General features: G+C 41.3%; 1 protein-coding gene and 2 long non-coding RNA genes across 9 annotated transcripts; 1 reads left to right on the forward strand and 2 right to left on the reverse strand.

Annotated features, from left to right (window-relative positions):
• Nucleotides 1–5,883: 5,883 nt before the first annotated feature.
• On the reverse strand, nucleotides 5,884–98,607 carry SYT14 (synaptotagmin 14; the record flags this gene model as incomplete). 7 transcript variants are annotated; one of them, XM_081000515.1, is made up of 10 exons in its annotated part: nucleotides 5,884–16,897; nucleotides 21,221–21,410; nucleotides 32,172–32,621; nucleotides 34,642–34,907; nucleotides 70,206–70,424; nucleotides 71,589–72,417; nucleotides 73,708–73,872; nucleotides 81,036–81,118; nucleotides 93,029–93,076; nucleotides 98,277–98,539. In XM_081000515.1, 6 exons carry the CDS (start codon nucleotides 72,271–72,273, stop codon nucleotides 16,584–16,586), a joined length of 2,124 nt encoding a protein of 707 aa, XP_080856641.1. In that variant the 3' UTR covers nucleotides 5,884–16,583. The 7 variants fall into 7 exon arrangements, 6 of the variants coding, with proteins under 6 accessions (XP_080856641.1, XP_080856645.1, XP_080856642.1 ...); XM_081000519.1 differs by lacking the exon at nucleotides 71,589–72,417 and adding an exon at nucleotides 18,075–18,131 and having other exon boundaries at nucleotides 98,277–98,515; XM_081000516.1 differs by lacking the exons at nucleotides 71,589–72,417; nucleotides 81,036–81,118 and adding an exon at nucleotides 18,075–18,131 and having other exon boundaries at nucleotides 98,277–98,607.
• LOC308474412 lies at nucleotides 41,530–43,702 on the reverse strand. Its single transcript, XR_013984708.1, has 2 exons — nucleotides 43,039–43,702; nucleotides 41,530–42,602 (listed from the first exon to the last, which is right to left on the reverse strand). It is a non-coding gene; the product is annotated as an uncharacterized lncRNA (long non-coding RNA).
• A 200-nt stretch (nucleotides 98,608–98,807) lies between the features above and the next one.
• LOC308474389 lies at nucleotides 98,808–116,081 on the forward strand. Its single transcript, XR_013984677.1, has 3 exons — nucleotides 98,808–98,945; nucleotides 104,771–104,907; nucleotides 115,409–116,081. It is a non-coding gene; the product is annotated as an uncharacterized lncRNA (long non-coding RNA).
• Nucleotides 116,082–118,235: the final 2,154 nt, after the last annotated feature.

The following is a 118,235-nucleotide window of genomic DNA, read 5'->3' on the forward strand; positions in this document are numbered from 1 at the left end:
AATAAGCGTGGTTTTTTATCTTTTTAATGTTTTAATTGTTTTAACTAAAAATCTTAACAATGCTTAATAAGCTCCCCCCTACTTTATGGGGTGTGATGTATTCATTACACCCCATAAACTGATTTTAATGACAAATTTTATTTTCAAAAATCCACTATTTCACATTTGACCTTTTTTGAAACTCTTGTGTACTATCTAGACCTGGCGACTTCTTAATTTTTAAAATAATTTTTGCAACTTTCAATTGGCTTAAGACTTCCTGCACTTTTCGAGAAAAAGATACGCAGCAAAAGGGGAATTAAGATTTTTCTTGCAACAATCGTGTTTCATAACTTGGAACAGTGGGAGTAATATAACACCACTTGAACAAAGCTGAATAGCCAACTTAAAACTGATTGCAGTGTGGCTGTTAGATACCAAAGTATATCACACACTACTTCCAAGATTTTCAATACCTGGAAACCTGCACATTTCTGAGTAACAACTGGTTCACAGCAACATATAATGAGAATACTGCATCTGCAGTGCAACTGCCAAGCTGATAGTTAGCGCTACTTTGTCATAGGAGCTCCTATAATAAATAGTGATGGGGAGAACTGAGCTGGAGTTGTTGTTCAATGGAAGTGAGCTCAGACAATCATGGTGTGAGTTGTTTATCAGGGGGAAAATACTGCTCATAAGAACTAATGCATTTGGAATGTGACCTTGTGAAATAAAATGTTTTTTGGCCATGTTGCACTGTTGGCAATAATCAAATCATTCAATTATATGCATTTTTCAGGGGCAAAGATGATCTACTTTGAAATGTTGACTGTTGTCCGACAGAAAAGGTTGGAAAGAGAGGACTGGGCTAGATACCCACATATTTCATGCATTATCTTTTCAAATGGCATCCTTTCTGCACTTGAAAATAATGATTGCAAAAATGGCGAATGATATCTAGAGAAATGAGTTATCTGGCAAAAATAACATGTTTCCTAGAAATAAGTGGAACAGCTGGGTTAAGAGTACATACCCTTTCTTCTCTAACTATCCTCGGCTAAGTCCCATGCGCTGCTGAGAGAATTTATTGAATCTTATGAAGACATACTGTTAATGTAAGTAATATCTTCTGTAAGCTACATGAAGGTAGCTTGCATAGGGTTTACATTTGATGCTGTAAACGCTGACGACGCTAACTCCGTGGTTGCCTGTTTGCAGTTTTAGTGCCCCTAGTATGGGAGGAGTGGTAAGGAAAAGTTGACTTTCTGGAGATGCCATCTGCTGGATAAGATGTAAAGGAGAGATGATAATTACTTCAGTTAATTAAAGACCCCAGGCCATATTTTCTCCATGTAGGTAGTTAATCCAAATGTTCTGGCAAAGTTCCAGCTCCAGTTATTACATACTGATGGCCTACATTTGCTTTCAAGAGCAATATGGAATGTGTCCTTCCTTGCCATAATGCAGATTCTGCACTAGAGAAGCTAGAAGAAACAGCACAGTTAATATTAGAGCTTAAACACAATCTGCTGCTCAAGGGCAGCAAGAACAGTGGACAGTTCATAGCATCATAGAAGGATACAATTTTAGAGTTGGAAGGGATACAATGCCCTGCAATGCAGGAATCTCAACTAAAGCATCCACGACAGAGCATGGTGGTGAAACTACAGGTGTACCTACTCAGGAGGAGGAAGAGGATATAACTGGCCAGACAGCAGCACTTCTGAAAATATAAACTTTGTATTATAAAGGTTACTGTACTTAACTTACTACTGGCAAACTGACCAGGAGGTGGGAAATAGGTAAGCCCTGCCCATTTGATTGCTTCATTTGCATCCCCAGAACAGCATGGGAACACCCGTTATTACTCATGGGGTTGCTGGATGGGCAAGTGTGGCCCACACTATTGCCAGTGTACATGAAAATCTCAAATGAGAATCATTTATGTGAGGGGAAAGCACAACATCTAAAGAAGCCAGGGCTATTGTTATCCATAAGAGTTTATTTTAAATGTTTTATTCCCGATACAGGAGTCACTCAAAAGCCTATCCTGTGACACCACAGTACATAAATGAACATTTCAAAGTTCTTTACCACATGTGCCATCCCAATCAGATGCAGCTATCTGCATGCTAGCACTACCTTCAGAACTGGGGTGCCAACCTGAATGAAATATTGTGGGGGCCCAGGTAAGCCCTGCCCCACATAATCGATCACATGACACAATGCGCACATATCAACTTTGCGGGGGCCCAGCTAGCCTCAGATATTTTATTGTGGGGGCTGAAGACCCCACAGCCCCTAGAAATTGGCTCCTTTGCTTCAGAGGAATATGCAGTTCCGGTAGCCAAATACTAAACATGAGAGTGGAGGTGGGGGCAAGCTGCCCAAACGTCACTTGGAGTGCCGTAATTTCTACATTTGGCCTAAGAGAAATTTAGTATCCGAGACAATCTGGGCAAGTCCAAGGTTGTGTACAGATAACTTTTCAGATATGTGGAAGTGGCACTTATACTGCCTGTAGCAAACATACCTGTATTTCTCTCAAGTCATGGTGTTTGTCATGTCACATCAGTACTACAGTTGTCTAAAAATGTTCAAAAGGTGCCTGGAGAAAATGTAAGATGGCTCACAGCAGCCCAAGCCACTGCGGTGTTACAAATATGTATGAATGCTGCCGGCACTTGTTCAATAGTGTCTATGAGATTACTTGTGATGAGCAATCCCTACCCCAGGCTTATTTAGTACAACAAAGGATGCGTGTGTATCTACTATTTAGCATGTAGTCCTAGAAAGAAAGAATAAACAATGAACCAGGTTACATTCTTCCAACTTAGCAGTGTTCCGCCATGTCAAGAATGCTTCCTTGCTTTAATTTTAAAAAAACAACACATATATTTTTAAAGGGTCCACTTGAAAGAAGATTCTGTCTAAACACCAGGAAGAACTTTCTGACAGTAAGCACTGCTTGTTGTAGACTCGATTTTACATCAACCTTGCAAACACTTCAAACACCTTATTGGCCAAACAAGCCTTTGTATCTTTTCAAAAGAACACCACTTGGCGCCAAAACTTATCTGAGATCCTGGTTAGATACGCCCTACCGGAGTTTAATATCCTCAAACGGTGGAGCCCGGACAAAGTCCGGAAATGGATCCTGGAGAGAGACGCTCTGTTAGATACCACAAAAATACAGATCCCAGGGTCCTCCCACTGGCTTCCCCGACTGAAAGCAGTCAAAATCTGCGCCAATTACTTGGCGAATATCACCAATCCCACTCTTCGGAGAGCCTTTACTATGGCCCGTTTTCAAACCATTCCTACGGCCTATCTGTCAGGCAGATATGCAAAAATCCCAGTAGAGCAGCGGATATGTCCTTGTTATATGAGAACCAAAGAGGATCTCATACATTACATGTTGTATTGTCCCATCTATTCGGCCTTCAGGGATGCGATGTTACAAACTATTCCCAAATCAATAGTCAACTCTGAGGACCAAGTAAAGTTTTTACTGGTGGACGCTGATCCACGGATTTCTCACGTGGTAGCGGTCTTTGTGGTGAAGGCTATGAAAACTAGGGTATGGTTCCTGGATGAAACGGTGAGGTCCCTCCCATTGCTCTCCTAACCTGTTGTTGTATCTTCTTCCCTGAATGGTGGGGTTTATTGGGTAGTTTCCTTGCTGGGACAGAATGGCATGAATTTTAGCTTACTTTTATAATCTTTTTGTTTATCTTTTAATAATGTTTTATGGTATTTTGTGTAAAGGCATGGACCTCACAAATTTAATAAATTTGTTGTTGTTGTTGTAGACTCTCCTTTCTTGTATATTTTCAAGCAGAGGTTGGATGGCCATCAGTCATTGATGCTTTAGCTGAGATTCCTGCATTTCAGGGGTTTGAACTGCAAGACCCTCAATGCCCCTTCCAACTCTACAATTCTATGATTTTCATATTCAACAACATTTTCTTCAAAGGCTTCTGTGGAAGCGAACTTGACTAGGCCAGAAGCCTTTTGAGGGAGAAATTTTTCTCCTGGAGATGAAAACTGTTTGAAGGAGGGATCACTCATTGCCTGTAGAGTTTTTGTCTTGAAGAAACAGCCTTTGCAGGATTTTATCTAGTTCCCCAAACCCTGAAAGTCCTGTGTGGTATACATGCAAGCCGTGAGAAGCAAAACCTCTCTCAAACCACTTTCAACTCTGTTAGAAATGCCACCTTCCTTAATTTCACACCACTGCAGTTAGAAATTAAGAACAAGTGTCTCCCTCTGCAGCAAGATTCTTGCTGCCCTTGATAGTGATCAAGCTGTCAGCTCAGGGTTAGCTTCACCACCACAGCTGGGAGAGATGCTTCAATTAAAAAATGAATAATTTTTTTATTAATTTTCCAATATTACTGTAGTTTTGCCAATTATACAGATCGGAGACATGCTTCCATTGGTCGGCTGGAATTGTTGTCTGTATATAGCCTTTGGTGATATTTGAATAGCGTTCCTCTTTTTTATATAACCCATTTGCTGTTTATATAAATGCTTACTTCCTTTCCCCTCAAAGCAACTCTTTCTGCTTGTATTCCTGGATATGTGCTTTCTAATTGCCACTGCTTCACTTTACAGCTTTTGTTCTTTTAGATTGCAGCATTTACACATCACATCTAATTTAGATTGCCTAGAATGACAACCAATTGTTTAAATGTATTCTGCACTTCACACTCCTGTTACAGATCTCATGTAGTATGTGCATTCTTCTGAAAAAAAAAACTTCCAGAACTACATTCCATATAATTAAGGAAGGATGGGATTTACACACAGAGAACAAAATGATCCTTAAAAAAATTATGCTAGCTAAGATCAGGCTTGTAAATAGGCACTTGCCTATGGCAAGTAAGTTTTGCCTCCGGGTACCAAAACACACAGATTTTTTTCTTTAAAAAATAAATAAATGAAACAATATGTTCATCCTTCTTACAGGCTATTTATGTGCCAAAAATGCATGGGCAGGTGTACCAATACAAAGATTAGTGGCCTAATATTTTTGATGACTGATTTACCATGTCTACACCACCAAAATGAATTCAATATGGGACATGAAAATAACTGGGCGGTGGGGGGGGGGAGGCCAGTGGAAATTTTGGCAGTTATGTGTTATATCACAGGAAAGCAATTTGCAGTTCAAGGGCCTCATATACCCCTCAGCACCTGCTGAAATTTCCATCTTCTTTTCCATTCAAGTTCTTTCTTTCCTGTGTGTCCCCCACCCTCTGGTTTTGATGTGTCCCCCCTCTTTTTATGTAATCTCAGAACAACTGGAAGAGGCAGTATTAAGTTAAAAAAAATAAATTTATTTGTTTATTTTACTTTTTCTGGGTTGCATCATTTGGGGCAGCTTCTGTATAGCTTCTGCCATGTGTGTGCATAGAACACTGAAGCCAGAGGCATTATAGTTTGCTAGCCAAAGATGGAACTGTGGCTAAAGAAGGAAACTTTTGAGCTCTTCTTTGGCATGAAAGAAAGAAGGGGAGGGGAAGGAGGCAAGCCATAGGCTCACCATGACAATTTTTTGTAGCAAGAAATCATGGTTTCTCAGCTGAATTGAACCATTGTGCTAATGCAACATGTGCAGCCCAATTCCACACATTCTTAGTCAAAAGTCCCGTTGAGTTTTGTGGGGAATTCTGCTTAAAAAAAAGTGTGAGTAACATTGCTGCCTTAATTATGAATCCATCTTAATATTAGATAACAGTCCACATTTTGAGCAATGATTTCAAGAACTGCTACTAGAATTATCACTTGTGTCAACATCCATCTAAATGGTCAGACCACAACGTTTAGCTCAACAACAGTGACACTGAAAAAGATTCATACTGGACAATAAATTAGGTAAACGAATGAAAAGGAGTATTAAAAATAGAGAACAGTTTATTTATAGAAAATGCTGATTATTCAACTGAAAGTACAGTAACAGCAAAAGGGAAAAGTTAGCTAGGAGAAGCAGTAAGAATGCATTAAATCAACAGCAGGAATCAGTTACGAGATCCATGCTTTCTAAAGGATATCAAAGTGTTAAAAGGAGAGTTCCTTACATTTCCATTCTAAGCATCATCAGAAAAAAGTACATTAACTGGACACTGATGTTTCAGGTCAACCAAGTTAATTCAGGAAGGTTTCTGGTCCACTCATGGATATTTTATGGACTTAAAGGCTGTTGGTGACTTGGTCATAACTTCAGTGTTTTAATTTCCAGGTACTTTACAGTTCAAATTACATATTTTAAATGTGCAGCATACCATTTTGCAGAATAGTATCCTCTTTTTAACCGCTATTCTGTTAACACAATTTTTCATTAAAGATTCCTAAACAAGTTGCGGTGATAGTAGAAAAACAGAAGATGAAAACAAAATCTTAGTATTAAAAAAATTAACATTTTCCAGTGAACAAAGAAATAAAACAAAATGTAGAGTTGTTCTAAAGAAACATTATTATCCATAAGATATGTACAGTAAATAAAATATCCATTCTTCACTGTAAATGTAAACAGTGCTCAATCCAGTCCACTGTAGGCACAGCAACTATGAATAGAGAGATTCTCATAAAGTTTAGGTATCATGTAGTCATGGCTGAATCTCTCCACTCCTCATTTTTCCAGTCTTAAGTTCACTTCTCCACATCATCTAATTGGGTTGTTTTAAGTTCCCATCATCATTTTAGTGTGAGTATCTCCTAATATGCAAACTTTTGCAAACAATTTCCCACAATGTACATATGTTTGCAAGTAATTTCCCCAATATAATATTTGCTTATACATTATTTTCACGAATATATGCATTTTTATGCACACATTACTCAAATAAATTTCGAACACATTTTGTGACCTTGCAAAATTCAGAGCTGTGTGTGAATTGAGAAGGATGGCTGCTTTTTAGAAGTATGAAATTAGGCAGGAGAACAAAAATGGGAGGTCTGTGAAAAAGGCCATTTATATTTTCAACCAGTTCATCTGGTTAAGAACCATATGGAGGGCATCCTTGTATGGAGAATGGGGGCAGGGGGCTGCTGAATGGCAAAATGGAGACACACAGGTCTTTAATTCCCTGTGATGTCCTTGCATGCAGAGGGGATAGGTGCAAGGGAGTGGAGTCTCTCTTCTTCTATGCATGTCCTCTCTCATGGTGATCCGGATAGCTCAGGCATAGGCAAACTCGGCCCGCCAGATGTTTTGGGACTACAACTCCCATCATCCCTGACCACTGGTCCTGTTAGCTAGGGATGATGGGAGTTGTAGTCCCAAAACATCTGGAGGGCCGAGTTTGCCTATGCCTGGGATAGCTCATACAGATAAATCAGTACACACTAATAAACTTCTAACAATAATAAATTTGTGTTGTTCTAACGTATGGATGAATAAGGAATATAATGTAAAGCAGATTTTACTTTTCATTTAGATTTTTGTCTTGTGGGCAGGTCTGACCAATGGAATCTAAAAAATTAACATTCTTGCTCTTAACATAGTATTATGCAACTTGTTAAGATACTTTCCAACATACTTCAACATGTCAAGTTCATATTTGTAAAATCCGATCACATGGAAACAACATTGCCTTTCCATAAAAATGAGAAATGGGGCTTGTTCTTTGGCTCCCATCATGTGACAATCATAAATAAGCAAAATACAACCAATCATATTAGGGTGGACAACTCTACTGGAAAGTAAGCCAGCAAAAAAGAGGCCTTCCAACAAAATTGCCCTTTATATTATGTGAAAAAGAACACAATGTGTAAAACCTGTGACCAGAATAATCACAATTACAGTGACACTAAGGAGTAGGATAGCATCAGTTGTCCTCCATATTACTTTTCTACAAAGAAACAAGGCACCGAGTGTATCGGTGGTATGTAAGCAGTAGAAAATTATGTGAATAATATGTAATATAGTAAGTCTTTAATACTCACATTTTAAAATCTGGTGGACATGTGCTTTCTTCACATAACCTACAGCATCACAGGGCCAGGTTTATCTCTCAATACAATAAAAATTTGCGACAAAGTGAAAGGAACACATAAACACACTTTGTTTATAATGCCACAACAGCTTACGTGAATGCTCTAAGATCACTTATTAGTTTATCATCACCAATAAATATGTTTGAAATAGTTCAAGGATCATAAATCTAAGAGCTAATGTAGGAATTCAGAAAAAGCACATTATACAGATCTCCTGAATGTGCCGTTTTCCAATGAAAGCAGAGAAAATTCACATTCAGCCATCCAAGTCCCTATATATAGAAAACTTGCACATCAGAAATATGGCTAGATGAAAATCCTGTCTGATGTGCAATGTTTCTATAGGCAGAAAGTTTTGGGCATTTAGATGAACCCTCTTCTGAATTCTAATGTTTCTGAATTCTAACCATGTACCACATGGTTTTTCTGAATGTATAGATATGTGCCTTCTTGGTCATATTAATACTACATTTTGAGATCCCTTTGACTTGAAGTGGAAAATGGATTTGGTCCTGAGTGGTGCAGTTCTACCACTGTTTTTGCGTGGTAGTATATATTCTGTGAATGGGTTCTCATTGAAATCAGCTGAATCACATAATGTATAGGGCGTGGTTCAGCATGAATAAACCCTGCAGAATCAGTCTCTGAGTAAGGACAATGGGTCAGGACCATTATGATACAGTATTGCTCATGGAGCATCTAACCTTATATTATTTGATCCAAGTTATAAAAATAGTTAAGAAAGCTCTGTAGGAAAGTTCATAACCTCAGTAAGGGGGAATCCTGCCTTAATTTTAAAAAAGGAAAGGAAATAACATTTCATTTATCACACATTGTTATTAAAATGATATTTTTAAAGCATTATTGGATGTCGCCCTCAGAAGCGTCCTTGTAGCCTGTGACTTGCATTGTTAATAAACATTTTCTTAAATGTCCAAAGTTACAATATAGTTGCTTAAAATGTTACAAAGACGTACCAAGTACATTAACCTGGGCTGCCTGAACCTGATGTCTGCATTTATCAGCTGGGTGAGGTGAGACAAGGCAGGAACAGCAGGCAAGTTGCCCATGGCGCTGATGCTGGGGGCACATGCTGTGGTGCTATGTGAGTGGGACTGGACCCATAAGCTGCTTTGTAGCCATGGAGGTTGTCAGGCCATGGATATAAGTGGGGTAAGGATTGGGCTGCACAGCATACAGAAGAACAAAGGGGGGAGGCATCAGGTACTCAGTGCAAGATTAGGGCAGTGGTTCCCAACCTGTGGCCTGTAGATCACCAGCAGTTTTTTATTGCTTCTTTTATTTCTTATGGAATTCAAATTCAAACACAATGTAATATATGTACAACATATAAGAAATAAAACAAGGAATAAAAGACAACTGAAAAGATATAGCCTCTAGCACAATGCGTTACAACTGCTGAAACAGGCAGACAAATAATTGCATGGTCTGTCAATTTTGGGAACCACTGCATTAGGGAACTAGGACCTTGGGTAGGACGTTGGCAGCTACAGCCTAAGAACAAAGTTGTTCTGCATTGTCGTACAATTTGCCACAATATCCAAAAGACTTCGGTTGTGCCATTTCTAAATGTGGAGTTATACAAACTCAGATTTTACATCAAAGGGGAGATTTTGATACTATTTGCTTAGAGCCCCTGCACTACAGAGAAATTGACCGGATTTGCTGATTGAAACAATGTTCATGCAAACTGAAAAGTTGCTGCTTACTTTTTCTTCACTAGTTTTTTAAAAAATAAAAACTGCAGCTAAAACTGCAAACAGTACATTTCATATAAAAACCTCACAAACAACAACAACTCCCAGCTCCTTTCCACCCCTCTGATGAATGTTAAAACTTAAACGCGAGCGTTAAAGAGATACATGCCAAATCTTGTTGCTGCTACAGGGAATTTCAGAGTTGTTGTTCATACAAGTAAATCTTCATACAAGTAAATATGCATGGGTAGTACTGAGTAACGTTTTATTAAATGTTAAGGTACAACTTTAAAATATAGGGAAATTTGAAAAGGCAAATACTAGAGTTCAACCAAATTTTCGCAAGCTTCAATTTTTGTGTTTAAATGTGCCTACTTGATAGGGGAGATTTTAAAATTTGTGGAACAGGTATGCAAATCATGAAAAAGAATGAAAACTCTGCACTGCGCAGCGAAAGCTGTGAAGAAAACATTGTGTTGTTTTTCTTTTCTTTTTTTAAGCTCTAGGAAGCTGTGCATTTCCTGCGCCAATCCACAGGACTATCCAACCTACCAATTCTATTATTGTGGGGAAGCAGAGGGATGCTATTCTCATGCTGATGTGTGAGAAATGTTGTGCTCACGAGAAGTATGTCTAGCAGTTACTGGGGTAACAAGGCTTGCAACTGACAAGATTAAATCTTTAGGCAGGACATAAAGCTCCAGGATCGACTCAGACAATAATCTGTTCACTCCATGGTGCGTGTTCACAATCACCCCGTGGTGAATCCCTTGTGCAGCATCATGGTAGAAAAGGGTTCTAGCATTACACTGAGTCTCCAGCCACCACGTTTTGTTTTTTTAATCGCTATTTGATTTTAATGAGAGTCTGGTGGCCATGGAGGTGGTATCATGCCAGAGCAGCTCATTTCCCAAGGGTTCCCATAGTAAGGGAGGCCAAATAAATACATAAATCACCACAGTATCTAATTAATCCACACCTAGAATTTCTGTCTGTGGTTGAAAACCCTCTTGCAATTAATAAGAGTTCTCTACATGGTTTAAAATAGCAGCAGGCCAAAAGATAAGAAGTGATGCCAGTGTCAAACAGAGAAATTATCTTAATGCAACAGGTCCCAGCCCAGTTCTAGTCTTAAGCAACTAGGTGTGCACAACATCCAGAGTCCTGAAGGGATGTTCCCAAACCTATCAGAAGGTGAGTTTTAAATTTGTCATTCAGAAATATGAACTCTGCTAAAGATCAGATAAAACACTTTCCCTCCCACGTGCGTTCTCTATTGCAGCAGGAAAATGAAAGGACTGCCACATGGAAATCATAACAAGTGGGAGAACAACACACAGTCAACATAGAACCAAAAGCAAGTGCTCTCAGTGGTTTGTTCAGGAGTTAAGGCTGCCACCCTAACCTCACAATGTTGTTGGCAGGGGGAGAGGCTAGGATGGCACATACTTGTGTCTGCTGGTTGGGAGGGTCTACCACGAAGATGCCTGGGCAAGAGGTTATGGGGCATTTCGGGGCACCACAGATTATGGACCGATGGAATCCAAATCCCCATGGATCCCCCAAGGGGCCCAATCCTGTGCCAGCCCTGGAGCTGAAGCAGCAGTAAGCCGGAGGAGGAAATACCCCTCCTTTCCCTGTGTCCAGCAGCAGCAGGTAGGGCTGAGGATGCAGCAGTGAATCTGCGGCTTCCTACCTTCCCAGTCCTGGTAAGTGCCTTACAGACTTTGAACAGCGCAATTTGCCAAAAAAGCGAATCTATAATTAATCTCTCTTTTCACGAGGACAGATATTCTATAACTGCTATTTGAATGAAGTGTTCCTCAAACGATTCCCTTTCTTTTTAGCTTTAAAGCAGACAAATTCCAAGCTGCTAAAGGATGAACAGGATATTAAAATGAAGACAGGGGATTTTTAATCAAACTCATCCATGTTAAAAGGGGTACTATACTTTACACGTCATTCACATAGCATCTGTAGTTGCCTAATGTCACTTGCCTTTAGTGGCATCATTTATTCATTTATTTTAAAAACTAATATCCTGTCCAGTTTGTGTTTTTTTTGGTAAAACATCCAAGACGGCTGTGCATAACAAAAATGAAAAATCATCACGATTTAAAACAATGTAAGAGAATCCAAACATGAACAGTGAGTAAAATCAACAGCAGAAAAAGAACCAGGCACCACACGACTTCCCCCCGCCCATAGGATGCAATTTCTGTTCTTCTAAAATCAAGAGCAAAAACAAAAGCCCCAATGAGTTTGATCACATGAGGCTGATTCCCACTTCTGAGTCAAACCACTGGCCTGCCTATCCCAGTACTTCAGTGGCATTCAAGGTTTTGGACAAGAGATCTTCACCAACGTTGCAACCCGAGTTCCTTTCAACTACATATGACACTGATTGAACCGGGGATCTTCTGCAGGCAAGATCCTGCCATAAAAGGCATACCCCTCCCATAAAAGCCTTGCTGGCATTCAGCAATAATCCACAGATTAGCAAGAAAGCAGTTGGAACAGCTGGAAATGATACAGCGAATATGCCAAGTCAGAGTTTGAAAAACATGACGGCCCCTTTGCCAACAGCAATCAAGCAAGAATATTTCCAAGACACCCAAAATGAGTACATTAAAATGCCTCGCTCTCAAGCGGTACAGAGCCCTGCTAATCACTGGGCGACTTGCTAGACAGGGACTTGAAGCAACACAGTCCCTTGCGAGAGTCCTCAACACCACAAGGCCCTTTCCCTAAACATACAAATCAAGATATAATTTCTGCACTCAAAGAAAAAGAGGGTTGTAGCCAATTAAGTTCTACTCAGGGTAGACCCATTACATTAATGAAAGTAAGTCAGCCATGTCTATTAACTTCAGTGGGTCAGTTCTGTGTAGGACTAGACTGGGATACAACCCACAGTACTTTCACGTGAAAAATTGCAATGTTTGGGTAAAAAAAAAAAAATGGGGGCAATCCATATGGTATTTTGGGTGCAACTGCTGTCACAAAGTTGCTTGTGTCTGCCCCAGATAATATTTTGTATTTATATCCTGTTGTTAGGGCAGACTAGCCTTTGCCAACCTGCTGCCCTCCAGAAATTTTGGACTACAGCTCTTATCATCGCTAGCCAGCACAAAACATCTGGAAAGTATCAGGCTGGTGAAGGCTGGATCAGACCATGTAGATACTTCCCACACTAAAGTCAGGTAGCATGGGAAATGGCTCTGTGATCTAGTACAACATGGGAACTAGCTTTAGAGAGGCAGTGTTATGGCAGCAACTACACCGAAACGGCTATACATCTGTTGGCCCTAGCTCACACTATATTCTGGTATCATGGTGGTGGAAAAGCTAAGCACATACTGCTTTCCTAAGCATGTTACTCCACCATATAGGAAGAAACTGTTAACTCACATGTACTAGCCTCTATTTTGTTGTGTGCACAAAACTGGAAACTGCACATACACTGTCTTTTAAAACCTGTACCTGTGTTACTACATGTACATGCCATTTCCAATTTGTGTACACATTATGCAGTTATTGCACGTGACAATTTACACAGACTTTATATGATTTTTTCTGACATCAAATTGCTATGCATTTAGGACATTTCTTGCACTAAAAGGAGTCACTGAACCTATTAATTATTAACCCTAGGGCACCATTTATGCAAAGTATTCTACTACGGAGATATGACCTCACACAGTTGAAAATGGCATTAATCTGTTGCCTTGAGCTAGTTGGAGAAGGGAGGGGGGATCTAGTAACTAATACAGTAATGATAATCCCAAACAACAAAATAAAAATAAGAACCACCGAAAGGAGTGTTCTATTAACAGGATCTTATGTTAATGTGACTTGGTGAATTCCCTTTAGGCCTTTCTAAATACATACCCAAATATGTTTGTTGTTGTTTTTAAAAAGTCTTATGGTACAAAAGTTGAATTTTCAGTTAATACCTGTACAATAATCCTGTAGAAAGATGGAAGAAGATTTGAATGTTTCTTACCCATCAAATGCTTTATGTGTACAAGGTTATTTCCAAACAAGGCAACCAATGTGAAAATTAGGGCAAAGGTGTTAATATGACAAACAACGTTCATAAAAAAATAATACTCTGCTCACTTCTATCTTGCCTTTTAGCAGAATTACTCAATAGCTGTATCTATACTGCACTTTAAAAAGCAAAGAATATGCAGAGGTACAATCCTGATTAGACAACTTTGTGAATTAGGAATCTCTTAGGTCATAATCACCAACCAAGTAATACATTTTTAAAATTAGGAATATTGTTATGAAGCCACAGTTTATTTGTCTGCTCCTTCTCTGTATGAATGCATAATCCAATCTTCAAGGCACTATGACAGTGCAAGTCTTACAGAGCAATCCTAAATATGCTTACTCAGAAGTTTAAATGAGTTCAATAGTACTTATTTTCTGGTAAGCCTTATTGGAACTGGAGGCTTAGATCTACAACTAGATCCCAAGTGTCTCCATTTTAACAAAAAGGTTGTAAAGTAAGGACTTCTGAAACAAAAAATCTTGTAATAAGGCTTGTATAAGGATGCACTGCGAAATCAATAAGAAACAAAACTGGAAAGATTATTCTATACTGAACAACTATTAACATTATTTATGTTTGCAAAAGTTCCTGAATGGTTTTCTTTTAACAAATTATATTTTGTGTGCCATACTCTTCATGCAACACAGGAAGGAAAATTCATTTGGTAAATCTTTGAATCAATCAAGACTTAAATCATCCAGTTCAGCATCGCATTACAGTTACAAATTTAAGTGGTGAAACATGAAAGGCACTGAATAACAATTTCAAGACAACAGCTGGGAATTTTTAAGGAGGTTCTTAAGAATTTTGAGACTGGGAACATTGCAAATATTTCATATGATGCACTTGTATCCATTCATGCAAAAACTGGATCTCAAACTTAGCGGCATTCAAAAATATTGTGAAGAAAACAGTGATAAATATGCACTTTCTCAATCAGCTCACTCTAAATAAAGGAAACATGAATCTTTTTTCACAGACTCACCTCATCCAGAAATCTTAACTGAATCTGGCACTTAACTAAGAATTCATGAGCTCTGACAACACTTGCAACAGATAGAGATTCCATCCTCAGATATGCATACTAGAAGTTCTAGGTGCTTATTTAAACTGTACTAATTTTTAATCATGATGCCAACCTCATCCTCAAGAAAAGCTTCAGTATCACACAGAATCCCTGAAATTTACCAGTAGATGAAACAGAAAATGGTGAAACAATTTATTGCAAGAACTTTAAAACTAGCAGACTCTAGTCATACTTTCCTTTGTGCTTCAAATCTCATAATGCATGAAGCTGCCTTTCCAAGATTTATATTGTGATTAACACATTGCTGAGGTTAAATAAATTGACAGATGTCATAGAAGTTTATTTCCCTTATTTATTATCTAAGATTACCCAAGTCCTTATTCCCAGCTGTTTTAATCCTTAGATTTTATCACCTTTGAATTTTCAAAGGTTTGTAATACAAGGTTCATATAAAGACCAACTGATTTAATGACAAAGAAATTTTAGTAAAGTTATCAGCTGTAGTCCTGCAGTCTGCTACCTAAACAAAAATGCCACTGGTATCAGTGAGACTTGCCAGAAACTGCATACAGGATTTCAACCATGCTCTACTACTGGGGGAAATAGGGTGAATTTAGTTGTGTCCTGGTGCTTCTGTTCATGCAGTGAAACTTTTTTTTTTTTTAAACTCGACCTCCATACTGTGAAAATTCCTCTCAGTTTCAAAGCATGGAGGGCTGCTATTTGAGAAACACATGTCTAAAGCTCCTTTAGGCACACTGAATTAGTTGTGCAGCTCTTTAGATCCTGTGTTTTCAACCTGTCTAAATAGGCCTGCGAGGGATCCGCAAAACAAAAAATGATGGCTGCATAAAGTGGAGATTATTCCTGAGGTGGACTCAAAGACAATTTGATCAATGCCAAAAATATTGAGACCTGATTTGACAGATCCAAGGAAACGACACGCAAGAGGATCCTGCATGGTAAATTGGCACTCTCACAATAGTTCAAGAGAGCAGAAAGTTTTTTGAGAGAGGCTTCCCTTCCCATGGTGTACACACACATTTTTCTTTTCTCTCACTGCTGCCACCGGTCAAACAAGTCTGTAAGCTCCTGAAACAACACAAAAAGGTGTTTGCCAGGGATGAATTGTGATGGGTTTATGCACACCATTAGCAGTGATTCATCATTCTAACAACTTCCGCTCTTGGGAGCGAATAGGGAGTTACAACCCCCGGCCTAAAGCAGGCACCACAGAGGAGCTGTTTGTGTATCTGATAAGCAGTCAACATGCAGGAGTGCTCTTGCATGTTGTTCTTCAAAATTAAACTCCGTTAAGGAAATGGTAAGTTCCTAAGGGGGTGGGGAAGCAATGTTCCAACTACTGTGTGCCAACATTCTAATTTTTGTGTTCCACTATTTAACTACTCCCCCAGCTCTCTAAATCTGCTTCTTGACAAGTCATATATAACACAGCATAGCACCTCTAAGAAAACAAACACAATCAGAGAATTTTGCAATAGTAGATGATTTACACAAAATACCTATTAGTTAAATGGAAAACTGATATGTGAACCAAAACAATCCTGAAAGCATCAAAATAAGGACTTGGGATTGCTCTTTCTTCTGCGTCCAGTGCATGTCACTTGAACTCAGTGGTGTCAACTGAAGATGCAAAAGTAAATTCTGCTCCACGGCATTTTGTGCATCTGTAAAAGTGGAATGTTGAATTGTAACTTCTGCAACACTTTCTCTTGGTTGCACCTGCGGGGCAGCCTCGTGGAATCCTGACATTACGTGGAGCCACAACTACTCATTAAGATTCTAACAACGAGTGCCACCTACATACTTGTTGTCCTTTGGATTCCTTCATCTCAGTCCAGTGATTTAGTTCCTCTTCGCCAGAACTGTTCAAACCTAAAGAAATCCAGCCTATCATTTCCTTTCGTTTCATGCTGCGTTTATTGTACACAGACAATATGAGTGTAACGTCAGAAAGCTGAAACAGTGCCACCTGGAAAATAAAGGTCTCTTTGTAGACTGGATTCGGTTGCCCTCTTCGGATAGATGTCTTGCATTTGGACATCTCTTGGCCCATAGAATTCAGCAACGTTAGCTTAACAAACGTATCTACAAAATAAACAATGTCATGCATAAGATGCTTTAGACAAAGGATTTCTCCTATGAAAATACACCAGTCTATCTTTAAGGTTATGGCGTATACCATGTTGGATTTTGAGTAGTTGACTAAACTTAAGCCATGTTTAAAAAAGGAAGTAAACATTGACATTCAACTTTTACTTAATTGCATTATCCTTACATAACAAGTTTACTTAAAGGTATACCTCATAATCCTTCTATCCATTCACCCCCTGCTCAGTTGCATAAAGCAGACATGTGTAGCATTAACACTCAGCAAGCTACAACTGGCCACAACACTGTAAAGCATTTCAGAGTTTTCAGATAATGTAAACAGGTGGATAAAAAGAGAAATGAAATAAACAAATAATTTACAAGTAAAAATATATGTATGAGGTGGAGCGCAGTGATGACGTCATGGGTGCTCAGAATGAAATGTTTACTAGGGAAAAATTCTCTGCATGGATGTGGTTCAAGGGTTGTCAGTTTTTTCTTTCATTTGTGAATATTTAAAATGCCAAAAAACAAAATGCATTGACAAGCTGATGTTTACTCATCTGAGTAATGCTCTCTCTTCATGTCTAATTTTTAATATTCAATGTGTTGTTTTGTTAAATTATTTGGGCACAGTTGCTTTAAAGTGCTTTTAAGAAGTACTATGCTATAACAATAGCTCAGATACTCAGGCCACGATCCAAAATCCTATCTGCACAGGGTGATATATTCCAATGTTGATAGAAGAGAACAGGAAAGCCTCTATCTGTGCACCAGAGCTACTGAATCGTGGACATGAATTCATTAATACAACATTTGACACCAAAAACTATCAGTTTCATTATAGTGTTTTCCACTTTGTCTGGGAAAATACACTCACGGCCACTGAATGCAGCATGCTGCATCCCTATCTGTATTTCACGGTATTTAGAAACAGACAGTTTTTGTGTCTTCTTTTTTGGCTTACCCGTTAGACTTCACATTTTAATTTTCAGATCTTTGAAATACCATCATCCAGTCAGAGATTTGGTCTATCTCCATTATAAGAGTGAAATAGTTAATTAAGGTAAATTGTCAGAAACCAACATGGTGGCGAGTGGTGGAGCGCTTTGCTGCTGGCAACTTTCTTTTGCATGAAAAAGACAACATCCAATTAGTCTCTACAGGAACTCACCTCGTATTATATAAACCTGTCCACCTATCAAGTGTTTTAGACAACAGAACAGTCCGTCTGACAACAGGGGGTGGAAAGCAGTAAAAGAAATAATGACCAGATGTCAATAGTTGGGTGAGAGAGGATCAAAGGTTAAAGTTTAAGAGGAAACACTATTCACTAGAGTGGAAGAAAATGAAACCTTAACAAATCCGTTTAGAGAGAGGGACCAAACAAAAGGATTGGCAGGTACAATTGAATGAAATGAATTCTGTAAGGTCACTGTGTAATCTTTAACAGGGAAAAAAATTACACCGTTTCAAGTAATGGGATATTTTAGTATTAATTTCTATTGTGTTTCTAACACAGAACATACAGATTCATGCAAAAGATTACACTACGAAACTACAGAAATCATAGTGTCACCTTTACCGGACCATCCTCTTTTTCATGCAAACTCCAGCTTTTTGAGTAAGGGTCAGTTCAATGACCTCAAACTAGTGGAGCCTCATTTGAGGTCAATGGAATTACAAAAGGGTAAGCGGTCACTGAATTGAATCCTGTATATATTACAAACAATAAGGTGAAAGCTAATTGGATTAAACATTAGTTTGATCAATACACTGGTTGTTGGGTGTTTTGTTTTTTTTAAAAAAACAACCACAACACTAAATTATTACACCAAAGTGCAAAATCATGTGATCACAGACCATCTAAAGCTTAATGGCTGCTTCAATGCACCCATAAAGCTCTCCTGTAAGCATAGGCTTTCTACTCAAACTACAGTGTCAGGGAAGCCTGAGTGAAAAACACAGTGGAGATTAGTGCCTAGATCTGTTCCCAACACTGCAATGAACAGACATAAAAAATTGGTGTGTGGATCACAACACCTGCATGTGCAAGGAGATTCTGGATCAGGGCACCAGATTCCTAAACTCATGACTGTAATATGGGTCCATTTCAAACAAAATGGAAGAAGATACAGTGGTACCTCAGGTTAAGAACTTAATTTGTTCTAGAGGTCTTTTCTTAACCTGAAACTGTTCTTAACCTGAGGTACCACTTTAGCTAATGGGGCCTCCTGCTGCCGCCACCACACGATTTCTGCTCTCATCCTGAAGCAAAGTTCTTAACCCGAGGTACTATTTCTGGGTTAGCGGAGTCTGTAACTTGAAGCGTCTGTAACCCGAGGTACCACTGTATAGGGGCAGAACACGTATAACTTTTTTCTTGTCTTGGATGTTCAAGACTGTTAAAAATGTTTTTTTAAAAAATAATGCTTGCAGCAACCCAAACGGATAGATAGAAGTGTATACAATTATGAATGGCATGGAAGAAGTGGATAGAGAAAAGTTTTTCTCCCTCTCTCATAACACTAGAACTCAAGGACATTAAGCCAAATGCTGGAAGATTCAGGACAGATAAAAGAAAGTATTTCTTCACACAGCACATAGTTAAACTACAGAACTCAGTCCCCCAGCAGCAAAGATAGCCACCAACCTAGATAGCTTTAAAAGAGGATTAGACAAATTCATGGAGGAGAGGGCAATTGATGGCTATTGGCCACAACGACTATCTCCATGGCAGTAATACTTCTGAATACCAGTTGCTGGAAACAGCAGGAGGGGAGATTGCTGTTGCACCCAGGTCCTGCTCGCAGGCTTCCAACAGACATCTGGCTGGCCACTGTGCGAACAGGATGCTGGACTAGATGGGCTATTGGCCTGATCCAGCAAGCTCTTCTTATGTTCTTACGACTTAACATCTTGGTAGCAATGGTTGTTGAGTATCGTACCTAGTTTGTCTTTTCTCCTCCCTAGGTTCCGACTACCACTGTGGTTTTCTACCGCTTACTTTTTTCTTTACTGATTTATATATGCGTGGCTCCCAGGGGCTAAATTTGGGTGCTAGCACAATGTACATCTGATTCCTGGGCCCGCTTGCACATTCTGGTTCCGACAAGTGAACAAAAGGAACTCAATTATGCCCAGTTCAAACACATTCCTAGCTCCATCTGAGGCTACGGGGTGGAGCAGTCTGGTGGGGGCAGGAAAGGAAGAATTCACAGTGGAAGAACAGAGCCTTGACAGTCTTGTGATGACTAGGTTGGTAGGTGGGTGCCAGGCCACTGCAGGGAAGATATGTGGAAGTTCCAAGACATCCTTTTCATCTATTGTTGGGGGCATGCCAGGGGCATGGGAGATCATGTGGATCAAATGCCTCTTTCATTCTTCCCTGACATGCCCCCTTTCCCTTACCAACACAGCAGAAACACTGGATGCAGAAGAGACTTCCAGTTACAGAAGTTCCCTCTGGGGTAGATCTCCTCTGCCTGCAGATCTCCCTCTCCACCCATGGAGTGGGAGGTCTGCAATTTCTTAGGATTGCACCCTTATTTGCCCAGTTTATCCATAACAGCAAGCCAAACCATGGCTCAGCATGACTGTTCAAGTACACGGGTACTCACAGCAGAAATCACAGCCACTTTGCTCCTTCCTGGTCTTGCTACTGCTGTCCAACCCAATGCTACCCCATGGTTTGGCTTAGCATTATGTCTGAACTCAGGTTTGTTGTTTGAGTACCGCATACAAAGAAGAAGCAGGAAGCCAAGAACAAACCGTATGACTGTCTTCCTATCTGTCTATCTCTAGAGTGTGCAACATTTCTTCATATCTGGTATCAGGAATAAATATAATATAAATCATATTATACTATGAGAATATAAAATCTAAATTATACATGTCGGTATCAGTTAAACTCTCACAGACTGATAAACTCTTACAAGAGGACCCTTAACCGCAGTAGCATCAACACATTTACATAAACATTCATTGGCACACACTTTTAAAATACATTATAACTTTTTATATTGGCTCTGTGATGTGAGGCATTAATAGTTTAGCAATTAATCATTATGATAAAGGCAATTTATTAGTCAGCCAGTCATGAAAAATTAAAAGGATCTTGTCAAATCACAACTAATATTTTGAATTTTAGATTTCTGCCATTTCCCCAATGACTGGAAATATAAAACATGAAACAGATTAACTGATGATTGCAGTATTTCAGTTTGACTGGATAAAGCTAAATGATAGGATTGAAGTCCCCACCAGTGAAATCCCCCCAAGTGCAGAAGTATTAGGATAAAAAAAATATATTCCACTCACTGGGTGGTCTGTTTGCTGCCAGGTTTTTGAAGTGGCTGCCTTTTATCACTTCTGCTGCTAGTCTTCCAGTTGTGGCATTATAAAGCAGTCCAATGAGGATTTCTGGAGCTGAGCCATGTGCCAGAGACTGACAGGAGGAGGTACTTTCACTGCAGGACATTTCTGACATGCTCATTTGGGAGTCGCAGCCCTAGAAGCAAAAGCAAAGCGTTTGCAAGCATTTTATGCAGCCAAGATACTGAAGAACCCATTCCCAGTATTTATATCTCCCTAGATTTTGACTCTAACTTGATCTTAACAGCACATGACAGCTTAATGAAAATAAAAAATGGGGGTGTGGATCTGAAAGAACAATACATATAAGAGTGAAATATAACCTTCCTCAAAATATAAAGAAGGCCACCTTCTATGCCAACAGAACCAGTATCACAAATAGGAATAACAAGTTCTCAAAGTGCTGGAAAATGCTCAGTTTTGCACTTCGAACAGAGCTACATGTGATAAACTATGGGTCAGGAGGGAAAATCCATGCACAGAAAGGTTTTCACTACCCTCTTGGTCTCAGAATGAATTCCCATGCTCAACGCCTGCAGAGAGACTCACAGTGTCCCTGCACCATTCATACAACATTAAACCAAGGACCAGCCCCGATCACTTTCTACCAGAGAGATCAATGTCAGGAAGCTGTTTCTTCTATCTTTCTATAACAGCTGTAGGAGAATGCAGCAAGGCAAGATTCCAGGGGCCCCCAATGTTCAGAGCAAAGCCGAGGCAAAATATCAAGCTGTGAAATTCGATGCTCAATTCACCCACCCCAGAAAACAATTAAATCTCATCACATACATTCTAAGCCAGGATTACATTACCATCCCAGACCAAAGAACCGGAATTACCTTGCCTTAAGTCAGAAACGCAGTATGATAAATCTGGTTGCTGGAAATCAAAGAAGAAGAAGAAGAAGAAGAAGAAGAAGAAGAGTTTGGATTTGATATCCCGCCTTTCACTCCCTTTAAGGAGTCTCAAAGCGGCTAACATTCTCCTTTCCCTTCCTCCCCCTCCCTCCTCTGCAGGTTTCCCATAACTGAAGGCAAGGATCTATCATCGACACTCAGTGTGGTGCAAAGCCAAGTGCAACCTTCTACAAATCAGTTGGGTGCAACAAAGCAGCAAGCAATTCAAATGACTCGGCAAGATACCTGCAAATGTTCTCCAATAACCCCACATTGTGTAAACGAAATATCGCTGCAAGCACAAATCTAACACTCAAGGAAGCAAGCACAGACACAAATGTAAAATTATGTTTTTGAAATGTGTATGTAGGTGTATTGCATCTCAACTGAAGAGACAACTCTCCACCAGGGACCTGCCTTTTCAAAACCCTGGTTCGTGTTCTTATAAATTAGGAATCTTTTCCAGAAAGCAATTGCAAGCATGTGTTTGCTGCTAAGAAGAAGAAGAAGAGGAGGAGGAGGAGGAGGAGGAGGAGTTTGGATTTAATATCCCACTTTATCACTACCCGAAGGATTCTCAAAGCGGCTAACATTCTCCTTTCCCTTCCTCCCCCACAACAAACACTGTGAGGTGAGTGGGGCTGAGAGACTTCACAGAAGTGTGACTAGCCCAAGGTCACCCAGCAGCTGCATGTGGAGGGGCGGGGATGCGAACCTGGTTCACCAGATTACGAATCTACTGCTCTTAACCACTACACCACACTGGCTACTCAAAATGGCTGCCCTGTATTTGCCTTTGTTTGGGACAGTAAATAATGTAGTGGACAGTAAACAATGTAGCCAGGATGTAAGATATCAGATGTCGGTCCATCTTTGCTATGTGGTAGACATTTGTAGGCACCTCTTCTGGCAGCAACCACATCCCATGCATGAAAACTAGAAAATCTGAGACCTCTCTTCCCACTTGGATTTCTCTCCTAACAGACACCTCTGCTTTTGAGGAAAGTTCACTAAACAACTCTTTTTCAGTCAATGGTAAGGGCCCTGGAGACCTGCAACTCCTGTTAAGCTGGACATCTGACAAGAAGGGTAAGGTAGTTATAGCCTGACCTCCATCTCCTTGTGCCTTCTCTTGGCTACCAAGAAACACACCTGTGTCCCATGTAAATATACTTTCTTATTTCTCACTTCATTCCAGATGCCACTTTTGTCTTCTACACTCTGTCACCTCTACTTCAGGTGCAACTGGGTATCAGAGGATGTGTGAAGCAGATGTTCTCTTCCAGGGTTAATACCAAGGTGAGGGTAACTACCCAAGATAGCAAGAATCTATTTGGACCAGATTGTTCAAGGATCTTTTCTACTTTTTGGAAACGTCAGCATGGGGCTTCTTGGTGACTCAGGATATCCTCTTTTCAACACTGGTGCGAGGCTTTAATGGGGTGGAGAAGTGCTACAATGAGGTAAGTGCTACAATGAGGTGTCCTCCTGCCTTCTCAGGAATCAGGTATCAAATGAATGTGCCTCAAGCTAGGATTGTCTTATATGCAACTATCATCTCTGGCACACATTTAGAACATCTCCATTTTTTCCAGTGGAAGAAGTAGGCATGCACAATATGTTAAAGAATCTACTAGCCATTCTTTCTTGGTAGGGGTTGTATTTTCTTTCCACCTCTGACCTAACAAAGTCCGGGCAGCTGTAGTCACATACATAAATAGTCTCTTCTGGTCATTTGGAATCTTTGCACCTAGGATTCCTAAAAGAAAAGCTTCTGGCTTCTTAGAAAAGGTTATCTTGAATAGGAATGTTCCTGTTTTTGCACTGAAAGGGTAACTTACTTTATTTCTACAATTCTACATGCTTCCCAGGTTGACACATGGTTAGAGACAGAAAAGCAAGCTGCTAAATTAAGATTAAAGGTCTCCTGTCTCATACCGGAGCAAGAGCCAGATACCGAGTCAAACTAAGAGTGAAGCCCATTCCCCCTGTCCCTGGAGGGAATTTGCAAGAGTGATTTACCCTCTGTTATCCCTGTTTTTCATTTGCTGGCGATCCCCCGCTGTCGTGGGGGCTGCGTCCATTAAGGCAGGTGGGACCGAAAGCCCCATTGGACCATATTTGTAATCAGAATATTTGTGATTATTATTTTAATCACAGTATAGCTTCTATTTAAGATGAGGGGGTGAGATCTAGTTTGAATAAAATTTAGAGCCAAGCTCTTTTATTGATTTATGAAAAATCTTGCCATTCTAGTGGTACAGTAAAAAATGATAAAAGAGACTGTTGTTTTATTAAGGGAACAATCCAAACTCCTGGAGGGTACAACTGGAAATCATGACAATCAGAGCAGAAGGTGGGTGGCACGAAAATACCATTCTGGACCAGCTCCAGGCTGACACAGCAGAGAGACCTGGATTGGGCCTGTCAATGGACTGGCTTAGGATCAGTGGTTCCTTTGCCAACCCAAAACTCTCCACTCCTCACCCCTAAAAAGCCTTGTTTGTGAGGCACACACAAGCTGCAGCTGACACTGACACTGCCAGTGGTAGCTTCTGTTACGATATAGAAGCAATGCAGCCGCGAGCTGGTAGCTTGAAAGCAAAACATAATGGGAATGTTGGGACTGTTCCGTGGGAAACAGAGGGACAGTCAATTCACAGTGCAGAGGGCACCGGAATTAGCTCAGAGTGTAATATGAGCTGTACAGGAAGTACAGGAGGAGTTTGTCTCTCGACTGCTGAAGCTTGAAGAGAGCAGTCATGATTTTTGTAACGCTGCAAAGACAGAAATAAAGGAATGTAAATACGTTTCTGTCTATCTCTCTCCCCTGCCCAGGGGGGGCAGGAAAGAGGGGGTGTGTTCTTCTCACGCTGAGAAGGATCGCCTATTGCGACCTCTGCCTGGATCCTGCTGGGGAATGCAGACAGGGAGGTCAACAGGAGATCAAGCCGGGTGCCTGGAGAGTGGCCAGTTTCTCCTGATAAAGGCTTGAATCCCAACATATGGTAGCACGGAGCCGATGGTTTTGATCCATGCAAGCAGCAAGAGAGGTTGATGGATCGTACTTCATCCTCTGCAAGGAGATAAAGAAAGAATGTGGTAGCGGGCGGATGGAAGCTACAAGGACGACTGAGCACCGGAGGAGGTGTTTTTGCTGAGCAACGGATTCCCTCAAGGTATGGTGATTTTATGGCTGTGAGAGTGAACGCGAATTGAAGCATTCTTCGGTTCACTGAGTGTCTGCTTTTGGATGAAACCAGCACTGAAAGAGAGCCACATATTTCGCATACCTGAGTCTTGATAAGCCTGGAATGTCCAGTTGCTAAGCAACGAAACGTCAGTAAAGTGGAAAGTTACTGGCCAACAACGGAAGAGGGGCTGGGACTGTGAGAGGCTGATAAACAGCATTTGTTTTGTCTATTATCTCACTGCTCTTGGAGGGACTTTCAAAACAGCCTGTGTTTAGCTGCCAAGTGAGGCAGTAAACAGCCAATAGACTCTTGGAATTTTACAGGCTCGAGAGTGAGAGCTGACACTTGGATTCAAAATGGATACCAAGAAGGGGGGAGGCTTACCTTACCCACCTCCACTGACTAATGACAATTATTCCTCATGGTCTGTAAAGATGAAAGCCCTGCTTCAGAATCAGAGGATTTTTGGGGTGATTGATAACCCCATCCCTGCTGCACCAACGCCAGGTTGGAATTCACAGAATGTGAGAGCCAGGACGGCCATAATTCTGTGTATCTCAGATGATCAACTCGTGCATATTCAGGATTTGGAATACGCGCGTGAGATTTGGCAAACGCTGCGTAGAATACATCAAAGAGATGCTGGTTCTTCAGCGTTGCTGCATTTTGAAAAACTGACCAATCTGAGGCTAGAGCCTGATGGAGATGTACAAGCGCATCTGACAGAGATGAAATTCTTAGGCCAGCAGATGGCGGAACGCAATTTCCCTCTACAGGAAGAGATATTCTGCTTCATGATTATTAACAGCCTTAATCGGACTTATAAAACGGTTGCAAGTCAGCTTGGTTCTCTACCTGCCGCAGATCTTTCGACGGAGAGAATTTTTGCCGTGATTCTCAATGAGAAAGACAGACTTGCTTCAATAGATGTCAAAGACAGGGGGAGAGAAGCTCGGAGTTCTGACACCCCCACTGCTATTGCTAGTGAAGAACAGGCTGTTGCTTTGAACGTTGTCCGTTGTTTCAATTGTGGACAGACTGGGCATCTTCAGCGGAATTGTAAGAAGCCACGTCAACAGAAAGGAGCTAAGGGGAGCTCTGCAAAGCCTGAGGCATCAGGCAAAAGTCGTACCAAGTCCCAGGTGAAACCTGCAAAGGCATTGCTGTCAACAAAAGCCGCATTTTCAACGGAGAACGCTTTTATTTTGGACACTGGAGCGACGCAACAAATGACGTCGCGGCGAGATCTGTTTTCAACGTTTAAGAAGCAAAGCTTCACTGTGAAACAAGCCAACGGTCAGGAGCTGGAAGCGACCGGGTTTGGAACTGTGTATCTTGAGAGTCTGAACTTGACTATTAACAATGTCTATTTAGTTCCTGATTTAAAGTTCAATCTGCTGAGTGTTTCGCAGATCACAAAGAAAGGACTGACTTTGTCCTATGTTAGAGAAAGCTGCAAAATCTTCAAAGATGGAGAGCTGTATCTTTCTGCCAGAGAGAAAGATGGACTGTATTTGTTGACTTTTGATCAAAGTGATTGCATAAGTTGTAATGCATCTGAGTCTAACATGGTTCCTCTCGCAGGTGTGTCGAAAAACGTCCAGAAGACGACGCAAGTAACCAAAGCTTTTCAGCGAGTGTATGCTGATGTGATTGGTCCTCTAGCACCGTCTAGAGGCAATGCAAGATATTATCTTGTGTGTGTGGATTATTTCTCTCATTATGTGTGGGTATATATATTGCAGAAACCACAAGAAGCCTTAGAAAGGTTTAAAGAGTTTTGTGACAAGGTTAAGGATGTTCATGATGCTAACATTGATTGTCTTTTCACAGATGAAAAGCCAGTTTTTCTTTTGCAGGATTTTCAGGATTTCCTGGATAAGCGAGGCATAAGGCACAAGACTGCTGTTTCTGCAGAAGCATGGAACAGAAGTGTCTGTGTGCAAGTGAACAAAGAATTGCAAAATGGCATGAAGGCGCAATTGCTGAGTTCACATTTGCCACATGAGTATTGGGCGGAATCGTTAATGTGTTTTTGTTACAGTTGGATGAGAAAGGTTTCAAAAGGTTTAGGAAGTTCTCCTTTTGAAAAGCTATTCCACAGAAAACCTTCTGTTGCCCATTTTAAGGTTTTTGGGTCTCATGTGAAGACTGAAGCTCCAGGTGGAGTAAAGAATGCTAGAGGCATTTTTGTGGGTTATGAAAAGGGTCTCTACAGAGTAATTTTGTCTGAATCTGGTCAGGTGGTTCTCACAAAATTTCTAGAGAGTGCTCCTGAACAGGAGAGAGTAATTGTTCACACATTTCCCACTGAGGACGATTCAGATGATGATGATGATTTTACTGATTACAGTGGTACTGAGAATGACAGTGATAACTCAAAGAGCTCAGTTGACACAGTCATTGAGAGGAAATCTCACACAATGGATAGACCTTCACAGGTGAAGGATGAACCACTGTTTACTATTGGAACTGGTTCTCCAAAGAGTCCTGAGACTGAACCAGTGAGCAGAGAGGATCAGCACCTCATACGCAGGTCCGAGAGAGTTACAAAGGGTGTACCACCCAAGAGGTATTCAAAAGAGTTTGCTAACTCAGCTGTAGCATGTGTTACTATTGTTGACAACTCAAGACAGGTTGAAGCTGTGTCTAAGTCAGAGACAAAGACACAACAGAGAGTTGCTAAGCGTAACACTACATTCCCTAGCCAAGGTAATGCAGATGCACTCATTCCTTGGAAGACAGACAACCAGAGAGGTACACTGGGGAAACCAGTGGCGGGTAGTTCCAAGGGTGGAACTGAAACAACAGGCGAGTGTTATATGTATAACAACTGTTTGTTTTCTTCTCTGGATCACGCTTTGCTCGCAGCGCAAATTGATTCATATGGGGGAGTATGTTACGATATAGAAGCAATGCGGCCGCGAGCTGGTAGCTTGAAAGCAAAACATAATGGGAATGTTGGGACTGTTCCGTGGGAAACAGAGGGACAGTCAATTCACAGTGCAGAGGGCACCGGAATTAGCTCAGAGTGTAATATGAGCTGTACAGGAAGTACAGGAGGAGTTTGTCTCTCGACTGCTGAAGCTTGAAGAGAGCAGTCATGATTTTTGTAACGCTGCAAAGACAGAAATAAAGGAATGTAAATACGTTTCTGTCTATCTCTCTCCCCTGCCCAGGGGGGGCAGGAAAGAGGGGGTGTGTTCTTCTCACGCTGAGAAGGATCGCCTATTGCGACCTCTGCCTGGATCCTGCTGGGGAATGCAGACAGGGAGGTCAACAGGAGATCAAGCCGGGTGCCTGGAGAGTGGCCAGTTTCTCCTGATAAAGGCTTGAATCCCAACAGCTTCCACATGCCTATAGTTCAGTCACATGCAGTTGGAAGCCTCATCTGAATTCACTCCAGTGCAGAGGATTGCTCTGCTCATCTACAATCCTATATCCATTTATCTAGGAGAAAGCCACACAGAACTCATTGGTTCTTAATTCTGCATAGACCATGGATAGGTAAACTAAGGCCTCGGGGCTGGATCCGGCCCAATTGCCTTCTCAATCCGGCCTGTGGTCCAGGAATCAGCGTGTTTTTACATGAGTAGAATGTGTCCTTTTATTTAAAATGCATCTCTGGGTTATTTGTGGGGCATAGGAATTTGTTCACCCCCCCCATATAGTCCAGCCCCTCACAAGGTCTGTTGAAAAAGTTTGCTGACCCCCTGGCATAGACTCTATAGAATTGCATGAAGCACCTAATCAGAGTTTTAGAATAATTGGTTAAAAGACAACTTCTCAAAGGCCTTTGCTTCTAATTTGTTTTTTTCAATCTCAAGAGGGCAAACTGGTAGATGCACTATTAAAAATCTCCTTCTGTCTTGGGCAAAAAACACTGATTAAAGTAAAATCAAATGAAAAACCTAATTCCTTCACTGGGTATAATCAAGAGACTCAAATCTTTAAAAATTATTACATACAGCTGTAATTTATTACTACAGAGTCTATAAAGTTATATCAAATTTCCTTCTGCACATCATAAATAACATGTGAAATATATGCACAGGCAAATTATTCTGAGAACAAAAGTATCACACTATTCACAGATCAGCTTTGTTCCCAAACTTAAGCTACTGTGAATAATATACTCTCAAAATGAAATGACAAAACAGAATTTATATGTTTTGGCAAATCAGTGTTCCAACTTCCTCAACAGACATTTGGCAAGGTAAGAATGGCACCCTTGTGCCACTTTTCTCATTTGATGCACAATGCAGTGTCTTTATAAGTTTTCTAATAAAAATTATGCAGCACATCTTAGTGGGTAAAAATGAGAAGATAGATTATTTAATTTGTTTGGAATGTGCTGTGACAGAGCATTAAAATTATTGCCTAGATACCCTTTTTATAGTCTACATTAGGGTCTAATAGTGTCATATGCACGGCATCCTTCGCTGACAAACATACTTCACAACTATGTAAGAATGTAGCCATAAAAACTTTTCAAACATTTGATTAAAGGGTAAGCAGGCACATATCAGTCTATTTCTGGTTTATGCCTCTTTCAAGCAATGTTCTTTCATAAATCCATTTAATTGTGTTTCTGCATTAGTCTACAAGATTTTAAAAAACTCACAAAAGTCAAATTTAAATAAATACTTTTTGAAGATATTTTATCTCTAAATATGAATTTATAAATGTATTTCACCTCAGATACTTTACATATTTTTGAGTGAAAAACTGCAGCAGAAAATTCAGAGGAGTGCTAAATCTAAAGAATAACTAGGTTCCAATCTGCATAATAGCTTGGGAGGTGTGTGTGGGTCATCTCAGTTTCTATCAGAATTCACAAAGAGCAACGTCTTCAGGCATCCCCGATAAAGGGATCCCAAGTCAAAAATCACAACCTAGCATAGAGTTAACCACATGTAAGGTCAGTAGCAGTATGACACTGGCATCACTGCTGCTTACCTGGACTGGGGTGGGAACAGGCTGCTGTCCTGCCAATGCAACCATGTAGCCCTAACCTCACTGTTGCCCTGCCTTGTCCAGGTAAGCCGCAGAAATGCCAGTCACAGGAGGCCACAACACACACTGCTACTGATTAAGCCCACTAAAATTTGTGGTCTTAAATGTTAATTCGTGGGTGTGGGTACTCTGAAAGAACAGCCCATTATCAAAATAATGGCAGTCACCTCATGATTTTTTTTTTTTGCAAGCTTTATAGAAAATCCCCCAGAGAATATTGCGTGTGTGTGTGTGTGTGTGTGTGTGTGTGTGTAGATCCACTATTCTTTGAGGAATCCATTCTATAAAGAAAGCATATGACCTGTAAAGGTAAAGGGACCCCTGGCCATTAGGTCTAGTCGTGGCCGACTCTGGGGTTGTGGCGCTCATCTTGCTTTATTGGCCGAGGGAGCCGGTGTACAGCTTCCAAGTCATGTGGCCAGCATGACTAAGCCGCTTCTGGCGAACCAGAGCAGGGCACGGAAACGCCGTTTACCTTCCCGCCGGAGTGGTACCTATTTATCTACTTGCACTTTGACGTGCTTTCGAACTGCTAGGTTGGCAGGAGCAGGGACCGAGCAACGGGAGCTCACCCCGTCGCGGGGATTCGAACCACCGACCTTCTGATCAGTAAGTCCTAGGCTCTGTGGTTTAACCCACAGCGCCACCCGCGCCCCTATATGACCTGTAAGCTATAGATAGCTCCATTGTCCTTAAAGTCTTTTGACGGCAGACAGATGTTTCTTGAATATAGCATTTGATGCTCCCCGTCTTATTGCAAATTCAGTTGGGAAAGATTTGGTTTAGTGCTGCCTGCAGCTGATGCAAGGTGATTCAAGCCATTTGGCAGAATCCTACCATGCTTCTCACATGGTGATACAATAAACACGTATCTGAGGAACCCAGAGGAAACTGTGTAGTAAATGCAGGGAAAACTAACTGGAGCTTAGGAAGCTGAATCATTCTGTTTCTTCTCTTTTCACCCCTCTGTCCTCCTACCCATGTCTTAAACCTAGACTTGAGCAACAGTTGTTCATTGTGGATCTGTTCAGACAGGCCACTTACATTATTTCAAAGAGCTCACACATTCCAACTTAGTAATACTCATCTTGTATTACACAAATGAGAGCCATGTTGTTTACGTTACATTGTAAGATAAAATGATGTGCACACATTGAGCTGGATTAATTACCTCAGATTTAACATTTCCTGAAAGCACCCTCTCAGATGATAATTATTACAGAAACAACTATCAGAGATCTCATATTTCTCTCTGTCTTGGTCTCCAATGGAGTAAACCTTCCTGTATTTCTGATAGCATCCCGTTACAGAGGAATCTCGGCTGACACGCAACAGCAAAAGCAATACAGTTCAAAGCACAATTAATAGCATCCATCTTTTCTTTTTTTTTAAATAATATTTAATTAATTTAGTATTTTCAGGTTTACACACACACACACACACACACACACACACTCTCTCACACTCTTCAAAGGCCAAGATAAAGAGGTGTGTCTTTAGCATATGACAAAAACTGAATAATGGTAATGCTACATGGACCTTTGCTGGGAGGGAATTCCAAAGTTTTAGGGCTACTACCAGGGCCAGTCCAAGCCATTTCGGCACCTGAGGTGAACTCCAAAATGAATGCTCTCCTTCCCCATCAGAAAAGAAGGGTGAGCAAGTTTCATTAAATAAACCAACTACTCATCGCCCCGCTGAAACGATTTTTCTGCTGTTTCTTGGTGGCACAAATAACTGTTCTAATCAGAATCCTTGGTTGTACACTTTTCTGCATGATTTAATACTCACGGAAATAGGGTACGCTGGCTCCAATGTCACTGGTACCGACATCTTCCCTTGAAGATTTAATTTGGTTAAGTAAAATATCTTTTCTCCCAAAATCCTCTCTCTTTTTACACGGCGTATACTGTACAGTCTAAAGCGCACTGCATAATTCCCAATCATCTCAGACTCAATGTGATTAAATTTAAATGTCTCAGTGAAGACAGGGCATGGACCCCGCTGGATGCTGGTCTTTGCTCTCTGCTTCTTGATAGGAAGAAGAACCAGGTGTACTTGCCATAAACTTCCACTTGTCCTGCTATAATTTGGAATGTCTGTGACAGCTGTCACTGTTATCAGAAGCCTCTGTTCCTGCGAGTCGTAGTCAAAAGTCACATCCAGGGTGCCATACTTAGCTTCTGGTTCAGGATCAAAAGATTTAGGGAGCTGTGATGATGATCCTCGAGCTGACAGATCCTAAATGAAACGGAGCAGAGGTTTTACATACATTCACGCCCATTTAGACATCTATAACTGTATCGATACACTCTGTGATACATTTTGTTAACAGTGGTTTCGCGAGTATGTGTCTTTACATAAATTGTTAAAATTAAAATGCTTGTCCTCAGTGACGGAGTATGATGTTTTTGTTCATTTCACACACAAGGTATTTGAATATTCAAGGAAGGACAGCATGCTGTCAGGCAGTCAAACAAAAAATGAGAGGGCTTCTTTTACTGCTTGTGAAAAGAGCCAATCAGAAGAGAGAAAGGCAAGAATAAAAGGTTCATAGCAATAAGGTCAAAGTGTCTGGGAACAGTTGGGAGAATTGGCTAGGACAATGTTGAAGGGGTCGGGAGGATTTGGAGAATTAAATGACAATTTAATTCATCAGTGACATAATAAACCATTTTGAAATGTTTGCATAAAAATGAATAACACAGAAATAAAACATAGAAATAAGTGACAATTTTTGGATTGTGCAGCCTGCTACATAGAAGCAGGGGCTGTAGAAATTGTGCTTTTTAAGGCAAGACTAGGAGATGCCGTTCATGACATTATCAATTGTGGGCATGGGATTTTAAAAGTTAAAAGCATGTGCTAGAGGTCTGATCTGGATCAGGCTCTGATACAGGGAAAGCTAACCCCTTTCCCCCTACTATAGTCACTTTCAGGATTAGGCCTTCTGCACCTGCTATGTCTACTGGGGAAAGAACTTCCACTGGTGATTAATAATAATAATAATCATAATCATAATAATCATAGCTTTTTCAAAACACCTGGTGATTCTTCAGAATGCCAGATTTAAGAGAGGGACAGATAAGTAATCCCTGCCACCACAGTGTTTTTCCACCTATTTCACCCTGTGCTTTACTAAAAAGAAAACCAAAACCCTGCTACCAGACTGGTCAAATGACCAGTCAAAGTGACATTTGGTATGTGAGAAGAAAGACTCAGTTAAAAATAAAACACCTTCCTAATTGCATGCTGTACATTTAAACTATCCAAGCACATTATTAATTATAAGTAAGAATGAGATTCACATGCGTAGCCAAATCTGCTAATAATTATGGTTGTGGTGGATGACGGTGGTGTTATCTGTGTACCAAACATTAAGATTCCAGTCAAAGAATTCCACTGAAAAGTTAGCACGTCTAACTATAATAGACTTATATTTATATACTTATTTGTTGCAATTACTTCTTTCCCACCTTTCAGGATACAAATCCTTCCACGACGGCTCATTAGTGACATTAAGTTACTTTTTTAAAGTACACAATATTTTACTAGGAGGATAGTAAAAAGTCATGGCTATTCTTCCCACAGGGTACTTGGTGGAAGAAAGGCTCAGGGGCAGGGATGGGGAAGGAGAAGTTAACTTCAGGCCCTGAGGTGGTCTTCTGATATGTCAGAATTGGGGAGCGTTTTTCAGCCCGGGGGCCACCTTTTCTTCTGGGCAAGTTTCCGGGGGCCACAGGGAAGTGATGAGTGGGGCCAGAGGGAAAGGTGGTTTTTACCTTTTTTACAGTGGGCTAGTTTCTACAAGCAGAAGGGGACGACAGAGGACGAGATGGTTGGATAGTGTTCTCGAAGCTACCAGCATGAGTTTGACCAAACTGCGGGAGGCAGTGGAAGACAGGAGTGCCTGGCGTGCTCTGGTCCATGGGGTCACGACATGAAGAGTCGGACACGACTAAACAACAACAAAGTTTCTACATACTCTCACACACATTCCTTGATCCTCTATCCAGGCAAACAAGCAGCATCCTCTCTGATGTAAACTCTAGCAAAGGCTTTGATAGAGGCTGCATCTCAGTTCTCATGCTCAGCAGGAGGAGGAGCTTAAAGAGTTCTCTGCCTCTGTCTCAAGTGGTACATGTATGGGTCAATGGGGAAAGCCATCTTTCAAGACCCGACTGAGCTGTAATGTATCGGACCAATGCTGCTTCATTATATCCTGAATAATTTTGGTACAATTGGGAGAGCGTGTGTTTACCTCTGGGCTAAGGACTGCAGTGCTGTCACTGGGTACATCTTCATATCCTTTGTTATGGAAGCTTTCTATTTCATGCCCAGTGCTCCCTTCGCTTGGGCATTTATATGAGCATCTTGGACTGTTGCTACACTGAGAGAATTCACATTTGCTGTCACCAACTTCGGAGGGCGTGCATGAGAGATGCGGGGAGCCGCTATCATCTTGGTACGGTGGGGGCTGCAATTCATCAAGAGGAGGTGTTTGTCTCATTCTCTGAATGCAGTTTGCTAGGAATAAATAACAGTTATCATAGGCTTTCATTCTGTAAGAAATGTGGCTGGAAGAGAAAAACATCATTTGTTTAGCAAGGTGGTGCTTTACGAGGAATTCAAACATGGTGGCCCTGATCCAAAGAGTTATGTGCTGAGCTTGGTGCATGAAGAAGGAACTGCATCCCTCATCTCTAGGTATGCTCCCTTACCACTCCTGCCCCATGGATCCAGATACTCTTTTGCCCTGCCCTGATTATCCTGAACTTCCAAAATGACCCAACTTCAATATCCTCACAGTTTTTGCCTCATCTGCTATCCCACAATGCAGCACCGGGTTGAATTCTACCTCAAATTGCCACCCGTGCCTTCTCATAAATAGTACTTCCTAGGTGTGATCTTCTGTCCTTGATAAGATTCTGACAATTCTTGCGGCTTCTTTTCTTGCCTAACTTTCCTAGCTTGATACTTGAATCATACCCATGAGTCTGTCACTATGAGGCATGTGCTTGCTTGACTGCTATAGCTGAGTTCATCTCCTGGTTCTGAGTCTAAGAGCTCACCTACAGTTCTGATTCTGTATTGAGTGTATTCAGTCCCAGTCCAGATCCTGCAAAGACCATCAAGAGTGCCAAATGCTGCGGCTACGTTTTCCAAAACATATAGCCAAGTTCTTTTAAATGGATCTTTATTTTAACTTTGCAAGTACTGTAGTATATTTTAAATATTATTAGGGGGCTGCACCATTTAGCTGATTAAACAGTTATCACTTTAAAAGCTTTTTAATTGATCAAAAGGTGCCCCCAATTAATAGGGAAATACATTGTGTTAAATATTAACACATATAAAAAGGGCACAAGGTCAACAGCATATTAGAATCGGGTTGCCATATTTTAAAAAGTGAAAGTCCAGACACAACAGTTGGCAAAGTTGTTGAGTTCTTTAAAAGAAAATTTGCCATAGTCTACCCTTCTGGATGTATGGCACCTCTTAAAAGAAGATTCCAACTTCTTTTTCTATGACACAGGAGGGAATACATCTAAGACTGTGTGTTCTGTGGCACATATAAGCCTTGTCTGAAAACAAGGAGGCACTCCCCACCCCCCAAAAAACAAGTGTCTTATTCATATGCAACTATAAAATTGATCAATTACTTAATGAAGGCTGCAATCTTATACCCACTTACCTGGTAGTAAGTCCCATTGAAGTCAGTAGGGATTACTTCTGAACAGATATATATAAGATTGCACTGTAAACCTCAAACAATTAATTAAATAACTTTAAGAAATGAAGAAGAATGGCAGCCCTAATATATTTCAAGACAGATGGAAAGTACATACAGAAGAAATAGTCAAGTAGAACCTATGAACGCACTGCGTTTGCCCCCCCCCCCCATAAGACAAAACAGAAACAAATTAGTGTTTTCCATTAACAAGGATTTATATGAAGTATAGTGTATGAGTATATGGGATGCTTCTAAAAGCTGGATAAGATAATGAAGAAAAGAAAGGTGCATTTTGGAGTCAGGAAAGAAGCAGAGAAGTGATTAATGCTACTAACCAATTTAAGTGGGTTGCAAATTTCCTGTAGAAGGAAACAAATTGAATCCATATTAACTGCAACCATTACTGTTTCAGATGTAAGCTCCATCTTATTCCTTCTTTTTTTCTCTCCTTTGAAATGTTCAACTTTTTCGTTTCAGTTGCAAGTTTGGTCCCTTGCCTTACATGCTACTTACTCACAAAAATACAGCATTTGCTAGTAAGGTTCTTTTCCATTGCGTGTCTTGCAGTTTCCCACAGGTCTTCATCATCTCAACTCTTCTTGTTCTATATTTGGTTTCCCCGAACCATGCCTACACTGTCTGCCTCATTAACATCTGGAAACTGCTGCCTTATCTCCGAGGTTCAAAATCCCTAGCCAGAGAACTGCTCTACCAAAATCTGGTTTTGCACATTAGCTTTGAGCTTCTCATGAGCTCCTTTAAATATTCATAATAATCAGAAAAAGGCCTATTGTTATCAATGAGCAACCCAATTCCGGCTTCCTTGTATAGCTTGATAATTTTTGCAAGTAATGCTTTGTAATCATCATGGCTGGTTTCTTTCTCAGCAGCATACTTGCATCTCTCTCTCTCTCCCCCTCTCCCTTCCTCTCTCCTGTCATTCCTCCACATGCAGGATTATTCATGTTTATTTTTAAGCTAACCTAAGTTTCAAAAGTTTTAGTACTTCAGGGGCTTCTCGGCAAATGTTAAAACAATTTAAATAAAACATAAAATGAAATACATGTTTAAAAATTAAAGAAAACCCTTTATTTTGAATGATTAAATACCCACAGAGGTTTCTGCTATGCTACTCCGATGAGCGCAAATGGAATTTTCATGTTTTAATATTTTTGAGCTGGGAAAAGTTCATCTCGCCAAATAACCCTGCACCGCAAAGAGAGTATAGAAGATAAATAATAAATGTTTAATGAAGACCTGGGGCGCTTCCCCCCCCCCCTTTTAAAACAGAAAGATTACAGGAGCGTACGCAAACATTGTTATTTCACAATGAAGTGGGTTGTCTCAGCATCCTGCTACAGAGGAATCTCGGCTTATACCACCTGCCTACCAAAATGGAAACAACATATATTAAACATGAAGGGTAACTTGTGCAGCGAGAAAATAAATATACCTTATGAGTAGATTACTGGGTTGTTTGGGAGGAAGACAAATCGTTTTGATTTCATTTCCAAATAAATTGCTACTTTGGACATTCCTAAATTCTGAAAGCAAGCTGAACTCAGGGAACGTGCATTCAAACGCATTATAATGCAGTGAAAATTCACAGTTGCCATTCACACCCTCCTCTCCCTTGGGTTTTCATCTATTGGTGAAACCCTTTGGTGCTACTAAGGTTGAGAAAGGAGAGGCTCACCCCATCAGCTCAGCTGAGAAATTAACTTCTCTTTGGCTCAGGCTTCCTCAAACTCGGCCCTCCAGATGTTTTGAGACTACAGTTCCCATCATCCCTGACCACTGGTCCTGCTAGCTAGGGATCATGGGAGTTGTAGGCCAAAAATATCTGGAGGGCCGAGTTTGAGGAAGCCTGCTTTGGCTCCTCCTCTCCCTGGACTGTCTCCATTCTAGCTGGTCATCATAAGAAAAATTAAATAACTCCAAAAACTAGGGCCCAAGTTGGATTGCTTCCCTCTTTTCTCCCCAATCCTATTTCCTTTTGCATCACGTTGATTAGACAATACGTTGCACGCAGGAACTCTGGTTGTTGTTGTTTTTTAAAAAACTTTTGAGAGTGGTTAAAAAGCTGCAGGTGCTTTATAAATTATTATTACTGTTGTCAGTAATGGCAACAATAATAAATTTGTTAATCATGCTATTTACGTGTAGTGCTGGGTGACAAAATGGGGGAAAGGAGAAGGCACTTGTGGGTTGCTCCGCTAGTTGTGTAGGAAAAACATGGGGTAGTTTCATCAGACCATAAAATCACAGAATTGTAGAGTTGGAAGAAATCCCAAAGGTCATCTGGTCCAACCTCCTGCAATGCAGGAATCTCAGCTAAAGCATCCATGACAGATGGCCACCCAACCTCTGCATGAATACTGCAGTCATGGAACCAGGCAGCTTTGATGAGAGCAGGGAGCAGTAAAACAAGCACTAACCCTGAGCTGGCTGGGTCCGGGAGCTATGCTGAATGCAAGCATAACGCACACCCATGCTGGGCACCACTGACTATTTGGTTAGCACATACCTGCACTGTGTCCTTTTGGCCGGCCCCTGCCTCCACTAAGTTACTATACTTTGTCACCATACCACACAAATGACACCATATTTTGGTGAACCATGCTGACCTGACATTGGAGCCCAAAAGCAATAAATAGCACAGCTCTTGGGAGGGTGGAGAGGAAGTTTTGTTTCTCTTGTGCTTAACAAAATAAACTAAAATTCAGTTTAGAAAATGACACCCCCAGAATCCCACTGAAAAGCGAGAAACTCCTATTAAAGAACCTATTAAAGAAATGTGTCATAACAAGATTTTCGATCGGTAATCAGCTCTGTACTAGAAAGGAGCAGAAGAAAAAGGCAGTCTGACAGAATGAATGAACAAGGAGGGAAGAAAAAAGGAGCGGGGAGTGCACTTACATTCACTTGAAGACAGCTCAGCTGTCTTGCTCAAAAGCTGAAATAAGCATCAATCAGACAACCCAGTTCTCGTTTGCTACCTACACAACCTATTCCCTTTAACTGATTGCTGGGCAGAACAATCCAAAAGGAAAGGAGAATCGAAGGCGAGCAAACCGCCTAATCCAAAGCCCCATTGGGCTTGTGTCAGTACGGCAGAAAGCAGGGGTGTGGGTTCGTCCTCCTTTTCATTGGTTTACTGCTACATTTTTAAAAATTAAATCCATGCCATTGCTTCCATGCAGCACACCTGGGGTATCTGTTCCCCCTGTTCTAGGATTGGAGACGCAGGAGTGCCTAGATCCAATGTTTTCAAAGCCTCCTTTAACATGCCTGCCCCCCCCCACCGAACATCCCACCCCCATTGTTTTCTCTGCTGTCACTCCATAACAAGCAACATGTTACAACCAATCCCATGATTCTTTACTCTCTTTCTAAGAAATGTGGGGAGGCGGGAGAAGCAGTGAAATGGGGATAAGGGAAACTTCCTAGTACCAGCTCTCTTCCCTGCGACTACCATTTTATTTCCCCAGAATCCCTCCTGGGAACAACACAATTTAATCATTCTGTGAGAGGCTTCTGTCAAAACAAAAAGGCGTCCCTTGACCACCGTCGCCCCTCTCCCCAAAAAGCTACCTCAGAACCATCCTATGGGTTAAGAAATGGCTGCTGCTGGAAGAGTGCTATTGCCAGCACCATAAGAAAAGTGATGTTGAAGAAGGGTAAACTGTAGGGTGACTTTGGCGTCATTTTCCCTTGACTGCCACTCCGTCCCCTGTCCCAAAATTTCAGACTGAAACATTGCTGAAGCTAACTTTCAGCTGAGCACTATTTATTTTAACCCAATGCAGCCTGGGCAGGCTGTGCGTCTAAGTCAGGGTTTGGGAACCAGTGGACCTCCAGACATTGCTGGACTACAACTCCCATCATCCTAATCTTTGGCCATGCTGGTTGGGGCTGATGGGGGTTGGGAATTCCACAACAACTGCTAGGCCATAGGTTCCTCACTGCTTGTGGATGAAGGAGATGTGGGCAGAGATTTAACCTTCTCCCGATCCTGCAGGAAGACACTTCAGCTCAGAATTGCTTGACCCAAACTGCTTCATCACCAACATGGTTATTATGCCAATTCAAGAACCAGAATGAGTTCCTTCCTAATGGAAAGCTAATCATCAGAAGACAATCTGACTGTGGGGAGACACAAGTACTGAACAATCTACTCTGAAGTGCTGGTTTTACCACCTTACAGTCAATAGTGTCACAATGGAAGTTGTAAAAGCATATTTCAAAAGAATGCTGATGTATTTACTATTTACAGTTATTAGTTTACACACTCAACATTTTCATGGGCATAAAATGTAACATTTTAGATACCTAATTTGAAATTACTGTTTTATACAGCTTGTTAAACAACCCATTTGAAGGTGGCAGATAAGTAGCTAATTACTAACAAATCTGACAGCTACAGCTGCAAAATGTTTGTATGATAATTCCAAAACTGAAAATGGTTTATTGAAGATCCATTCAGAAGCTAAATGACTTATCTGGAAAAAACCACACGATTAAAACATTCCAATGTTTTCTTACAGGGATACAAACAAAGACCACTTTGATTTCTTCTACGCGGAAAAAATCGTTGCATGTTGGGACGGCTTAGTCAATAAAAAGCAAGTAAGAAAATAATAATTCTAGCCCTCGATGCCAGCACAGTAGAACAGGGAAAAAATTGAACAGCAAATCCTTTAAAACCATGTATTAACTGGGCACTGTTTTGAAGGTGTGGAAATTATTTAATAGCAAATCAGAAAAAAGATATTAGGGGATGTATATATTGCAACACCTATGTATCGGTGCTTTTAAGTGTAGCATTTTAAAACATATAAATAGGGAGATTTGCATTTAACTCCTTCACTTTGGTCCAGATTCAGATTTACGATATGAACAGCAGAGGGGTGGAGGAGTATCATTTGCTTTTCTACGAGTGGGGGCATAGTGGAGGACAAATGGTTAACCCCCTTCTCCCAAGCTACAGTTTATTTATTTGTTACATTTATATCTGATATTTCCTGCAAGGTGACATACAAAGCTCTCTGGCTGCCCATCATTCATTCATTCATTCAGTTAACTCATATCCCACTCTTCCTCCTGAAGTAGACCAAGCTGGCAAAGATGTCAATAATAGTAGTAATAGTAGTAGTAGTAGTAGTAAAAGCATTCTTAAAATAGTAAAAAGCATTATAGAAACTGTGAAAAGCGTTCTCTCAGCTAGTGATCTGAGAGTTATATCAGACCCTCCAACTTTCCCTATTTTCCAGGGATGTAGATGATTTAGAAAAGCCACCCTGGTTTCTATTTTCATTGGAGAAATGTTGGCAGGTATGGAATTATTCGACACATCCCCCCCCCCCTCCAGCTGTCTGAAGGCAATCCTGTTCAGGGAAGTTGTTTTTTTAAAAAAAATGTTTTTATATATGTTGGAAGCTGCCCAGAGTGGCTAGGGCAACAGAGTAAGATGTGTGGTGTATAAATAGTAAAATTATCATTATGGAATGGGGTGTCCCTATTTTCATTGGAGAAATGTTGAAGCGTATGCTATTTCCTCACAACAACGCTGTGCGAGAGCCAAGAGATTATGACCAGCCCAAAGTTACACAGCCTCATGGCTGAACAGGGATTTGAACCCTGGTCTCCAAGATTGAAAACAAGGTACTTAAATGCAAAGATATGTAGCTAACATCTTCTTATAATATATTTATTTATACCCCGCCTTTTTTCCTGATGGGAATCAAGGCAGCTTACGTTTAAAAACAAGAAATGTAGCATCTAGTATATAGGTAGGCAAACTAAGGCCCGGGGGCCGGATCCAGCCCAATCGCCTTCTAAATCTGGCCCGCAGATGGTCTGGGAATCAGCGTATTTTTACATGAATAGAATGTGTCCTTTTATTTAAAATGCATCTCTGGGTTATTTGTGGGGCATAGGAATTCGTTCATTCCCCCCCCCCCAACAAAAAATATATTCCGGCCCCCCACAAGGTCTGAGGGACAGTGGACTGGCCCCCTGCTGAAAAAGTTTGCTATCCCCTGATCTAGTCTCTGAGCCATGTCATCTCAGCAAAACTGTTTTATTTCACACCCAACCTCCCATGTTTGCCCACCTTAAGATTATGGGGAACAAAGAGCTATGCATGCCTCCCATATCTCATTCCAGTGTTTTATCATGACTGTATGCAACCTGCACATGTCTCATAGATGAAAAAACTCACACAAGGGAAGACTGGATGGGATAAGGGAGGAAAGGCCCCATAATATTCCCATGCACTGCCTAGAGGAGGAGAAATGGAGCTTGACTGAGCCCTGTGGGGACTGCTCCGTGAACAGATGCTGCACCTGCACCAGAAAAGAATTATCATTTAGTTTCGTTTTTCATCTCTTTCCCCCACCCAATCAAAACATTAGTAATATGGATTTTGCATGAATTAAGCATGAATTGGCTAGGTACCAGTGGGAGTTTTTCCCTATTGTGAATCACTGTGTGTCAGGGAACTGACATCAGAGCTAGAGGCGGAGGGAAGGCTCTCAAATGATGCTGGAGAAGGGCCCAGCAGGGAGAGAGGCAGCTCAGCAGATGGGGAAGCAAATCAGCGCAACACCAGGGATAAAGGGGGGCAGATGGGGGAATCGGCGAGAGGGCTCCAGGACTCTTCACCGGACACCAGCGGGGAGAACACGGGTCCTCCGCTACCCACGCCCTCCCTGCGCAGAAGACTTCCGCGCAGGGAGAGTAGGAGGAGACTTGGCGTCAAACAACTTTTATGTTGGAAAAGGTTTAAGAAACGCCCACTGACAGATTCTGCTAGCAACTGAGGCAGCCACGAAGTGAAGGGCTGTCCAGACAGAAAGGTTTAACCAGGCAACATAGCCAGGAGAGGCGGCAACTTACGCACGAGCAACCCATATTCATTACACTGTGCTTGGGAGGGGATTTTTTTTACCAAGATCACAGCTGGCGTGGGAAGGTTTTAAACCTTCCCTACCCACTTGGAATGTTATGATCAACAGTTGATAACAACAACGATATGGAAGGGGGTAAAAACAGGATGGATAAATTAATGGATATGTAGCTAAATAAGATGCATCTGAACTGCCACGGAAACCTGGGTAGGGAACTCTATGTGAATTATTAAATAAGGATGAAAATATGATCTGTAAATATAAAACTTGGGGGGGACACCATTAACCGTTTAAAAGGTGCTGACCACCACCTCTCTCTGTGCCCGGTAGTATATGTTTAAAAAAACTCACAATATGATGGCTAGTAACATTTTAAATGCAATATGCAGTTAGGCCTTAAGCACATGCAATTGAAATAATCGCATATTCTTTTCCTGTTTGCCCATGCTTCCCTTCCTTCTCCTTCCTATCATCATAAGATAGGTTGCATCAGAAGGTAAATAACTTTTTGCAAATCTCATTAGACTTCCATGAATTCAACAGCCAACCTTGCTATAAAGTTCCCTTGCCTGGAATTTTTTTTATTAAGGTTTCAATAACAGGAATAAAATTATTTCATGGCTCTATGCAAAATCCACTTATCTTAAAATGTTTATCAAAGGACGTCGGTAGGGACTGCTGACTGCACCCTACCTTAAAAGCAGTGATTCCTGCAATGCAGGGGGTTGGACTAGATGACCTTTGGTGTATCTTCCAACTCTCCAGCTCTAAGATTCTAAAAGAAAATGGTTTGAATATAATGCTCACAGTAAGATTATTTTGTTTCAAGTTTTCATAGCATGTATACCACTGTTATGGTACTTGTCCCACTTCACCAAAGCAGCTGTTTTAAACTGTTATCATAGAAGCCTGGTTTGTTTATAGAATTATAAACCAGAAGAGAAGTCACAGCATAATCAAATACTTTCAAATTAACTCCTATTAGAAACAATTGTGGCTGAACAATGTATGACCATGAAATGAAACAAAGATTGGGCTCGCAAAATATCATGTGCTTCCCCGAGCTGCCTGATTTCAGTTAAAAGCAACCATAAGTAAGCACTCTTGTTTTCTTGTACAAAGTTGCAAAAAAAAGTAGGCAGGGACAGTTTTCAGAAACATAATTGCATTATCATTTTGGCCATTCAACAATTCTTGAATGATGAAGTACATGGTTTAACCAGACACCATATTGCAATTTACTTTGAAGTAAGAAATGTGTATTGTAACATAGGGTAATGTTAGAATTTTGATAGGCGATCACAGCTGCACCAGAATTAGTTTCTATAGCAACCAAGAAGAAATAATGTGGTGAATTGCATTGTAATACACAAAGATGGGTTCCTTGCAAACAGGATTATTTTGCTAAAAGTTTAGCCTCCCCCCCCTTCAAATTAAAACATTTTCTCTAAATAATTATTCTGATTTTCCTATCTAAATATGTTGCTTGTTGAATCCCCCTGCACCCTCGTACCTGGACAAATATTACATTGCAATTGCTGTTCCTATAAATAAATTCAAGACATGTCCTTTAAAAAAAAAAAAGGATTTCTAGTCTAAACTGAAGTATCATTTTCAACAATGTCTGTTGCATCATTCCCTTGGAAAGAAAGGCATATATTAAACATACCTTTGAGTAATTCCTTACACAATGCACCATATGGGCAATGCTTTACAGTCCAAAGTCATCGTAAGAAATTGCATGATGGACTGGGGAATTAAAACTGAAATGCGCCATCTAAAACCTTTGGACATAGGAGATTTATAGAAGCTTTTATCAGCATGTACTCTCTCATGGCTGGCACATGATTTCACAAATATATTAGTATTCAAGGTACCATGCCCTTTTTTAGGACAACAAGGTTTTTTTATTTAAAAAAATCAGTTCAAACATATCTTTAAAATCTCAAAGGTTAGTGATTTCTACCAGCAAAACAAACCATTACGTTTTGTTTTAAGCTATTTATGGCAATTAATTACAAGCATATGTCTGAGCCTTTTATGCATTTTGCCCTCATAATGCGACCCATTACTGTGGCACAGTCTATCCCCCAGAGTTCCAAAGTATCTTTGGTGTTGCCATGGATACCAACGACATGCTTTCTCTTGCAACTGCTTTGTGTGTCTTATCAAACACCAGAAAACTGACACAGTAGGAATCTGAGCCATCTATATAGGATGAATTTCTAATCTCTTGGTACTGTTCCTTGAGGTTCCCACCCCCACCCTTACAAACAAGCTGCACAATACTGTATACACTTGAGTTCTAAATGAAATGACTTCGTAGATTAATTTTCGGGGGGGGGGGAGCAGTTATTTAACCCAGCTGACTGCATTCCAAGAAAAAGAAAAAAGTGTCCAAAAAAAAGGGTTAGGGTTTCAGTTTCTAACGCTGCTGCAACGAGTAGCGATGATATGAGAGTTTCAGAAATAACACTGAAGTTCTCAAGCAAAGAACAGCTGACATTCAGCTTTGGCCCTGAGCTCATGTGGCATTGTGAGACATTTCGAAAATTATTCAGTGGACCAAATTTAGGGACTCTTTTCTTATATTTATAATTATATCCTGCCTTTCTTTTAACTCAAGGGAGCATATTTGAGGTTCCTGGGCAATCTTAGAGCCTGGGGATTGGTGGTGGGACAACAATGAGCGGTCAGAGGGAGAAGAGGGAGCCGAATGAGAGGAGGTGGTGCTGGAAGCCGAAGAGGTAACAGGATTTAGTGAGCAGGAAGAGACTGTGGCAGAGAGCAGTGCAGATTCAGAGGCAGGAGAGGAGGGGGGTAGGGTTGGGCAATATCTGATTTTCAACATCACGATATATCACCAGCTAAATATCATAATATCTTGATATATCACAATATATATCTACGGCGGCAGAGAGCCTTGCCAGGCCTCTCCCCAGTGGCAGAGGGTCCCGCCATACCTCCCTGCAGCAGCAGAGGGCCTTGAAGCACCCCCTCTTGGCAGCAGAGGGCCCCGTCGTACCTCCCCACAGTGGCAGAGGGTGTGCTTCCCCACAGCAACTGAGGGCTTTGACGAGGCTCCCTGTGGCGGTGGAGGGCCTTAAAATGTAAACTAGTAGATTTAATAAAAATATTAAATAAACTTCGATATATTTAATATATTTTCAACTAATTTAAGAGTTGTTTAAGTGATTTACTAGTCAAGTTGCATCTGCTTCCCCACTCAGAGGTCTAAGCAGATTCTATGCATGCATAAGCCCCACTGAGTTCAACTAAACTTACTTCTACTTTCCTGGGAGTAAGCCTCATTGAATTCAGGAGGGCTTGCTTGTGAGTAGACATGCATTTGCTTGCACTGCTTACTGCAAAACACCAAACCTCCCATTTCAGCATAAGGCAGCCAGCTAAATCTTCTCCCCTCCATGTCCCCCCCCCGAAGGGCCTCATCCCACCAATCTCTCCCTTTTTATCAAAGGGAGAGAGGGCAAGCAAGCAATTAAGGAAAAGTATAGTCTCCTTTAAATAAATAAATAAAACCTTCCCTTTTGATATGGAGGGAAACTATTTTGGGGGCGGGGCAGCATAAACACCATCAGAAAATAAAAACAAAAACTCTTCCCCCTCTTTTTTTCTAAAAGAAAAAAGAAATAAGTGCTTTCCAGTTCTTTGTTTACGTTCTTTCTTGTCCAGTCATGGGGGGGGGGGGGGCTCTTTCTGGATTGTTAGCAGGCTCTGCATAATTAGCTGAGCTCCAAATGGAAAGATACTGGTGAAGCTGAAAGAGTTTGCTGGTTTGTGTGAGAGTTTATCATATCGTATCGTATCATATCATATCATAAAATAAAAATTTATTATTTTTTATACCCCACCCACCTGGCCGGGCCTCCCCAGCCACTCTAGGCAGCCTCCAACCGAATATTAAAACAGTGTCAGACATTAAAAACTTCCCTAAACAGGACCGCCTTCAGTTGTCTTTTAAAAGTAAAATAGTTGTTTATTGCCTTGACATCTGCTAGGAGGGTGTTCCACAGGGCAGGCGCCACTACCGAGAAGGCCCTATGCCTGATTCCCTATAACCTCATTTCTCGCAGCGAGGGAACCGCCAGAAGGCCCTCGGCGCTGGACCTCAGTGTCCAGTCTGGATGGTGGGAGTGGAGATGCTCCTTCAAGTATACAGGACCGAGGCCTTTTAGAGCTTTAAAGGTCAGCACCAACACTATCTTAATTTCTTATCAGTAGGAGGGAGAGAGCATACAAAGCTGGCGACACCGGGCCTGCAAATTATCTGCAAAGCAACTAAAATATCAGTTCAGCTGAGCTACTCCCAGGAAGCTGTTAAGTGTCCACCTGCCTTGTTGAAACACTTACCACAATGATATTTCAATACCGGTATTCAAGGGTGTGGTGATTTTTTGCACAGCCCGGGGGGGGGGGCAGGAGACAAGAGATAAGGAAGGCTGTTGAAGAATCCAGGGAGTTTCCCCTCCTGCTGTGACCAGCTCCCCCTCCTCTCCCCTTTCCCAGAACAATGAAATGAAGAGGATGCAGCAATGAGAAACAAGATGATGGAGCCTTAGGCTGCTGGGGAAGGAACCAGGGAAAAAGCTTTAGAGAGCAGTGGAAAGGCAGAGACCTTCAGTACTCACAACTGCTTCATTGGGGCAAGGGTTGCTGTGACCACTAGGACTGAGCTGTTTTGTTTCCTTGAATAAAAAGTTAACTTCACTGACATCGGGTGCTCTATTATTTTATTGCTGACCTACGCCTGACTCCAGCTCCTGACACTCTCTATGGAAGTCATATCCCCTTATAAAAAATTGCTAGTCAACCCTGAAACCAACTACTCTTACATACATCTGCAAAATCAGCATAACTGGACATAATACAAGGGCACAGGTTGATACACATATAATTGTGATGTTGGGTCTCAATTCGACACGCTTGAGGTAAAAAAGACCCCATAAATATCATCTGGTGTAACAAGTGAGACATGCAACAAAATGTTGCAGTGTGTCCTCTTCATCCCCTAACAGAAGTGCTCCTGTTCAAAGTTAATCAGATGGACAGGGTATTATAAACTGTAAACTGCCCAGGCAGGACAATTCATCCCATCCCCATTTTCTGTTTTCCTTTCCAGCTGACACTCAACATTCTGTGGCTCCTGGAAGTCACTAAGCATGCTCAGTCCTCACTGGGCTGTGGTTCATTCAAGCACTCCAATACAGCCCTCTCATTTCTCAGCGGCCATTTGGGCTCCAATCCTGTTGGCATCACTCAACAACCTGGGTTTGCTATTAGATGCAACAAGTGGCCCCTCCAAAGAACAATGTAGTAATATATCACCACACTCCGGTGAGCCTGCCATGCCTTCTTCCAGGATTTTATTAGCTGTAAGGAGCTCAAGAAAAGCAATCCATTCTTCTTTCCTCCTGTCTTTCACTTTCCTTTAACAACTGACCCTCAGCTCAGTCTTCAATCTTTAAGAAGGGGCATCTTCTTAGGTATTTTTTGTATTTTTGCAAACTTTGGGATTCCCTCCAAAAATGCTGCTTCTGCCTCAGTGTCTCTGTTTCAGATTCTTTCCTGTTTGCACTGACACCTGAGTTTGCTATTAGACAGAGTGATGTTATACAAACTAAGAAGTCTGAGAAATACGTTGCACAGTTGTAACTGATGACCCAGTGATGTTTTTTGTTGTCAGCCTTTCTTTTCTCCTATCATCACACTAACTTGGGTAAATTCAGACATCAGATAACCAAATCCAGGTTCGAGGCAAAAGTATCGCAAATTATACTTCAGTGAAAGCTCTAAGTTCATATTAATCCAGCTCATAAAAAATCAGTACTAGAAAAAAATTATAGACTACCAAAAAAAATCTAAATTCACATTTGAAGTGTGGCCTGATAATCAAAATAAATTTGTAGGTGTGTCCTTAGCACCTGAGCAGCAAGTCCAATTGCCTTAGTCCCAGGTGAGTATTTATAGAATTGCCATCTATGATTGCAATGCTAACCCTTAACAGGACTTCAATAGATATGGCTATGGTTGCACTATAAAGTATTTGTGACAAATTTCAGCAAATAAATCACCCTCCCCACCTATGTACATGGATACACATTCTCTCCATCTGAGGCCTTGGGTAGTAAGTCTATCCTCACTATAATGGCTATTCATCAGCAACAGATCAATTATTGAATCCCCTTGGCCTTTTGACTTCATTATTTACAAATATAATTGTCCAGGAGGGGCTGTAGACAACTGATTAAATGTTGGGAGATAGTCTATTTAAAAGTTGTAGGTAGTAAGTGGTGTTCTCTCACTTTCACTTCCTGTTCTCAGGCCCGGAACCATCATTACCTGTCGTCTCAAACTATGTTATAAGTTTAGCTTTACATACCTCTGGCAGTATTAACATCAGTCTATTTCCAGTAGTGATTATGTTAACTTACCACATGGCAAAAGGCCACAGATGGTCATCTCCCCTTGCTGTTAGCATCACCATGCTGCTGGTCATGTGTTTCCATCCTAATTCAAGTTGCTGGGAGTGATAAGCCTTCTGTTCTGAGATTCACATCTTCCAAATATGTACTCTTATTAGCTCTATTTTTAACCTGCCACTCATATAGTATACTTAAAATTCAGAGCATGTTTACATTATCCAAACAGCAGGCTAATGGAACTGCAAACCAGACAGTCATGCATAATTCAAATCAGTATCCTAAGGCTTGCAACTTCTAGTCAAAGATGCCTCTAAATTAGATAGGGTGTGACTTTTAACATGAAGAAAGTGTAGCTAATTTCTTCCTTTATCTGACAAATTGATGCATTTTGCAAAGGAATGCTATTAATGTGCGGCATCCATATAATAGTGCATTTGTAAACTACTGGTAGAAGGATGAACTACTACAAAATAAAATTAACCTGAAGACTGCAAAACCAAGTCAATAAACTCTAAATACTAAAAATATAAACTAGCTCACAAATTGGAAATGAAAAACAGGTTTTAGAAGGTTTCTGAAAATATTTCTATACAAGACATGGAAAAAGGCAACATGCTGGAACTGCTGAGAAAGGCCTTTGCAAAGACAAGAGGAAGATGGCCCAGAAACTATTGTATCAATCTCAGCAAGCTATTTCTGTGTCCCCGAGGGTAAATTAGACAAGATGCCATTAGCAACTATGTCAGTGTTGCTCTTTTAAATAGTTAGCACAAGAAGGGTCTGATTTGGACCAGGACCCTGGCTAGCAAGGGGATAGGACGCAGGGCTTTAGCACTTGCTGTGGTCCCAGTCTTGATCATGCCTGTTATTTCTATTGGATTTCTATTTGTGGGGGTAAGGGTTAAAGCAGGGGTCGGCAACCCGCGGCTCCAGAGCCGCATGTGGCTCTTTTACACCTTTGCCGCGGCTCCGGGGCGGATACTAGCGAGGGGAGGAAGCGCATTGTGCGCCCCGACACTCCCCACTGTGATGGGTGCTGTACTGGCTGTGGCGTCGCATGGGGGCGGTGCGTGTGTTAGTCACGCACTGTCCCGACGTCACCTTCCCGCCCGCCCGCTACATTGTAAGGGGCATGTACGCTGGTCACTGCATTGAAAGGGGGCATGTACGCTGGTCACTGTTTTGAAGGGGAGTGAAGAACACACACACACAAAAAGGTAACTTGTTAATTTAACGTTTATTTCTATGAGGAGGAGTAATTCTGAGGGGTCAAACAAAGAAATAATAAAAAAGGTGACAAAAAAGTTATTTTTATAATGACAAGTTTTGCGGCTCCCAGTTTTTTTCCCTTCGGAAACGGGTCCAAGTGGCTCTTTTTGTCTTAAAGGTTGCAGACCCCTGGGTTAAAGGCTCAAAGGCTGCCTTTCCCCATATGGACTGACCCAAATCTGACATTCATTCTCTGAGGCCCTTCTTCGTATGCCTCCTCCACAAGAGGTCTGGAGGGTGGCAACACGAGAACAGGCCTTTTCTGCAGTGGCTCCCCTTTTGCAGAATACTCTCCACAGGGAAGTTCAGCTGTTGTCTTCATTACACACATTACAGTGGTACCTTGGGTTACAGACGCTTCAGGTTATGCGTTTTCAGGTTACGGACATGCCGAAACCTGGAAGTACCAGAACGGGTTACTTCTGTGTTTCGGCACTGACGCATGCACAGAACTGCTAGATCACACTTTGTGCATGCACAGAAGCACCGAATCGCGTCACGCGCGTGCACAGACGCGGCACTGTGGGTTGCGAACGGATCACGTTCGCAACCCAAGGTTCCACTGTATACATCTTTAGGCACCAGACGAAAATGTTCCCCTTCAACTGTTTGGCTGAAATGTGTTTGTGGAAGGAGGAGGGGGTTATTGGTTTGTTTGTTTGTTTTTGTTTTTGTTATACATTTTGTGTTTTTTATATTGTAATTTTATGTTGTGAATAGCCCTGAATCTACAGATGAAGGGCAGTATACAAATTTAATACAACAACATCCACACATTTGTTAATTGCACAAATGGCATGTCACTTAGTTGAACCCTAAGTCTGAATATCTGTGAGGAAACAGGATATAAATGCCAAACATGGTGTGTAAAGCCATGACACTAAGTAAATTTAGAATTAAAGTCTCAGTACTGTGAATTATTTCTAAATATGTATCTGGTCATGTAACAATAAAGCAAATGCTTCCAGATAATACTTTCTGTTCTGTTAGCAGAAAACAACCTGTTGGTTTTCAAAGGAGATGAACAAGCTAGCTAAAGACAAAAATCAAATAACTTTGAGCTGAAGGAAGAAGGCGCTGATCCACGTAAAAAAAGTGTTCTGAGAATGTACAATTCTAATGCTTCATCTACAAGGTCAAAGTAGTAGACGACAATATATATGAGCACAAACTCACAGACCAAATGTAAAGTGAGAAGCCACAATTCTGAAAATATGTAAACCAGATATGCAAGAAAAAAATATTTACATAATTACTTTGATATAGAATGAGAAAGGTCACGTGATGCATCTAAAACTGCAGGCAGCCATGTAAGTCCATTGGGGTGGGGGGAGTTAATCCAAGAGCAACAGTAGTGTAATACCTTCTATTACAACAAAATTTAGTGAGCAAGATTTTAAGTTCCTCAGAAATTATTTTTCATACTGAATTCTCTTTCCAGCAAAGAAGGGAGGAATAAGAAAAATGAATTGTTTTAGGGCCTGAACTTTTGGGAACCAATCTTTGGATAGGGCTAATTACATGATTCCTCCCTAGGCCAATGCTGCTCTCCCCAGGTAATGTATGCATGTGACCCCAGACACACTTATTTACTCTTTAATGAGCAGAGAGTAATTGCAACTTTAAGTCTTTAGTACATGTGGGTATGAAACACATGAAGGAACCAGGAGGAACATAACTCTGCCCCCTCAAAGATGGCACATGTACCAGTCAGACTTTTCCATCCAAAGTGTGATTGGCATCAGTTTGAAGGAGTCCCCTTCTACATGCATAAGGTTTCCATCGTGTGGATGAGAACTCAGATTAAGAAGGTGGGGTAGCCCTGCGTGATCAGTTCCAATTGGCACTGAATGCCTAAATAAGGCTTTCAGCAATCCTCCCAGTTTTGATCCCCTCAACACAACACTGTAGAAGAAAAAACTACACTCATTTATCGTCTCACACAAAAAGCCACCAACAAACTCCAAGTTTCTGCATTTCCCCTCCTCAGAAGGAGTTCTCAATACATCGCCAACCATGTGCGCCACGTAATCCCATACATTTTAGAAGACAAAGCAAAACAATGGGTGCAAGTGGAGACAGAGATAATTGGAAACATCCCCACCTCAGTGTGCCCATTAAACCCCGGCATCACCTTGGAAGCACGGAGGGAAGGTTTGGTAACCTACTCCCACATAATCATCTTTGTGTTAGTTCAATTCCTGCTAAGCCAAAAACCTTTCACAGGCCCCAAGGCTAGCACCTGCAAGCCATCTTCTGCTGCTGCTGGGGATATATTAGTGAAATGCACATGGGGAACAGCTGTTGAGGCCTGAAAGACTGAATGGGGGTTATTCTGGCTCCCTGGTCTTTTTTTTAAAAAAGGGGGTTGGATATCTCTACCATTACTACCAATATAGTGGTATATCTCCTCTATAGAAATAGATATAAAGACAGATGAAGGATCAGACAGTTTCCTACTTATTGAATATCACTCATTGGAAATGTTTGTGTCTCTGATATTTTCCAAGTACATAAACTCAAGGTCATCTTAAGGACTTTATTTTCCTTTCCTTCTTAAACTTCAAGCCACAGACTGGTGGGTTGGCAGGGTAGGGGGATTGAATGAAGCAGTCCTAGCTACATACAAGCTTTGCTCCGTTCTCCCAATAGTGTCTTCATGCTTTCTACAATATGGCATTCTGTATCTGGAAGAGTTCCCACCCATTCTGCATCCTGCAAACTGCCTTTTCCTTCAAATCACCCTCAAAAGACTTCTACACCTACAATACTCTTTTTCACCACAACAAACTCCACCGCCTCTTTATTATTGATTGATTGATTTAAGGTATTTATAACCCACCCTTTAACAGTTCCCAGGGCAGCTTACATAAGTTTAAGTGACAACAAAACAAATTAAAACAAAAACCAAACCAATTATATGCTCATCACATGTATCATAAAGGTCAAGGGACCCCTGACCGTTAGGTCCAGTCGTGACCGACTCTGGGGTTGCGGCGCTCATCTTGCATTATCGGCTGAGGGAGCCAGCGTACAGCTTCCGGGTCATGTGGCCAGCATGACTAAGCCGTTTCTGGCGAACCAGAGCAGCGCACAGAAATGCCATTTACCTTCCCGCCAGAGTGGTACCTATTTATCTCTTTGCACTTTGTGCTTTTGAACTGCTAGGTTGGCAAGAGCACATGTATCATACCAAAATCCTATTCTGTGCAAGGCAAAAAGTGTATCAAATTAGTTATAAGGACAAACTTGGGTAAAAAAGAATTTTTTATGACAGGGGTAGGAAATCTGTAATCTTGGGTTAGAGCTCCCACCATCTCTGGCCAAGGATCATGCTGGCTGGGGCTGATGGAAGTTGGTTTCCATCCTTATCTGGAAGGTACCAGGTCCCCATCACTACTTGGTGCATCATGCCTCGAGTATTTTAGAATTATATTTTATGTAAAAGAGCTGACAATTCTGCTCTTCTTTATGATAATTATATTAAAACAGCAATGTTCTTTTATTATGCTTATGTATGCCCATTTATATGCAAGTTTGTTGTGCTAAATGTTTATTCTTTGTATTTTCTTATTTTTATTATGTGCATATTTTTCAACAATGCAATTTTTAAAATTTCTTCTTATTTGAGATGTTTTGTTTGTAGCTCATACTTGTTAACCCCAAAGGGTTCTGGAGCACAGAACAATTAAAACAATCAATTAAAACAACTGTGCATCAAAACCAAAATATTAAAACAGTAGAACATTCTTCAAAGTTGCATAATAGCAGAACTAGTAAAATCAACTTCTCTACCTATGAGGGGGAATCCTGCCCTTGGAAACCTTCTCCCAACCGCCACAGAAAGGTTCACCATCAATACCTCCTTAGAAGAAAAGGCAAAAAAAGTGGGATTCTGCTGCTGCATCTTGATCAGATGTCATTTCAACACATTCTGGAATGTGGGTAGTATGCCAATCTGGGATGGGATACTTATTTTCTATTACACTGAAACATTTTTTAAAGGCCACATACAGCGAAAAGATAAGGGGAGAACACCCCTTCTGCTCCAACAGTGTCCTGGATCTGGCAGTTCCTGAACCTCAAATTCTCCCTTCCTCAACCCTGTTTTCTCTGCCTGATAAAAACTGGCTACAGTAAAGCCTCTCTGGGAGGCTACATATGCTCTACTACTGGGCTACAGTCCTTCCTGTAGGTACCACAACCATGGATCTTATGGTTATGGAGGAGTACTGTGCCTCAGAAGGCCAGCATCCATGACAAATCCAGTAAAAGTTGTGGGTGTGAAATCAGGTTTTCTAGATGTTCCTTTAAAAGAATATTCTTTGAGCAATTGTACTCGATAAACCACACAGACACACACCATGTTTTACTTGCAAATCCTTGCCAATAAACAACTGGGATCATGCCTCATCACTAGGGTACACCTGATCCTGTGAACAGCTAAATCACTGCAAAACACTACAACACTAGCCGATAAACCTAAAATTATTTCTGGTATCTTAAGGATTAAATGGGCACGTGTCCTCTTCTCCTTGAATAAGTAGTATTAGGCAGCAACATGCAGAGTTAAACAGAAGTATTAACTCCAGTCGTGTTGTTCACTTAATAGTAAAAGAGAAAGGAGGGGAAATGATTTCAGACATAACCATCCTTCACCACAGAATTCATGCAAGCTGATGCAGTCTTTAATCTCCCCACAACAGCATACATTATGACAAACCGCTTGGACGCAGCACAATTCAACATGCAACCCTATCTTCAAAACCTTCAGATCAATTACAATCAATGGGATTTTTGCCAGTGACTTGGATAGAAGGTGGGTTTGCACCCACAGTGTGGTAGGAAAATTTTAATGTTCACTAACTATAAACACATTACAAACATCAGCCTTTTCCAGGAGCCTACAGTCTGTTATTGCTTTTAACTTGGCAGCTTGTAGCTGGAAGAATCTGATGCTGAATTGTTTGGAGAGAGAAAGGCATCTGGAAAGAAACAAGACACTAGGTTATCAAAAATGCTTCAGTTTGTTCCTTTTTGTCAGCCTACTTTAAAAAAATAAAATAAAACTGTCATTAAAACAGCTTTAAAAAGCATTTCACATCTTCCCCTGCACTCTTTCATTTTCACTATTAAAAATAAAATCTTTTCTAAGCAGGCTCACTTCCATGATAGACTCTATGTAATACTGATACCTAGCAAAGGGACGGCTGAAAGGGCTGTTGCTGAAAAGGCAAAGATGTTCTTTAACTGCCATTATTATTATTATTATTGTTGTTGTTGTTGTTGTTTCTACCACCCTCAAAAAAGCTAATTCAAAAAAGGCTATACTAAGGGCTCATCCAGCCTCCCTTTTGTGCCACATTTCTAGGCACAGGCCTGGGCTTTAAAGTTCTGTGTCACAGCAGGGTGGAATTTTTTGTCCCAGTGCATTCCCTGAGAAAACCTGTATTTTACTGCTGAACTGGAGCAAACAGCAAACAGGTTTTCCATGCAAAGCATGGTGCAGAAGGAAGTGTGGATGAGCACTAATGTACCCTTTGAGAAAGGCTATAGAAGATATGTACTAATGATTTCCCTTAAGAGTTCCAAAGAAAACTAACCAAAACATCATGTGCAAATTCACCTAAATAGTAAAATTGCTTGTAAATGAGTTTGTTGAACACTTAGCTATATCCGCAGCAGCAAGCTATAGTCAAGCCAGGATTATGTCTGGAACAGTTATACTTGAGAAGAACACTAGGACCTAGACAGTCACCATAAGACCTGGGCACATTTTAAAGAAAATGGCCCATTCGCTTCCATATCCTGTGAAATTAAAGGAGAATTGTATTTAGACTACCTACACTCATATGAATCTGCATGGGTCCTGCTCTCTGGCCTGCAATGAAAGTTAATTAGATTAGGAGATATCAGAGAAAGTGAAGTCTCTCCCTAAAATACATATGGCTTTGTCTGTCTACCTATCAAAATATTTTCATTAGTTTTAAATGTTTGAAAACTACCTTAGGGGCATTTTTGCCCTAAAAGGTGAGACATAAAAATATTAAATAAATAAATGAACTGAAAATGAAAACTCGAGAATCTAATTAACTAGATTAACTGGTTGCTGAGATAGCCTCTTGGGATGGTAGGGACAACACAGATTTCAAGACAAGAGCAGTGAATTGCAAACTGTGTTCTAGTGGCCCGTGATACTCCTCAGAAGCTTATTAAGAGGATGTCAATTAGAACATTAGCAGAAGACAAAATTCTTGAAATATAGCTTTCCCGCATTACTACTGATCTTCCAACACACCATGGGTCATAGATTTTTAAGTTCCAGGATGCACCATCAGGTTACAGAAGCAGTGCTGGATTTATGTATAGGCCAAGTAGGCTGAAACCTAGGGCCTCTAAATCTAGAAGGGCTCCCCAGCCTGCCCGCCCCCCCCAGCGGGCAGTCTCCCCTCTCCCAAAATTGTAAACCCAAGACTTCATGCGAGGGCAGGGTAACTCAGGCCCAGCAACTATGAGACTCCGGGCCAGCCAGTGGGTCCCAGTTTGAAACTCTAGGGACCAACTTGAAAAATATTTGTGGGGCCCTAGTTCACAGCCAAAATCTGCAGAATCTTAGAGATTAAATCGATGTGCTAGGTCATTTTAACAAGGTCAGCAAAGCCCTTCAGAAATCAGACCTGTTATTGAGTTCTTGTGCAAGTTTGTACAGTTCACTTTTGGATTTTTTAAAGAGAAGATTTTGATGAGCTTGAGAAACAAACAAAAGCCACCTTGCCAAATGTTAACTACAAAACAAGGAGACAAAGAGTGAGGGGACAGCAAAGAAATGACAGAAGTGCACCTGATGCCTTAAGATGCACTTTCTTCAAGAGATAAGTTTAGGATAAAATCCTTTATTCCTATATTAGATGCACTTGAAGCCAAGTTTAAAAGAAGTACTGTATACAGTAATGTTGCACAATTGTTTTTCCGTTCTTGCTATTCTGATAGTATCTAAGCAAGAAATTCAGCAAGGTGTTGAACTGTTGATGAAAGCATACCCAGAAGATATTGACCTGAAACTTATTGATGAACTTCTGCACTTTCACCTGTGAGACAAAGCCATAGGCTTACAGCAGAGCACTCTCTGTCTCATACAGACCTTTATCAAATTATATACAAGGAAAAAAATCAGATGCAGATATTTCTTAGCTATATGGTCACTAACTGCTCGGGAGGGAGGCGTTTTTCAAGACTCAAAAGAATTGAAAATGAATTAAGGGCCTCGATGTCTCAAAAGAGATTGTCCACACTGAGTATTCTGTACATTGAAAGTGACAAACTTAGACAAACAAATTTTGATGAAGTTTTCTGATGTCCTTTAGAGGAGAAATTGTGAATTGCAAAACTGTAAATACCCATCATCATCCTTGGCTTTAATTTTGTTTATAACACTCTTCCATTTTCTTGTAGGTGTGAGGGTGGGGGACTGCAAAGGGTCTCACAAGTAGAGTAGTCTAAGGCCTCTCTTCATCTAAATCTGGCCCTGGAAGGGGGGTGGAGGCGGGAGAGACGGAATGGGGTGGCAAAGCTGAAGTTCTTATATTTACTGTATGCTTGGGGGTTTTCTGTCAGCGTCACTTGGGGAAGTTCTCTTTCTATTCACTTGTTATATGTGGTTGATCATCTTTGGCTGGCTGCAGTGGGATTTGCTTGTGCGTGGGTGAAGAGGTTGTCGGATTAAGTTAGCCATATTGAATCATATGCTGTCAGTGGGTTATGAGCTCTTTATGGTGTGAGTGGGCATTGTTATCATGAAAGATGTTCAGTAGGGCCAGTTCTGGGGTAACGTCTAGTACCTGTTTAGTTATTTTGCTTATTTCTGGTATGACTGTGCAGACTCCTTCTCTGACTGGGTCCTCGATTACTTGGTTTGGTGGGATCTGCTGGTTCAGACACAGCATATGTCTGAGAAGGCCCCACATGGGATCATGGGGAGGAGGTGTGAGGAAAAAACTGTTGTGACATTGATTTCTTTGGCAACTTGGAAGGGCTGTGGTGGGATCCAGAAACAGCAACCTGGAGCCCCACTGAGCACTTAACTGCTCTCTTCTCCATCAGCTTGGGAGCTTTTTCTGAGACACTTGCGGGGTATGATAGCATCCTTTGTCGTTTGAGCATCTTTATCAAGATGCTAACAGATCTGCCTGCCTTTGATCAGTTGTGCTTCAAGGGAAGCTCACCAGACCTCTGATTCTTTAATATTTTCCAGCCCAGACAGATGTTAACCCAAGGATCTCATAATAGTCATCTCCTTGCAGGAGCAAGGAAGCATAGGAGAATCAGATGCACCACAAGAACATCTTGGATGGGATGGCTTTCAAAGAAGGCTAGACAATTGCATGGAGGAGAGGCCTATCAAAGGCAACTAGTCGTGATGGTTATGCTCAGCCTCACCTGTTGGAGAGAGCAATGCTTCTGAAAAGCACTTGCTGGAAGCCACAGACTCCCCAAATGTGTTCCACAAGGATCCCTTCCTTCCCTCTGCCCCAGTACCTGAGGGTCATCACGTCTCTCCAGGGATTTGGCCAGAACAAAGTATATGTTGGGGAAAGGCTCCCTCCCTGCAAAGAAAATGGAGGAATCAGCAGTGCCTGGCTCCCAGCCATACTAGCACCAGTATGGCGCATGAGGGTGGGGGACACAGGAAGGAAGCACTCCTATAGTATACGGCACTCAATTGGCATTTCCACCTACCTGAACTCTGAGCCTTTCCCACCTTGTTCTGAACTGCCTCTCTCCTAAGAAAGATGCAAGCTCTTGCTGGAAGCCACTGGTGGGGAGAGTGTTCTATGATTCCTAAATGTTTCAGAAACATCTTTTTGTTCCTTTAGCTGCTTGATATAATCATAGCATGGCAGGGTTGGAAGAGATCCCAAGGGTCATCTAGTCCAACCCCCGGCAATGCAAGGATCCTGCCCATAGCCAGTCCTGGCTGGGCTCCAAACTCCAGCCTTCTGGTTACCATTGCAATTCTGCATGGTGTGGGGATAAGGGAGAGAGAAATGTGTTGCTTACACACTAATAACACTGATATGAAATCCACACCATGCAGCCCTTTCAATAACTAAAGTCTAAAGGGCTGTCACATGGAGGATGGAACAAGTTTGTTTTCACCTGCTCCAGAGGCCCTTAGGGCCTGAAGCAGTGACTCTCCTTCCTTGGACGTTTTTAAGCAGGGCTTGGATGGCCATCAGCCATGGATCATCTAGTTGAGATTCCTTCATTGTAGGGGATTGGACCCTCGGGGTCCCTTCCAACTCTACAATTCTATGGTGCTATGTTTTAAAGAGCATCCAATGCACCTTTAAAGCATATGACTTCCCCCGAAAGGATTCGTGCCTTTGTGGCTTCCTTCTCACAGACTTACAATCCCCATAACCCCTAACAAAGTACAATTCCCAGGATCATTTGGGGGAAGACATCTGCTTTTTAGAAACGGGATAAAGAACCTGCAGTTTGCTCACCCCCATTTCCTAGGAACCAGGAATGGGAAGCTCAAGTGCTTCTAACAGTATGGTTATAGGGAGCAGTGTGTATAAAACATTGAATGTAACAGGGTTATTAAGGTAATTGTATCGGAATTATTATGGGAAAGTTAAGGAGGGAGGGAGGGGGAAAGAGAGATTGTGGAATTCTGGTGGTGAGTGATGAATGGATGAGGATTTGAAAGGAGTTTGAATGCGAGGCAGTTGAGAGTCAGTTGAGAGCGGTGGGTTCTGGAGGGGGTGGTTGGGCAACTAACTATGCAGTTTAGGATCAGTAGTCTAGTCGTCATTTTTGTAATAAAGCATCATATAAGATAAAGAGAATTTGAGGCCGTAAGCTCAAGTACACACGTCATCCTACAATCATTTAGTGAATCATCCATACAGTCTACTTTAGTGAGGGTGCAGTACCTAGCATCTGGACCAAACATTGATATTTTTTGCTCTTTTCTAGTGTCATAGGTTTATGTTCTGGTTCTAATGATGTAAAAGGGGTGGGGGCTCTTTAAATACTGGGAGCTGCTACACACTCCTTTTCTTCTTTAAAAATATAATAATTTCCCCTCGTTTTCAAAAGCACACACACTGTCTCTTTCTTCAGTTACATTTGTTGTGAGACATTGGTGTTATATGCAGTAGAGGGTTGGGGGGAAAAGAGAACACAAGGCATTTAAATGCTATGACCAAACACTTCTGAATTATGTGTACATCCTAGAATAAAACCCAGAATCCTCTGCAGTGCACCAGGTCCCTCAACAGACAAACTGACATACCCTGAAAGCATAACATTTGAAAACCACTAGCTCATGAAAACTGAAAGACAAAGCACTATAACAACGAAGGGAATTTCTTCCAGAAGATTCGGCAGGCATTCACGCTTTTGACTTTCAGGTGGCTCTTGAAGACTGGTTTTATGCCAACAGGCCTATGCAGTTGTTTAATTTTTCTTGAGTAGCCAGTAGGGATGCACAAATATGTCCATTTCTGTTTCTTTCAGTTATTCCAACCTTAAACTCAGTTCTTCACATATGCACATCTGTTTGCAAATTATTTTTTTAAAGTCCTCATTAAAATTCATCAGCATTTGAGTGCTAATTTCTCCTAATATACATGTTTGTATGCAATTTTCCTGAACAACATGCATTTTTGCATTTGTTTTCAATAATATATACATTTATATGCATATCTTACACTAGTTTATGTATTTTTCTACATGTTACTTGGCTGGAGAACTGCATTGCATAGGAGTGCAAATTTATTAGATTCAGAGCTATTTATTCTAAAAGGAGAATAATAGTATCTTGAAGTGCCATATCTGCTTGAAGTAACTGTCATTCTTATAATATTTTAAGTTTTATATATGTACTTCATTATTTATATAAAATGTAAAATGAGAAATAAGAGAAAAATTATAGGAAATATTACATGTTGAAACATGTTTAATCATAGCTTGATCTTCCCATATTGGTACGGTAAGTCATCTTTTCAAAATATTCCCATGCTAAAAAAAGAAAAGAAAAAAGATTAATATGGCCACCTAGAGGTGAAAAGAATAATCCTAAAGCAGCCCATATTTGTTTCTGAGTATTTTAAACTAATAATCATGAAACAAGTATATCTTGAGCTGGTATGCCTGCCAGGGAACACCAGAAAAATATCAGTACAATGCACTGGTACATAGTACTTTGTTTTACTAGCATAACTATTACTATAGTTCAACCTGGTATAATGACGCAAGCTTTCTCATTGGTTTGGCCAGCTAAACTTGTAGTCCTTTTTTCAGACTATGGTAAAATATGAGTTTACAAAACTGTGCTTTTTACAGTATTCAATGAGGTAGGAATTTACTAGTCTGCTCTTCAATACAAAGATTCCCATAATTTTAATTTAAATCAGCAGCAATGAAATTTAAAAAATTAATATAATAATTCCTCAAAAGAACTGCATATTATTTTGAGAAGTGTGAATTAGATAACTTGCATTCTATGTGCTGTAAGTGGGTAGTTAAATTCATTCAATCAATCAATCAATCAATCAATCAATCAATCGTCAGTGAGAGGGTACAAACCCATGATATGCATCTAGTTACCACATAGACCATTAAGGCACGATATTACACACCCACACCCTTATCTATCTATCCATGTACACACACAGCTATTTGTGTGTATCATATCCATCTTGTACTATAATGTATATTTTTTGTATTATGCAGACATCTGTTCCTAATGAAATTATCCTAGGAGTGGTAACTCTGTTTCTATCAAAGGAATCTTTTTCTCTCCACACAGTATATGTATGTGCCAAATGTTAAGGCACTGAATGGCAGTGATTGATGTGTAAAATTCATTTCAGATGGAAAGTGCTCCATAAAATTTCATTCCTTAAAATCCATTATTTAGCAGATATCCTTAGGAAAGGACAAAGCTCAGTGGCAGAGCACACACTTTGCATGCAAAATTTATTAAAAAAACACACCAAAAACAATATCCCTATGTGCCCCAATATAAAATCCAGAAAGGTTCAATCCCTGAGGTTTAGAGAAAATCCCGGTGAGCTTGCTGTAGCATCAGTGAGGTTAGGCTACCCAGCTTGTAGAAGATAAGCTCAATAATATAGTGAAACAATCCAGATCTGTGTTCAGGGTAGGCATTCACTGCATAGCAGTGAATCTTTATCTTTAGTTGGGGTTTGTTGGGCACTTTTCTTCCTGCACAAATTTTCCAAAGCATGCAAGTTACCCCAGCAGAGACAGATCAAGCCCACCTTAACTATTTTCTATAAGAAAATTCAAATAGGTTGCATTCACAGTTGAATATATAAAACTGAGCATTTGCAGTATTGAAATCTCATCATACTTTCTAGAACAGAAATCTTCGCAGGTTCCTCTGAATCCTGCCACTAGTATAACAAAAATTATAGATACAGATTTCATATCTGTAGGTCATAGGCCCTTTAAAAAAAAAAGCTGCAAGTATAAAACACAAAAAACCTTTATGCACTACTACATATCAGTTATGGTTATACTGACCTTGCATTGGAGTTGAAGCAGAAGCTATAGGTAGCAGTGTATCCTAAAGAGGTCATCTCTAGGCTGTATGACAGAGCAGTGGAATCTAGGGTGGGAACAGGAAACCTCTGGCATTCTAGATGTTGGACTCCACTTGCCATTGTCAGGGATGAAGGAAGGTATAGTAGAATCTGGTGACTGAAGTTGAGTGTGTTTCTCCCTATCTCAGAGGCAATGAGTACCATAAAGGGTCTAGTGTACTCCTTCCTCCAAAGCTGTGATTCTGCCAGTGGGTCAGATCCTATCAATCATGTTAATACTGGTGCAGTTAAGAAAATATTCCTTTCATTTCCTCAAGGTGACTTCAAACAATTCAGTGTGGTTTAGGTAGAATTCTCATAGGTATAAAACTATATATATAAACTCACAATGAATAATAATCTTCCTAATTCTTTCTATTAGCTAAAAATACTATTTAAATAACTATTAAGTACTACTTTGGGATATGAGAACCTACCACAGTGGTACCTTGGGTTAAGAACTTAATTTGTTCTGGAGGTCCGTTCTTAACCTGAAACTGTTCTTAACCTGAGGTACCACTTTAGCTAATGGGGCCTCCCGCTGCCGCCCCCGCACAATTTCTGTTCTCATCCTGAAGCAAAGTTCTTGAGGTACTATTTCTGGGTTAGCGGAGTCTGTAACCTGAAGCGTCTGTAACCTGAAGCGTCTGTAACCCGAGGTACCACTGTATATATTTTGAAAGACGGCTTTTCCATTTCTTTGGCCACCTTGTGAGATACTGTTGTCAAACTTGGAACAAGGGTTTCTCAGACTGGGGCACTGGTTTTCATTGGTGTTGGGCATCCAGCTACCATTTTGAATCAAGATGTTGGTCTGAAATGTGACTTTGGTGTGACTTCATCCGCTTTTTGGTGCGATGGGTACAACTGTGCTGATTTCAAACTCAGCACAAGGGTTTCCAAGGTGGGAACTGCAGTTTTTATCAACACTGGGATGCTGGCTACCAATGGGACATTGTGCATATGGACAAATCAATCATTTCACAAACAGAGTATTGATTGGTGGGGAAAGACACACACCGTCTATACAACATTGTATCCTTTTAAATACTTTTAAGACAATCAAATCTGCTTTTCACCCTCCACTGACTCATGGAACCTTATGGAGAGACACTTTAATTTAATTGCCTTTCTTGGAACATCTAAAACTACAACCAGCATCCACTATTTTTTTTTCTCTGTACAAATACTATGCTCTGTTTTCTTTGTATGGGTATGTTTGTTACTTGAAATTAAAAAACAGATTTAAAAATAATAAACTGATACAAAAAAGTAGAAGTCTGATGCTCCTGACAGGAAGTAGTATGAAATGACAAAATAGGAGCAGGGCTGTGAACTGCTGCTGTCCCATGCACTATAGCAGATGTGAATGCAATTCACCACATCTTGTCTTATTTTCACAATGCAAGCATATCCCCTTTATTTCTGTTGAACGTTTAAAATGTCCCTTGATGTCCATCACTTCTAATTTGAGATAGAAACTTTTTTTAAAAGTTCTTTAAAAGTTCTACAGGCTGGTAGTGCTTGTTAGCCTCCTTTATGGCCTGCTGGTTCCTGCTTTCTCAGCCACTATAGTCCTATGCTGCGCAGATTTTTCTCCATCACGAATCTGATGCAACTGTGAATGTCATTCATTATGTTTTCCTGCATTCAAAGTAAATTTATTTGTGATATTGTGTAATATTTCAAAAGTTTCTTAAACGGAAATAATTTAGAAATAGCCTAAATATGTTCATACATTTTAGGAGAATATGTACTGATGCTTCTAGTATAAGAGTCAGTTCTAACAATACCCTGACAGACAACTTGTGTTTAAATGGTCCATGTACTTCAGCACTGTTAACATTAAAGCTGCAAAGTCATGTAAGATCATGACTCCTTTTTTGTTTTGACTGAAATGCTGAGATCACATGTGAGTTCAAATTTCTGAAGTTACATTGCACAAGCAATAGACTGATAGTGTGAGCCAATTTTTAGTGAGAGTTCCAGAAAAACATCTACTTCTGCTTCATTGACTATGCAAAAGCCTTTGACTGTGTTGACCACAGCAAACTATGGCAAATTCTTAAAGAAATGGGAGTGCCTCATCACCTCATCTGTCTCCTGAGAAATCTCTATGTGGGACAAGAAGCTACAGTTAGAACTGGATATGGAACAACTGATTGGTTCAAAATTGGGAAAGGAGTACGACAAGGCTGTATATTGTCTCCCTTTTTATTTAACTTATATGCAGAATTCATCATGTGAAAGGCCGGGCTGGATGAACCCCAAGCCGGAATTAAGATTGCCGGAAGAAATATCAACAACCTCAGATATGCAGATGACACAACCTTGATGGCAGAAAGTGAGGAGGAATTAAAGAACCTTTTAATGAGGGTGAAAGAGGAGAGCGAAAAATATGGTCTGAAGCTCAACTTCAAAAAAACTAAGATCATGGCCACTGGTCCTATCACCTCCTGGCAAATAGAAGGGGAAGAAATGGAGGCAGTGAGAGATTTTACTTTCTTGGGCTCCATTATCACTGCAGATGGTGACAGCAGTCACGAAATTAAAAGACGCCTGCTTCTTGGGAGAAAAGCAATGACAAACCTAGATAGCATCTTAAAAAGCAGAGACATCACCTTGCCAACAAAGGTCTGCATAGTTAAAGCTATGGTTTTCCCAGTAGTGATGTATGGATGTGAGAGCTGGACCATAAAGAAGGCTGATCGCCGAAGAATCAATGCTTTTGAATTATGGTGCTGGAGGAGACTCTTGAGAGTCCCATGGACTGCAAGAAGATCAAACCTAGCCATTCTTAAGGAGATCAGCCCTGAGTGCTCACTGGAAGGACAGATCCTGAAGCTGAGGCTCCAGTACTTTGGCCACCTCATGAGAAGAGAAGACTCCCTGGAAAAGACCCTGATGTGGGGAAAGATGGAGAGCACAAGGAGAAGGGGACGACAGAGGACGAGATGGTTGGACAGTGTTCTCGAAGCTACGAACATGAGTTTGACCAAGCTGTGGGAGGCAGTGGAAGACAGGAGTGCCTGGCATGCTCTGGTCCATGGGGTCATGAAGAGTCGGACACAACTAAACAACAACAATCAAGAGGTATGTTGCTAGAACCATAAAGAGTGGGGAAGATAACAGGGATGAGAAACTCCTGGCCCTCCAGATGTTATACTATGTTGCAACTCCCATCACCCCTGTCATTTGGCTATGCTGGATGGGGCTGGTGGGAGTTGGAGTATACAAAATATCTGGAGGCCACAGGTTCCCCTTCCCTGTCCTAGAGAGCCAGCTCCATTTCTATTAGCAAAAGTTGTCCTACTTGGTCACCTAGAGCATGTGTCTTCAAACCGTTCAGACTAAGGATCGACTTGCAACCCAAACATGCATTTAAGGACCCATTTCTTAATATTTTCTTAATCTTTTACCATATATTTGTATGTGGTAGTACTCCTGTTGCGACCTACTTTGAATCAGGCTGCAACCCGTTAGGCTGCACCCTAACGGATGAAGACCTATGGCAATTCTGACTCACTCCTATTTAGAAAGTGACTGGCTATTTACAAGCCTAGTGCTGTGTTGCTTCCAGTAACACAAATGTAAATCGTAATTTACTCTACCTGACTAATACTCAGAGTAAACCTACTGAAATGAATGACACGTTAGTCATTAAGAAATTAGTCCATTGGTTTCAGTGTCTACTTGGAGTATGACTTAGACGGATACAATCATATGACTTCAGTTTGATTTATGCAAGAATAACTACATAGAGTTGAATCAGAAATGTTTTCATTCAGTATATTTGATACTACAGAAGAAAGATCAGAGTGGTGGATTGTCAGAAGAAGGGCATGGCAGGTTGTATTGTCCCCCTGAGCCAACACTTTGATTATTATTTTAGATAGTTTCCTGGTCTCTCACCAGTATTCCTGCCTATGCCTTACACAATCTAATGTGCAAATATACCAACAGATCTAGAAAGAACTACAAATCCCTCCCACTCACATTTACTAGACACAAAGCCTGCTGATCGTAATTCCATCAGTCTTGGATGGTTCACGTCCAGTTTTTGCAATAGTCAAGCATCCGGTAAGCATAGAATCTTACACAGATGAGAAGGATAGGTGATAGTTATCTGCATATCAATTACTTCTAACTGCAAATTGCCATTTATTTCAATACAGCCTCTATATCATGGGTAGGCAAACTAAGGCCCAAGGGCTGGATCCGGCCCAATCGCCTTCTAAATCCGGCCTGTGGACGGTCCGGGAATCAGTATGTTTTTACATGAGTAGAATGTGTCCTTTTATTTAAAATGCATCTCTGGGATATTTGTGGGGCCTGCCTGGTGTTTTGACATAAGTAGAATGTGTGCTTTTATTTAAAATGCATCTCTGGGTTATTTGTGGGGCATAAGAATTCGTTTATTTTTCCTCCCCAAAATATAGTCCGGCCCGCACAAGGTCTGAGGGACAGTGGACCAGCCCCCTGCTGAAAAAGTTTGCTGACCCCGGCTCTATATAGTGAATAGGCAAGTGTGAGGGGAAGAGGAAATACTATGAAACCTTAGAGAACTTCACATGAAGCCAGAGAGGTAATGAGTAGGCATTCATCCCTGCTCTTTCAGGAATGAGCAGATCAACTCAGCAATGTCCTATTTCAGTGTCTTATGAAAAATCATAAGGATTCCAGTCATAGCACCAACACTTCATCATGTCACAATCTGCTAAAGTTCTAATAGGATCAATGATAGTCATAACATCATTAAAGCATGCTAGGAACTTGACTGAACATAAGACAGTGATCTACCTAAAAGTGAGGCTACATCAAAGGGAGATGAGGGAAGCAGTGTCACCATCAGTCTGTAGAGAAATAACCAGGCTCCTCCCCCAATCAACTGTCAATGGGCAGAAGCCATCACATCAGGTGACAGCAGAAAGAAGCAAGTCACTCCATTGGCTTGGCTGAGAGACCAGCAACTTTGGATCCCTCTTTTCCTTAAACTCTTTGTCATTAAACATTAGTGCCTGGGTTTGCTTTCCCCCCTCTTCTACCTCAATCTATTTATTATTTTTTATTGTATCTTTTAGACTGAAAGCCTGAGGACATGGACTGTATTGTTACCTATAAGAACGTAAGACTAGGATGCTGATCATTTCCCAAAGACTCCTTTCAAGCTGCCTAAAGACTTGCCACTATTATACTATGATGAAAAATAAACCTAAACTTATTTGCCACTTTAGAAAGGGAAGAAGTAATGCCTGCCCCAAAGGGTCGCAAAACACTTAAGTTACCTTAAGAAAAAGCAGAAGGAACTATCTCAAAGGTGGAAAGAAAAAGCATTTCGTTAACATCACCCAAACATTTTCTAATTTTTGGCAAGGCCAAAGTTGGTAAGACTCTTTGTTAGGGAAATGTGGATTTACAAAAAATATCTTATGAAAACACTTCATTAATTAGTAGTTGACACAATATGCCCTAATGAAGCAGGAAATATTAATTAATATAAGAAAAAGCCTTTTGGATCAGCCAATGACCCATCTGTTCCATCCTGTTCTCATAGTGGCCAACCAGATGCCTATGGGAAGCCTGCAAGAAACACCTGAGGACAACCGCACTATCCCTACTAGTGATTCTCAGCAACTGGCAGTCAAATACATATTTCATCCAACAGTGGATGTACAACATAATTGGTTGAGAAGCTGAGACTTTCAGATGAAAGACAAAACAACAGACTATTCAAATAAACTTATGCCCTACTTTTATTATCTCAGAGACAGATTCTATCTCCCTTTTAACTAGTCCCCAATCCAAAATTATATGTCTGTTGTTGATGATGAATCACTTGATGATGATTCCCTGACCCAAACTCTGAGCACACACCAGAATTCCACTACCTTATTAGAAGTCATCTAAGACAGAAAAGATAAGCGTCACACATTGTATGGTACCTTAGACACTCTGGGCATTCCCTTGGACATTACAGTATGGGAATGATGATGAATACATTTATGAATCATCTTCCAAGGTGATTTACAGACATCATGTGCCAACAGGTCATCAGTCTTATGTGTTTCTTCCTAATTTACCCAACTAACTTTTTTCTGTCTCAGAATAGGTCCTTAAATAAACTGACACATATATGTAAAACTCTAAATAAATTCTGCTATGGTTACACAACTGAACCAGATCATCACCAGTTCTCAAAACGTGAGTTTTCGATCATCCAGCTGGTATAGAAGTCTCAGAGGATGTCTTATCTGGTATCCCAGTAAGAATATAATAGGGCTAGAACATGTACCTTTAGCTCACAACAACAGTGATTTCTTAACAATCTCATGTTTAAACCAGAGTCAGTACAAACCAGGGTGACCAGATGAAAAAGAGGAGCGCACCTTTAAGACCTGCATAGAGGAGGTAAATTTGGGATGGTGTTGCTTGTATGACAAGTAACACATGCTGAAAACCCCTCTTTTACATAGCTATTAAAGGCACAGAGCCCTGTCTTTTTCATCTAGTCACCCTAAATCCACCATATACCAAAGGCAATTTATTATCAGGAAATGTTTACAAACTTTTCCATACATAACAATAAATTGTAAACTGCAATGCTTTTCGTTAAACGTTTCCCATATGAATATAGGGGAAATGCTTGGAAAGCACTAAGTACTCAGAAGGTAAAAGCTCAATAAAAGAAATCCAGTCTTTCCCCCTAAATCCCAAACTATTTCAGTCAGGGTTTTTGATTTTACTGGCACCTTTACAGTTAATATCTTGCAACTGCTGTATCTTTATCCTATGGTGCTTTTTGATGAATGTGAAATAAGATGAAGTAAAAACTATTGTAAATAATGTCATACCTTCATCTATTGAGGCTTCACTACTGTACCCATCATACTCTGCAGACAGAGGGCTATATTTTTGTCTGGTTTCCCAAATATAGTTTTTCTGTTGTCTGTTATCGCCTGCTGGTGGCCTTGAACTTTGTGTTCTGGATAAGGCTTCGTGATATTTACCCAGTGCCTCATCTTCACTTTCAGATGATGAACCATGCTGATCTTTATTTATGTATGAGTTGTCTATTTTGGAAAAAAAGGAGGGGGGAATGATAACAGATGGCACCATAAAGGAGAGTGCTAAAATTATAATGGGTAAACATTTAACTGTTAATACATTTTTTTTCCTAAACAGAAGGTAATATAGTTCACATTTTAACCCAGTTTAGGCAAGAGCTCAAACTTCACAATAAATGTATTATCCCCAACATAATTATTTTTTGTTTCTGTTATTCCTGGAAATATTTATTTTAACCTGAAATAATCAGGGTTTTAAAGGGATGAACCAAGGTTGTTTCCTAAATACATGCCTTTTACTGCAGCCCATGGGGAAGATCCCCCCCCCCCATGCATTTCATTTTGTTTTGTCTTCCCTCTTTGCCCTATCACCCTTAGTGCATTCAGAAAGCTCTTCTGTAACTTGATATAGGGGGTTTATCCTTCTTGTTAGATAGATACATTTATGTCAGCATTTGTTTTTAGGTATAACTGCAAAGTTTGGGATACCTTCATGGTTTCGCTAGCAATGGCTTTAAATGTTTGTTTTCCTTCAATTAGAGATGTGAAATAACCTATTTTATAATTTATGCATTGACTGATTTTAGAGAAAATATATTTTCAATTATATTTATTTATTTTAGATATATATATTTTAGACTTGTTGCATTACCACTTCATGATTTGTATGTTAGTTTTCTCACTTTTAGTATTACTCCTCATGAAAAGCTATATGTAGCTTATAATATGTTAGGTTCCCAGATATTATTTCTTATAATAAAACAACATCTGCACACTATGTCCTGAAGCACCAGGTAAACAAACGCATATAAATATAGAATTCAAGAATCATGTACAAAATATTCTTGTTATCCAGTGTAATCCGCTGAAAGATGTAGTAAAATTTAAGGGAACAGAAAGATTTTTTTTAAAAAAGTTGATTAATCACTATTCAAAAGTTAGTAGCATTAATCAGGAAAGAAAATATTTAACCAGTTTTCAAGGAGTATGAATAAAATTAGATAAAGCAAATTTCAGAGAAAATAATATACATATCACAAAGAGTTTCTACTAAGGAGACTGTTTTAAAGATCATTATGAATGAAATCTAAAAAACAGTTGGGAAAAGAAGTATGTAGTAAAAGATCCAGGAAAGGCCACATGGATAAAGTATGATATAAGACACCTCACCTTTTTCTGGTGTCTTCTTACTACTCACTTCTTTTGAAAAACATTCTGATACCTTAGCCTTTTCCTTTTTACTTTCTTTTAAAAGAATAGATGGTGCATTTTCTTCCTGCTTTGTTACAGACTGTCTGTGGCCATCCGAAAATGGTTTGCATTTCTTTTCTTTTACTTCATGAACCCCATGAGCTTTTTTAGACTTTGACTTCTGCAATTTTGGAGTTTGCTCTTCATTTTTTTCTGAATTCCTGGAATCAAAACTGTGCACTTCTTTGGTGTTTTTGAAGTCAAGTCCTGGTGATCTTTGTTTTGCTTTTTTATGTAACGGGCCCTCATTTTGTTCTACTACAGCATGCAATTCTTGATTTAGTTCTTTATTAAGGGACGCATCTGTTCTATATGTATTGCAGTTCTGCCTAGTATCTTTTGGAAAAGTAACATCTTTCAAGTCTTCTTTCTCTTTATTTTCCTCTTTATCTACTATAGATTTATCTTCTTGGGCGGTAGCAGTATCATCTGTCCGAAGGCTGTTGATCATACTTGTTACCTGTTCTGTAACTGAGTCAGCTACTGTATAGCTGACATCTCCAACAGCACTGGTTAGATCATCTACAGCATTACTGAGTGTGTCAACCAGAGAGGACATAGAAGGAAGGCTCAGATTTTGTTGAAAATTTTTGAAAAATGCCATGTTTTGATTGTTAGTACATTATTGCTTTGAAAATACTGTATGTTATTCCTCTAATGCATTGCTACTGTATTTTTTTCAAGTATCCTAAACCCTATCCTTTAAATTGTGGACTCTGCAGATTAGTCATTCTCTGAATTCTGTTACCTTAAAAGCAATAAATAGGAGCAAGTGTTTTCTACTACACAAAGCCAAAATCAACTGATAAAAATCTATTCTGTTTTTTATGTTGTGTTGTATGTTGTATTGTGTAACATAACCAGACATTTTAAATATTATATGTAAATTGTTGAATTTACTCTACACCTGCAAAGAAAAAGTTTAAACGTATTTAAATAATATATTATAAAGACAGATATACTACATTGTTTCAAAACACTAGAATATACCCCACATTGTATTGGTTATTAAGAAACCATAAAACATAGAATAGAATCATAGAATCATAGAGTTGGAAGAGACCACAAGGGCCATCGAGTCCAACCCCCTGCCAAGCAGGAAACACCATCAGAGCACTCCTGACATATGGTTGTCAAGCCTCTGCTTAAAGACCTCCAAAGAAGGAGACTCCACCACACTCCTTGGCAGCAAATTCCACTGTCGAACAGCTCTTACTGTCAGGAAGTTCTTCCTAATGTTTAGGTGGAATCTTCTTTCTTGTAGTTTGGATCCATTGCTCCGTGTCCGCTTCTCTGGAGCAGCAGAAAACAACCTTTCTCCCTCCTCTATGTGACATCCTTTTATATATTTGAACATGGCTATCATATCACCCCTTAACCTCCTCTTCTCCAGGCTAAACATGCCCAGCTCCCTTAGCCGTTCCTCATAAATTAATTCTTAACATAATTCTTAACACTGTATTCACCCAGACCACAATAATTCTGTACCCATGGCCAACAGTCTGTACAAATTCTGTACAAATATAAGCATACAACCCCAGTAAAATCAACAAGTTTATGCAGTCTAAATTCTATGTTGAACTGCGGTCATGGAATATAATTCAGTTCAAATATGATTATTGTGTGTTTTCCCTCTAACTTTTAATGAATGATATACTGCAAATAAAAGATGTTCGTCCTACCACTTTTGAGATTCAGAAATATCTAAGATTTTGTCCCTCATAATTGAGAAAATATGGTTTCCTGGTATATAAAAGCTGTGATCTAATTATTCTTATTAAGCATATTTGGGAAATATAAAACCATTTGTTTCTTTCCACTATCTAAAATGTCAACCTCTTACACAACATTCAACAGACCCCAAAGCCATTAAATTCTGACTAAGCACTACAGATGGATTAGTAAAAGTATTTTGGACTATATAAGATATTTATTTTATTCAAGTCAAACTTTTATGCCTACATAACATTATTCATATGATATTACACCAGGGGTTTGCTGTCTTTCAAAGCCATAGACCATAGAATTTGATACTTACAAAGTTTGTCCTGTGAATTTTTTCTGGCATTGTATCGTGAATTGAGGTCTGGGAAACCTCCAACATTCTCAAAACACATCTTCTTGTTAATATATAGAAAAAGAATCAACAACAGGATAATAAACAGTCCAACTGCTGACAGAAATCCAACTGCCTCAGGAGATACTAGAAAAAACACAAACAATGACCAGAATGGAAAGCCAACACATTTCATTAAACTAGATTGTTAGTAAATCACACCCAGACCCAAACTTCCATGCAAGTACATAATAGGGGGAAGATGAAACAAGAGGCCTAGTTTCATATTCCCCTTCATTCAAGTGGTTACATGGGCACACTGCCTTTTCAGTGGTGGTAACAAGTCTGTAGAACTCCATACCCAGGGAAGTTGCTTTGCTTCTTTTTTGTTAGTTTTTAGGCATCAGGCCAAGATGGTTTTATTTTAGGCTCAACAGAGTTCATAGAATAGAATTCAGCTGCTGGTGCTTTGAATGCTTTTATTTAACTCTTTTACCTTGTTTCATTTATTTGCTCTTTAAGTTATTTACTAACATTTATTATATTATCATATTGTTTATATATTTGCCTTGTAGAGTTAAAATAATAAAATAAAAATCCTTAATAAATAAATATTAATTGCCATCATTTTCATTACAATATAATTTTTCAGCCTACTTTCAATCAAGTCATCAATCACAGATCTACTGTCAAGACCAATGTGTGTATATATCCCCATCCTGCCAATTGTGAAATCTACGTGGCTTTGGCTGAATACGGCAGCAATTTTATGTCTACTTTTATGAATTGTGTTTACTTTTGTATTTCATAAAAGCAATGTGACCCATTAATGAACATAATGTTTAAATCAAAGTTTAAAATCACATCCTTTTGGATTATAACCAGGTATTTTTTCTAGCTGCAAATAAACAGTTACCACACATTGAGATCTATGTGGAACCTGTCATTGTGAATGAATTCAACACATGCTTTCTCATGCCCACTACAGATATATAGTAAAATCTTTGACTTGGTCAGGTAACAAATTGACAGCCAGTGCATGTTTAAGGTGTTGATTGGATCCCACACCTGTCAGTAACCTGGACCTGGTTTTGAAGCCACTGCTTTCTCACTCCAGCTTCCTGTTCTCTTTGCTTGCCTCCAGATTGACTAGTGGCCATCCAACACCCTCTGAAGATCTAACATTTAGTCTTCGAAGGGTCTAGAAACACAATTCTAATTTTATTGTATGAAGTTTCATTAAGGATTGGTGCTTGTAGTACAGAGCAACCACTATAGAGGGATTTGCATGCATTTTTGTACGTCTGCAAGTCTGTGACTGCAAGAGACTGTGAATCTGGGGTGGCCACACCAACCTGAGTGACTTCCACATTCACTTTAGCTATGCCTGCCACTGGCATGCAGCCCTGCTTTCATCTCTAAATTATTAACAATGCCTTGCTTTAAGTGCTGCATCAAATTTATGAAAAGTACTTGCTGTTTCAATAGACTTTTTATCAAGTTGTGGCCAATGCCTTCAAGCATGCAGTGTTTCATTTGCCCCCATTTATTTTGACTGACTATAATGCCACAGCACAGAAACAATCAATTAAAAAAACAACATCATCATCATGTGAAAAGCACTGAAAGATCACAGAACAATTGAATTCAAACCCTTTTATTGTAAAAGGGTACATATTTCATAATCTTTGGAGTCTGTTAGAACCCAAATGCATAAAATAGTTATTAGGTTTTTTAAAAAGTAAAAGTAAAAAGGTAAGTGATTACGGTAACTACATATTCTTGAATTTGTGACTAGCCCCATTTTATTGCTGAAGTTACTCCTGCCTGTATAGTTCTTCTGCAAGGGCACTGTCCCACTTTTTTCAGCCACAGAGCATGGCTGGTTTGCTTATTAGCTTAATGTTAAATTTAGTGTTTAATATGATAATATCAATTATAGATCTAAGGTCATTTTCTGAGGTTAAGAGAATACAGCAATTAATACCTTACGAAAGAATGATACCTTAGCTTCAGCTAGACTAATTAATTATTCATCTGCCTTAACACCAAATGCAAGTATTTGGAATTATCTATCTTGTATCAATTTGCATACATGAACTCATCTTTAGGACTATAAGCAGCCTGATTTTATCACATGTGAAAGACATGACTATTCTGATAGTATTCTTAAACCTGTAACCAGTATTTCTATAACCCCATGAGGGATTATGTACAGTACAGTATACTATGCTGTTTGCATTCCACTGTTTAACATTAAGCATTTAATTCTCTTAAATTAACTAATTAACTATTAAGCACAATTATTTTACAGACAGATAGTAATAGTAACTCTCATAAAATTAAATATAAGGAATTTAACACAATTATGCAGAGGATGCACTCCATTAAAAATATTGCTAAAGTTATATCCTAATTAATGACCCACAATAATATTAATTGCTTCTTGAAAAGTATTACAACTTTCAAAATACAACAGATTCTGTAAAGACTATCTTAGAACTGTTTTTATGAGGCTGAAAAGTTTTATTCAACATAGCAGATGCACAATGACAAAAAGAATGTAAGTTCTATCTAATGAACTAAAGTAATTCAAGGAACATTATTATATTTCAATAACAGGTGAAAGAAATTCACTGAAATTAATATCGTAATGTACTGTAAATACTAGCAATGAATTCAAAGGTTATAAATTACGCTAACAAAATTAGTATTTGGCAACTTACCATAAATTAAATGTCATTATATTAGGACTTTTGTTTTCTATGTCACAAAAATCAACATATGTTGTATATTTAAATTTGTTTTTATCTCTTTCCAAAAGTAATTTCAAACATACTGGAAAAGTATTTTTGAAGAGTAGCAGTATCACAAGCATTAAACCAAAAACAAATAACTTTAATTTTAAGGAAGGGTAATTGCTTTAAAAAAGCATTTATAAACTTCTTTTTTTACTTACATAAAGTGTTGACTGTTCAATTGCTCCAATAGTGTATGAAACTATATATTTATCTTACTGCATGTCAAGACAGTTTAATTATTAATGTGGTCAATGCAATAGTATCTGCCTTGTGTACAAGCCAAACTGGTACTTGATCTGAAACCCCATGATGGTCAATGAACATAACTCTTATTTTTAAAAACACAATTTAATGGGTTGTATTCAAAGTAGCACTAAGGGGAGTGTTCCATGAGAGCAAGGATTTCTCCTTGCACAAGGGAATGTTCACCCTCTCTCTTCTCACCTTTGTGTTCCCTAAATCTGTTTTGGAGGTTACCCCAGCACTCGAGAGCAGATTTGGGAATGGCATGGGATGCTAGGAGGAGTTAAGTCCCTTTGCACAAATGGAACTCATTCCGCTTGTGGAATTATTTAGTTGAATGCTACTTAGTACTAAAAGTTATGCTGTTTTTACAGTGTTAAGGTATCAAATACAGTATTGGTATTTAATTTATATAATAATTAATTCATTATAACTAAATAACTTCATTTCTTTCACAACAGCATAGAATTTAAAAAGTTTAAAATAGGCATACAGTGGTACCTTGGGTTAAGAACATAATTCGTTCTGGGGGTCCGTTCTTAACCTGAAACTGTTCTTAACCTGAACCACCACTTTAGCTAATGGGGCCTCCCGCTACCGCCGCACCGCCGGAGCACGATTTCTGTTCTCATCCTGAAGCAAAGTTCTTAACCCAAGGTACTATTTCTGGGTTAGCGGAGTCTGTAACCTGAAGCGTATGTAACCTGAAGCATATGTAACCCAAGGTACCACTGTATAACAAAGGAGTACTAAAAAGTTCTTATTTTAGCTGCTTCTAAAGATCCTCATTAATCAAAGGGTATTTAACCAACCTTTGCTCCATTTACCCACTGGATACATGTTGCAACAAAAAAACAAAGTCACTATTGGCAATATGTGTACCCCTTTATTTGCTTTCTTGGCTTAATAGGCCAGTGACCATTTAAGACAGAGACAGTATCATTATCTGCAATAATGTTATCCCAGAGACCAGCCCCAGTGTTAAAGGGGTAGAACAGATATCACTGAAACTATGGCACAAGAAAGCAGTCCGTTTCAATGGAAGAGGCATATTCCTAGAAGTTTATGTTACCTGCTCACAGCAAGCTGACAAACAGAAGTCCACAGCAGAGATGTGCAAGTGGGCCACTGCCTTTATTGATTCAGAAATAAACCAAGGTTCAGAAAATATTCCTCCTTCCAGTCAGCCCTCTTTGGTCCCCAAAGAACCCTCCCCATCAACTCCCCACTTCAGCTCCCTTCTCTTCTTTTTATCAAGTCCTTACCTGACCAGGCAGTGGTGACAGCAGGTGAAGGCACATATGCCAGCTATCCTAGTATGCTGGCTTACTGACACACTCTATATCAGCCCACACCTTGACTTGTGAGAGATGAAGTATGGGGCTACTGCAATTTCTGCAGCCTTCTGAACCCATGGGTAATCTGGGTTTATACATTTAAAACACATGTTTAAAAACATGGCAGGGAGATCTTCTTTATGACAACCATAGTTTAGTAGTTCACATTAGTAGTGACATCCACTGTCCCATATAAAAAATTAAGTTTTTAATAATTATTGGCAGCTTCAGATTATTGTCAATTAATACTGCTCACTTTAAAAAAGATTATTCTCAAATTCTTACAAAGTATTAGTTCTGAGACAGCAGGTGAAAACTCCAAACATTACACTGCAGTTGTAATTTCAGTGTACACACAGCCAAAAGTATTTTTCACTTCTGTGCTCACTCAGGCTCAGGGAACCAGATGCGAAAATCTATTAAATATAATTTGCAATGAAAAATAGGCTTTATCTGGTTAACTCATCCTCAGAGCAGCCATCCCAGAATCAACAGAAATAAGCTTGTCTTTACTAACTTAAGTCCACTGATCTCAATGGTTTCTATGATGGCCAAAAACAACCCATATAGAGTACAGTGGTACCTTGGGTTAAGTACTTAATTCGTTCCGGAGGTCCGTTCTTAACCTGAAACTGTTCTTAACATGAAGCACCACTTTAGCTAATGGGGCCTCCTCCTGCCGCCACACCGCCAGAACACGATTTCTGTTCTCATCCTGAAGCAAAGTTCTTAACTCGAGGTAATATTTCTGGGTTAGCGGAGTCTGTAACCTGAAGTGTATGTAACCTGACGCATATGTAACCCGAGGTACCACTGTATGATTTTGCACAGTATTCATTAGACCATGGTTTTCATGGGAAATTTTTTAACGTATTTCATAAATTAGCCATTAGATGGCACTATAGGTCAACTAGATTACAAAGTGCAAAACCTATACTTTGAATGTTCTGTTCCCACTAAATAAGTACCACATATAGTAACTTTGATTGCTTACTCAAATATTGGGTAGAATCCAGATACAGCTCAACATATTTAAATCCTATTAATTTCAAAGGGAGGGAAGTGAGCAAGGGCTTAACTCCAACTGAAACGAACAGGCCTTCAAAGTGCTTCATTTAAGATGGATCATACTTTCCTGTTTTATGAAGATAAACATAATTTTAGATTTATAAAAAGTAATGAGCACTGACCCATGCAACAAGCTCATCTAATGGCTCATCATTTCAAAATTTAGGATTTGTCTTTTTTTGTTATTATTATCCTTATTTATGACCAATGGATTACAATAAATAGTAAATTATCTCTCTAGAAATCAGCAAGCTGATGCAATTACATGAATTTATTGTATTTATTTTAGTGAGATGCAAATGCACATAATTGCATCACATAAATTAAGTAAAATAACTTTAATGACAAATTATTGATTACGTCCAACCTAAATCTCTAGCTAAACAAATAAACTGTGACCACAAGACTATGAAAATATTTAAAGAAACATTTAATTGCTACTGCTTAAGCACAGTACCCTGGGGAATGGAATGCCTGCATTGAGCAGGATCAGTCATGCTCTACATTATTCAACATCTCTAAGGTATTCGTCTGATGCATTCTAGATTACATTCAGCCTCATTCATAACTCAGGGCCAATTTATATGTAACCAACCACTGAAATGTGAGAGAGGTTCTGCATAGATGACTCACATCCCACACCAGTAGTGTCTATTTCTAGGAACCACATGGGACAGTTTGATTATATGATTACACCTACATCAACACCACAATACTAGTGCTAGTGTGAGAAGTAACCACATTATCCACTGATTTCAGAAGACTCCTGTAAACAAATGTTACTTGTATTCAATGTAACCCAACGAAGCAATTCCCATACCACATTAGCAGGACAAATTACAGGTTTTATGAAAATAGCCGCAAAATGGAAGCAAACAAGCCACACCACAAATTATGACAGGCTTAAAGGGATTCTCCAAGTTGAAATGCTGTTACAATGGTACCTTGGTTGTCAAATGGCTTAGTTGTCGAACATATCAGCTCCCGAATACCGCAAACCCGGAAGTGAGTGTTCCAGTTTGCAAACGTTTTTTGGAAGCTGAACATCCAACGCAGTTTCCGTAGCTTCCAATTGGGTGCAGAAAGCTCCTGCAGCCAATCGGAAGCTGCACCTTGGTTTTCAAACCGTTTCGGGAGCCAAAAGGACTCCCGGAACGGATTAAGTTCAACAACCAAGGTACTACTGTACTAAAGTGTCTCTGACATACTCCTTAACCTTCAAGAAAGGAGCAAGCTTTTTTTCCACTGTTGAACTTTTTATATTATATTGAGCTCTGTGAAGTTCAATGCTTTCAAAAACATTACCCTCAAATTTTGCTGAAGCACTAAATATTGTAATTATTCATTATATTTCCAAAAACAGAATTTTTATATTATAGTTATACACACATTGGTCCTCTTTGCACATAAGACACAGATCATTCCAAATCTGATCCTGCTCTAGTACAAACAAAAGCAATAAACCATTATCCCTGGCTTAGCATTACATCCAACCCAAAGATGGTGGTTTGTTTTTCTTCAACAAGTCATGTTCAGAAAGCCAAAAACAAATTTTGATTTTAGATTGTAATTCATGTGAAGCAAATCAAACCACAGTTGCTAGTTCAGACATAACTCTAATCCAAGGACTGTGGTTTGTTGCTCCTATTTGTGCTAGGGAAACAGCAGGTTTACTGCAATATTCCGATACAGTCAGTATCTAACTTAATTTACACTATATAATTTTGGTTTCACAGAAAAGATTTTATTCATAGTTTAAAACTAAGAAATCCTAGTCATCTTTACTCTTTTAATATATCTGAACCACAAATTCAATGGGAAATGTTGATTACTTTGCTTTTTTTCTTTTGAGACATGTTACCTATGTCAAAGCTGCTTGTCTCGTTCTCTACCATCCTTCGCACTTTCATGTGCTCTAACTACACCCAGCAGATGGTCTATAAACTAGATGAAAAGGGGGAGGGGAAGAAATTGAATTACTTTTTTGCTTCAAAGTCGGTAAGTTTAACAAAGATTTAGACAAAAATTAGCCCTTTTTGTAATATAAAATTTGAGTCCATCAAGCAATTAAGACTTTCACAAAACCTTAATATACATTTTGAAATATGTATTATAAAGTATATGATATAGTGATGGGATAAAAACTAAAAATATAATTCAATGAAAATAAATTAGGAGTTAATATTATTTTTTAAAAATTAATAAGGTTACTGTTAAATAAACACAAAACAAGTGGAAGTCTGAATTTACAGCACAATCTTATGCATTTTTACCTCAAAGTAAGTTTTATTGTATTCAGTGAGGCTTACGCCGGCTAAGTGTTCACCGTAATCAAGACTGCCTTCACGGAGCACAATTCTCTACATGTCTACTCAGTTCTTAGTAAACCCACTGATTTCCTTGGTATTTGCTTACTGGTGAGAGTTACAGGATTGTGGTTATAATCATTTTCTCTAGTCCATATAAAATTCATTTGATGTACACAAACTATAAAGTAAGGCTTTTTAGGCTTGGAGAAGGGGGAGAGGAAGGGAACACAGAGAGGGCGTAAGCCCCAATTTAAGGAATGGTCTATTTCAGGATGGAACTGTGCCAGTGGTGCAGCTAGGTAATTTTAGACCCTGAACTTAGTGGTCTTATTGGGAGGAAGGGCATTATGCACTCATATATGTTACTTCAGTTATGATGTCATCGAGTTCTGTGGGACTTACTCCCAGCTAAGACCCAAGTAGATCCACAATAATTTGCCAGAGGTGGCATGTATATTTAGCTCTTCCACAGGTACAAGAAGGACACACATGGAGAGCGGTCACTGCATGAGCCTTACCAAATTTTCTCCCACTTCTGAATCACCACCTCAGAAGGAACAGTAGCTATTCCAGCCCTAACTAGCACATAGTCATGGCAATAACTAGTACACAAAACTGACCTCTTTTAGCCCCTTAATTATAGGTGCCTCCGAGCCGTATTCTAGGTGCACTGACCTACTATCCCCAAATTTTTTAATTCTGTAACCTCAAACTTTCTATGGGCATGGCTGATCTGCTGAAGAGTTTAGATCAAGGACAGCTAGCCATTATGATTACACGGGACCTTACAGCTGCATCCCATCAGAAATGACTGAACATGAACTGCCTCTTCAAGATGAGCCAACTTGAATAAAATATACCTACAAAATTTATATCCACAAGATGAGATTGAATCACTAATGAAGAACAATTACGTGTTGTTCCAAAGAGATTTAAATGTATTCCTCTATGTGCTGTTCTACACCCATGTGATTCAGTAGCAGACACTTAAGAGTGCCATAGGTAACCATAATGTATCTCTTACCCCTTTGAATCATAGTACTTTTTTCTCTGACCTGGAGAAATCCTGAATATGGCCTGCTGGGAAGACTGGTGGGGAATGTATGAAGGGTGCAATATGAGGGTCTGAAGGGCACAATATTAATGTCCTCAATTTCTTTTGCATTGACAAGTTCAGATCAAGGAAGTGGGTCGTCATCATCTTCCAAATTTGAATACTAAGTTTGAGATTGATGTGCTAATTGTGATTTTATTTGTCCTGTGGTGGTTTTGCCCCAATGGTCCCTGGTGGTCACAAAGCTCAGTTTCTGCTATTTCCTCCTATATGGGCCTCCAGTAATGCTGCTTTGTCACTAAATTGTTCATAACGGAATAGCATAGTTACTTACTGCTCTAAGCAACTGTGATCAGATCGTATCTGTCCTACATTCCTTACATTTAGTGCCTTTAGATTGGAAGGTAATTTAAAATTGTATTGCTAGTTTTCAAAGCCTTGACAACTTAAAAAATTAGCAGATTCTAATGGTATCCCATCCACGAGTTCCTTAAAAACACAAATGTGAAATTGCTGATCTTGAAATAAAATCAGTCTCCATACTTGAGAACTGGAAAGCGCCCAGTATAACTTTTTTTAAAAGGATGTGGGGGCGCCAAAAAATTACACACTTGTTAGTTTAAAGTATATTCTAAATACACTGAAAATATTGTTAAAGATAAAATTACCAAGTGCTGAGAAGAACAAGTTTTGCTGGAATAACCTCATGTGCTTTCTGCAGAAATAAGTCTGCCTCACTATTCTGTTCAGAGTTCCTTGACAGTGACAACAAGAACATTTTATCCTTCTGCTTTCAAAAAGTGTTTGACTAATTCCTTCACCAAAGTAAACTTAGAAGCCAGTGGATAAGAGGTCAGAGCACAAATGGATGGTTTTCACAATGAGGGAGGTAAGGAACTGTATTGGAACAAGAACTTTTTAAATTATTCATTAATTATCTGGAGCTAGGCATAAGCAATAAGATGGTAGTTTGCTGATGACACCAAATTATTCAGAATGGTAAAAAAAGCAAAAAAAACTCCAAAAAGAGCTCTCCTAGCTGGCTGAATGGGCAATAAAAAGGCGAAATGATCTTACCCACTCAAATGCTTCAATCTGCAAAGCTGGCACTTTGACAAGTGCCATCTAATGATGAAAACCTCACTGTAGTTTCTGGTAACTGCTAAAAACTTTTTTGCTTTGGTAAACCTACTAGACATATAATTTTATTACATCTATTTGTTGTAAAACTACAGACTTTTACTTATATTTTGATACATTTTACTTTGCCTACTGTTTTTATTGGTGTTTTAATGAATTTTTGTATTGCTTTATGTAAAACCTAAAAACAAAAGAGGTTTTTGTTGTTTAAACGGGGGGGGGGGGGACTTGTTAAATAAGTAACATAAAGTGTGGTTCAGTGTAAGTAACAGCAAAGTGATACATTTCATGGTAAAAAAAAATCCTAACTTTACAAGGCAACTTTGGAGTCTGAGCTGGCACTGACTGACCAACAAATAACTCGAGGTTGTGGTGGATAGCTCAATGAAAACAATTGACCAGGATGCTGCAGCTGTGAAAAAAGTAAATCCCATGATAGCTATTATTAAAATAAAACTTCCATCATCACATAATTAAAATACAAATATATGGTGTGCCCATGCTTTGAAGTACAGTACTGTGTACAGTGGTACCTTGCTTCTCAAATGCCTTGGTTCCCAAACGCCGAAAACCCAGAAGTAAGTGTTCCAGTTTTCTAATGTTTTTCGGAAGCAAAACGTCTGATGCAGCTGTTGGCTATTGTTTCCAGGGCGTCTGCACCAATCAGAAGCTGTGCCTTGGTTTTCAAACATTTTGGAAGTCAAACGGACTTCCGGAGCAGATTACGTTTGGAGCTTTTGTTTTTGCTATTTATTTTGCGTTTTTGAGGCTTATTTGGTTAATTTGTTTTTGTGACTGTGTGGAACCCAATTCAGCTACTTATTGGTTGATTGTGTGACTGTGGAAATGGATAAAAGTCCCCCATCCAAACAATGACTATCATCAGTGCAGGTAAGGAGAAAAAATAATTTTAATTTTTATAATCTACAATACTGTCTTATTTATTTTATAGTACAGCACATTGATACCGTGTGCTGCTCTGGTTTGCCAGAAGCGGCTTAGTCATGCTGGCTACATAACCTGGAAGCTGTATGCCGGCTCCCTCGGCCAATAAAGTGAAATGAGCACCACAACCCCGGAGTCGTCTGAGACAGTACCTAATGGTCAGGGGTCCCTTTACCTTTACCTTACATTGCTTTCATTTTATGGACCAATAGTCTCATTAGATAGTAAAATTCATGTTAAATTGCTGTTTCAGGGGTTGTTTTTAAAAGTCTGGAACAGGTGAATCCGTTCTGCATTACTTTCTATGGGAAAGTGCACCTTGGTTTTGGAACACTTTGGTTTTGGAACGGACTTCTGGAATGGATTAAGTTTGAGAACCAAGGTACCACTGTATTGTTCTGGGCATGCCATCTCAAAAAGTTATGTAGAACTAGGGGCGGGCGGGGAGAGATTAAAAAGGGGGTAACCAAAATGTTCAAGTGGGTAGAGCAATTCCCAGTTCATGCCATAAGGTTACAACTGTGTTTTGGGGTTTGTTTGTTTGCTTGCTTGCTTGCTTGCTTGCTTGCTTGCTTGCTTGCTTTAAGGGCATTTAAACAGGGACATGACAGACATGAAAGGTTAGAAGTGTGACCCTACTTTCATTTGTTAAGATACTTTGGAGGATATGGCATTTTTGCTATTAATACATAACAAAATTGGTTCTGTTGTGTTTTTATTCTATGTTGGAATCTGTCCAGAGTGGTTGGGGCAACTCAGTCAGATAGGCAGGATAGAAATATTATTATTATTATTATTATTATTATTATTACTACTACTACTACTACTTCTACTACTATTACTACTACTTCTTTAAGAGTTGTCTAATAAACAATATGTCATATGGAAATGAGTGGACAAAGCTACACTATGCAACATTTTTAAGCTGGAAATCACCAGACAATATTTCAGTTGATTGTTACCAATGGAAATTCAATCTACCATAGCCAAGTACCTATCTAGTTTCATTGGGTTATATAATCTTGATTTATTAAAGAGCTAGTAAATGGCTTTCAAAACACAAGCATTACGATAATAACAGACTAAAGGAAAAAAACGTATCTAGTTTCATACCTTCTAAAAAACAAACTGGTGATGACAAAGTTATTTTGCTAATGCTTAAAATATTTATTTAACCATTTTACTTCCTATTCTCAATGCTCAAGGCAACTTACAACAATGATAAAAATATGTTTCCTCACATCCATTCAGTCTTAATTATTTAAACAGGGGCAGGAGTGTCTGGAATAGTTTCAAAACTCTCTCTATATCCTACAGGTTATTGGAATTTAGGCCTCTTTGCAGATTAGCTTTACTGTTAGGTCGTGGGTTGACATAGCAGCCGGCACAGCGATTTCTTCAAGTAGCTCTTTATTATGGCAAGCTGGAATAGAACTGACTGCGAACAGCTCAGCCGGCCTGTATTTATAGGCAGCCGGCTATCAACATTGTAACCACAACAGCCCAGAGTTCCCGCCAAAAATAACTGGCGCGGACCTGAGTGAAAACTATCTACAGACCTGAGTGAAAACTATATACAGTATCCCCCTGTTGGCCCAGGGTGAAACTACACTACATAACACCCCTCCCCACCGAGATAAGGCGTTAGTTACAATCGTAATGGTTTCCTTATATACAGCACTACGCGTAATGGTTCAATTAGGCACAAAAGCATATCGGTTACATTTCCCATACTTAGACCAACAGTGATACCTGTCCAACAACATAGTCCTTTAAATGAGTTGGGCGCTTGGAAACTCTGCCAGACCGCCGGGGGCTGGTAGCCAAGTCCGGAGGGCCACACAGTTCTCGCTGAGGCTGTGGTGCGACCCTAGGTGGCGTTGGAACCAACTCCCCTGGATCCGCTGCTGTGAGTGGAGCCTCCGCAAGTGGAGTGGTCTGAGTCTGTTCTGAAACGGCTTGGTTCGGCTCCACGCTGGCAGTTTGCGAGGGAGGTGTAGGTGGGGCCTCGCCATCTGTACGTGTCTCTTCTGGAGCCGCAAGCGCAGTTGGGGGCACCTCGGTAGTGTCCAAGTCCCCAACCCTGCGCCTAAGCTGGTCTATGTGCCGTCGCCACAAGCGTCCGTCTTCGAGTGCCACCTGGTACGAGCGAGGTCCAGTGACTCCCACTACTGTGGCCGGCACCCAAGGGATGTCCCCCACATAGTTCCGGGCAAAGACCTGGTTTCCTGGGACAAATGACCGTGGTGCGTTGGCACAGCCTGGGGGTTCAGCCACGGCAAAGTCTGGGTGCAGCCGGTCGAGCGGTGACCTGAGGCGGCGGCCCATAAGCAGTTCAGCAGGACTCCTCCCTGTGGCCGCATGAGGGGTGATGTGTTGCACGAACAAGTATTCGGCGACCCGCTCATGCCAGTCTCCCCGGTCCAGGCGCGCCAGTGCCTCTTTTGTCGAGCGCACCATTCTTTCCGCTTGCCCGTTGCTGGATGGATGAAAGGGTGCCGTTAGGGCATGGCGGATGCCCAGTCCCAAAAGATACCGCTCAAACGTGCCTGACGTGAACTGCGGTCCGTTGTCAGAGACAAGGACATCAGGACACCCATGCGTTGCAAACAGGCCCCGCAGCACCCGGATGACAGCTTCGGTAGTGGTGGAGGGCATCAGGGCGACCTCCAGCCATTTGGAATAGGCGTCCACCACTACCATAAAGGTCCGGCCGTGAAAGGGGCCAGCCAGATCGATGTGCACCCTCGACCAGGGTGTCTTTGGCGTCTCCCAGGTGTGTCCCTTAGCTGCCGGTGGTGCAGGCCTCGACTCCTGGCACGCTTGACAGGCGGACACCCAGGCAGTGATGGCATCGTCCATATTAGGCCACCAGACGTAACACCGAGCCAACGCCTTCATTTTGACAATTCCCGGGTGGCCAACGTGCAGAGTCTCCAGGACGCGCTGACGGAGTCCCTGGGGAATCACGACGCGGTCTCCCCACAGCAGACAGCCGCGATGAGCTGAGAGTTCATGTTGTCTGGTTGCGAAGGGCTGGAACTCCGATGCAAAGGGCCCTTGTGGCCACCCCCTCCACACCCAGTTGAGCACCCGGCTGATGGTGCGATCCTGGGCAGATGCGGAGGCCACAGTGGCAGCCGATACAGGCGCTGCCGGAAGATCCTCAATCAGAAGGAGCAATGAAGCTGGAGCCGGGTCCTCCACAAATGCTGGAAGAGGGCAACGGCTGAGGGCGTCGGCATGGCCCATCGATTTCCCCGGGCGATGGATGAGCCGGTAGTGGTAGGCAGCCAGGAAAACAGTCCATCGCAGCATGCGTGGTGAGAGGACCGGTGGAGTTGGACGATCACCGGCGAGGAGGCCCAGGAGTGGCTTGTGGTCAGTGATGAGGTCAAAAGTCCTGCCATAGAGGTATTCATGGAACCTCTTCACTCCAGCCACAAGTGCCAATGCCTCCTTGTCGAGCTGGCTGTAATTCCGTTCCGTCGGAGATAGTGTCCTGGAAAAGTAGGCGAGCGGTGCTTCTCTTCCATCTGGAAAACGGTGACTAAGGACAGCACCGATGCCAAAAGGTGAGGCGTCGCAGGCAAGGACCAGCGGCCTGGATTCACTGTACTGTACCAGCACACTGTCTGAAGAAAGGAGAGCCTTGACCGCGTTGAAGGCCGCCGTCTCCCGATGACCCCAGGCCCAAGGCGTCTTAGTGCTAAGGAGTCGGTGAAGAGGCTCAGCCACTGTGGCTTTGTGGGGCAGGAATATGTTATAAAAGTTCAGCAGCCCCAGGAATGCCTGCAACTCCGTTTTGTTCTTTGGAGTGGGGGCCTGCTGGATAGCGCGGATCTTGGATGTGGTTGGATGAAGACCGGAGGCATCGATAAGATAGCCCAGGAACTCTACCTGTGGAACGGCGATCTGGCACTTCTCCCTCTTTACCTTGAGCCCGGCCTCCTGGAACCTGGTCAGCACGGCACGGAGGCGCTCGAACAGCTGCTGGTGTGAGTCTGCAGACACCAAGACGTCATCAAAATATGGTACCACGCCTGGAAGCCCTTGCAGGAGACGCTCCATAAGGCTTTGGAAGATGCCAGGAGCCACACTCACCCCGAACTGCAACCGGCGGCAACGGAATGCCCCCCGGTGGGTGACGATCGCCTGGGCTTCAGCAGTGGCATCATCGACTGGCAGTTGTTGATAGGCTTGGGCAAGGTCCAGCTTAGCGAAGACCTTACCCTCACCCAGGGAATGCAGCAGGTGTTGGACAACAGGAACCGGATAAGCGTGCTGCTGAAGTGCCTTGTTGATCGTGCACTTGTAGTCAGCGCAGATTCTCACCGACCCATCTGGCTTGACAGGCGTGACGATGGGGGTTTCCCACTTTGCGTGGTCAACCGGCTCCAAAACTCCTTGGGCGATCAGTTTGTCCAGTTGTTCGTCCACCTTAGCCTTGAGAGCAAAGGGAACCCGGCGTGGCTTTAGCTTGATGGGGGCGACTTGTGGATCAAGGCTAAAGGAGATGGGCGTACCTGTATATTGGCCCAAGGTGCCGTCAAAAACCTCGGCAAAGTCTTTGACCAGACCCTCAGTCTCTGCGTTAGAGATGCAGTTGATGCCGGTGACTTCCAGGCCGAGGGCATCAAACCAGTCTAGCCCTAGGAGGCTTGGCCGCTGACCTTCGACCACCACCAACCGGAGCAGGCCCGAAAAATCCTTGAAGGCGATCCGGAACCGGCCAACGCCTACCACGGGAATGTCGTTTCCCTGGTAGTCTCTCAGGTGTACGCGGTGAGAGTCGAGTTGCCTTTTGGACACTCTGGGTACCAGTCTTTTGATGGTGCTCCATGACACGATGGACAGGGCAGACCCGGTGTCGATCTCCATGTCACATGGAGCTCCTTCAATGAGCACCGTGACGTTCAGCTTGCGTCGCGTAGGCGAGTCGGTTTGGCCAATCGTGGTTCCAGACGGGCAGTGGCAGTTGGTGAGAGCGAAACAACTTTCCTTGGCAGACTGGAGTGAAGACTTGGACTTGCGAGTCGATGAAGGGGGGGTGTCAGACGGAGCCGATCGGCAGACCTTAGCGATGTGGCCCCTTCTGGAACACTTCCTACAGATGGCGTCTCTGAATCGACACTGGGCACGGGAATGGTTGCCTCCGCAGCCAGCACATTCCGGTTGGCCCTTGGACTTCAGTTGGAACTTCCTGCGCTCCCGCTTTGTCTGGTGCACGCCATCGTCTTCACTGGAGGATGCCTCCTCACTGCTGGCCTCTTCATGATGCACCGGAACTGGCTCCCTAGCAAGACGCGGGCTGCTGGACTTGCGGATCTCCTGGGCGGAGCGTTCAGCAGCTTCTGAGGCCACAGCCTCCTCAATGGCTTTCTGTAGCGTGAGGTCTGGCTTGGCTAGGAGGCGCCGTTGCAGATGGATGTCCCGGACCCCGCAGACGATTCGATCCATCAGGGCATCGTCTAAGTCTCGGAACTCACAGTGCATTGCAGCCTGTCGCAGGGCGGTGGTGTAGTTGTTGATTGACTCCCCCTCTGCCTGGTTCCGGTGGTAGAACGCATGGCGGGCAGCAATCTTGGACGGCTTTGGTGCGTAGTGGTTGCGGAGCTTCTCTTGGATCGTGTCCCATGGTGTTGCCTGGACTGCTTCAGGCGCAACCAACGCTCGGGCCGTCTCAAACACCTCAGGCCCACAGAGGCTGAGGAATAGGCCCCGCTTCCGATCCTGTGATACTGTTGTCAGCTCGTTGGCTTGGAGGTAGCAGTCGAACCGAGCGAGGTAGGAGTCCCATGATTCAGAGGCTGGCGCAAACGGCGGTAGAGGCACAAGTGAAGCCATGATTCCGATGCCGGCGTGAAGGGCGATGGATGGAACACAGTGCTCTAGCCAGAACAGTCAGCTCTGAATTGGTTCTGCCCAGTGATTTCGCTCAGTGATTTCGCTCTGTGATTCAGCTCAGTGATTCAGCTCAGTTCAGAGGCTGGCCGCATCTGGCTGTGCTCTGATGTCCATCGATCCCACCTTCGTCGCCAGTGTTAGGTCGTGGGTTGACATAGCAGCCGGCACAGCGATTTCTTCAAGTAGCTCTTTATTATGGCAAGCTGGAATAGAACTGACTGCGAACAGCTCAGCCGGCCTGTATTTATAGGCAGCCGGCTATCAACATTGTAACCACAACAGCCCAGAGTTCCCGCCAAAAATAACTGGCGCGGACCTGAGTGAAAACTATCTACAGACCTGAGTGAAAACTATATACAGTATCCCCCTGTTGGCCCAGGGTGAAACTACACTACATAACATTTACCCCTTTCAAGTGTCAGAGGTGGTGATAGACCAACAAAAGGAACAATGTTTCCAGTGCAGTGGAGCATTGGGTTATCTCTACAAAACATTTTGCAAAACAGCCCCCATAAGCACAATTCTGTTGCTAAGAAAAACAGAAAACTAAAAGGCCTGAACATGAGATAGGCATAAGATGCCATCTGAATGCTTGTGGCCCACAAATAGTAAGGTAAAGGTACCCCTGCCCGTACGGGCCAGTCTTGACAGACTCTAGGGTTGTGCGCTCATCTCACTCTAGAGGCCGGGAGCCAGCGCTGTCCGCAGACACTTCCGGGTCACATGGCCAGCGTGACGAAGCTGCTCTGGCGAACCGGCACCAGAGCAGCACACGGAAACGCCGTTTACCTTCCCTCTATAAAGCGGTACCTATTTATCTACTTGCACTTAAGGGTGCTTTCGAACTGCTAGGTGGGCAGGAGCTGGGACCGAACGACGGGAGCTTACCCCGCCGCGGGGATTCGAACCGCCGACCATGTGATCGGCAAGTCCTAGGCGCTGAGGTTTTACCCACAGCACCACCCGCGTCCCTTACCCACAAATAGTATCATGGTGTAAATTAATTAGCAGCCAAGGTATATAAGGAAGGGTTCACTCCTAATAAATTCCTCTTTGCAAAGTTTTGTGATGATTCCATGTTTGTCTGATACTACTCTGACATAGCACTTTGGTGCTGAGATAAACCTGTATTTATTCAGGCATTTAAGGGATGTTACTATGCTGCTCTTATTGATATGCCAGACTTATATTCAAATTGTTAGCTGCAAAATGTATTACACCAAAATCAATCATGTATTTTGAATAGGTTATATTTTCCAAGTACTTTAATTTAAACTTGAAAGGAGAATGGACTTACTGAATACATATGTACTTGGACTTTTTAAATGTAAACCACTTTGAGATCTACTGACAGTAAGCAGTCTATAAATGAATTATATAAGTAAAATAAATAACTTTCAGTACAATTAAGATTTGACACATATAGCCTATAGCCTGGATCCAAATAACCATACAACTATGGCTATGCAGTAAAATAAACTTTTGACTTGTGTTTCTGGAACAGCAATTTTCCATGCTGCATTGCAAGCCTCTTTTGAAACTGAAAATTTCAAATGCAGATTGTGATGCTGAATGGGAGTTTGCCATGCAAGAAGAAGAAAAGAATAAAATAATTTCCACTGGACAACTTTAGTGCTTTGGCATGCTTAAAAGAGTTTAATTAAGGTTCCATTTATTCATTGAGATTCCTGCATTGCAGGGGGTTGGACTAGATGACCCTACAATTCGTAAATCAATTATTTTATTATTCTATCACATTTGTATTATGTCCTTCCTTAAAGAGAGGTGTGACAAACTGTCCATCTCTGGACCAGGTCTTGCCTTTCAATTCTTTTGAAATGGCCCACCAGTCATCTTTCACCCAAATTTTTGCCAGCAGCACTTCACGCTGAAGGAGATTTGAACCAAGGTCTTCCCAGGCCAAATTTAAGATTCTGTCCACTACACTACAGTGGCTATACAAATTGCTCTGTAGCAAGCATTTCTCACATGAAGACAGCAGGAGAATAGTTGGCCTGAAATAGGCTTTACTACATGCAAAAATATAGAAATGATTCTTAAGCACAACTAGATTGAATTTGAAGCAACTTCCTGGAAATCTGATTGCAGAGTAAAGGAACAACCACTGCATCCATAGTCCTAACACTCATGGCAGTAACAGCAGAGTAGGAGACAGGACAATTGGGCCCAATTCAGACCTGATTGCTATGCCACCTACCAGCTAGCACAACGGCTAGCTCCAATGCTGACATACAACAGTTGTGAGGCAGCAGATCTTGGGCCAGCTCAACATCAGCCTCTTCACAACCTTGGAATGCCCCATTCCAGGGCTGTGTGCTGCCCCCACTGGTGGGGACATTCAGCAGCCAGTGGGAGACCAGCTGAGCTGAGGAGAGCTGAACATAAAGGTCTGGATTGCTCTTTCCTTAACTCTTCTAGGCTGTTCCCCTATTTAAAAAAATGTTTACATAATTAAAAGTATTCAAAGAAGTTGCTTACCTTTTCTAATGCAAATTAGTTCATGTACGCCACAGGGTCTTTCACCACCTGTCCATAGAAAGAGAGTTAAGTGGGGAAACGATACAATATATTTCAGTATTCATAAACTTATCTTAGGCCGGCTTAATAATCATCCAATGGTATTTTTAATTATTTGAAAGACCTTCAAACTTACTTACAGTATCAAATGGGGGTTATTAGTTTCTTATTCTATCCTCTATAGACAACAGTAGATTCAAAATATCCAAATTATAATTATAACTCATATTGGAGCAATTTACCTTGGTACTTAAGTATGTAAGCTTTGAAGTTATACAGAGTACTTTACTGGACAGAATGAAATTTCAAGCTAATGAAAATGAGTTGTTCCCCAGAGCAAGTAACCCAATCAAAAGCCATCTGTACATTTACAATACTTAAGTGTCCAAAAATGTTGGCTTGGCTTACTAGCCAGGCTTACTAGTGCCTGTCACCAGTCACTTCCCATTTCTTGAGATGAAGGGTCATCTCACATTTTGGCAGCATATGGGTAAGATAAGAAACAGCAGCAGTCTTTCTTATGCTGATGGGAAGGGACTCCTGCTATTTCTTACCTGTTTAAAAATTGCAATGGAAAACGAGCCTTTGGGCTGCTGTGTGGCAAGCAGATTTGTGGATACCTGTAATACCTATGCAAGACTATATTGCTAGGAGTTTGTGGTGTTGAGATATGTGCCAGAACCTTCTAATCCCTGGATCCACCAAGTGTTAAAAACTAACCAAGCCAAGTTAGATGTCTGATGAGGTGATTAAAGAGCTTGGTGTGAGATAGCAAATGGGTGGGGGGCCCTCACTCAAGAGACAAGCCAGAGTTTGGAAGAGAGTTGAGAGGGCAGTGATGTGATCTAGAAATAAAGCAGCAAGCTGGAGAGATAGGCAGAGATACATTTGAGTGCCATGTTTGATTTCTATTTGAATCTAAGGCTGCGGCTATGGGAGAAACAAGATCCTTTTGGGGTATTAATGCTGGGAACCCCTACATTGTAGGCTCGGGTTGTATATACTGTGGTACCTTGGTTTACAACCATAATCTGTGCCAGAGGTCCGTTTGTAAACCAAAACAGGTTGTAACCCAAGGCGTGCTTTCGCCAATGGGGCCTCCAAAATTTGTTCGTAATCCAAAAAGATGAGTTGTAATCCAAAAAAAAGGTTGCAAACTGGGACACGCACTTACGGATTTGACATGTTTGTAATCCAAAACGTATGCAAACCAAGGTACCGCTGTATGTGTAAATGAACCATATATCATAAAGACACCACAGTCTCCACTGTGCCTCATTTCCAAAAGGAAACATAAACCCTGGGAAAGTGCCCAGAACCCCTGGAATATTGCACAGCTTGGAGACTGGGGTGGCATGCAACAATATTATACTATATAATTACTACAAAATGTGATCCTCAGTCCCACCAGTCAGGTTTATTCATTAAGTCTTTAGCAGCCAGAGATTCAACAATATTTCAAGAAATTGTGTAAGAAAGTTTTTTCACTGTATGTAAAGTAAATCCCTTCATCCATGTATGGTGAACGAACCTACAGCATATACTTCTGAATTTCTGAATTTCAGAGACTGGGGTAGTTATATTTACAGTATCTCACTATTTCCACTACTATTCAATCAAATTTGCACCAAGGACCTTTTTTTTTTATTGCTCTGGATTATGCCAAGCATAATTACAAAACCACACCAAGGTTAAGCAGCAATATTATGCTGCTAAAAGCAGTATTGACCCAGGCAATTGTGCTGGGTTATAGAGGGTGTGGGACTTGCTCTCACTGGACCAACTGCATCCTTTTGGATTGTAAGGGAGATAGCATAAGAGACACAAACAAAATGCCTTTCCAATAACTTTGGAAGGAAGACCTGCAAAAGCTCTGTGCCTGAAGGCACTCACATCACAGCGATTGCTTGGCAGATAACAGCAACCCCAGGGCTAACAAAACATATCCCTCAATGAAAACTATGTGTAACTCGCCCTCCAAAGATAGGGGGGGGGGGATGAAGTGAAAAACAAGAAAAAATGAGATTTCAAGCAGCAAACATTGACAATAAAACAGAAAGCAACATGGAGACAGAACACCAGAGAAAAAGATTTAGAAGCAACAGAAGGTGAAAGGAAAGACAAACCCCGAAACACCCATAGCAACTCGAAAGTATTTCTGAGAGAACTCTTCAGAGCTTAGGCCAGACCCAACCTAATCAAAGCTCTGGTCTGGAGGGCAGGATGGCTCCTCCCTACAAGGGAGAGGCAGAAGACTTACAAGGACCCTGCCTATTCCACAATGAAGGAGTTACCATCCCATGTGTTAGGAATGTATCCCAGCATCATCTGGCAAACAACGCTTTAAAAAGCTTAACTATAGTTTGACATGATGTCCAAAATGATGAACCATATTTTGTAAAGCAGAATCGCAATCCATGTTTTAAATTGACGGACCATAGTAACAACCACTGCTCCACCTGCAGAGGCTACTGTACCATGAAAACAGGAGAAAAAGTGCCAAGAGAAACTCTTAAGTCTCAGTTCAGGCATAGAATGGTTGGGCTCAGGGACTCAGAAGGGCCCATCACTGATATTTCTCTTGTATTCTACGTAACAAAATTAACATCTAGAACCATTCACTACCATTACACTTTAAGAATGCATTTTCCATTTAGGAGTTTTAACAAATATCCTATCTTTAGTAACTGGCTCTGAAAAGTGCACTTTTATGAAGGCAAGATGTATATCAATAAAAAGCAACAACAAAACACCCAATAATATTAAGTGTTAGGCACCTCTGGAAGAAGATGCAGGATATAAATTTAACAGATAATATATGTGTTCTCTTGTTATTAAATGTGGTGAACTGGAAAAATAATTAAAACAGTTTCAGATATAAGACATATTCAGATATTTGCATGATAATCTCCCTCATTTTTTCTTAAAAAAAGAAAATCAATGTCTACAAGATAAACAAACAAGGATAATAAAGATGGCAATGACTACTAATTAATTTGATCAAGACAAATAACTGTCTTCTAAGACAGGCCAAAACACCAGACAGCATAGTTGGAAATGATCAACAAAGATTGCACTACTCTATTAATGTCATGTGTTGTTACACACTTTTCAAGACTATAAAACAGACACAAGCTAGTTGGCTAGGTAGAAAAATACTCTGTCCATTCAGATGCAAATAAAATGTTTTAAATGAAGTGTAAGGTACAATATACAAATGTAATACTAGATGACGACACTGAGCTATGCAAAATTCAATGTATTTTTCAAAACGTTTTTTAAAACAGCATTTTCACAGCTTTTTTATATTTGTGTAGATTCCACCTTAGTATGTAATTCAACTGAGTAACTGTGAAATATTGTTTCCCAATGTGCACTTCCAAGAACATAATCACACCTTCTATGCCCACTTGCAATGCTTAAAGCTTAAAGGGAACAAATCTTGCCATAAATGATGACATATGGATTATTTTACTGCCATAATTGTCTGCATTTATATACCTTACATGGGAAAGGACTGATTCAGACCAAGATCCTATGCATAATGACAGTGTTCTTGAAGCTACCAGCATGAGTTTGGCCAAACTGCGGGAGGCAGTGAAAGACAGGAGTGCCTGGCGTGCTCTGGTCCATGGGGTCACGAAGAGTCGGACACGACTAAACTACTAAACAACAACAACAAAACTTGCTGAAGCAACTGTGACTTATTTTCAAGGAAGCATGCATTGGATCAGACTGCCAATACACAAACTAGATAAATGTGCATGTCAAATGCATGAAACCAACTATTCTCAAAGAACAGAAGTAAGGAAAACGGGAAAAGAAGACAAGATTTTCAGACAAACTTTAGTTTTATGTACAGAGTACAAGTAAACGGACATTAGCAGTGTTAAATCCGTACCTATCTCTAAGAATTGAACATGATATTAATAAGAACATTTTCCATCTCATCAGCGGCAATGAATCCCCCCCCCCAACTTCCTGCAGTGTCAACCAAATGCACTGAATACTCCCACACTCTACAAAATTTAAAATGTATATTTGAAAAGAATGGAGTTCAGAAAGACCAATGACTGCCTTCCTTGGGAAGTGGGGAAAGAGAAGCTCCTCTCTCCCTCTCTCTTTTTTGTTTGCAGACTTTTAGTTGTGAAGCAGCTGATTAAAAAGTCCGCCTGAAGTCTACCCAAGTCTGTTGCTCTTTCTGCATCATATGTATATGTATATATACATATATATATATACATATATATATATATATATATATTTACCCCCTCCTCTTATTCAAATGATGCAGAAAGCGCAACAGACTTGGAAACACTCCACGCAACCAGCTGTATCCAGGGTTGAGGGCAGCATCTCTAGGAGATGGGTCAGGCGGCGGAAAGGGGGGGGGCGTTGAACCCTGCTTGTTTGCAGCCCCCCGGAAACCCAGCTGCGTGACGGCAGCCTTTGCGAGGCTGGTTTTATTTCTCTCAGGCACTTATTAAAGGCTTGCCAGAAGGCGTTTGGCCAAGTGAGAAAAAGAAAGCGGGTTTCTTCCGCCCCACTTCTTCTTGAGGCACCTTTTCGCCTTCCAGGAGCTGCTGCTGCCGCCTGTGGCACAGGGCGGGGGGGGGGGGCTAAAACAGACAGAACTTCTAAGTAAAACGGGTCAATAACGGTGTGGTAACTACTATTCCTGAGGGGGACAATTTTTACACGTCAGCGAAGAGTCAGCCACCTACACCATGTAAACAGACTATACAGGACCTCCACCATTATATCGGCGTGGGTTTGCGGAGGCGGCTGCCTCTCGTCTTCGGCGCCCACAAAAAATGCCTCGACTCCACGGGGAACAAACGGCCGCCGCTGCCGCGGGTCGACCTGAGGCAGCGCCTGGCACCACAGGGCGGGGGAAGAAGCCGCCCCGAGCGCCCCTTCACCCCCGCCGCTCACTTTGGGAAAAGACCACTCATCATCATCCCCCCACGCCCGCCACCCTGGTTTGGTTTTTGTTTTTTAAAATTCTCATTCTTTTAATTTATGCGTTTGTTTATTCCGCCGCCTCTCCTCAGGGGCAAGCAGCCCGCGCGCCCCCCCCGACCACCACCCACCGGCACCACAGCGCCGTTGCTTGCCCCTCCCCCTCGCTCCCCGCGCCCGCTGCCCAGGTAGGGGGAAGAGGGGGGGGTTATTCGAGAGGAGAGGAGCCCGTTATTGGCCTACTTACCATCAATCGCCATGATCTTCCAGGTGGGCCGTACCAAGTGGAACGCACGTAGGAGGCACACGCTGTCGGGTAGAGCCGGGAAGGAACAGCGGCGATGGGGAAGGGAAGCGCCCGAGGGTGGGGGGGAAGGAGGAGGCAGCGGCAGGAGGAGGGAGGGGGGGCTGTTAAACAGAGCGGAGCGTGCCAGGGCTGTGGACCTGCGCGTGACTCCTCCTCCCCCCCTCCAACTCCTCCTCCCTCCCAGCTCCGCGCGCCCAGATTCGAAAGTGCGGCGGTGGCTTTTTCTTCGTCTTCTGTTTCTGCCGGCGCGCGGCGCGGCAGTTGACACCATCTCGCGGACCAACGGTCGTCCCACATTCTCCCGCTGTCAGTCAAACCGCGCGGCGAGGCCGCCGACGCCGCTACCCGCCGCTGCTGCTGCAGCCTCCCAACGCGAGCCAAGCCTCGCTGTTCAGCCTCTCGGAGGCCGGGCGTGGGTGTGAAGGAGGAGGTGGGGTGCTTGGGTGTTGTTTCCCTGCCTCACCCGCCGCGGGCGTCGCCGGATAAAAAGGCCTTATGTGAAAAGAGACGCGCCTGAGGCAGTCTATCTCAGGAGCGTCGCGCGCATCCAGCTTCCTGAGGGGGTTGCTGCATTAGTTCAGCGTCGCAAGCGGAGCCAGGGCCGGCAAGGTGAGGCGACTGCCTCAGGTAGCGGGATCCACCCGAGCAGCAGATCCCCATGTCGATCTGTCTCTCTCCACTACCACCCTGCCTTGTTTCTGATGTAGATATTCCCGTACTCCAGAGCATGTGCGTAACTGGGGGGGGGGGCAACTGCCCCCCCAAAGCAATACAAATCTGAGGTTCTGACCCCCATAAAAAAGCCTCCCCCCAAAAAAATCCTGGCTGCACCCATGGGCTCCACCGGGTAGCGCAACCTGTTTGGCTGTACTGGGTGCCAGAGAGGGTCTACAACAATGATGTAGAGCAGAGCGCCAGAGGTGGGTGGGTGGGTGCCAAATTTTAGTGCCACACAGGGTGCTGTTGAAATTTGAGAGCCCAAAGTTTGCTACTGCTCAGTCTTCCTGGGTGGGGAGAAGAGCGTCATTTTGAGGTCTGCCTCAGGTGCCAAAATGTCTTGGGCCGACCCTGAGCGGAGCAAGGGCACTTGTGGCAACCGCAAAGCAGTGGCGGGTCTTGATGTGTTAGATTTCAGTGGCACCCTATGCCTCTCATGCTCCATTGTAAATCATAGCCCACAAGGCTTTGCACCAAGTGCAACCAAACCGGTCACAGCCCCCTAAATTTGCCTCTGCATGAAGACTTAACAGATTTCTTACACCATATGTTTTGGTGCTGTAGTGGTTAGAGTGTCGCACTAGGACCTGGGAGAACCTGGGCTTCATATCACCACTCGGCTTTGAAGCTCACTGGGTGACGTTGGGCCAACCATTGCTTTCCAGCCTCACCTACCTCATAGGGTTGTTGTGGGAATTACGTGATCATTCGGGAGAACCATGTACGTGAGCTGCCTGGAGAAAAGGGCAGGATATAAATGCAATAAATAAATAAGTAAGTCTTCAAGTGTGTGAAATGTTATCCTGAGCTACAGGAACATATACAGGGGTGCAGAAATTGTACATTCAAATACATATATGCCTTCATATTACTTTCAAATACAGTGGACGCTTGGGTTGCGAATGTGATCCATGTGGGATGCACGTTTGCAACCCACAGCGTTTGCAACCCGTGTCTGCGCACGCGCGGGTTGCGATTTGGCGTTTCTGCGCATGCGCTACCGCCGAAACCCAGAAGTAACCCGTTCTGGTACTTCTGGGTTTTGGCGGTCCGTAACCTAAAAAGACGCAACCTGAAGCGTCTGTAACCCGAGGTATGACTGTATAGACTTACACCATGGCTTATTCAGAAGTAAGTCCTATGGAACTCAATGGCACTAACTCCCAGATAAGTAGGGTTAGGGTTGCGGCCCAAGAAATTCAATAGGACTAAAATCAGTCATGATGTAAATTTGTTACAACTAACTTTAATCCCATTTAAGATCTGGGTTACAAGCCAGTCTTTATTTAGGGCAGAGCCGTTGCTGCTTCATCCCAGAATCCTTGCTGTGTAAAATGAAAAATTGATGACCAATTTAAATCCCATCTAATTCAATGTAAGCTTCTATAACATGAGAGAAATGTGCCAGAGGCTGTACAAAGATGGTGGGTTGGTGTTTGTCCTCTGTGGTCTTTTGTTAGTGTCATTAATCTGCACGGCACTGTACAAGTATAGGTGCATTTCCTGGGATTCACAACCTTATTTCATTAAATTCAATGCAGAACTGAATACCTAAATAGTGGAAAGGTGGAATATAAGCCTTTATTTACACAAAGCAAGAGTGGGTGTTTGAGTGCTGTTTACAATTAAGGCAAAGTTAATCTATGTTATATTATACAAGTAGGCAGTACTTATATTAAGGGGGGGAAATTGCCAGATTTACTCCACCGTTATTTGGAAGAATCCCAACAACCAGCAGGTGCTGGGGTCTACCAGAAACTAACAACAAGCTACCTTCTGCCAATGTTTGGTTGCTGCTGAACCTATTTTTTGCCCACCTTGTCATCAGAATGTATGACTGATACCTGGAGGGTTTAAAATGAATTTATGTTAGCTCAACAAAATTGACGGAGGGGATTTCAATCATATATATAAGAATTGTTGAGAATACTTATTTTTCTTTTTAGAGGCTGGTGTGCTTTTTAATGTTATCATGCTATTTGTGTGTTTTGCATGTTTTAGATTTGTTCTATGGCTCATAGAGGCTGTCAGTATTAGACAACTAACAAATTAATAAAGAATAATAATGAGCCACCCTAGAGGTAGATAAGTTAACATTTCTATGACTTGTAAGACAAGTTGCAGACTGAAAATGTTATCCCTGTGCCCATTTTCCTGTGCCACTTAATTCCAATTAGCAGGCTGCTTAGTCACGAAAGTGTTCCAGTGTTAGAATTAAAGGGGTGGCTTCAGGTCAAGAAGAGTGTAAGTTGGCAGAGATACAGAGATATTCAGATGAAGCAGGTACTCAGTGTGCCAGTACTATGGCTGGCTGTAGTTAATGCTTCCTATCAGCTCATTTTCATCGTTACCTTTTTAAAAATCCAGATTCTCTTTAATCTGTTTTTTTTCCCTTATTTTGAATATGTCTCGTTTTCTCTGTCTTTTCCTCTGTCTTCTGAAAACTCATTTCTGGACCAGTTTTCATTAGTATATATATATTTGTACTAAACATTTATAGCCCATTATAAAAGAACAGTGAGACGTACAACAATTAATACACATAAAAAGATTGAAGACAATGCATAATAAAATGAAATTCACAATTTATTATGTCAAGGTCAAATAACATTTTACTTCATCAGGATATTAAAAATGTTTTAGCTTGACTCCAAAAAGCAAGCAATGGAAGCTTCTATAACAAGAGAGCTCCACAGAACTTGAACTGCGTTGTCTACACTTCATTTATGTTGTCTTTCACCTGTAGAAAGCCCAAAAGAGCAAAAGTTTTAGGATGAATATGTAATGGCATTACCATGACAGTAGCAGGGCTATCAGAAGGAGCCATAGCACCATTATAAGAATAAATAGGAATGAAGGTGCTGAGCTAAGTACAGTTCTGTACAGTGGTACCTCAGGTTACATACGCTTCAGGTTACAGACTCCGTTAACCCAGAAATACTGCTTCAGGTTAAGAACTTTGCTTCAGGATGAGAGCAGAAATTGTGCTCCGGCAGCGCAGCAGCAGCAGGAGGCCCCATTAGCTAAAGTGGTGCTTCAGGTTAAGAACAGTCTCAGGTTAAGTACGGACCTCTGGAACGAATTAAGTATTTAACCCGAGGTACCACTGTATTCACTTATTAAAGCTCAGGATGTTGACTGATTCCCCCCCCCCCCCAGACTTGGTGGCTGCCTACTCATAGCTTGTTTTGCATCAAATGCCCTCCAGCAACATTCTTCTTCAAGTCTCTTATTAGATTTCCTTACCATCCCTTCCCTTTTGCTTCTCCCTTTCATTTTGTCATTTCTTTATTCTTTCTGCTCTTTTACTCCTATGTACACCAAACATTTGAAAGTGAAAGTAGTCCCAACACACATTCTCTGCATTTTAGTGATTTGTGTTCAAACCTCTCTTCCAACATTTAAAATCATATGTTTGTCTTCACCTGTATTTTATATTCACCTGACAGACACAACAAACTAATAAAGCAGAAAAAGACAGTAATAATAAACCAAATTTGGGAGCTAATTTGTTGCTCCTTTCGCGTGCTCTCTCTCTCACACACACACATTCACAGCTGAATTAAAAATAAAGGGTAAAGGGACCCCTCTCCGTTAGGTCCAGTCGCGGAAGACTCTGGGGTTGCGGCGCTCATCTCGCTTTACTGGCCGAGGGAGCCGGCGTACAGCTTCCGGGTCATGTGGCCAGCATGACAAAGCCACTTCTGGCGAACCAGGGCAGTGCACGGAAACGCTGTTTACCTTCCCGCCGAAGTGGTCCCTATTTATCTACTTGCACTTTGACGTGCTTTCGAACTGCTAGGTTGACAGGAGCTGGGACCGAGCAACCCTGTCGCAGGGATTCGAACCACTGACCTTCTGATCAGCAAGCCCTAGGCTCTGTGGTTTACACCACAGCGCCAAATTGATATAAAATAGTGGTTAATGGGAATGTTAACAATCCCATTCATTATATAGTTATTTCATAAAGTTTATACATTGCTTTGTTGTAAAACAAAAAATACCACAATAAACACCCTCAGTTTACAAAAAAGATTCATTAGTAATAGTAGCAAATACTGATAAAGGTACTCAGTGTTCAAGCAAAAGTCTGTGATTTTCTTCTTAGGGATTTTCTTAATCCATCAGATGAAGGGCATGTTGAGATTATAAAGCAGTATCATAGAATCATAGAGTTGGAAGAGACCACAAGGGCCATCGAGTCCAACCCCCTGCCAAGCAGGAAACACCATCAGAGCACTCCTGACATATGGTTGTCAAGCCTCTGCTTAAAGACCTCCAAAGAAGGAGACTCCACCACACTCCTTGGCAGCAAATTCCACTGTCGAACAGCTCTTACTGTCAGGAAGTTCTTCCTAATGTTTAGGTGGAATCTTCTTTCTTGTAGTTTGGATCCATTGCTCCATGCCCACTTCTCTGGAGCAGCAGAAAACAACCTTTCTCCCTCCTCTATGTGACATCCTTTTATATATTTGCACATGGCTATCATATCACCCCTTAACCTCCTCTTCTCCAGGCTAAACATGCCCAGCTCCCTTAGCCGTTCCTCATAAGGCATTGTTTCCAGGCCTTTGACCATTTTGGTTGCCCTCCTCTGGACACGTTCCAGTTTGTCAGTGTCCTTCTTGAATTGTGGTGCCCAGAACTGGACACAGTACTCCAGGTGAGGTCTGACCAGAGCAGAATACAGTGGCACTATTACGTATGATGACCTTAATTGATTTAAGAACTATGTTTACATCTTTGCAAAATTTTGGCACCAATACCATATGCTTTCTGTTCCAATGAAGGTAATATCCACCTTAATTAGTATATCATGCAAAATGTTTCTCATTTGATGGATTTGCACCTTTTGTTGACACAAAAGGAACTTATCACTCACTACCTGAAGGCTAACTACATTTTAAATGGCATATGTGTCTGCTAGGTTTACACAGATAACTGGTTGACACTTCTACTCTACATAGCAATCGGCATTTCCGTGCACTCTGACTTCCGTCACAGTGTTCCACTGCGCCAGAAGCGGTTCAGTCATGCTGGCCACATGACCCGGAAAGCTGTCTGTGGACAAACACCAGCTCCCTTGGCCTGAAGCGTGATAAGCACCGCACCCCAGAGTCAGTCGCCTTTGACTGGATTTAACTGTCCAGGGGTCCTTTACCTTTACTTTTACCTTACAAAGCAATAAATATGAACTTGATATATTCAGTTAGAAAAGTAAGAACTGGTCAGAAATATAGATGCTAGTCATAATCCTGGCTTGGATTAGCTAGACTGAGAGCCTGTGGAGCAGTTCCTGCTGGAGCATGAATCATCTCACTCCAGAGACCTGGTAGAAAGCAACAGATGTAAGATCTCAGAAGTCAGAATTCAAACAGCAGGTTGAGGTTGAGTCTTTCAGGACCTGGGAGAGCTCCCAGCAAATTTAGCAACCAAGACAGGTTGCTTAGACAATAATCTGAATTTAACTGAGAGCAAAGGCTACTGAGGCAGATGTCAGGCCTGCAAGATCCATTTTGTTTTTTTACTAGATCCTAAGGACCACCAACCAGAGCCAGGTGCAAAATCATATCTCAGGATGTAGATATACACAGAAGTTAGGAACAGGCTGCTTCTGAGCACAGACTTAGCCCAATAATTTGCTTTAAGTCCCGGGTTGGAGCTCAGTTCTCTCATGTTAGCTCCTGACTCATACCCACTATCTTTCTTTATTTCAGCAGTCTTATTTTGGAGAGTGAGAGCCTTTTGCTAAACAATTAGTACTTCGAGACCCTTTCTGGTGTACTCCACATCACTCTGAGATCTACCAATTCCTAATGTACCTTCAGGCTACGCCTGCCTCTGGAAAAAGCTGGTAAGAATGCTAAAGGTCAGAACCCTACTTTAGAGACATGTGCCTGCTGTGCTTGGCTTAGAGCTGTATATGGCTCCCCATATTGGTCATTGGTCTGATCAAGCAAGTTCTTCTTATGTTCTTATGCACTGTCTCCTTTTGTGGCCTCTAGGTGTTTTTCCTCCCTTTTCTCTGCTCTGAATTTCTATGGGAGTGAAGGCCACTTGGCACTTACTGTGGTTGTGGGACTGCTTAAGGTTATACTTAACTTTAGTAATTTGAACCCCTGGCCTCAAAGGCACAGCCTGATATCAAATCCTCTTCTGTGTGGTGTGTGCTGTCCCTCAGACTGTCATATGTGAGCCCTAAGTCAGAGCCCTGTTGACCTGCATTTGGAGAGGACACCTTAGTGTCAAAATCACTGTCCAAGGGGACCGGGCACTGGGATATTAAAAGTATCATTGGAAATTACATCATTTCAATGAGCTGAAAATACCATCTGATTTTGATTTCTTTGTACATAAATCACAGAAAGAGGGAAGATATTATTGATTGTTCCCACTCCTATAAAGGTAAACTGAAATAATAGTTTGATACATTGATTTTTTTATTCAAGAATCCTCTTTTAAACAACTGGACATACTAGCTTGTTCAATAAAAATCTGGATACCATTTAAGATTCAAAAGTTTTAGCATGCTCAAAATCAGCACATCATGGCTATTCATGACTATTCCAAAATGATCCTCACTGAAACTCAGCACAGAATTCAGTTACATTGAACACACATTTCATTCATCTGCTTCCATTTTATAAACTGAGAAACTTCATCCACATATTGAATTTATTGTATCCATCATACATGCAGTGCAGTATCATAATGCTGAGTGCAAAAATGAAATGAGTGGGTGGATGAACCTATAGGATTCAGTTACATAAGTTTAAAAGGGAAAGCAGTAAAAAAAGAGGGCTGGTGAGGGGTACTCTTGAGAGAGACTTTGTGTCCTCCGCCCCCATGAACAGAATATCTTGTAATATATGAGTGGTGGTGTGAGTATTGTCCTAATATTGGAGAAAAGATATAAAGCAAGCCAAAAAGAGAGAAGCCCCATGCACATGATCCCATACCATCAATGAAAAGGGAACAGTAACAGTCGTGTACACACTTCCATAGAAGTCAGCTGCAGTGGCAGTTAAATAAGCAAAGGGAAAGGGCACAAGCCTCTCACAACATCTGTCCTTCTGTGTTCCATAAGTATTATTGCAGCCTTCTGCTTTGCTTCAGAAGTGAATAAGGAATGTTAACTGAAATTAAATTCAATAAAGATTTCTTTTCTAAAAGAAAGAAATAGTGTCTCCTATTTGCCTCTCTTCAGTCTTACAAAAGTCCCCATAATTGATATGGGGTTAAATGAGCAGAACTTGCTAAAGCACCACCCTTTATTCCTGAATACATCTATAGCACCTTGGATTCAGGGTATGCTTTGCTATTTTCATCCCTTGAGCCAAAGACCAGCTACACGATGGTCTCAGGGTTGAAGGAGGGTAAGAAAGCACCCATACCCTCAAATCCATGCTGAGGCCAACTTCCCCGTGTTCCCTTACCCAATGGGTGAGAAATACATGAAGGAAAAGGAGGGGGGGAATATAAACTGTCTGAACTCCCTCACCTCTATGGATTTCTCAGAACACCTTCTTTGTAGGGCTAAATGAATTGGCTTTCTTAATCCCATTATCCTTATCTTTGTGCACAATTCTTTATACATGATTTTAAAAAAATAAATATTTTAGTCTCATTTCTTTTGTACCATTAGATATATGTGGCAGAGCCTTGAATCTGTACCCATTGTACCTAAAACTGCCTCCCCAATATTGTTAAGCACTCCTCATTTAGTTAAGTTGGATCCATCTTTAAATAGCAGTCTCAACAGAAGAAGAAATATTAAATTTAATAAATAAATAAATGCTTGTGTCTTCATTTTGTGTTTTTGTGTTGTAAACCGCCCTCTGATCATGTAATTAAGGACAGTATATAGATTTAATAAATACATAATATAAAAACAAACAAATAAAGATAGTTTCACTGAGAATTATTTTATCAAAGGTCAACAGGTGTGAAATGAATTTGCTGTTAACTGTTGTGGCAAAACTTGCTTTTAAGATGTGATTATTTACCCTTCCAAAAGCTCACAGAGGAGTCATCAGTCTAATGGTACATGGGCATAATTTAGGCATTAAGATTTATGACAGAATTGGATTAACAAATGTGTATTGATTTCTTTAAAGAAGTTTTATTTCCATAGCTCTTTGAAACCCCTGATGTTTGAGAGCTTGCCCTTTTATAAAAAAGGTTTTAAAAACTAATTTCATCTGCTGAATTCCTGATAAGGAACTCCTACACTACAATAGTTGCCCGGAAACGGAAAAATCATTTCCACTCTTTCTGTTCCTTTCTGTTCTGTGTTATTTTCAAGGATGCAACTAGAGTGGCATTAACAATTGTGTTCACAAATGAGAATAGATTATTTTCAGTGAGTACTGTTTTCTGTCACTTCAAAAGTGCTCGTGTTTGGGAACTTGCCCTTTTAAAATATATTTCTTTATACTTAAAAAAATCCATAAGATGATCCTTTTCACTAAATAACATTTCCTATGTTTTATTATTGAGCACAGCTGAAACCAAAGCTCTCCCAATATTTAAGTTATATTTATATACAGTTCCCAAAAGTTCATTGTGTATACTTGAAACTGAGAAATTCTCACGACTGTTGAACGCAGTACAGAAGTTGTAGGAGGAAGGATATTGTTGTAGCTCTATAGGAGAATGAATGGTGCTTAAAAGTAAAGGCTTCCCATTGGGCTCCATTTCCATCTCATTTCAACTCTATTTCAGCATGAAAAGGAAAAATATCAAAACCTTGGATGGTGGGAATACTGTGGGTGAGTGTCCCACTGAGCACATAACAGAGATGCAGAAACTTTGCATGTTTTCTAGGGGCATTTTCCCATTAACAAGCACATTCCATCTTTCCCCCCCCGAACAGTGGTGGCCAAAACAGCAATCAAGTAATTATTACACCTGCAGAATTTTTGGTAAGAAACACCTTAGCCACACAATTTTCCAGAAAACAGTTCTGTTCATTGATGTTCTTGTGCTTGCTTTGTTTTATTTCAAGCATCCTGTTCTTAAGGGTGAAGTTAGCAGTAATTAGTTTAAAACCACCGAGTCTCACATGATCATATCAAACATTATTATTTGTAAAATCACCACATCTTTTTAACTGATTTGAAGATGTAACTGGAAATCACATTAATTATCTAGACTGTACTTTGGAGAATGAGAATGCCTACATCATAATTTCATCAAACTAAATATATTTTGGGAGCTGTTGTTATATCAACAACTTTGTAAGAATATCGACAGTGAATATTTTGTTGGTCATTCTACCTCATTTATCTATAAAAGTGTGGAAGGAAACCAAATGAGCTGGATTATTTCAAGGTCCACCAATCCAGCACCCTATTTCCAACAGTGGCAAAGACTCTGGAACACCCAGCGAGATAGCATGCTGAGAAAACCCTCTCCTGACATTTGCCTGTTTGTGACGACTATTCAGAGATACACTGTTTTAAAACATGAGGTTTCCATTTAGGCACCATTATTAATACATGCTCTTAGAAGTATCCCTTTGAATTTTTTCTTATCTTTTTCAAAACCATCTCAGGCGGTTACCATCACCTCATCTTGTGGTAGCAAATTCTGTAAGTGAATTATGTATAGTATAAAGAACTGCCATCTATTAATAATAATAATAATAATAATAATAATATTTTTTTATTTATACCCCGCCCTCCCCAGCCAAGGCCGGGCTCAGAGCGGCTTACAAGCAATAATAAAAACAAGTTGAATGATTACAACTTAAAAACAAAATTAAAATACAACATTAAAATATTACAACATTAAAATAAAATGTAGCTTCAACGCTGGAGGAGAAGGAAAGAAAAAAAGAAAGAGAGGGAGGGAATCAAATTGGCTCCAAGCCAAAGGCCAGGTGGAACAACTCTGTCTTACAGGCCCTGCGGAAAGAAATCAGATCCTGCAGGGCCCTGGTCTCATGAGGCAGAGCGTTCCACCAGGCCGGAGCCAGAGTTGAAAAGGCCCTGGCTCTGGTTGAAGCCAATCTAACTTCCTTAGGGCCCGGGACCACTAGGGTGTTGCTATTTATGGACCTTGAGGCTCTCCGTGGGGCATACCGTGAGAGGCGGTCTCGTAGGTACGAGGGTCCTAGGCCGTGAAGGGCTTTAAAGGTCAAAAGCAGCACCTTAAATCTGACCCTGTACTCTACCGGGAGCCAGTGCAGTTTGAAAAGCACTGGGTGAATATACTCCCATGGCAGAGACCCCGTGAGGAGCCTCGCTGCAGCATTCTACACCCGCTGGAGTTTCTGGGACAGCTTCAAGGGCAGCCCTGCATAGAGCGAATTACAGTAGTCAAGCCTGGAGATGACCATCGCATGGATCACTGTGGCCAGGTCAGGGCGGGAAAGGTAAGGGACCAACTGCTTGATGCGGCGAAGGTGGAAAAATGTCGCCTTGGCTGTTGTTGTAACTTGCGCCTCCATGGAAAGGGAGGCGTCAAGGATTACATTGAAACTCTTAACGGAAGGCAATGGCACTAATTAGGCCCCCGCAAGAGAAGGGAGTTGGTCCCTCATCCCCATGCCATCCCGACCCAGCCATAGGACCTCTGTCTTTGAAGGATTTAGTTTCAATCGGCTCCCACGAAACCATCTAGCCACAGCTTCCAAGCATCTGGTCAGTGTGTTCGGGGCCGAGTCGGTGTGACCATCCATCAGTAGATAGCGCTGAGTGTCATCAGCATACTGGTGACAGCCCAGCCCAAAGCTCTGGATAATCTGAGCAAGGGGGCGCATAAAGATGTTAAAAAGCATCGGGGAGAGAATTGCGCCCTGCGGCACTCCACACACCAAGGGATGGCGCGACGATATTTCCCTCACTAGTGCCACCCTCTGTCCCCGACCAGAGATAAAAGAGCACAGCCAGTTACGGGCTATGCCCTGTCTCCCCACGTCTGCGAGGCGGTGGTCCAGAAGATCATGATCGACCATGTCAAAGGCCGCTGACAAATCTAAAAGGATCAGCAGTCCTGACCCGCCTCGATCCAGTTGTCTACGGAGATCATCTGTTAGGGCAACCAGAGCCGTCTCGGTCCCAAAACCAGGACGGAAACCGGACTGAAATGGATCTAAAGCCGATGTTTCCTCCAGAAACCTACCAAGCTGTTCAGCAACCGCTCTCTCAATTACCTTACCCAGATATGGAAGATTTGAAACTGGGCGGTAATTGGATAGGTCTAAGGGATCTAATGAAGTTTTCTTTAAGAGTGGACACACTACTGCTTCCTTCAGTTCCCCTGGGAATGTCCCCGTGTCAAGGGACAAATTGATAATTTCAACCAGGTGGGTCCGTGCAACATCTGGACACTCCCTAATCAGCCAAGATGGGCACAGATCAAGGAGGCAGGTGGTGGGCCTACCAACTTGGAGGAATCTATCCACATCAGCAGGGAGTATCCGATCGAAATGGTCCAACACTGGACTTGAAGTCAGTCGAGGGGCCTCCAGTTCAGTAACTGTATCGAAATTGGCAGGGAGGTCACGGCGGAGCAACAGGACTTTCTCTGCAAAAAAGCTCGCGAATGCCTCACAGCTGTGGGTCGAATTTGTGCTTAAATTTGGTTGTCCTCCTAAGGACATTATTGACCTAATTATTCTAAAAAGTTGTGCCGGGCGAGAGCTAGCGGATGCAATGGAAGCTGCAAAGTAAGATTTCTTAGCAGCTTTCAAAGCCATCTCATAGGCTTTCATAAGCGTCCTATAAGATGTTCTTGAGGCTCCGTCATGAGTCCGTCGCCATACTCGCTCTAGCCATCTGAGATCCCGCTTCATTTTCCGGAGCTCCTCAGTAAACCAAGGGGCCTGGTTTCTATGGGGTCGCAGAGGGCGCTTAGGCGCGATCTTATCAATGGCTGCCAAGAGCCAGTTATTCCTGTCCTCAACAAGGTCATCTAATGAGTCACCAGGAGGAGCAGGGTCCCGCAAGGCTTGTCGGAATCTATCAGGGTCCATCTGTTTTTGCGGATGAGCCCAAATAGGTTCGCCACCCAAGCAGGGGAGGAGCGGGAAGTCAATCTTGGCTTTCAGAGCGTAGTGATCAGACCATGGCAGTTCCACAGGGGGAAGCATGATCACATCTATGCCAGCCCCAAAGATGAGATCCAGCGTGTGGCCTGCTTGATGAGTGGGGCCCAAAACAAATTGGGAGAGCCCTAGTGTTGCCATGGAAGTCAGTAGGTCCAGAGCCTGTGAGGAGGGAGTGGCATCGGCATGGACGTTGAAGTCTCCCAAAACCAGTAGGTTTGGGAACTCCAAGGCCCAGCCCGCCACCACCTCCAGCAGGTCTGACAGGGTGGCTGCTGGTGTGCTGGGTGGTCGGTACACCAGCCAGACAGCCAAGCTCTCCTTGGTGCCCCACACGAGACCAACACATTCAATGCCGGAGATCGCCGGTGATGGCAGAGCTCTGAAAGAGCAATCCTCCCGGATTAACAACGCTACACCTCCCCCCCGACCCACAGTCCGCAATTGATGGAGGACAGAGAAATCTGGGGGTGTTATCTCATGTAGGGAGACTACTTCGCCTTCCCGTACCCAGGTCTCCATCACGCAAGCCAGGTCAATCCCCTGCGAGACAAAAAAGTCACGCATGGTGGCGGTTTTGTTGCCTATGGACCTGGCATTGCACAGGACCAATGATGGAGGTGGGTAATCCTTGCTCTCCCTACCATCATCCCTTGGGATGGGGCATAGATTGGAAGGGGTTCGAGGATCACTGCATCTCGAAACCCTTCGCCAATAGAAATATTTAGCCCCACCGCCATTCCTCCCTAGCCCTTCAATAGTGGAAATCCCAGACCCCATACTAGCCTCCCCAATAGAGGGGTAACATCCCCTCAATAACAAGTCATCCTTGGGCCAGGACTCCTGGGTCAAAATGGTATGGGGAAGGGGTGGAGGTTTGATGGGGTAAGTATCCCTAGAAGATAAAACCCAACCAACCACACCCCAAGTGGGGAGGACAGTCCCATGGTGTTTCATTAACTGTCAGTCCCCCTCTCCCTCCTGGGTTGGTTGGAGGATTGTTGGTTCTATCTGTGGCTGTGGGAGTATTAATGAGGTATGCGCTATTAAATGTGGATCACTGGCCAACAAAGAGCCAGCTTCAGAAGATCTGTCCATCCTGTCTCGCCAGGAGTACGTAGAGAAGGTTGATCATTCTGATAGGTTTTTGAAACATTAGGCAAAGGTCCAGATGTAGATTTATTAACAATCAGTTTGGGGTAGTGTATGATCCTGAGACATCACCTTGCCAACAAAGGTCCGTATAGTTAAAGCCATGGTTTTCCCAGTAGTGATGTATGGATGTGAGAGCTGGACCATAAAGAAGGCTGATCGCCGAAGAATTGATGCTTTTGAATTATGGTGCTGGAGGAGACTCTTGAGAGTCCCATGGACTGCAAGAAGATCAAACCTATCCATTCTGAAGGAAATCAGCCCTGAGTGCTCACTGGAAGGACAGATCCTGAAGCTGAGGCTCCAATACTTTGGCCACCTCATGAGAAGAGAAAACTCCCTGGAAAAGACCCTGATGTTGGGAAAGATGGAGGGCACAAGAAGAAGGGGACGACAGAGGATGAGATGGTTGGACAGTGTTCTCGAAGCTACAAACATGAGTCTGACCAAACTGCGGGAGGCAGTGGAAGACAGGAGTGCCTGGCGTGCTCTGGTCCATGGGGTCACGAAGAGTCGGACACGACTAAACGACTAAACAACAACAACATGATCCTGGTTCTAGTATTATAAGAGCATGGAAGATATGCCATATTCACGTATCTTTCATCTACCCTATATTTTGGGGAATGGTTTGTCTATTTGTCTGCTCGTACTTTATGTGTAAGAGAGGGAGCAGGGTGGAAGAAGAGGGGCAGTGGTGTTACTGTTATAAAGAGGAGAATTGGCAGGGTTTGGAGGTGACAGGGGCATCAGTCAGACTGTGCCACGGGCTGCCTGAAGTCAGCCCCCAGCCCCAGAGAGAGAGCAAAAGGCAGCTGGTGTCTCAACACAGCCAGTGGGATATCTTTGCTTCCCTTCTATGTAGATCAACACATACACTTCCCTTTCAATGTATTTTATATCCAAGGCTCACCATAGACTCCTTGGGGAGGAAGGGTGGGGTATCAATTCAATAAATAAATGTCCCACCATTTATATTCATTCCACCAAGATTCTGATATTCCCATTATATCTACGTTCACTTTGAGTACCAAGCACTCCAAGATCCCACATCTTGGCTTTTGAGACTTCTGGCATTAGGGCATAAATGCCTAAACATTGTGTCCTTTTCCTTCCTTCCTTTTCTTTTTGCATGACATATAGAATGCCAGCAAAGTCATTAGATAGATTAATGTTTTTGTAGGGGGAACACATAACAGACCTTCCCATTTTTTATATATATACAAAATGCAAACCAGGAGTAAACAGAAAACAAGTGGGACTTGCGAAGAAACACAGGGCTCCTGCTCTTCAGGGTTCCAGCCAACCAACCATACCTTCTTCCAGAATATTTCATTTTATGCCCTCCCTTCCTGGCATATTCCCCCACCCTAGATTTGAAATATTCATGCAAACCCTGGGGCTCCCTTAAGCCTACTGTTTCCTCCCTGTTAATGTAAGAACATAAGAATAGCCTGCTGGGTCAGGCCAATGGCCCATCTAGCCCAGTATCCTGTTCTCACAGTGACCAGCCAGATGCCTGTGGGAAACCAGGGAGCAGAGCATGTGCTCAAGAGCACTCTTCCCTCCCATTATTCCCAAAAATTACTGCTTCCAATTGTGGAGGTAGAGCATAGCCATCATAGCTAGCAGCCTTGATAGCCCTCTGCTCCATGAATGTTGTAGCTTGTGCCATTGGGCTGGCACTGGGAGAACTGAAATCGTTATAGGATTTAGTTTTTCATGCATATAGCAGGACTTAGAGAAACAAGCAACACATTCCTTAATATACTTGGAAGCAAGTGTACTAAATGGAGCTGATTCCCAGGTAAGTAGTTATTGCTAATCTGTAAGAAAGAAAAAGTACCATGGCTTGTTTTTTGCTTTGTGAACATTTGCCAGAAAACAAAAGGACAAGGATTTTGTTCTTTTCAGCTGTGTGTGTACTGTTGTGCCAGCAGCAGACTACCGCTGATGGAACCCTTTATGCCAGTGTGACTTGCCAGTACTGTACAAGAGAACTGAGTGAAGCTGGGGAACAGCTCCAGTAAGGATGTAATGATAAATTTGCAAAATAAGTGGTGTAAGTGAAAACAGTCCCATTTCAGTCAATGGAACAGGTATTTATTTAAGGTTTTTTTTTAATAAAAAAACACAACCCAAAACTTAAACTGTTATTTAAAACATACATATATATATATATATATATATATATATATAGAAAGAAAAAGAAAAGAGGGAGAGAGAGAGAAGGATAAACTTACATCAAAAGATAATACAAATTCCACATGTTGAGATTACTCTGAATCTCCTAATTAATGTCACCTAAGAATGGTAATGTGGGTTTGTGAGGGTATTATCAATAATCAGAGTAGGATGATACAGTGGGCGAAAGATGTGGGGCATAATATACAAATGACGGCTTGGGAGAGGCTATGAAATTTATGGCATGTTCTTCATTGAAAGAAAACTATATATGATAATAATAATAATAATAATAATAATAATAATAATAATAAATAATAGTAATAATAATAATAATAATAATAATAATAATAATAATAATAATATCTTTATTGTCATTGCCCCCTTGGGGGACAACAAAATTACTTGACTGCTCCATAAAAACACTAATTAAACAATACAGTATAATACAGCAAGGGAGATTAAATGACTTTCAAAGTCCGGGCTTCCCATTCAGGGCCGAGATCGCTCTGGAGAAGAAGCTGTTCTTAAGACGGCTAGTTCTTGTCTTCATCGTCCTGTATCTCCGTCCCGATGGCAAGAGCTCGAAGAGACAGTGACCAGGATGCGATGGATCTTTTACTATGTCCAGTGCCTTCCTATGGCACCTTGTGGCATAAATCTGCTCTAAGGTGGAGAGTGGGCAGCCAACAATGCTCTCTGCTGCCTTAACAACCCTGCACAACCCCATCCTGTCCTGGGTAGTACAGCTGGTAAATGATGTATTGGTGGTACTTAACCCCAGTAAAATTAGTAAAAATGTATAGAACAAATACCAATATATGCTGGAAATGCAAAGAAAAAAAGGGTACATTTTATCGTAAGTGGTGGAATTGCAATGTAATAAAAAAGGGGAAATGATATATAATGAAATGAAAAAAAAAGTTTAAATTAACCTTTCCTTAAAAACCAGAAGCATTTTTATTAGGAATTATATGTACCAAGATCCCAAAAGATCAAAAGAAAACTGTTCATGTATGCTACAATGGCCGCTTGGATGCTGCTAGCCCAGAGATGGACAAAACAACCCCGACCAAAGAAGAATGGCAAATCAAGTTGATGGACTATGCCGAAATGGCAAAATTAACTGGGAAGCTCAGGGACGAAGAAAACAACTAATACATTTTGTGTGTATATACCAATATGTGCGTGTCTGTGTGTACTACACTCAGTATTGATTAATAAAGCAAGTGATTGGAAGTGCAGCCTATAGAACTGTGACCAAACCCTCTTCCATTTACATAGAGAAATTCACTCCTTTTCATGTAGGCTAACTTTATCTTATTTTGTATAAACTTCACTGTCCTTTCAGTGCTGCATCTTTCCTTCTTTGTTCATGGGAAAGCAAGAGCCAAAATATAATAAAATTTACTAACCTAAATGTAGATGATGGGACATTGCAACATTTTCTTACTGTTTGCTGTCTGTGGTTACCTTTCCTTCACCTTGTTGTCAGTTTACTAGGTCTAGCTGCTGGTTCACAGCTAGAAACTATGGTTTCTCAATGTGCAAAAAGCTGGACAATCCAAGGCTTATGCCACACATTCCAAAGTTTTTTCCCTGTACAAAGAAAAAATAAAAATCTTTTTGTGCGTTTCCAATCCACACTGCAATTTTTTGGCACTTCAGACTTAAAGAAGCTTGCCTCACCTCTGGTAACCATGGTTTCTCTCCTTCAAGATTATTCACCTGATGCTAAATCTCTATCAGATGCCCCACAATCCATATTCAATTATGTTATGTATCTTTAAAATATTCTGTTGGCTAACTGATCTTTTAAAGTACCAGACAACTTTATGTATTTGCAATTTTTCCAACTGTGGTTTAAAATAATTAATTCTAAAATGGTTCTGTTTTAATATTCCTCATAGTTTCAGCTTTCAACCATTCTGCATGAATTTTCCACGTCTTTAAAGATTCATACACATTTGAAATAATTGAGCCATTGTACTTTAGTACTTATGTATGTACTAAACAGATCTTACTCTTTCCACCACTTAACTGCCCACTCTTTTCCTGTACAACTCAGTTTGAAAATTGCCCAAACTGCTTTCTTGGATCCCTTTCTCTGCAACTTGAGCCCACTTACCAAAATTATAACTCGGAAATGTTCCCAAACATTTCAGCTCCAAAGCTGGAAAATCCAAGTCTCTTTTTGCTCATTTTTTCCCTAAAAGCTACTGCTCTTACCAATGGAAAATGACAAGTATATCTTGGCAACTGTGATTCATGTGTCCATAATCTCACAAATGGACAGCAATAATGCACTATCATGGTGGTTCCCTTGAGATTGATCCAGAAATTATTGATGGTGCAGAACACTGCAACCAGGTTGCTGAGTTCACTACCTGGGTGTGTACATATTACACCTGTGTTGAGGGAACTACGCTGGCTGCCAATTGGCTACTTATTTCTACTATATAAAGCCCTGGAAACTCAGGACTAGGTTATCTGAAATACCACCTGTCCCCGTATAGACCTGTAAGATAACAACAACAACAACAACAATTTTATTTATACCCTGCCCTCCCCGGCCAAGACCGGGCTCAGGGCGGCTAACACCAATTACATAAAATACATTAAAAACACAAAATCAAACAATTAGCTTAAAATACAATTTGAATCACATTTAAAATCAAATCAAGTTCACATAGGGACCCTCCTAATATTCTTTTTATTGTGCATTAATAACGATTTGTGTTCATGATGCTATCTCAACATTTACATGCAATCCCACTTTCAATACTGTTTGCACCTGCAAAAGATTTTGGGGTGGTTACACTGCTGTATTTCCAATGTGTGCATATCTCATAGCTTCCTGCTGAAATCCCACAACTTTCTATTTTTGTTCTACTTCTGTTGCTCTATGGCTCCTATTATTGTGAAGAATATGTTGCAGAATACACCTTAAATAAAACACCAATCATAAGAGGCCCTTGGATCATCTGGGGACATTTTACTCATGGCATCACACCTGTGACATTCTGGGGGGAAACTAGCATTTGCAGTTGGGAAAAGTCAATGAAAAAATAGTAATGAGACAGAAAAGAAACTTACTATGTACCAAAAAGCAGTATTTCTTAATACGTATCTCATGCCAATAGCAAAAGCCACGGCTGCAGAGTTTCTGCCCCTAGGAACTATTATAAAGGTAGTAGATCAAATGCTTTTTTGTGCAAGGAATTGTAATTTTATTTGTTTATTATTATTTTTAACTTATCTAAGTGATATACAACATAAAATAATTAAACAATATCATAAAAAGAGATGCAAGCATAAGAATATTAAAACAATCTTATCAAAACAGATAAGATCAGTAATAACAGGGTCCAATCTTATAAATCAAGAAAAACCTGGGCAAAAAGATATGTTTTTACGAGATGTCTGAAGCAACTGATGGTTGATGCTTCATGTATGGCAGAGGGAAGGGTAAAGGGGCAATGATGAAAACTTTGGAGGCAGAGCATAGCCATCATGGCTTGTAGACTTCAATAGCCTTAAAAGGTAAAGGTAAAGGTAAAGGTACCCCTGCCCGTACGGGCAAGTCTTGCCAGACTCTAGGGTTGTGCGCTCATCTCACTCTATACGCCGGGAGCCAGCACTGTCCGCAGACACTTCCGGGTCATGTGGCCAGCGTGACAAGCTGCATCTGGAGAGCCAGCGCAGCACACGGAACGCCGTTTACCTTCCCGCTGGTAAGAGGTCCCTATTTATCTACTTGCACCCGGGGGTGCTTTCGAACTGCTAGGTTGGCA

Source organism: Podarcis pityusensis, assembly GCF_964106645.2.
Source record: "Podarcis pityusensis genome assembly, chromosome: 3".
NCBI lineage: Eukaryota > Metazoa > Chordata > Lepidosauria > Squamata > Lacertidae > Podarcis > Podarcis pityusensis.